At 41.3% G+C, this 144179-nt stretch overlaps 6 protein-coding genes across 10 annotated transcripts; 4 read left to right on the top strand and 2 right to left on the bottom strand.

The window, feature by feature from the left end:
- The first annotated feature begins 4432 nt into the window (after window positions 1–4432).
- On the top strand, window positions 4433–8985 carry ube2g1b (ubiquitin-conjugating enzyme E2G 1b (UBC7 homolog, yeast)). The gene is made up of 6 exons (XM_030435388.1): window positions 4433–4879; window positions 6233–6335; window positions 6421–6518; window positions 6812–6990; window positions 7210–7318; window positions 7477–8985. Exons 1-5 carry the CDS (start codon window positions 4837–4839, stop codon window positions 7294–7296), a joined length of 510 nt encoding a protein of 169 aa, XP_030291248.1. The 5' UTR covers window positions 4433–4836; the 3' UTR covers window positions 7297–7318; window positions 7477–8985.
- Window positions 8986–9952: 967 nt separating this feature from the next.
- arpc3 (actin related protein 2/3 complex, subunit 3) lies at window positions 9953–13443 on the bottom strand. Its single transcript, XM_030435387.1, has 7 exons — window positions 13294–13443; window positions 12804–12903; window positions 12016–12092; window positions 11597–11665; window positions 11210–11336; window positions 10566–10660; window positions 9953–10219 (listed from the first exon to the last, which is right to left on the bottom strand). The coding sequence occupies exons 1-7, from the start codon at window positions 13297–13299 to the stop codon at window positions 10157–10159; spliced, it is 537 nt and encodes a 178-aa protein (XP_030291247.1). The 5' UTR covers window positions 13300–13443; the 3' UTR covers window positions 9953–10156.
- A 43-nt stretch (window positions 13444–13486) lies between these two features.
- gpn3 (GPN-loop GTPase 3) lies at window positions 13487–18081 on the bottom strand. Its single transcript, XM_030435383.1, has 9 exons — window positions 17948–18081; window positions 16750–16948; window positions 16484–16592; window positions 15265–15432; window positions 14975–15099; window positions 14711–14826; window positions 14212–14308; window positions 13993–14121; window positions 13487–13872 (listed from the first exon to the last, which is right to left on the bottom strand). The coding sequence occupies exons 2-9, from the start codon at window positions 16795–16797 to the stop codon at window positions 13807–13809; spliced, it is 858 nt and encodes a 285-aa protein (XP_030291243.1). The 5' UTR covers window positions 16798–16948; window positions 17948–18081; the 3' UTR covers window positions 13487–13806.
- On the top strand, window positions 18033–23948 carry rnf170 (ring finger protein 170). 2 transcript variants are annotated; one of them, XM_030435384.1, is made up of 7 exons: window positions 18033–18262; window positions 19993–20156; window positions 20673–20748; window positions 21189–21303; window positions 21511–21584; window positions 21973–22104; window positions 22701–23942. In XM_030435384.1, exons 2-7 carry the CDS (start codon window positions 20017–20019, stop codon window positions 22968–22970), a joined length of 807 nt encoding a protein of 268 aa, XP_030291244.1. In that variant the 5' UTR covers window positions 18033–18262; window positions 19993–20016; the 3' UTR covers window positions 22971–23942. The 2 variants fall into 2 exon arrangements, with proteins under 2 accessions (XP_030291244.1, XP_030291246.1); XM_030435386.1 differs by lacking the exon at window positions 18033–18262 and adding an exon at window positions 18391–18648 and having other exon boundaries at window positions 22701–23948.
- Window positions 23949–26566: 2618 nt separating this feature from the next.
- On the top strand, window positions 26567–53647 carry hook3 (hook microtubule-tethering protein 3). Of its 4 annotated transcripts, none has more exons than XM_030435465.1 (25): window positions 26567–26807; window positions 34405–34490; window positions 34642–34714; window positions 35005–35055; window positions 35219–35351; window positions 35460–35527; window positions 35705–35767; window positions 36375–36458; window positions 37610–37672; window positions 39938–40101; window positions 40206–40346; window positions 40617–40704; window positions 40904–41017; window positions 41443–41553; window positions 41793–41877; window positions 41995–42064; window positions 43704–43844; window positions 44196–44283; window positions 45931–45965; window positions 46094–46176; window positions 46298–46398; window positions 46527–46631; window positions 46753–46824; window positions 47944–48080; window positions 49964–53647. In XM_030435465.1, exons 1-25 carry the CDS (start codon window positions 26751–26753, stop codon window positions 49977–49979), a joined length of 2229 nt encoding a protein of 742 aa, XP_030291325.1. In that variant the 5' UTR covers window positions 26567–26750; the 3' UTR covers window positions 49980–53647. The 4 variants fall into 4 exon arrangements, with proteins under 4 accessions (XP_030291325.1, XP_030291326.1, XP_030291327.1 ...); XM_030435466.1 differs by having other exon boundaries at window positions 48259–53647; XM_030435467.1 differs by lacking the exon at window positions 37610–37672.
- A 16784-nt stretch (window positions 53648–70431) lies between these two features.
- trabd2a (TraB domain containing 2A) lies at window positions 70432–134461 on the top strand. Its single transcript, XM_030434746.1, has 7 exons — window positions 70432–71111; window positions 72834–73394; window positions 101566–101712; window positions 102199–102373; window positions 126052–126142; window positions 129896–130156; window positions 132917–134461. The coding sequence occupies exons 1-7, from the start codon at window positions 71007–71009 to the stop codon at window positions 133119–133121; spliced, it is 1545 nt and encodes a 514-aa protein (XP_030290606.1). The 5' UTR covers window positions 70432–71006; the 3' UTR covers window positions 133122–134461.
- The last annotated feature ends 9718 nt before the right edge of the window (window positions 134462–144179 follow it).

Raw genomic sequence — 144179 nt, 5'->3', positions numbered from 1 at the left:
GGGTTTGTGCATTACATCAAATCAGACTTCTAACAAATAACAGTACAGGGTGTCAGATTCACAGTGGGGAGTCTATATCTTTCCACGCCACTTGTGCTTAACCTTGGGAACCTAGCTTAGCTTTGATCATGTTTTCATGAATGATAAAGCTATCTGTGTTGAGTAGCACTTGAATCAGCGAGTGCCTTTCAAGCTGCTCTAGTTTCTATAAACAGCAGTGCCCAAGGCTCAAACTAGTGTTTGCTTTAACTCCTTTTCATTGAAAGATTCAGTGTAATCCGCTGAGTTCATAGAGCCAAGCACAGCATCAGACAATCTCTTTAAAGGTTGTGATTAGAGACAGTTTCACTCAGGTTGCATACACTTGACCGAGACGTCTAGAAATCAGCTGTTTCTCTTAACTGGTAGTACATTTCTTTTATTGTTAAGTCGGCCCTAGTTCTGACAAGATCTGTCTCCAACAAGGCAGACACAAACATAAATAAGTCATTTCATTTCTCAGAGCCAGTCACAATCTGCCGCTTGATCTTTTTCTCATCAGACCTTTGATATTTTAGAGAAAATATGCTGACTTTATATGCGATTCAAAGGTTTTGGGCTTCTGCAGGTACATTTAAATCACAGGCAGTGGGTACTTTTCAAAACACTTTAAAGAGGTGTAATCTTCCATTTCATAGCGCATTCTCAAGTAAAGAGGTGTGGGTCAGTAACTCAATTCACTTTCTCAGTTTAAAGAGTATTGATGGCATACTCAAACATGGTTTCGACCTCAGAACAGCAGCGAGACAGCTCTAATCAATGCAACAAATTACCTGCCATTAGCCACTGACCAGGGCTCTGTATCTTTTCCCGTTCTTGTTTGAATGCAGGCGTTGGTAATGTGCACAGAGGGAAATGCATGGAGAATTTTTAACATCAATGCTCTATATCACTGCCCAATAATACAGCATTTAATAGTATCATAATGAGACCAGCACATATACAGTACGTATAGTCTCAGCTTTATGGAAAGTCCCATCCATCCATTTTCTACCACTTATCGGGTCACAATGGCAACAAGCTAGACATGGAGTCCAAATGTCTATCTCTGCAGCAAAGTTTTACATCTCTGCCTTGTGGAATCCCAAAGCTTTCCGAGGACAGATGAGATATTCAGCAGTTCGCAGTTGGCCTTCCCCAAAATCGCACAAAAAAACCTAAAGGGTGAGCCTAACACCCTAGGAGGAAAGTCGTTTCGGCCTCTTGCGTCAAAAGTCTCCTTCTTTCGGTCATTACCCAATCCTCACGTCCATATATGAGGGTTCAAACATGGAACGACGGGCAAATCGGAAAACCCACCTCCCTACAACGATCCTGGGCAAGGTTGCATTAGTGTTGACACTGCACCAATCCGCCTGACCATCTCGTGCTTCATTTCACAGAGCAATACAACATTTTCCAGCTGAGATCCATGGCCTCAGACTTGAAGGTGCTGACTCGCATCCACTTCACATACGACTGCAAATGGCCCCATCGATGCTGAAGGCAACGGTCTGATGAAGCCAACAGAACCACATCATCTGCAAAGAGCAGAGAGACAATTTCAAAGTCCTTAAAACTGGACACCCCTCAACCTAAGATGTACACAGCCATCGATCCAGTAGCCACAGCCCTGGGACCCCACACTATTGCAGTATAACCTACAATTGTTAACCGTTCCTAACTGTAAGTCCACAAAACCTAGTTAGACTGGATGGTCAAACTCTCGTCACCCCTCTACAAACCCTGCTCCCCTTTCCCCAAAACCCCCAACACATTCTGTTCCAGACTTGATGCTACATCATTACTTACAAATCACTGGGAGGACATGGAGATCCAAACAAAACGATTCCAATGCTTTCTTAAATGCAGGGATAGTTACCAGCCACATGCCAGACTGTAGTAAAGGCAAAAAATGATATGTTTTATGGTGTTGACAGAATATTTCCCTTGGATATCACATTTTTTAGAGAGTTTACAATGGGACAAGACTGTCTACGTACCATTGTAAGACCGTAACAGAGAATGAGCCGGTGATTGCAGAGAATGAATCAAACAACTGATGCCAACCAACAACCGCACTCACGACTTCGGTGTTCTGTGTGAAATAATGATACGCTTCACGAGTGACATCAAGAATTTATACACCCACCCGTGTCCTCTTTCAAATGTTGGAGGTTTCTGTAGTCTGCGGGAATGCAAGACGATGTGGGAAATGTGTTAAGGATCATACGCAAAAAGCTTTTTTTAAAGGAAATATGGGTGACAGCGGGGGTCTGCAAGCGTGCAGGAAATTACCATCCTCAAGACCAACCTAAGTAGAAATTCCTCCTGATACATATTTGATTAAAAAAAAACTGCCTTTTCTCTGCCTCTGAGCAAAAAAACAAACGAGTTGGGTAAAAGACCCGAGGTGACTGGAGCGTTTGTTGAAGCAGCGGAGCTGCTCCTGGGGTAGTCAAGGGGGGATCTGATTGGGATGTCAGTCAGGATGCAAATGAGTTCAAGACAAAAAAAATAGTGAAAGTATGCTGTATGTTTTTTTTTCCTGCTAATCAGTAGGAAATTAAAACATTTATTGGTAGGTTTGAGGTTAAATTATCTTACGGATTGCGGCCCCACGGTATGAAGGAATGAGGCTCCTGGTGATACAAAAGAGAGCTGTGAGAAAATATCAAGTAGAATTAATGATGGAACAAGATGTTAAGAGCCCTGGAGGGTGTGAAACATCAATGGTGAGAGCATGGTTGGTCAAAGGTGGTTGCTAGAATACAAGTGTTAGAAGACATGAAGACTATTACTTCGTGTAGAAAAGAGACAACTACAGCAATATATTTCCGTGCAAGTCAGAGTTGATGAATATTAAAGATCGGAGGAAGAGGAATACATTTTTAAGGGGAACTCGATGAGTGATAAATCAGGAAAAAACTCTGATTCAAGCATTTTTCTGGACAAACCGTATGGGTCAAACGAAGCAGACGGAATGAATTGCCTTAGCAACAGGGTGCTTTAGAGACTAGTTGATGTAGTGGTCAATGTCAAGGGGAAACATGCAGTTTTTCTATTATTAAACCCTGACTGTGTTTTACAAAATGTATGATTTGAATTCCCCAAGAGTTTGTGTTTGAATGAGAGAGACAGTAAAATCTGAAAGAAGACAGATACGGGAGTGTAAAAACACCCATATGTGAATTATGTGCTGCCATTCACCAGACTTTAAGCATGATAATGGTATTTGCAACACCATTAAGGTACACAAGGATTTGTATGAGTTGGTAAAATGTACAAAATAAGCAGAATGTTCCCTTAGAGAAACAAGAAGTAAACAAGAGGAAGAGGGCTGTAGGATCCGCTGGCTTGGTATAACAACATGGCTTTTAGCAAATCCTGAAATAGATCCGTCAGCACTGAGGAAGATATGGAAACGAAATGATGATGAGGTTACGCAAGGAGAAGTATTTATTAATCATTATTTAGGAAAGGCTGTTACAAGATGATTAGCCAGAATTCACTAGAGTAAGAAAATAACAGCACAGCAGGTTTTTTTCGTCATCTGATGCACTGACAGCACCGATAGGGGGACGATCTTGGGTCAAGCCTGAAATAGTTTTAGAGCTTTTAGTGGCACTGTGTTGAGTGGATGTAAGGAGTGCTGTGGTATTTTTAGAGACTGGAGCACAAGTTGGCTTGGAAAGCTGTGGGTCTGTGGGTGTAGCAAGTAAAGAAGAGAGCAAGATGAGGGGGCTATGAGAGCTGCCTTAAATTAACAAAAAGGTGGAAATAAACCCCAAATTCCTGGATCTGTCCCTCGATACGTACACGCACAAAAAGTTAATGGGGTCTCATCTGGGCTCAGACCCATCCTCCAAATTCAAGTTTCGTGGAAAACAGTTTTCAACTGTTAATTTCAACAAACGGACACAGGCAAAAGCACAACGGAGGTTGTGAAGATAATAAAGAAAATCCAGACTGGGACAGTGTTTTACAGGGTATATGGACCTTCACTCAGGCTGTTATGGCCTCCTTCACACTCTCAGGAATAAAACTGTGATGGAGAGACTTTATTGTAATTCCCTTTTTAATTGGTCTCAAAATAGTCAAATTCAAATATATTGTCAAAAAAGAGTCTAAACATACTTGAATTACCCTGTAAAATATTCCTTCCACACCAAACTGGGCTCACCACCACCATTTCATTATGGACTCTGCTTTGTAACATTAACATTTCCCTTTTGGGCCAAACAATGAATATAACCCCAGACCCAAAGTGGTGTCCACATACTTCTGGCCTCTCCTCGGCATGTGAGATGCAGAAAACAAATACAGAAGGTGTAGTTTTTATAACAACCTGTTGGGGGCAGTAATGCCCCAGTGTGGGTACATCCTGCTGCACAGCTACACGAAGAAGACAGATTACATCAGCATTATTTACTCCCTGAGTTCGGCCTTGCAGGCAGCACTTCCTTGGTTGTGTTAGCATTAAATTCCTTATCTTTTTGATTCCATTTAAAGACCCGTTTGTCATCAACGGACTTTTACCTTAATCTAATTGTTGTTCCGTATGCAACCTGGAAGAAAAGTTTACCTGAGAAGTTTTACGGAGGGAAAAAAGTCACAGTACAATTTTTCTGTTTTTTTGACTGGTGTTATTGGTGTTGTCAGACAGACGGGCAGAAGAAGAAAACGTGGACGGTGTGCTTCACTTTCTTTACCCGATGTTTAACTCACCGTGCTGACAGCTTGAAAGTCGCCTCGCGTTACTCAACAATAATAACAGTTTTTTTAAAAAAGGTATACCGGTATAGCAGTGGCTGTAAAATGACGGAACGGTCCTCGTTGTTACTACGTAAACAATTAGCAGGTAAGTTGGCTAACTGTTGCTTGCTACAGCTTATTTTCACTGTGTTGAAACGCCACATGAGAGCAGCAGCTACGTTTCATTTGGCCGCTGTTCGCTGTGGTTAGCTCACTGTTTTTGACCTACAGACATACCAAGTTGAAATACACGTGTACGGACAGCTGGTTACTACAGAGAGGATGTGTCTGAAGCTAGCTGTCGTTGCTCAACAACCACAGGACGTTTCCATATCACCACACACACTAACTAACGAGCAACAGCTAATATGATGTACTCAGTCGAGACGTTGGTAAACTCCATGTTTGACAAATGTACGATCACAAACAGGTTTTAAAGGGGCACTACGTAGTTCTGGAGATGAAATCCAAACTCAGAATTTTAATTAATATTAAGGTAATAACACAAACTCAGACATATTTATGTTATTCGTAACTGAGTAAACAAGCTGTCGTCAGAGGAAAATAAGGTGCAGAATACTGTATGAAGCTAGAAATGTGGCGGGGTCCGCCACATATAAATGGAGTGAATCAGTGTAAAATTGTGTTGTCCTTTTTTTTTTTTTGCTATTTAGTTTGTTGAACGAATGAAGATTTTTTTTCCTTCTGATTTAAATTGCTTCAAAAAACCTATCCGAGACATATCGGTATTAGAGTATGTTGTCCAATATGTGCTGATATGTAAAGCATTTTCTTTTTAAAATGTTTTTAGAGATTATAATGCAGAAACGATTCTAGGGGTAATAAAAAGCTTCCAAACAGACACAGTTCATTGTTAATCTTTAAAATTTTAGGTCTACTTATCTTTGTCACAAGAGTAAAATAACCACACATGAGGGATCATTGTAAATAAAATAAACAACATATTAGCAGATATATATTAATATCAGAATGTTTTACTCCCCAATAGCAGTATATTAATCGTTCCCAAAAGTAAGTTTAGGTCGTGCTCTAGTATTTGTGTTGTTTTGCAACAGACAGAAACAGTTGACTTATTTCGAGACATTTCATTTTATGTTGTATGTCACTGGTGTTTTGTTTTCACATACTTGCTGTCATTATAGTCTTATCTAGGTCAGGGTAATATGGCCTTTGAAAAATATTGCTATTGTTTTTGGCTTTATTGCGATACTCGACTTAGATATTTGCAATCTCCTGGCTTCATCAGTGCAAGGACTGGGCATAATAATCAAGTTTCACTTGTCATAATATTAATCTGATATCCTAATATTGCCCAGCCCTCCTTCCCCTCTACTCTTTACCTTACCATCTCACAGTCAAATCTGGAGGAAAAAAAAAGTCAACCTGCTTGTGTCTGTACATACTTGGCCAATAAAGCTGATTCTGACTTAAATTTCAGAGCTCACCAAGAACCCGGTGGACGGCTTTTCTGCGGGCCTTGTAGATGATGATGACATTTATCAGTGGGAAGTGGTCGTCATCGGTCCTCAAGACACATTATTGTGAGTTAATTTATTTACCAGTGAATTTACTCATAATCCCCTAGTGTACAGTACATGTGAATGCCATCCTCTCTGTCGTTTGTAGTGAAGGAGGTTTCTTCAAAGCAACCTTAACCTTCCCCCGTGACTATCCTCTGAGGCCTCCCAAGATGAAGTTCATCACGGAAATCTGGCATCCAAATGGTAAGACTTCCCTTAGTTCCCGGGCCACTTTGTCTCTTATCAAAGAAAGTATTCAAAATCATTTTGAAAGTGTAAAAATAAATATTAGGGTACGGAATGCAGAACATGTCAAAAACAATCACATAGACTTTGACTTTCAATTAGAAAAAAAGGAAGCTTTATCTTAACTTGCTTCAGGATTAAATGTAAATGGTTTGACTTTCTCAGCTCTTCAACAAACCCAGAGCAGTATCTGATCTAGCATCTGATTCTGCAATTTTACAAACGTATCTCGGTGTCCTGTTTTCCGCCAGTGGCAAAAAATGGTGATGTCTGCATCTCCATTCTGCACGAGCCTGGTGAGGACAAGTACGGCTATGAGAAGCCTGAGGAGCGCTGGCTGCCGATCCATACAGTAGAGACCATCATGCTCAGTGTTATCTCCATGTTGGCAGACCCTAACGGAGACTCTCCTGCCAATGTGGATGCAGCTGTAAGTACCCACTGTCTCATATGCGAGCTCTCTCATGCTGGGGTTAGTTTGCCACCCAGTGATGTATGTTGGACACTTTGCAAGCCGTAAGAGATTCTTAATCTCTGTGTATCTACAGTATGTAAACATGTGGAGAAGGGGTCTAAATGTATTAAATGTGAGCACAGTTTAGTCTTACTTTTCTAGTCTAAGGGTTTTCTTATGTGTACTACCCTGCAGAAAGAGTGGCGGGAGGATCCTAAAGGAGTTTTCAAGAAAAAGGTGTCACGCTGTGTGCGGAAGAGTCAAGAAATGGCTTACGACTAAGTTCACTCCAGTCGTCAACAAAGTAGGTACAACCTCACTACACCATACTTTAATTCTACACAGTGAGAGGATGTTGCTGGTTGCTGCTCCATATAGATGTTTTTCCTTGTAAACCCACATAAATACATATACTCAACAGTAACCGATGATAACCAGACTGAGGTGTTAATTTTGTTTCAGGTTGGAGCTGCACAGGGGATTCGACAACTGGTTACTCTTAATCGGCTAGACGACCACGGGGCACAACTTTACCAACATCAACTGGCCACCTAAAGAAGAAAAAGACTGGGGGAAAAATGTGTAAACCCATATTTCTCTACTGATTTGTGTGTTGCGGTTAGAGTGGTTGTTATTTATGAATATTGCTGAATAGCAGTGGCATTCATGTTGCCAAAAGTTACGATTTACTTTGAGATTCTCCACCATCAGTTGCTCACGATTTGCACCTGATGGGACTATTGGCAGAGTATTCTGGTCAAGTGTCAGCTTTCCAACCACAGGAGGATGAATCAAACAGACAAATAATTTCTCTGTCATGTACATTTTAGGAGAAATGATCTCCGCTGATAAATGCCCCATTTTCTGTTTACTTTATATTGACCTATTTATTTAGAGTGACATTATTTTAAGATGCATACCGTCTGTTATGGGGTTATAATTTTTATTTTCAACCTGCCACACTGAGCCAACAACTCTACAGCTATTTCATCAATTTATGCAATTTTGGAGTGTTTGCAGTCTTGAAAAGGATGGAAATACAGACACTGGCTTTTTCCTTTCTCTGCACACCTTAAGTGTTCTGCAGAGGAAAGTGTTCCTTCTCTCCATGAGGGGGAAAAACTTGCCACCCAGCGCTGCCTTAACTCTTGACTGCCAGTGAAGGAAACCTCAATAAAGACTGTGTCTGAAGGCTTGTTTTGAATCCAGAAGAACTGCTGTGCACAAACCAAAGACGACACACTGATAAATATATTTTTAACAAACATGCTACATTTTTTTACCTATGTAAATATAAATTATATGTCCTTGCTTGGAAGAACTGTCAGACATTTTTACATGCCGAGCCTCAAAAGAGAAAATTCTCGCCTGTTGGAGAGACAGTGTGTGGATATTGTGCGGTAGAACTTTTTCACAGAAGACATTTTGACACGTCACAGGAGGAAATGCACAGATGTACATAATAAAATGAATGATGGCTGAGTTCCATTCAGCTGCTTCCAGCCATCGTTAATGTTATTAGTAACACAGAGACTTTTCCTGCTATGCTCTGGGGCCCTACACTTTTAACATAATCCAATTAAAGCACTTTTTGAGCTGCACCTGACATCTGTGGTGCATTACATGTTTAAATACATGTCTCTGCTCAAAATTATTATTTCACTTAATCAAAATGGAAATCATTAAAAGGTTTCTTGTCAAAGAAACCTGCGAAGCACTTTTCAAACCTTGAAAACATTTGAAAAATTCAAGAACCCTGTGTAAGTTAAAAATGTCTGCTGTGATAAACGCCTATACTACCCACATGATCCCTTGATCAAGTGATTTTATGGACTTAATCACAATAATACCATCTTTATGCTTAGTGAGGACATAATTTGTTAAATAATACGTAGGTATACAGTGGCGCACACTCATGTCAATAAATGTTACAACGTGAAAACAGTTCAATAAACCTCATTCTGGACATTGTCTACTGACTGTTGAAATGTTTCTACTCACCCACAACACAACGTATTATCTTAAAGAACAGCTCCCCCCAAATGAAAAAAAATCAGTCACTCTGCTCACCCTCCAACTGGTGGAAAGTTGGGGGAAGTTTTGTATTCCTCAAAACGTTTCTGAAGTTCGCAGCACTTTCTTAAATAACTGAAGTAGTTGGGGACTCGTTTGAAATAACAGTAGTACGGGGGTGAATAATGACTGACTTTTAATTTTGGGGTGAACTTATCCTTTAAAAAGGTGCACTATGTAGTTTTGGGGTAGAAACATTAATCACAAAAGAAAGATTTTCATTGACTGACTTTTTATGCCAAAACAAACTAAATAAACACACTGATCATAAAGGAACAACAGTTTCATACCTCTTCACCTGTTTATATTTGGCAGACCCCGCCACCTTTCAAGCTTCAAACTGTGTTCTGGACCTTATTTTCCTCTGGACAGCTTGTTTATTCAGTTATGGAAAAAATTTATATTTCTACGTTTGTATTAATACCTTGTTGATGTTGTAAAAATTAAAATGAGTTTTAATTCCATCTCCAAAACTACACAGTACAGATTTAGATTAGACTAACACGTCTGTAGCACACAGACATCCAACTTCATTCACAGGGATCCTGAAGACCCTTACAATTTTGCGAATTTTAGGATGGAAAAAGCAAGGTTTTTATAGTTTTTTTTTTTAATTATTCTTTTTTTTTTTTAATTAAACATAAGAACACATGGGTTATTTCATTAATCATTTCTTTTTTTTAATATAAAAATGTCAATAGCTTACCTTGATCTGTATCTCAAACTATGCCGCATTGGGTCTTTAACTGTAAGGAAATGTGGCCGAGAAAGCACTTGAACTTGATATTAAAAGAGATGGCGGGAACAGCTGCTATTAAGGCTGTGTGCCTTGTTTTCTGTGTAAAGTACCAAAAAAAAGTACACATTTTCCAATCTCCATGACCACTTTATTGAATTAAGCACCAGCTCAATATGGTCGACATCCAGACAAGACAAGACATATCCTTAAACTGAAAGAGTATAAAATCATCTTAGCAACACAAAAGCACATCCCACCCACCCAAAGAAAAAATTCCATTCATCCATCCATCTTGCAGGTGTAGAATAGAAACTGTGGGTCCTGAGATGTTCACTGTCCAGGAGCAGACAGACTTTTGTTCATGAACTGCTTCTTGACAAAGCACACCCACCACTGAAAGAAACAAAACCTCTGTTAGGGAAAGTGTCTGAAGTTTTCAGACTGCACACTACCTGTGACAAGGACAGAAAAACAACTGGGCAACGCACAATCAATTTGTCACCAGACCAGAGGGTACAGGTTGTTGTAGTGCTGAAATCTGGACGGAAATCTTTGTTTCACTGCACAATTTAAAAACTACTTCAGGGGCCTAAGGAACAATACTTCTAAATTTGGGTAAAAACTGGCGTGACAATGGCACAGAGCTCTTCATGTGTCGAAATCATTTCATAATTCAGCATCTTGTTACTGCACCACTGCATTAAAGCTGATATTGATATTGTGGAGATGTGGGACTCACCTTGCTGGGTTTGTCTGTCTGGGAGTCAAACACGCGGTCGCATAGCCTCAGGCCGGTCTCCTGGCGGATCTGCTGGAGGTACGCCCTCATAGTCTCTGGAAAAGGCATGACAGGCAACAACCTTATCGACTAACTGTTTAACACTACAAAAAAAGTCAGACCACAGCATAACATTTCATTTATTCTTGCTACATCGAACCGGGAGGCATCGCTTTAATTGTTGACCTACGACCTTTAAAATGTTCTGACCTTTGCGGAAAAAAGAAACCAGCTATTTCGTTACAATTAGCATCTCAGACAATCCATATTTTTGGGATGCGTTAAATATCCAGGCGTACCTCCAGTGGTATTCATCAACAACAGTGCTGATGCTATCAACGAACAAGGTTGAGGGACACTATGCAAGCATGAAACAGCACGTCAAGCCTCAGATCCTTAAAAAGCTGATAGGGCTCGGGTCAGCATTGCTATTTTTGGCTTGATATAACTTCACGATGGGAATTTGATGAAACATAAGAAGGGGACAAGGAGACTGGCACTTATTCAGAGCGCAGTTTTAACAGGCCTCATTGCATCACTGCCAGTTTTATGATGAAGTGTCCAACTGAGAAAGACAACTGAGGCAACTACGTTCTGGTCCTTACCTTCCTCCTGCTTGTTGGCAGGTTTAATGTACATAGCGTTGAGCGGGAAGCCAGGCTCTCCAGGAATGGGGAAGTTGGTGATGCCCAGAGTGTACATCTCCTTCTCTCCCTGGCTCCTGGAGCTGCACTGTGGAGAGCACACACACACACACAAACACACGCACCAATACAAAGTGTTAGTTCGCTCACCTGTTTTACTAGTGCCCACTTGGACTATGCATTCGAGTAGCTAATTCGCTCTCACTGTGTGAGAGGAAAACAACTGACATTCTAAATAACATCCGGTAAGCCCCTGTGGCTCTCCAGCCACACTTTTGATTGTTGCTACATGTCACTGTAAAGTGAAGATATCCACTACTGCTGTACGTTAACAAATGTGCAATTTACCTTCTGTAGCCTCTTTAGACACTCCGAAATGTAGAGTGTGACATAGATCAGCGTCCTGTCTGCCTCGTTCTGCAAGAAACACAACACACACATTAGCAGCTGAAACGCCTGCAATTCTACTGAAACGATGTACATTTTGTCCAGAGCATGAATATTACTGTATTTAGCACAGTTCTATTCAGGTATAATCAGTAAAAGGTTGCAATGTTAAAATCCTGAGCAACTATGCATAGCTCGAGGGGAACGGGAGGAAGCAAGCTGGGACACGTGGAGGAACAAAGTGAGCAGCTGCTTTAAGACACAGCGAGTGAGGGAGATGGAGAAAGAAAAACACAGAGAGGAACAGGCACAGTAGTGAGGTACATGTTTGTCCATCACCCAAATGTACAAAAAACAGAAACTGCATGTACATGTCTTACCTTGATTTCATAGTTCTTAAAGAAAACATTGGCCTTGAAGTAGTAGATAGCCTCGTCAATGATGTCTGAATCAATGCCTGAAATGGGAAAAGGAGATCAATAAACACATCAATACAATGCATGATGAATCACAGTCCCCCCCTCCAGTCAATGTATGCATCTCTTCTTGATCTTACAGTGCAGTCACTTCCTGTTTTGGTCATGCAGGTCTTTTTTTGTTATGCAAGGCCCTATTTTTGATTTTTGATTCACCGGCTGCTGAGAAACTGCTTTATGTGGCAAAACCCCATTGCTTCAGTCGATTATATGACACAAATATATTCTTTCTCTCTCTGTATGTATAATATATATATATATATATATATATATATATATATATATATATATATATATATATATATATATATATATATATATATATAGATATAGATATAGATATATAGATAGATAGATAATTGAAAAACTAAGAAGCACATTCTTGCATCTTTAACTGAGGGACACTCACTATCAAGCTTTACATTCACCGAAAGCTGCAAGTGTCCAGGCAGAGTAATGAAGAAGTTCAAGTTAAGCGTGCAGTCTCAAGGCCATATATGGAAGTTAAGCCAATTCATGAATCAGGAACTGAGCTCAGTGTCATAACAAGGTATGATCCCTACGAAAAGAACTGACTCAAGCCGGTGAATAAGCCATGAACACTAAATAAACACAGCATGACCTGTGTGTTTAAGTGGTCCAAATGGGTAGGCTCCACTTTTTGCTCATTAAAACAACTGTCCGAGCCTTACCGTCTCCTCTGGCTGGTCCCTTGAACTGGGTTTTGAGGGGAAGCAGAGCCATGTTCCCCACCAGCCTGGTTTCGGGGATCATCAGGCTCGAGTGATACGCCTTGGAAAAGACGGAAAAAGTTGCTGTCACATATAATTTTCTTAGCTAGCTTCATTTCCTGTCAGATAGCACCAGTTAAATCTCTACTACGGTCACATCTGCAGTGAGGACTACGCCATCACGACGCCAAACAATATATTTCATAAATTCAAAGAAGAATTTGCAGAATGGTGCTGAAATCACGGCGAATTTGAGATTACACCGTCCGATATCAGTAAATCGCGAGCAAATGCTAACATGGCTAGCCAACTATGCTAACGTCATCACAGCTAGCCGTTAACTCGGAGGCCCTTGTGTCAACCAGCGGCGTTTAAATGCAGGATTTTCTTCATGCTCTAAACCGCACATTAAAGGCGTCTGCTGGTCAATAATCAAGTAGGATTCACTCACCGGCATGCTGAGCGATAAATATCAGTCCAACTGCTCAGCGAAAGAAATATAGTAGCACCTCCGGACTCCTCTTCCGCCTGTCCCACCCTTCAGCTATACAGGAAGTGGCTACATGCTATGTAGCGTAGCTGCCACATGGGGGCGCTGACGCGAAACTTTCATCCACACAAGCACTCATGATGTGTATTTTCTGTAATATTTTATTTTAAAAATATAGCAGTAATAAATGTATTTAATAACTCTTTAAGTTCAACACTGTCCTGAAATAATAAAACATTTATGAGTTGAAATGACACATTTCCTAATTAATCCAAACAGCATACAAAAACAAAAACTCAACACACAACATAATTTATGAGTCTGTCTTTTTCCCCACACGCTCTTTTCTCAGTGTCCTTGCAATCGCATGCCATTCTCCACCTGGGCTTGATATAGTCAATCCTTCATCCACTTCAAATGTTTTTTTAATTAGCTCTGACAAGTCTCTTTTTTTTCCTGGAGTCACATCACTCCTCAGCTGTCGCCTTTGTCTTGAAAAAGTTCATCATAGTTTAGGTTAGCAGGCTCTTCTTCAACCTCCTGCAGAAAAGGAAATAATGGGGATAACAGACAAATGAGTACACTTACAATAATAGCTAGATGCACTGAAAATACTTCACAGCATGTTTTATTGTGTTTTCTTTTTGTTTATCGCTTCACCTTGGGCTCCTTGACCTCCAGGTCCTCTCCATACTGTATAGAGAAGTCAATGTGTTGCAGTACTATGTTAATACCCTCCTCATCTGTGCAATCAAACGGCAGGAATCTCACCATACTGTAGTCATCAATCTGGACACACAGACAGAGAGGCGGTCTCATTAAAAATGATTCTAAATTCCGATCCAAAATGAAATCATCAACTTTCAGGGCTTTGCTTACCAGACCGCAGATGGCCTCAGTCAGCTTCTTGAACTTTGTGCTTCTGATGGTATCCGAGTTGTCTTCCATCATTGAGTACATGTCTGGGTCCAGGTACCTGGTGTCAAAAAAAAAAAAATAATTAAAAAAAAAAGGCAAAACGTGATGATGATGAATCCTGCTGCTGCATGAATAAACAGTCTAATGTATTGTTATTTCCGGCATGAGAGTGAGTAGATGATGACTGTATTTTTTATTTTTGGGCGAACTAATCTTTCAAAATACAAGCTAAGCTAACCACAAACCCATTGAAGTAGTTTTCCTATTTTTTTCTCCACATTTGTAAAAGTAAAATGAGCTTTATTTACCAATTAAGGCATCATAATTATGTGAAATCAAAAGATCAGTGTAGCCACTTGTCTTAAAAAAAAAAATGTGTTTCCACCTCTAACAGAAAACACCCCTGCAGGGCTTTTCCTTAACATACTAAATACAGCTGCTGGCCATTAATGCAACTTACTTTTCAATTTCCTTCTTGGCTTTGGGACTTAGCAGGTCCATTTTTGTCATGATGTTCACTTGAGGGATCTCTAATGATACCATGGCGCTCAGGGCAGCCATGACGCCGGAGATGAACTGCAGTCAGAGGAAGAGGGAAGATGTCTCACGCGTCACTTCATTCTGGCTTTCATAACTATATTGTGACTTAAGTAAATGAGGTGTGCTCGGACTCAAAGGGGAATCAAACAAATTGATAAAAGAACAAGGAGGGATCGGTTGTTACCTTAAAAGACTCCACCATGAACTGGGAGTCTACCAGAAAGACCCCACACACCCGAAACTCCCACTGCTGGAGCTGCTCCACCAGCTGTCTCATCACAGGGAGGTGTGTGTAGAGTTCAATCTGACCTGTGGAAACAAGCCACTTGTCAAAAAGCCGGGATTTCATACATAGCTATAAAACTGGGACAGTGCTCATGAATTTTTGTTCTCCAAAAGTTATAATGCCTGTTACTCAAGACGCCTTAAAGGTTTGTATTACTCTTCTCAGCCACCCATCTGCCTTGTGCTTACCTGGGCAGTCGAACAGTATGTAGTCATCCTCCACATGACCCAGGCATTCCTCCAGCCAGTCAAAGTTGTTGGCAAAGTACTCCATGCAGAAGACCAGGCCTCCATTAGGGCCGAATCTGAGAGAATGGTCCTCCATCACGTCATCCACCTGGATGAGCTCACGGATGTCTGAGGAGGCAGAAACGATGAGGGTGTCTCGCAGCACAAAGTGACACTTAGTTCAAGTGTAGCATGTGACTCAGAACATTTATATGACTTCCTTTGTTTATCCGTCTACAATCTAACCACAGTAACATGTGCAGAATTAATTCTTCTTTTTTTTTTTTAACAAACCGCGGCAAATAACATTTTATGACGACCAAGGTGTCTACAGGTATCAGACATTTGCAATTAATGCATGGTCAAGATTTTATGTAACAATGTGGTTATTAGAGTGAGTCAGTATAACCAACATTTTTGACAACAAATTCCAGAAGTAAGTAAAAAGGACACTAATCAGCTCAGTGGTGGGTATAAAGATTTTGTCACATCAGAAACTTGGATTTTAATGCAGAGTGTGACTCATTTTGACAAAAAAATAAATAATTAAAAGATAAATAAATGTACGTTTCAATTATAATAAATCACTCATTCAAATGTAAGACTATTTAATGACTCTCAAGGACTCATATTATTCCAAACAATTAAATTTAAGGCATCTTAAGACTTTGTAAGGACTTGCAGAGACCCTGATGCACTCTGCCAAGTCTCAATTGTCTCTATTTCTGTTCTATTTCATGTGTATTATTTTGTGTATATATATATATATATATATATATATATATATATATATATATACATATATATATATATATACATATATATACATATATATATACATATATATATATATATACATATATATATACACACACATACACACATCTTTTGCATTGTTAAGATTACATTGAGCGTGTGTGGTCAGAATAAACTGTGTATATAAACTGAACCCACCCTACTATCCATTCATCATTATGAGCAAACCACATCTCATAGCTGCAGTGTGTTAAAGTTAGACCCTCTTAACTCAATATAAGCATGTAATAACATGCATGTTGTTTTTTTTAATATATTTTCTTAATCTGTCTTTTTGAAGCCCTTTTGTTCTTGGGTTAACATTTAAATCTTTGTAATCAGACCTAATCAATGTGAATATGAACTAACAACATGCTGTACTCACCTGCCATGACAGGGTAGTTAAAGTGCTCAGCTGCTGGGTCCAGGTTGACCACCTGAACGGAGCGGTTTATGGACTCTGAGTGCTGGACCATGGTGGAGCAGTAGGTACTCTGAAAGGTAAAACAAAAGCCCAACCGTTAACAAATAAGTTAGCCTAACTTCAACTTGGTCTACATGGCAGACAAACCTCATGTCTTAGCTTAGCGCGTTAGCCGACTAGCATAACAAGGCATTCCAGCGCGTCTACCTGGAGGAGCGGTGACTCACCTTCCCGCTGCCCGCCGGGCCCATCACCAGCTGCGCAAAACGAGGCATTTCGCCTCAATGAGAGGGTGTTGAGGTAAAGTTAGGCTCGCTGATGAAGCTGCTGATGTGTTTTTTAATGCCTGGATCTGGATCTGATGCTCTACCACTTCTTCTTGTTTCCATGCACACTCACACTAGTCGTCAGGCTCACTGCTGCCACCTACCGACCACACGTAGAAACAACAGCATTGGATAAAACAACTCAAACTTGAGTAAAAAGTCAAAATATCATGTTGAAGTATTACTTTGGTCAAAACCATACAAACAGTATAATTTAAAATGTATCTGATAATAAATGTGCCCAAATATCAAAGTAATTTTCTGCCAATAAAAAGCAAATCATACATATATTTACATGTGAGTGTGTGCTGGATACTACAGGTTCAGATAACTGAATCAAGTATTCTGCATTTTTCTAATTATCAGATTGTCAGCACAATAGATTAATTTAAAGCACGCCACTTTGAAATATACACAGCAACTTGTAAACGTAGAGAGTAAAAAGTACAATATTTGCGTCCTAAATGTTATGGAGCCAAAGTAAGTATAAAGTTGCCGACAATTGAAATACTGATGGTAAATACTATAATCAGTCAAGTGCAAGTACCACAAGATTGTACTGTGCTTGAGTGAATGTTCAGTGACAAATGTTTGTTACAAGAAAAAGCTATGTGTTTGATTTTTTTACTTACATCATCATCAGTACCCAAAGTAGTTTCAAAATCATTCATACCGTTCATATTATATTTTTGATTATAAATGTGAATGCATTAATGTGTTCATCACTTTAAAATAAAGCTGCCAAAGGTGGCTATATAGTTTATACACTGGGCAGTTTCTGAATTTACCCTCGGTGATCATTAAAGTTTTGTCCTTAATATATAACAATACCTTTGAATTTATTTGATGATTATATTTTGTGTTGTTAGACTAAATCTGCTAAAATGAATAGTAACGTTGTCAAGTAAATGTGGTGGAGTAAAAAGTGTGATATTGGACTTTGGATTGTCGTGGAGAAGGAGTATAAAGTAGCAGAAAATGAAATTTTTCAAGTCAAGTTACACTACCTCAGAATGATGCCCAAGTATAGTAGAGAAAACAGAAGTAGCTAGTCTCTACCACACAGACATCTGATCAGATTTTAGTAGTTAAAACCGACCTTGCTCAAAATGAGACACTTCTCTGTGACCTGTAGGGGGCGGTAGTGCGTCCAGAAGCGCTTGAATCGTCGACCCCGGATCAAAGAGAAGAAGAAGAGGAGGAAGAAACGATGCAACAAACCGAAACAGCAAGACCAGCATTCAAAACTGATGCAAAAACATTTCTCGGTTAAGCAACGATGGCGCTGCTCGCCAAAACGTGCTGATAGTCAGACCGAGCCTCTCATTGTAGCTGCTGGAAGAGTAAAATGTGAGCCGAGACGGTGAATGGAGTTGACCAGTGAAGCTTTAAGAGAGAGGTGGACTTCTTGTTGGTAGGTGGGGTCATGCCCCGTCTTACTGCAATGTGTTGAAATGTAACTTAGTTATCTGGTAGACGTCACCGAGTGGTCGTGCTCTTTTTTCACATATCGTGACTTTGTAGGTCGCTTAGCAGCCACAACCTACGACGTCACCAGGCTTACCATAGGGTAGCTATGTTTATGAATTAGCTCCGATTATAGCACAGTTGAGCCCGGATTTAGAGGACCAACTGTTCGTTTTACATCGACGTTTCCTGTCAGGCGGCGGGGGACTTTCCTCAAGCGAGAGAACAGCTCAGTACTGGCTGTCAGCGTCAGAAATGTCCATAAACGTAGCGGATTTATTAGCAACGCCAACGCTAACTTAGCTAGCAGTGAGGGGGAGCAGCAGGTTAACTGTAAGCTAAGAGAGTGCTACTTCATAACGTCAAGAAAAGTAACCATAAACAACATCTCCCCGGATAGTGTGTGAACTGTTATCCAAGTGTTTTTAAATGTCTTCATTTTTAATTCACTTTGTGTGTGGTGACGTGTAACTGAGAGGACTGCGGGCTGTGTGCACTGAGTCCAAAGTTATGAACTTCCTGTTTGGCACCATTTGTTTTGTTCATCCTGGGGCTTTTTTCCCATGTAGGTGTGCAGGTCGCAGCAAGCTTCTGATTGTGGCTAGCTTCAGTGAAAAATCAATTTAAAATATATATATATATATATATATATTCTATTCAATAGTGGTAACAGGAGCATGGTGATATAGGTTTGTTTTTTTGTTTGTTTTTGTTTGTTTTTTTTGTTAAAAACATGTTGTTTAAGGCTATCAATCTAGGTTCTGTTACCCTTGAAGGATGTGACAAGATCAAGATAATTTAGAGTCTATGTATAGCAGTTGATCCATACATCCACAGAATAAGAAATATTATCACTGCAACTAACAATATCAATAATAAACTCAGTAGTAATTCAGAATTACACTCCTGGACAAAACTTTCCCTTTCCTTGAACTTCCTGTTTTGGGAAGTTAAAGATATAACATGTAGGCTAATGTTTGTAGACCCTGACTGATATAATTTCGGCTACTATTTGCAGATCACAGATATATTGGTATCAGAATGTATGTTGTCAATAACTTTTTGGTTCTGAAGAACACAGTGCAGAAAGCAAACGATTTTTCGGGTGAATTATGATTATGAGATATTGAGTGTAGATTACTGTTTCAGTGCACTGACAAGTGTTGGATAACCACATTTGAGGGATCACTGCAAAACATGTGTGCATAACGGCTGATGTATTGATATCGTAATTTTTACTCCCTAATGTTGGCATCAGCCCCAAAAACTGCTAATCAGTCGGGCTTCAATTTACATTATCAAACTGTAATATACAGAAATATTTATGTTATTCCAATTGTTTAGAACAATGTTTAAACTCAAATAAATCTGTAATGTCACTCAAGGCAATGTTGCATTTCGTTTGGCCGCCTGTTGCTGTTAGTTCCAGGCAAAAACTGATGATGCATCAGAGAGTGAGGGACAGAAGTGACATAAACATTCTAAACATTACGTAGTATCTGAACCTGGCTTTTAATAGATTGATGGAGACAATAACTACCATGGTCCCACGCTACGTCACACATCATCAAACTGCATCTTTTTTTTCATTGTTGTGATTAAGACGCCCCAAGCAGCAGAAATGACAGAACAGTGGCTAGTGAAATGCTAACCTCTTTGTTGCCTCCTGTTTTCCAGTGCTGTAGGCTATGAGTGTGGGAGATGGAGGACAATCAATGTGGGGATTTGGACTACCTTATCCAAGATGAGGACACCCTCATTGAGGGTGTCAGCAACCAGGTCTTATTTGTTGTGGTTCTTAGTATCACCTTCCTCGCAGGCCTCCTCACTCTGCTCTGCAGGTAAGCTGTAAATTCAGGATGATATTTATGTATAGTAGTGTCACAAACTCTGGTTTATTGAGACAGAGTTGTTTTAACTTTTGAAGAAGCTCTTTTTTAAAAGTAGTATTTTTTTCAGTTAATGCTGATCAGTACAACTCTGGTTACCTAATCTGGTACAGTTTGTCCTATACATTTATTAAGCACCAATGCTTTGCCGCTAGCTCTTTTTCACATACGAGAACGTGTCTCCACAGTAAGTTTGCCTGTAGGCACTGCTCACAAATCATTCAAATGATAGAAGCCTGTTCTGCAAGCTTAGTGTTGCATTTATTCTGCTTGTTGCTTTCATGAATTGTATTTCAATTTTTGCTTTTTAATATAATTTGAATCTTCCAAGGTGATACTGTTATCATAACTTTGCTCGGTAATTTCCATTTGCTTTCCAAATCACTTGCCAAATGAAATTCTTGGATATAAAAATGTGATCACCTGTTGAATGTTATGATGCCAAATATCTGTCTTACGACCTTGCAGACAAGAGGAGCAGAACATTCATCCTGAGAATCAGGAGCACGTTCGAGCCGTCCGACAGCAGCTGCAAACAGAGCAGGTACACAGACAGATAGAGCTTGATATGTTGTCAAAGATAACATACAAACAAATAGCATGCTTTTTTTAAATTATGAATTTTTAATTGGACATTGGTAAGAATTGCGACTTGAGCACCTTTTTGAGTTTTATGTAACTGGTACACCTGACTCAAATATACATAGACGTGACAATTCATTGCGTAGGTCAAACTACTGTACACAGTTGTTTTTTTCAAATGCCCACAGAAGTATTTAGTATTAAGAATGATAGGTTCAGGGAAAAAGTCAAGTATGTTTCTTAAAATTAACCATGAACATGTTCTATACGTTTAAAAAACAGAATGGATAGTTTATTATTTTTTTGTTATCACTTTAATGGGGCAGAATGGATTCTCTTTCATTACATTTGTATTGTATTCGTGTGTGTTTGATTTGTATGTGTTTAATTTCTGCCTGTCAGGATGAAACTTCTCAGGCGGAGGCCAGGCAGCAGTACTACACAGACATGTCTTGTCCTGTGTGTTTGCAGCAGGCTGTTCTGCCTGTGGAAACCAACTGTGGACACCTTTTCTGTGGTAAGACTGACTAATAGACTCACGTTATATGACCTATGCAAAACTGTTGAGTAACTGAGAGAAAAGTAATTGTCAATTCTTAAGCATGTTTTCCTAGTTCAATTCAGATCCAATCATACATGAGGAGCTCTTCCATTGAAGTTATTTAGTTGTCCTGTTTATTTGTGCTGTGTTCATGTTTTAAAGTGCTGTTTTTCTCCTCTATAGGCTCCTGCATTATAGCCTACTGGAGGTATGGCACCTGGCTGGGCGCTATTAACTGCCCCATTTGCAGACAAATGGTGAGACCCAACACTTAAACTGAGCTTTTACTAAAAAGCTTTTGTTTTTTCCAAGCCAGACTTACTGGTAATACTTACTTAATTAACTAATCTATTTATGTTAAATTATAATCTATAAGACTTATAAAGGATAAAGGATATCTTAGTCAATGAGAGTGATGGTATTGTCTTAACTCATTCATGTAAAAATGGTAAAAAATGTTGGTTAATGTTGCACAAAAGCCGAGATGTCGACCTCAAATATTCCATTTAATCCATAACCTGAAGATATTCAGTTAACTGTCTCAGAAGAGCAAGGAAACCAGGGAGTGTTCACAATTGGAAGCTGGAATCAAATAATTTGGATTTTTTCCCCCCATAAAGCATTATTTTTTTCCCCCTTCAACAGGTAACGTTGCTCTTCCCGCTATTTCACGAGCACGCCGCTCCTCAGAGGGTCCAGGATGGTGAGGCAGAACCTCTTCTGATATTAAGAGACCTTAACGATTACAACCGCAGGTTCTCAGGCCAGCCACGATCGGTGAGTATATTACAGCCAGATACATAGATTGCACGTTAGCTTATCCTTACTATATATTCATACATAAATGGCGTTTACATAATTTGAATTCAATTTCACTTTTATTTAACCAGGAATTAACTCTCATTGAGACAGGTACAGTTAGTAGAGTCCTGGAAGTGGATACAGTAACTTCCTGTACTTTTTTGAAAGATGTAGTCCTGTAGGTAGGATGGAGGTAGACCAAGAATAGCCCATTAAATAAGAATATGCCAGTGGTTGAGTCTACATGTGGACAAGGCACACCATCCGACCCGAGTGTAGAAAGAGAAGTGGTGAGTGAGGGCTTTGAAATGTGGAATAGAATAGAGACAGGTTGAAGGTCCTTCTAGAGACCTTGTCACTATAGTCAAATAAATGCTTTCAAAGTATATTACAAGCAGTATCAGTTATTAAAACATAGTTTTTAATGTGTCTCCAAACTGTGTAGAATCCTGAACACTGCTGGGAAAAGATAAAACCTTGCAAATGTCATACTGACTTATGAAGTGCATCATAAGCACGTCTATATTTAGAACAGACTTTTGCCTAATATTTTCCCTCCCCTGTCTTCCCAGCTTATGGACCGGCTGCGAGATGTGCCCACCCTGCTGCGTCATGCCTTTCGGGAGATGTTTTCTGTTGGTGGCCTCTTCTGGATGTTCAGGATCCGAATCCTCCTCTGCCTCGTCGGCGCACTCACCTACCTGGTGTCGCCGCTCGACATCCTCCCAGAGGCCCTTTTCGGTCTCCTGGGGTTCATGGACGATTTCTTTGTCATCCTGCTCCTCTTTGTGTACATCTCCATCATGTACAGAGAGGTGGTCACGCAGAGACTGAACGGCTAAGTGCTCAATTGCAGGGGAAGCCTTAGCTTGCTCGTATCAGGCTCAGAGGTGAAGTGGACCTGCAGAAGCTGAATACATGCCCTCGATCAATATTTCTGGTTCTCTTGGAAGGCTTTTACTATGAAGCCTGGGATGTTACTTATTTACAGGGGAAGGGTTAAGAAAAGATTGAGCTCTGAATGTTCACTCTGTATTTAATACATCATTTATTGCTCACAGGTCAAAGCAACAGTACAGCATAAAGCTGGCAGTGAAGGAATGTGATGTTGTAAGTATCTGCTTTGAACCAGACTGGGGCAATCCTTTGAGTGTGTTCAGGCACTTGAGGGACGTCCCTTACTGAACGATGAACATTACGACCAGCCACAAATTCCATCTGTGACAACCGATGCCAAAACAGCCATTTGGTTAATGTGCATATCGTCATAATGCAGACAGTTGTGTAATATAACGTGATCTTGAATGTACCGTATTAATGGCAGTGTCTTGATAATGTGCATTTAAAGTTGGCCATCTGCATCCAGATAGTCGATTGTCAGACAAATTTGTGTTACTATTTTACTGTGGCTATCACAGCCTGCTTGTGAGTAACCCGTGACTATGCATATTCATAATGACTTGGAAAAAAAACACAGCTTTCAATGCTCATGTCAGAACCACTGAATCATTTTTACTTCTGGCAGTTCAAATCTCTGAACTCTGAACCTTTCTGCATGTATCCAAGGGAGCACGGTGCACAGGACAACCCAACCGTTGCAATATTAACACAGATTTGAATTCATGAAGTAAAAGAGGCAATCCCTTGATCATAAAAGGAAGCCAAATGGAAGAAATTGAACACTGTCTGAAGATATAAATGCGAACATATCCTAAAGTTTACTTTGCCAATCTAATGGTAATTGTGAGTTTGGACGTTTACTGTGAGCACATTTTTAAGAATGTATTTGAAAATTAAACTGGACAAAAACTTGCCGCACAGTATTTGATTATAGGTCATTTTTTGGGAACATTTTTGCAAAAAGGCTCAAACTCATTTGGAGAAGTTCTTGGATCAGTCGCAGAGCTCTGCTGTGAAGTCGTGCACAGTGAAGATGCAGATATCCCTCAAAACCTGTTTGACTTGCGGCCCCTTAAATGAACCAACCCGTTTCGACCAGTCGAGCCACAGACAGACAGATATTCCATTTGTATCTAGTTAATTTGTACAGAAACCAAGAGCCGCCATGCCTACATTTTTTTGTTGTGGAATGCTGTTAATATAGAGATCACAGGATTATTACATCATTATCTCAAGAAAAAGGGTGATTTCTTAAGCAACAATAATATTTATCACTAGTGGACAACTTCATAAGACACATAAGACTGGACCATGACATGCTCACCTCTCTGTGTGTTGGCTTTGGGAGTTTCAATGCAATATGAACTTTTTCCCATTCATTGTAAGTATTGTTTTCCCAACCAATTTGTTATGAGGGTATATATGGCTAATTTTTGTTAGGTTTACATACAACGGTCCACTTTAAGCAGATGTGCCACTGCCCATTTGAAGGAATTCTCATTGGAATCTTCAGATGGTATAATACAGTACGCATATAAAAAAAAAAGTGAGATTTGATTACAGTCTGATGCATTGATGAAAAGTCTGAATTCTTATGATCTGACTTTTTTTTTGTTAAATCAATTGCTATAGTTGTGAAGACACTATCTGAGCATGCTGCCATGACACTCCTGATCTCTGATAACACATGTAATTAAAGGGAACCTTTTGCTTTCTCTTGATAACGGGTTAATTATCTTGTTAGGTTGAGATAACAGCATGTTTTCTCAATAACGAGACAATTAACTTGTGATCTTGCGATAACGGCATTAGAAAAAAGCATGGCTGTTATCCGTATATTTGTTCATCAGAAAAAATGAATTGACAGACAATCATCAAGATTTTGTATCCTAAAGTTCCCGTTAATCTTTTCTTGGCACCCTAAAGTGAGTGCGAGTCCACAGGGGGTCTTGACCCTCAGGCTGAAAATGGCCACTTCAGGGTGGTAACCGAAACTGTATCCGGGCCATTTGCTGTCTTGCTGCTCTATTTATTGAGCTAGCATTGGCCTTCGTGTTCTTGAAGAGTGGAGGGGAGGGGGTTGAGACTCGTGGCAGATCAGCAGTCGACTGTAAAATTCATGCGGTTTGTTTGACAGCTTCACATTGCGTAAAGACACTGTCAGCTCTCACTTGGAATGTCTCGTTTTAAGGTGTGACACATGCCAGGCTGCGTCATACCTTTTTCGCTGTCTTTGCCGATTAGTGTTCTCCTCCAGATTGTCTCTGGGGTGTCTGAGCAACCTCCACCCTTTTTGTTTTCGATAGTCAAACGGCTTTGTAAATTCCTCTGCTTGCCTATACAGCTAAAAACTGGTTAGGTGAGAGTCTTGCACCGGTGGGGACAGCACTGTAGCTGCTGGAAGAGTCCGGGCTTTGGTGCGATCCACATCGGAATTGCCCAAAATGTCATGTCAAAACCAAATACACATTAGAAACACCAATTTGTAAATGTGTAATATGATGCCAGGATTGTACTTCTCCCTGCTCATACAAGCCCGCACACAACATTTACGTTGTAGTCCCTACGTCACGGACGCTCTCCACCTTATTTAAAAATCCAGTGTGATCTGCTGAAACACGCCCTGAAGTGTTTTAGCCGTTTACTGAGTTTGGCGATTTGTCTCTGCTCCTGTGATGCTTCAGACACATCTGTCCCAAGCGTGACACAGACTTCTCTCTGAGCACGCCCCCACCATTTTGCAAAAATCTGTCAGCTGTGCACTTTTCCAAGGGGGTAGGTGAGACACCCGTTCATAATAGTCTGCTTCCATTTTGGCTGCAAGTCAACAAGGTTGTTACTGAGAGAATTCATTATTTTTTTTGGCCATGACTGTTAATCAATTAATTAAATAGTAGTCAAGAGGCTTGAAGAGGGATAATTATCCAGCAATTGGCAGTATGTATTCTGCCTTCCGTGCTGGTAATCATCTCATGAAAACTCTGATATAACTTACTTCCACCCGGTTGAGAGCCACTTTCCTTAATTACTACATCTGAAATATGTAACAGATTATTATTTATGCTATCTGTGCCCATGTTGCTCATGGTAATTGCCCTTCTCTTCCTCTGCTCGCATGACAAGCAAAAAAGGCGTGATTACCCACAAGGCAATGAGATCAGCTGGACCCTGAAAGTCTCGAGTTGTCTGCCTGGCGGTACTTTTGTTGTTTATTTGATAAAGTACAAATTGTTTGTCTGTGTGCACCAGTCAGGCACAATAAAAGTGAAATGGTAATGGTAACTGAAATGGCCCCTGAGATAACAGCTCAGGGTGGCTGTCTTATAAAAGATCAAGAGGGGACATTTTTGCTTTAGAGCCCCCCTGTGCAGGTCAGTCCACAGATGTCCTTGAATGTCCCTGAACACACCACTTAAAAGGGCAGCTTCATGTCTGTCTTACCTAGCCTCAGAATATACTCCGAAGATTTTATGTGAGATTCAAGCCCCACAGGATTTTCCTTTTTCTGTAATCGTGGGGAGTTTTCCTTCAGTATGCGCTGCAGACTCCGCCCACCCAGCTCTCATCTGGCAGACGCCGGAGTGGCTAGGCAGCGAACCCGGCTATTGGCCGACGGTCTGTGAGAGAGACACCCAGAGAGCGAGAGACCTCGGGAGTACATGAAGCCGACTGTTAACTTCAGGCTCTGTTCACCACACAAAGTCGGTCTACGTTAGGTAACGATGAGTACATCAGAGTCCTTGGATCGAATGGAACTCTGTGAAAGCCTGCTGACATGGGTAGGTGATAAAGTTAAGTTTTGGGGGGCTTTTTTTCCCCACTGACAGACAGTTCTCCGGCGCCGGCGATGCTAGCTGGCATTCATGGCTAATGCTAACTGGATGAGCTAGTCAGCTAGCTGAGGTAACGTTAGCAGGCTAGAGAAAAATGACACGGGCTCACGCTGGTTACGTATGCAAGCCAGCTGTTTTAGCTGCTGATGTGTTGCTTGCTAGCCACCAGCAAACACTACACCCAGTCTAGACTTTAATTTTGATTCTAGCTCAATGCTATCGTGTATATTAGCTAGCTTAACTTTTCTAATGCCCTGCCGTATGTTGTTAGGGGATCAAACGGCAGACGTTGGCCTTGTTATGGTTCAGCGAAGGTTTTTTTTCCTCTTGATAGAGAATATACCGTTACAGCTATGTGTCTGCTTTGAGTCTGAATTCCTGTCATTGTTGTCCGGTGTATCACTACGTCCGCTTTTCCTTCCCCATTCCTCCTCCCAATCATACACGCCACATAGACGGCAGCTAAGCTAGCTTCCCGAGCTTATATTTATAACGTCAGCGACACCCTAAGTCATTCTAGTGAGCGCCTGAAACACATATCTAAGCTATCAAATTGAATAGAGATTGTAGGATCACATGCTACCGATCGGTGCATGTTTACATTGTTGAAATTGCTGCAGCTATGTGGCAGGAGCTGGGATGTTATCCAGTATTTTTAGCTTAGCTATTACATGTAGCCTCATCTAAAAGCAGAGGCATTTGATGTCTGAATATGCTGATGTGGTCATGAAAACCGAGCTGTGTCACACTTCTGTTATGAATCTCTGAATCCAAATTAGACAATCGGACGGGGCAAAGGCAATACTTAAAGTAACTGAATACACGTTTGTATTCTTCAGCTTGCATCGTCAAAACAGTAATCAGATGTTTAAACAGACCTGTGATATCACCGGCTGAGATGACATGTGATGGAAACTGTGCATAGCTGCTTCTGTTCCCATAAGAAATTTCTGTCATAAATATCAATAGTGTGTAGTGAAAACATGGAAGTGGTGTTGGTGACAGGAGAGCTGAGTACAAGAAAGCATGTGGTCATGTGCTTCCTTACATGTCACGCAATCTGGTTTCAAATCAATTTGTGGATTGCCATCTGTGCAATAGTGAAGTCGGCATTTCTTAACTTGTGTGTTTCATGTGAAAATGAAAAAGAATCATTAACTGATTTAACTACGCGAACAAAAACATCCAGTTTTTACACAGTGAAGTGAATGTCTTTTAAAGGAAAAGATTATTTGGTACAAGATGTATTTAATTCAACCACAGTTGTGGCCAATCTGCATTCTGCATCTGTCGCCTCCGCCTTTTGTTGTCATAGCTTTGCTTATGCAAGACAACTGAGGGTGGCCTTTTGTCTTGTTTCTAGTAATGATGTGGCTGGCAAACATTCCTCACACACCTGTTAACTGTGAAGTCATCACACCGAGTTTGACTGATTGTCTCCAAAACACGTGAGACCGTGTAGGCGACAATAAATAAATTGATGAGAGACTCATACGTAGCCTTACTAAGTGAATGTGAAGTCTGCTGGCTTACTAACGGCTGCTTATGAGGAACACTGTTGCTACATCCATATACACGATGTGGCGCTCCCCCAAATAATAGGATTTATTGTTCAAATGATACAATGGCAAACTCTCACTTTTGAATGCTGCGTTCACTATCTTCCCTTTCACAATGAAGACAGTATGTAAAGTATGAAGTATTCCATGGTACTAGTGTGGAAAATACAACCAAATGATAACTAATTTCTGCTGTGCCATTCGGAGTGTATCTGCATTTATCTGGTGTTTGGTTGCTTGTTGCACAAAACCAGTTTGTCTAACAAGATAATGAGATGCAAATGATCAAATGAAATCTCATCACATTGTAGTCAGTCACTGCAGAATGATTACAATCCTTCAGTTTTTTTTTAACTCACATAAATAGGTTTGTGCCTATGTTATTAGATTTGGTGTAGAAGAAGGTTATTGAGCTGAACACAGTTATTGCTGTGGCCTCAGCTGCATGAGCTGTATGTTATCTAACTTATCAGTAAACATATTAATATCTGTTTTGTTTTACCGATGTGCTCTGCAGCTCATATGAAGCATGCCTAGAAATGACTGGATACATACATATACAGTATGGAGCATCACCCCTAAAAAGAATCCTGTGTGACATGTATGGCTTCCTCATGCTTTACATGGAAACGATGCACTGGGCTTAACATTGCAAAGACAACTAGGCGCATCGGCTGCATTGTGCCATGGTTATTTTTGAAGCACGTGTTTTTGTGGCATGCACATTCAGTGTTACTGTCAAAGTTGTACAAGGTTGGTGTGTGTTGCTATCCTTCCTCTTAGGGAAACTGTTATAATCAAACCCAAGAGATGATGATGATGATGATGTAGTTTCATGTGGACATTTGGATGCCCATGATGGTGATAGTTTAGAGGGGAAAGTATCCTCTATAGACTGAACATGTTCATTGTAAGTTGAATAGGTTGGAATTATTTTTTGCAGCCCATTTCTTCAGCCCTATTCATGTGACACAAGCTTTTTCCACTGCTCAACTGCCCTCTTTACCAACTGTTTCCACAAAACAGTAGGTGTGGATTTCCTTTTTGACCTCAGAACATCCGGGGAAACTTTATGTCCACACTCATTTGGTTTTAAATGATCATAAACGGACTACTTATAGATTAGAGACTCAGAAGTTTACATCACAGCTTTTTGTGTGTTTATTTTCTATTTTGGTGCCCTTCGAAAATGTTGTCATTACATCAGATATTGTGCATGTGACTCACATGGCTGAGGGTATCAGGAAATCCACCTCTCAGCGAAGCATTTCTGGTGTTTATTGTCCATTCTTTAAGTTCTTAATACAGTGTTTGACATTCTCACTACAATTCTCCATTCTCCATTGAACTCTGCCTTAGCTGTTTTAGCAGATTGCTATGGTTGATGTGATCAAAGCAGACTGACTGTAATCTGGCAAGACAGTGGAGCATCAGTCAATCTTGTTTAAATTCTTCAGTTCGCATGATCATTACATAGCAGGTCACACATAGATAGACTAACAGGACCTAAGATACTGTGCAGAGATATACTGATAGTGCAAGGTGCTCTGAGGTGGACATCCAGTACTCTGAGAAAGCATGTATAAGCTACTTATCCAGTATTGTGCAGTTTCAGTGGAAGTGAAACACGCACTCAGCTGAAAAACAGTATGAAACTAAAGCAAAAATAGGGCTGATTTACAAAAGTCCTATAAAAGTCAAATGTAAACACTACTGTAGAAATGTAGACATAAAACTTAATATTAGAATTCCAAGGCCCAAAATTTAAAATTAGGCGGATATTGCTGTTGAATTTTAGAGGATGTTTTTGATGTTGAGTAGCTTTGAGCGGCAACAGGGTAGCTGCTTAAGCAGTATTGTGCACTAATGAGAGTGAATACAGAAAATACTATCTCAATAGATGCAGAAGTATTTGTTGACCTCTGTATACTCTGCAGTCAGTGCTTCAAGGTTGAATGATTATGAATATAATCATAACAAGCTAATTTGGACCTACTGTCACAGAGCTATCATTAAAGAGATCTGATGCCACGAGCAAAATCAATAACCGTTTGGATAGCTCTTATTAATCCTTCAACTCTGTGGGTGAAAAGCCAATGACATTTAGCCCAGGAACAACAGCTTAGAGGTTTAGAACATGGCCTGATATCTCTCCACGGAGAGACATTGATTTCAGTCTTGATGTATTTATCCAAATCATTGTAACGGGCAGCTCGATTCAGCCAGCAAATTGTAAGTAGGCAAGCAGACGATAGACTGTCACGGCCGATTTATTAATAATACAATATGGTAAGTGTCTTTATATATATGACACCTGATCAGCACATCAAGGCATCACAATGAATAACCTCAAAAGTCACGATTTATGTGCCATCATTAATTCAGAACAGATCGGACAAAATCGTGGCTGATGGCTTGTGCCTGCACAAATACCCACACAGCATAAAGCAACTCAACGGCTCTGCTCGGTGGCTTTTCAAAGGACATCACATGAGCGTATGTTCTGTTTGAAGGCTTTGTAATCCTGTCGTATGTACACTGGAGTTTTTCGAGACCTCACATGCATGTGGGGCTTGTGTGGCCATGACAACCTATTGCTGCTGGGAAAGAATAATGTAGGTTGTTAACACGGCTACCGAACGCCAAGAAGGAGATAAATACTATTAGACTGCAAATTGCAACGGTATACTGTAGTTGCTCAAGTACCTGGTAGAGTGAAGGCAACAGATCTAAAACTTCAATTTAGCTCTGGACAAAATAGGTGTCCGTTTTCTAACTTGACTTCAAGCACCAGGCATGTTTTGGAAAAAAAAAAAAAAAGTGTGGTTATTGGTGTCCTTGATTACTAATCATCCGTAAACATAGATAAAACATATCAGTCGTTACATAGTGCCATCTCACTTTGTTCACCATTTTCTCTGAGGTAATGGTATCTACACACAGGAAGTGAGCATGTAACCCACTCTGCCATCACAGGAAAGGGTGTCATCTCGATTGTGCTATAATATATATTTGGCAGCACTGTTCAGCAGAACTGGGGGATAATGATGTGGACTCTGTGTGGGTAATTGAAGCGGGTAAACTTTTCTCTCCACTGCTAGTTGGTGTTATGCAATCAGGGGCATTGTTTTTGGTTTTGTGTTGGCTCCGGGCCAGTGGTTGGCTTCAATTACTCGCTGCCCGACTGATGCGCAGTCTTACAGGTGCTCGGCCCCGGAGGCAAGTTAGTAGGATTCGGAATGATAAGAAAGATATTGTGAGATCAGGTGTGGGCGAGTGTCATCCGCCATACATGCAGTTATTCAGCAAGTGTGAAGGAAGCTTTTAGTGGAAGTTGGTGGTTATTAGTTCAGACTAGGGGTGTCAACGTTTACAATTTTTTCTACACGTGTAAACGGGGCTTCTAACCGACGTGTACCCGGTTACACGTCGGAGATTTATGATCTCTTCTATCGCAGTTGCGGTAGCACCGATGCCAGCAGCAGTCTCTCCCTCCAACTTGTTCGGGTGTTTCCATCGTAGGTGGTTTAGCATGGATCCCGTGCTGTTGTTGTAAGCCAACTTTGCCTGACATAGCCTACACTCAACTTGATTTCCACTGGCAGTTTGTTCAAAAAACACACAGTGCTCCGCTTGTTGACCGCCGCCATCGTGTCCCCCAGTCAACTTGAAGTGACGTGACGCGACACTGGCTGTGGCTGCGGGGTTTTTTTTGTTTTTTTTTTTATATAAACGTAACATTGTGCCCCATTCATCTATTATGCATGCGGATAACTGCGCTAGTGGGAACATTTAATTGTATAGTTAGTTAATGTTATTATCTGAAACTTTCAGGCAACATTATCTTACTTTCACTTTTAAAAATTGCGTCCGTCCAATTTTCCTTCGGCCGTCGGTATCAATTTATAGCGGGTCGGCTCTGGTACGGAATGTAATCTGTGCTACTGTCGGAAAACGGGTCGGATGCGGTGACCTGTGCAGGACTCTGCTCTAAGTGACCATTTTAATCCTCTAGCCAATTACCAAGCTAAATATCCAACATGCTAGTTAACGTCAAAGACTGTGGTGGAAGACGACGGTAAAATATTTCCACTAGATTTATTTATGCCTGAATTTTTAAGGTGTGGCGGCTTTTATTTTGCCGTGGCGGTGCGCCACAGTAAATTACATGTAGAGGAAACCCTGAATAGTATATATATTGATGAGAAATGAACGAGGAGGAGGAGGAGGGGAAAAAAAGACGTGTAAACGGTTATTGATTTTTCTAAACGGTTATGATTTGTTATCGGTGTACCCGTTTACACGTGTAGACGCTGACACCCCTAGTTCAGACATTGACATTAGCTCCAAATTTGGATAGTTTTAACTGCCTTTCAATTGTTGAATGGGTTTAAGTTTGGGAAACATTTAGGGACAGGCCCTAACTGGTGTTGCAAAGGTCATTTTACAAGGCACAAGGTTTGAGGCTCAAATTATAGCAGACGTGTTACACTTCACCTCAGTCTGTGAATATGAAGTAAAACAACAGTTTAAAAGCCTTTTAGAAACATTTTAAAAACATTTAGGTCATCTTAATTTCTTATCAGGTGACGGTGTGGATGCTATTTTGAGTGTCATGTTGCCCTCGTGTCATGTAAAGTTTGTCCTTTGCTGTGTACAGTGTTGAATGTCTCCCTGTTTACTGATCCCGGACTCTGCTGATAAATAATAACACGGGGCTCCTAAATATATCTCTGCGGCTTATCGAAATACTGCTCCGTCTAATAGATCAATGGACTTGCTTCTAAAGAATCAAAGAAAAAAAAGGATTCAAGCACAGCAAATTCACATTTTCTTCTAAACAATTTAAACTGATTGAAAACAGATTTTGGCTACTCAGTAGTGGGAGATGGTGTGGGTCTTGCATCATGTTTATTTTAAGTAAATGCAGCCAGTAGTTTCATAGCAGTGGATTGAGACAGCACTAAGTGAAATGGTATTTATGCCAACCCGGCACTTGTAGCTGGATTTCACAGTAAAATTATTTTGATTATATGTTGGAAACTATGACAAGCTGCACAGTGTATGTAAATATGAAAGTCCAGCTGCTGTCTGTCTTAAAGCTCTCTAATCAGCTCATTTTAACCCAGTTAATTCATGTGGATCCGGGGTAAATGCTGCATCTGGTATTCAACCCTTGTCCCTTGTTGCCTGGCGAGCTTTCCAACTTTTCATCCAATCTGTTGAACGCCATACTTGTTGCCTCTTGGCAAATCTGTGAAAGAAGGCTCGAGAGCTGCTGTGAAAAGAAAATTGAGAGCGACGAAAACCGTGCGGGCTGAATTTCAACCTCGTCATTTTCTTCCTGTCAGAATTCCAACATTCCGGCTCTCAATTTCCCCTCTCCCTTTGGCACGTGGACTGTTGGCATGCAGACCGAAAACTATTCACTTCTGTCTGGGCAGCAGACTTCACTGTGGGGGGAAATAGCGGTAGAGAAGGATATGAAGGATAGAAATAGAATAAAGACATGCCCAGAGAGGTCGGAAGAGAAAAGATCTGAAAAATGTGATAGCGGTGATGTAAGAGGAACTGAGCCTTGACGACGAGCGAAGTTTGCAGGAGCAGTGAGCGTGACTGTGTTTACGCTGACATTGAGAGAGCTACTGTAGAAAGATACCATTGAATTACAGTTCACAAAAGGCTTTTGAAGCCTTGTATCTAAACAGAATAATTAAATGATGAGCTTGAAATACAAAAAGAACGAAATGATGGTGAAAAACTAGAATGCGTTACATTAGTCTAACAAAGTAGAGAGACTAATCCAATCACTGGTTTTAATGTTGTTTACCCTCTCTGACTTCTGATTCACCCAGGGTGTAGGAGCTTGTTATATGATGTTTGTTGAAAATGCTGGTGCAATAAATAAACTGGCAACTCGGTGTAATTACATAGTTTCATCCTACACCCAGTGCTCAACATCTGTTTTTTTGTTTGTCGTTTAGATCCAGACGTTTGGTGTGGAGGCTCCATGCAAGACAGTAGAAGACCTGACGAGCGGTATCGTCATGGCCCAAGCTCTGCAGAAAATGTACGTTTCCATTCTTAAGGCGGTGTTGTGTGAGAAAACACATTATTTGTTCGATTGTTTATAAGAAAAATAAACAAGACCTGTCCAAATTGTTTGTGCCTTGTGCATCACACTTTTTAATCCCCATTCTCGTGTCCGTCTGAATTTTCAGAGATATAGTGTATTTCAATGATGCTTGGATTAGTAGAATCAAGCCAGAGGTTGGGGACAACTGGAGGTTAAAGGTAAGAATCAGATTTTGTCCTTTTACATAATTAGGCATTCATGGTTCAGGTTCTATTAGACTAGTATTTCGACCCCTCAATCGCTGCTATAGCAGACCTTTCCAAATGTAAATGAATGCCGTTTTTATTCAGAAATGATAATTATGTGTTGTTGCTGCATGCTCCTAATGACTCAGGTGATCCAGCTCTGTTACACTTAAAAATATAGAAGTATTTGATTGAAGTAATCAGCATCTTAACCCTTTTGCAACCTGTAGCACTTATTTTACACTATTTATTTTTTGTTTCAGATCAGCAATCTAAAGAAAATTCTCAAAGGCATCCTGGACTATAACCAGGAGGTAAGTAGAATCAACTGTATTCATTTAGCATCAATTCCCAGCATCCACATTACATAAGTAGTTGTTTTGTTGCTGGCACAGAGAACTTGTGACTTCCACCATGATCCAATTTCGTAGAATTGAATAATTTGATTAATTTTGGAGACCTTTTGTCCCCGTCTAGATCCTCGGTCAGCACATCAATGACTTCACATTACCAGACGTTAACCTCATCGGGGAGCACTCTGACGCAGCGGAACTCGGGAGGATGCTGCAGCTTATACTGGGCTGTGCTGTCAACTGTGAACAGAAACAAGGTGCTTATCCCATTCTTTGAGTGTGTTTTATTAATGTGTGTGTGTGTGTGTGTGTGAGATGCTTGATTGTAGCCCATAATGTTGCCTTTCTCTCCATGTGTTCTCTAGAATACATCCAGACCATAATGATGATGGAGGAGTCGGTGCAGCACGTTGTCATGACGGCCATCCAAGAGGTGAATGATCATGCTGTTTAGACCTCTCATATTAATAATTGATTGATGAGCAGAATATGGTGGGATTGGTCAGGTAGAGATTTTTAAGAGAGTCAGGGTTGTGGGGAGGATTGACATAAACAAAAGGTGCAACTCAATTTCTTCCAGCCATCAACCTTTTTATGTCTGTTTCTGTAGCTGATGAGTAAAGAGACGCCAGTGACGGGAGGAAATGACTCATACGTGGATCTTGACAGACAGGTAAGGAGGCTTTATAGGCGCTCACTGTGGTGCCCTTTAGTGCGTTTCTGTTGTCTGACAGTGCTGTCAACCGAATCGAAATTCAAGAAGGAACAACGTATGCTCTGTGGATTTTACTGATAGCTAACTTGTACATTGTTACTGTGTGAAACTTAAGCCTTTCCATGCTTTTCATACTATCAGGAAGTATTTAAGTATAAATGTAACTTGATTTTTATGGCACAAGACTGAACATTTACATGACAAACTCACCCTCCAGTATCTGTACTTTCTGTTCCAAATGTCAACACTAATGTCATTTCACTTGAAGCAGTCACTATAAAACATGCCATAGAACTCCCTCCTCATCCTTCCTGGCCACAGACCTGTAAAACTGCTGGATTTGTGGAACAGCTAGAATCAGCCGAACCGCTATGAAACTGTGCCATAAATACTGTGTACAGACTGCCTTAACAACATCTTACACAATGTTTTGGGTAATTGTATTTGTATATGCCTTGATCCAGCATATTCTTGAGATGTAAATGAGTGTTTCTTTAGTCTCATCCAAGTACACAGGAAGTCATGTGGAAATGAAACGAAATCTGCAATCTGCTTGTGTTCTCAGTATAAGAAGACAGTAGAGGAGCTGAATGACGCCTTGGCCACAAAAGAAGAGATCTCCCAGCGGTGTCGTGAGCTTGACATGCAGGTTGGTTTAAGGCAGTTGTAATCCTTCATGTTCAGGCCATTTAACATCATAGATCAGTGTGCTATTCCTATTTTGTGTCTCATGAACTGGGAAAGACGTAACACTGCCGGTAGGTCTGGCGAGGTTGGAGAGGTCAATTAGTTCAAGACTCAGGATTTATCTTTATTGTCATTATACCCAGCTACAACAAAACTTTGTTTGGCATTCTCTCCATAGTAAAATAAAAGACATTTAACTGGAAACAGACTGTAGAATAAAGACAAATAAATACAAGCTAGAAAATAGAACAGACAAGCTATAAGTAAGTAAAGGCAGCATCAGTAGGGAGGTGCAGATTGTGTTGCGAGACTAATTATAACAGTGACTCATTTTGTAGTGGGTGGGTATGAGAATAATTGACATTGAATTTATAAATATTATTATTATTTGTGGCTGGTAAAAGTTGCTCTGTAGATTGTCAGGCATCATTAGTCAGTCTTGCGCAGGGATAGTTTTGTTAAGATATAGAAATTAGAAAGGTAGAAAATCAATCAGAAAAATCGGAATAGAATTCAGAGGTTCATTATGTAAAAGACTGACCAATAATGTAGATAAATAAGTACTTGTTTTTTACAGTAACTGTATAGTTTGCCTTAATGTAGTTAATTGTCAAATAGGTTGAATATATTCAAAGTATAAGAAGAATCCCATGGTAGGTATATGCAGTATTCCCACAATCCACCTGATAAAAAGCTGTATTCTTACTTCCACATTCTGTAACTCCTTTACTATCTAACTGATTTGTGTTACTCTTCATACTTTTACAGCTATTTTTTGGTAACACTTTAAAACGGCTCCCTTTTTGTTGCACAAGTACACTAATTACATGGTATCAAACCGGATGCTACACATAGACTTATTTGCTTTTCACATCGATAAATTCAGTTTCACTTCAGAGCAATAAACTGTTGCAAAAAGGAGAACGACGCGCTCGTTTTATCCATCATTACAGAAGTTGTTGATAATGCACATGTTCATCTTAACATTAACATAAATGCTAATGTCACAGTTGTTGCTCAAAACCTGAGCTGCAGTTTAAGGTGTGACCTGCTCTTCTCTTCTGTGTCCTCTTATTTCCTGACTTTTTCAACACTGTGTGCCTTGCTTTAAAGGCCCTCCATGTCCAAGAGGAGCGTGATAGACTGAGGTTAGAGTTAAATGAGCTAGAAGAGAGGGTAAATCCAAACTTTCTTTTCTTTCTGTCCTTTTTTTCCATCCATGGTTTGTGGTGTGTCTGAAAGTCCTGGATTTTTTTTCTCAGTCTGCTTGCTCCAGCATCCTCCCGCGGAATCCAGAGTCCCCCTATCCTGACTATGTGTGCATGTGTGTGTACACGTTTGTGCACAACTGTTTGTGCACACGTATACACATGGGCCCCTTGGGGCACAGCAACAGTTTTGTGTGGGCGTCAGTTGTCACCCCTTCACTAAAAACCCTCTGCCTTTTTAACGTTGGTGTGTTCCATGCTTTCTCACAGCAACATTAGACAGAAGGGTTAATCACCTGGCTTTTGGACCCAGGATAGTTGTGTTGAAGATATATTTACACATGCTGTTTATGATTTATATATGATTGAACTAGTATTTGACTTTTTTCCCTTTGGATAAAAAAGCACATAAAGGACCTTGATACTAAGAAAACTGGAGCACTTAGCTGCACCATTTCACCTATTAAGTATGTTTTTAGGAAACAGTCTTCTGATTTTGAAAGCAAAACAGCTGAGTTTCACTAATTGCCCTTCTTTTGAGCTCTCCTGAGCAGGTCTTTTATGCAATACAGGCTTGTTGCAGTGAGAAAATTTACACACTGGTGCAAGTTTTCCCAGGATGCTCCAACATAACAGTGTTACTAACACTTAAAGGGCACACTCTTCGTTTAACACAGAAGGGTGCTAGAAAATTTAAATGGCAACATTGCATTATGTAGCACTGTAATGGCTTACAAGTAACACAAAATAAATTGTGCAAAAAACAATTTAAAGATGTTACAATAGTTCACTGTATTGAGTCTAGATGCCTCAGGCTTACCAAAGTAAAATACAAGTGATATAAAAATATGAAATTCCCTCAAAATTTAACTCAACACAAGTCTGTACAGAGAAGTAGACGGAATATTAAAACCTAAATCAGCATCTTGTTTATTTATAATATCTTGTATAGTTGTTGGTTTAAAGTATGAGCTGTCAACATACCGTACTTTAACCTATAGACTGAACTCAGCTGAAGTACTTCAGTACATTTACTGACTGTAAACCTGTTAAACTGCGATTCACTGTTTAACATTTCATGTTTCTCTGAACAGAAACTGTCAGCCCCGCTGTGTGTTTATCTCTGTCAGCTTGTTTAGCCAAACACACTGCAGAACCACAGGCTGCTAACAGCTAATTTGCTCTTCTGCTGTCGATTTCAACACAGATTTGTTGTTCATGATGTAGTGAGAGAGGAAAAAAATTATCTGCTCCCCTTTCAACAAGGAGTTTACAGCGTCTTTTCAGATTTTAATTTGTTGTGTACTTGATGCTTACATATATTCATAATGGCTACATACAAGAATTCCTTTTTCGCCCTGGAGGGGGAAAATCACTGTTCCTCCCAAACACATTTTCTATCGCCCCGGGCACAACGGGATCCTGTTAGTCTCAAGCTCTACCCTCTCAGTTACTATTTTTATTTAGTTTATGTGGATGTCACGTTTGCCAGTATCAGCTGATGTTAAGAGAGTATTCTGAAAATCTCAGAAAAGGCTAAAGGCCTTTCCTTTTAAATCAAGAAGTAAGAAGGGTTTTTGACTTGATCCTGGCAAACCATTAACAATCGGTGTTGAGAAATCGCCATCTATCGTAACGCCTGGCTAATAATAAGGGCTTATTTATTAGATATGTAGTCAATGCTTATATTTGTTGTTATTACTTAGTAATTATCATCGTAACCCAATAGAAAAATCAGCTTATGCTTTGCTTCACGTGGAGTTTGATACCCTGTCTATCACATTGAGAAGGCAACATCAAACCATATGTAGCCCTGTTGGAGTTTGTTGGTTTGCCTTGTTGACATGTGTTTGGTGTGCCTGCTTTATAACCAAAATTGATGCTGCAGTGATTGTGAATAACTTAACGGATGAAATGAATCTTTGTAGCTTGAGAGTTCAGATTTGAAGGGTTTCACTGTAATTTCTTCTAACTCGTTCCCCTTCTCTGCCTCTCTTCTTTCTATCTCGGCTGCCTTTACGTCTCTCTCCATACCTGCTCTCTTTTATCCCTCTTCCTCCATGTCACCCCCATTTTCCCCTCTTGTTTTTCACATTTTTCGTCATCCAAATCCTCAACTTCTCCCTCCTCACCCTATTCCACGCATCTCACTGCTCGACCGTTTCTTTCCACTCCTTTTTCTTTTTGCATTTCCGTTCTCTGCCCCCCTTTTTCGTCATCTTCCCTCCCACAGGTGGCAGCGCTGCAAGAGGAGAAGAGCAGTTTGCTCGCAGAAAACCAGGTCCTGATGGAGCGACTCAACCAGTCTGACTCCATAGAGGATATAAACAGCCCCGCGGGACGCAGACACCTCCAGCTGCAGACACAACTGGAGCAACTACAGGAGGAAACCTTCAGGTACAGAGCTACTAAAGGGAGAGGGATATTGTCATGTAAATAGCTCAAATTTAATTGACTGATTCTGATGTCAAAGATGATTAATGTTGCCAAATCTTCCTTAGGTTGGAAGCATCAAAAGATGACTACCGGATCCGTTGTGAAGAGCTTGAAAAAGAACTCTTGGATGTGAAGTCGCAGAATGAAGAGCTCACGTCACTTGCAGATGAAGCCCAGTCTCTCAAAGATGAGATGGATGTCCTCAGGTAGGATGGGGACTGGTGACATGATTAGCTGAGCAAAGCAATCTAAACAGTGAACAAGAAAAGAGATTCAAAACATGTTTTTAAAAAGCTCATCAAGCCTCAGAGAATCACAAGTTTCAATGTTTGGACATGTTAAAGATGACAGAATGTGACAAAAATGTTTAATTTAACTACTATCCTGTGATAACCTCCAGAGCATTGTAAAGCTTTCCCTCTTCGTTTCCTTCCTGGTTGCAACATCACAAAATATAACTGTTGTTTCCCTGCCAGGCATTCTTCAGACAAAGTGTCGAAACTGGAGGGCACAGTGGAACACTACAAGAAGAAACTGGAGGACATGGGACTGCTCAGGAGACAGGTACACAGTCGCACACAGACAACAGCAACCACCTTATATGTTATTGTGAGGAGTTTGACTCGGTTTTTCTTACAGTATACAGTATCCATTGGTTTGTAAGAAACAACACATACTATTGATATCTCTTACTAATCACACCTATTTTATATCTACGTAAGAGGGCACAAATGAAGCTTACATTTCTGTCACTGTACTTCAGAATAAGCTCATGGAGGAGAAGAACACAGTGTTGGTGCAGGCCAACGTCGGCTTGGAAGAAGAGCTACGAAAGGCGAATGCTTCCAAGGCCCAACTGGAGACATACAAGAGACAGGTACCCAACCAACAGCTGTGTTGATGTTCACATAGAGCTGCAGCAAATCATTATAACTGATTAGATGTCAACTATTCAATCAGTTGACTATTTTGCTAATCAGTCGGTTTTGGTACATTTTTAAGAAAAATTATTCAACATTCTAAGAAGATATTTTGTTTTATCTGCTCCTCTATGACAGTGAACTTAATACATTTGGTTTATAGACAAAACCAGATATTAAAGGAAGCACTTTGGGAAACACCTATCAACGTTTCTCACCGTTTTCTGATATTTTATAGACCTAACAACCCTTCAGTTCATTGACAAAATAGTCCAGAGATTAAATTAACATTAAAATAATCATTGGTTGCAGCCATGCACATGCAAGAATGTGAATGTACAGTATATTTATACTTTTCATTAACTTGTCTTTGTCTGTACAGGTGGTTGAACTTCAGAACAGACTGTCAGAAGAGTCTAAAAAAGCAGACAAGATGGAGTTTGAGTACAAGCGCGTCAAAGAGAAAGTGGACTCCCTACAAAAAGAAAAAGATGTATGTACAGTTTACTTTTATTGATATAAGGACTGGTACACTGTAGTAATTTCCTCTTTAACTGTACAAAAAGATAGATATCCCCACATTCAGTACATGTTCTCAGTTCTATTTTATGAAATTAGATGCAGTAACTTTAATTTAGCATTTTGTACAACAAGTAAGAAGAAAGTAAGCTGTAGGTAACTCCTATAGCCATATTATTTAAAGTCAGTCACACCTTTTCTCTTCCTCTGTAGCGTATGCGGACAGAGAGAGACTCTCTGAAAGAGACTATTGAGGAGCTACATTGTGTCCAAGCCCAGGAGGGACAGCTTACATCAGGTAAAATTATCCAAATATGAGCAGCTCAACTTGGCTTTATTTTTTTAGCCACAGTGTTATTCAGTCAAGCCTGGATTGTTGGGTTTACCCTGTGGGTACGGTACTGTCTTGTTTCAGGTTTGTTCCCGTTGACCAGCAACGACGGCTCTGATTCACTGGCTGCTGAGATCACCACCCCGGAGATTAGGTATGACTTTAGAACTGCACGCTTTGTTTCTCTTTGATGATCTTCAGAAAAAGGTGGTGAAATAGACCTGATGGACTCAAATCAGACTGTCTAATTTATATTCAGGTGGTTGGTTATGGGAGGCTGCGGTTCACTTGTCAGTAGCTCAATATTACATTTTTATGGTTAACTCAATAAACCTGGTTGCAACTTGCATGCCTAACGCACATCAGTCAGGAAGAAGAATAGAATTTGACAGATGCTTTACACCGACAGGCGCAGACAGTTTGAGCCTTTGCTCATTTGGTGTGTCTGTGTTGGCTGCTGTGCACTTTGTAGCCAGATGGTGTTTTCTAGCTGGTTCCTCTTGGTCAGTCTGCTGTGTAAAGGGAGACGAGTTTGGCCTAAATAGAGCCGTCTCTGTAGCGAGTTATGTAATAGTTGTATGTGAGTTACATCAGCCAGACCGCTGCTTTTCAAGAGGGCTGGGTTTTCTGCTGCCAGCATAGCATGCCTTGTGGACCAGGAAAAATGCGGATTTACCTTAAGATCCTAATCCTCTAAAAGCTACTCATTGGGAAAGAAAACACACGGTTTAACCCTCTCCAGGCTATCCTTTACCCTCTAGAGGTAGAGTAATGAGAAAGTGCTTGTGCCCTGAGGTGATGTCATATCCTGCAAGCTTTCGAAAATGGAAGTAAGATGTTGCAATAGCGAATTTTCTTGTGAGACCTCTATGAAGTAGAGCCGTGTGTGAAATGCAGAACGCTAACTGGGTGTCTTGGGGATTAATTCTCATCGATTTATGTCTGTTGGCTGTCAGTTTATCTTCCAGCAGTGAGTGTGGAAACCTGAAATTCTTTTTGCTAGATTCAACCTGTTGCTTTAGAAGCTACATCTGGGATTAATTTGTGCCTGTCACTTTTCTCTAAACTATAAAACAGCCAGAACACCAGCTGGAAATTTAGTTTTTTTTTCCCCCTCTCTCAGCCTGCAGAGTAGGAATCAGAACTCCATTGGAAGAAATCTGGTCATGTTGGTGTCATATTTTATCCAGTAGGCTGTATTGGAACCTCTTCTCAGGCCTTCCTTTGCCCTCTCTGGCCTAACATCTGCCAGCGAGCAGCTCAGAGTTTGTCTGGGAACATTTAGTGAGTTCCTCAGTTGGAGAGGAGTCAGCAGCCACACCCTGAAAAAACAAACAGAGAGAGACTGTGCTATCAAACAGCAGATCCAAGCTTATCTGTTCTGTAGTTAAAGTATCAGATATGTCCCGCCCTATCCCACTGTATAACTCTCTGCCTTTATCTTTCCACCTACATTTTTTTTTTACCTTTTCTCCTTTGTACTGTGCATAGTGCTCTATTTTTCTGTTCTTATTTTATGATCCAAAGAAAATATATAATTGGGGAAACTGAAAGTGGGTGGTAACAGAGTACAGAACTAAAGAAGAGAACCACACTGTTCAGTGAAAGCAATATGTTCCCTACCTTGCTTACACTGTGAAATAAACCTGCACCTAATTAGGTGAATTATGTATGGGGTCGGTGAGTACAGGTGAAAAACAATCAATAGTGTTTTGTTTTTTTCCGGCTGCATGTGATAAGTTATTCGTTATTATAAATTAACACTTGCTTGTGTCCTGTGTGTGTTTTCACAGAGAACACTTGATCCGTCTTCAGCACGAGAACAAGATGTTGAAGCTGGCCCAGGAGGGATCAGACAACGAGAAGATAGCGCTGCTGCAGAGTCTACTGGAGGACGCCAACAGAAGAAAGAATGAACTGGAGACGGAGAACAGGTCGGCAAACAGCACAGAACCGTGCAGCTTTAGAAGCTCCATTTCTCTCACTTGTGTTCAATACCTCATTGAAGTTTAATGAGAATAAGAGCAAAGTGAATATTCTACTTCCTAGGATCTTTTGGTCTGTTCATGCAGTTTTAAAATGAGGGAAGTGTTTCCCTTTGTGGGAACATTGGTCAGTCTCCCTTTCATTTCCCCACAAAGATCTTCTTGATTTATCCTGATATTTCAGTCAATGACCTTTTAGCCGGAAGCCTTCCTCTCTGATGTTTTATCCTCTCTGTGTGGTTTGCACTTTGCTCATTGCTCTGATCTCGTCAAACTGGTCTTTCTGTGCTTTTGATCTAGGCTAATCAACCAGCGTCTGATGGAGGAACAGAGTCAGGTGGAGGAGCTTCAGAAGTCTCTTCAAGAACAGGACTCCAAGGCAGATGATGTAAGTAATGAATGTTTAGTCTATATCGTGTGTGTGCGTGCGCACGTGTGTTCGCTTTTACATAATTTCTATGTTGAAAGTCCTTATAGCATCCCATTTAGGTTGATAGGACCATCGTGAGCTCAGCGACAAAGATTTGCAGTAGTTCTTGTAAAAGCATTCACTTTCAACTTAAGCAGACATTTTATCGCTGCCTTCCCTGTTCCTTGTCTTCTTTAAACTAGTTCTAGTAGAGGACATTTAGGGAAGAGGTTTTGAGCGTCTCCTAAGAATGTGTACGAGAGAGCTTGCACGCATGTTTAGCGCCATATTTCATGAAATTATGTCTTTATCAAATAATTAATCATGATTTAAAATGCCACTCTGGTTCTGTTCATGACAGCCTGTGTAGATTTTGCATCCCATCACCAGCATTACATGTCTGCCTTGAACCATCTGTCTTTTTCACTTCAAGTTGAACCAAACGTAATCTTATTTACAGTGTTTAATAGACACAGTAGCTGTCTACAGAAACAATTACACAATGCTTAAATGAATCTCAACACCATAACAATTATGCAGGAACTGCTGAAGACATTTAATCTGGGCAGAATTATCAGTGCAGTTTGAGTCGTGAGGTCATAGAGCTGGTGTGTCAAACATCAGGTTCAAAGCTCGGAAAGACACCGTGACGGATCGAAAACCATCCACATGTGGCAGATCTGTGTTTCTTGCCAATCAGTAAAATACTTGTGCATTTTCTTTTCAAATAACGCTCCCACTGTCAGACTATAGTAAGTATAACGTTGTGATTCGTGACTTTAGAGGTGTTTGCTTAGTTTTTTGACATCCCAAATCAAATGTGTAACAACTCAGAATGTAATGAATTTAGACGTTGTAAAAATGGTGCATTAACACAATGCACACAAAAACATAAAATAAGACTATCAAAAAGCAAAACAGTTTCTTTGCTAATTAAAATGACTTATTGGCCAGAATCACCTCAATATATACTCAATATTGGGTTTTAACCTGGTATTGAGGCTTTGAAACACTGAGTTGCTACACACAAGTAAGAGGTAGTTTTTTCCTTTCGGTATTCTGAATTTTCCTGCTAAAAGTAGAGAGGCTTTCATTAGCCTCTAGCCATCCTCGTCCTCTCCATGGAGATCTTTCCTGCCTGATGAAACCCAACTGTCCTGGCTCTTTGATGCCATCTGATTTGTAGTGGAGAAATTCTCTTTAGATGATTTTGCTGCACACCTTCGACACCACATGGAGTGGTACTGCCTGTGCATTACAGGCTCAAAAAACGTAAAATATGACAACACTTACTTTGAATTAGAAAAGTGTTGTGTAAATAAATATTTGGGATTATCCAACCTAGAAAATCCTGATATTACCCACACAAAGTTTTGTTGGAAGTCTAAATTAGTTTTCTATTAGTTGCCTTACAGTCATTCCAGAGCCTTACACTTCCCTCTGTTGGTTGAAAAGGGAAATACAAAGTGGCAGCTGCTATAAAAATGAAGAAAACAAGTTCTGCATTTATCTTAACAGAGTGTTTCTAGTTTGTTTGATGATTTTGAAGTATGTGGTATATGTTGTAATTATAATGTTGTAATGTTATGTTATAAAACATATCCCTTCCATATGCTCTTTTTTCAGTCTTCTATTCTGAAGAAGAAGTATGAGGAGCACATGTAAGTTATCATCTTACAACCCAGAAATATATTTTTCTGGGTCAGGATAAGATAAAACTAGACATTAGATAAAACTAGGCCCAAAAAAAAACACATTTGTGATGCTGGCGCTTTGTACTCTTCATCAGGGAGAAACTACGAGAGTTGAACAACGAGTTACTGAAGAAAAACTCCTTCATCGACGAAATGGAGCCTAAATACAACGCCAGCTGTGAGTTCAAAGCCATTCAGAATGTGTGAAATGCAGCTGCAGCCTGTTGACCTCCATCCTCTCTAGCCATCTGTTCTTATCATTTTTGACGAAAACAAACTTTTATGTTGCTCCCTCTCAGCTCAACGAGTGGACGAGCTGGAAGAGGCATTGAAGAAGAAAGATGAAGACATGAAACAGATGGAGGAGAGATACAAGAAATATCTGGAAAAGGCCAAGAGCGTGAGTATAGATTTATTACCAACAACAGGTGAACTACCTTTTGCAGAGTGTGCACTAACTATGCTGCTTGCTGTAAATTTGAGTCAACAAGACTGTGTACGTAATGTAATTGAATTTATTCTCCCCAGGTGATCCGGACCCTGGACCCCAAGCAGAACCAGGGCTCAGGTCCGGAGGTCCAGGCCCTGAAGAACCAGCTGCAGGAGAAAGAGAGGATGTTACACTCACTGGAGGTAATCGAGTGTTGACATGTTCTAGCAAACGATCCAGTGGACTCACAGCTTGTAGCTCAATAGGATTATCTTAAAAAGGACTTGAATTGCTTATTTTTTGTTTGACTTTCCCTATAAACAGAAAGAGATGGACAAGACAAAAGGCCAGAGAGACTACGAGGAGAAACTGATTGTGTCAGCCTGGTACAATATGGTAAGAAGGACCTGCACAGCCTTGTCACCACTTTGACTGGTGTGCCATGTTGATTGTGGCACATTCCAATGTACAGCTGAGATTTTATGTGAAATAAAGTACAATAGCACTTGTCTTAATAAGTATAAGAGACAGTCAATCAAAGCAGGATTAATTGGCAACTACTTTTTAAATGGTATGGTAATGGTCTAACATTATAGTGAACTGCACATTCTCTGCTTTTGGACTGCTGGTCAAACAAAAAATATGTTTTGATCAGAAAAGGAAACGGTAGGAGCACTTCCACAATAGGGATAGGGATACATGTAGACATAAAAATTTTAAGAAAACTGCAAGGCACTCTCGTTTATAGTAAGTGAGTCCTTAAAAACAAATTCAGACGAATAAAGTCTTCATCAGGGAGTTTGACTCCCTGACAAAGGCCAAAGTGATGATGAGATGCCTCAGAGTTGACCGTGACCATGAAGTGCCAATAAAAGCATTTTTAGTAGTTAGTTTAATAGTTTAAAAGAAACATTTATTGATATTAAAATGGGCTTTAGACTATAGCGATGGATGTTTTTCAGTTTTCTGATATTTATGTCAAATTATTTGCTAATTTAAATGACCATTAGTTTGAGTCTTAAGCTGTCAAAACCTTAATGGACAAGCTAAATATGTCAGTTCTTTGTGTTGTGTTTTTTTAAGGCAACACCATTTGCTTTTATGTATAAACTTTAAAACTCTTTACCCCTTTCTAGCACAGACCCAATATTGTGAGTCCTGATCACTCACGGATCATGCATGAAGGTGTTTTAACCACTAGAGGGCAGCATATGCTTTTCTATAAGCTTAAATAGTGTTTGCTCTATTAAACATTTGATCAATAGCTGGTATTAATAATTTTCATTAGATGTTAAATCAGCACTGCAATGTGTTTGGCTTAATTTGCTTTCTCATGCATCAAGATTAGTGGAGTGATGGTAGCTAATTCTCTGCCTGCTCTTTAACTATGTGTGTTAGAGCAGCTTGGTGCTCCTGTATAAGCTCATATTGCTCTGAGTCTCCATCTTACTTAGTTGTTATACTGATGGTGACCATTAAGAACAATAATAAGACTTCCTTTGTGTCTTTTCCCAGGGTATGTCTCTGCAGAAGAAGGCGGCTGAAGACAGACTTGCCAACACCGGCTCCGGTCAGTCGTTCCTGGCCCGGCAGAGACAAGCCACCAGCACACGCCGCTCCTTCCCAGGCCACGTCCAGCCAGCTACCGCAAGGTAGATGGAAGCAGGGCAGAAACATAATGCGACAAACTACCTTACAAACCCCCCTGAACTTACATGCAGTAGATGTGCCTTTTTGAGGCGCTCTATTTCCATTCATTTCTAAAGGACGTTCTTGTTTCCCTGCATTCTGCGTATTGATTTTCTTTGTTTTTTTTCCCTTCTTGATCAGATCCATGAGGTAGAGATGCCAGACAAGGCTGCCCAAATCATGCACCACTTTTTTTTGTGTCCTGACTAAGCATATTTTACCCAGACTTCCTGTGATGACAGACTTTTTCACACCCCAGCATATTTAATAGGGCCTGTCCAATCACTCCAAACACCCTCTCTTCCTCCCTCTCAACCACTGACTCCCTCAACCTGCGCTCTGTGGCAGACATTTGCCAGGCAGGTAACCCTGAGGCCGAGGCCGAGAAGAATGGCATCCTCCTGTTACGTTACTGTCATTTTGTTTGGAAGAACTACTCTGCTTGTTCATGCAGTATTTATGCACATCTCTACCTGTGATAGCGTTTGAGGTTCATCTTGTTTTTTGACTGGAGTTGCCAGATCTTCTTATGATGTAGCTTTCAGCAGGCAACCGCTGGTTTCACGTACATGTGTCAATGTTGAACATGGTGATAAGTTGCTCTTCTGCCGTTTCATTAATTTGAAATCAGTGAATTCAAATCAACAATGAGCAAAAATGACACTGGGACATAGGAAGATATATAGTCACATGTAAATGTTCCATTTGCTTGCTAAATTGTGTGAATGATCTCTCATAGGACGACTTGATTTGGGAATAAACAGCAATAACTGTGTGTGAAAAATAAGTTCCCCCAGAAAAGAAGGCTTCAGCTGTTGCAGCTGTTTCAGAAGTTGCGGTTTCAAACTAGATTGTGGCGAATATCAATGTGCACAACAAACATATAGACTGCTTTTAGTTATCCGTCTTAAAGAGCCACTGTCGAACAAACTGGGAAAGACTTCAGTTCATGTGGTTTTAGATTTTACCAGCATTCACCAGGTTGTCTAAGACAACAGCGTACGTGCCATAGTATTACATCTAAATGTTTTTACCACATTATTTGGTCGATATTATTGTTGCAATACAGCAGGCTTCCCTTCTCACACTACACAGAGAGAAATGCGATGAAGGAATGTCTGGTCATGAGCTAGTAGCTGAGTAATGCAGCTGGGTCTGGGTGAAGGATTGTAAATCCACTTTTATTCAGTGTAGCTCATTGAAGTGGATCTACTTCCCGTTTTCTTATAGTAAAAATGTCTTTCAGTGTGTTTCAAAGGGCCGCTGTGTAGTTTTGGAGAAGAAGTTCAAAACGTTTAATATTTACAATATTAATGAGGTAACAATACAAACTCTGAAATATTATTATTTTTCCATGAATACACAAGCTGTTCTCGGAGGAAAACAAGGTCCCCAGACTGTTGTGAGCTAGAAAGGTGGCAGGGTCTGCCAAATATGTCCAGACAAAGTGAAACGGAATTAAACTGTTTGTTTCTTCAGCAGGAAACAAATCAGTCCATGAAGAGTTTACTCTTCTGATTAAAATTTCTTTCCAAAAATCTACATAGTGCATCCTTAAAGGTATTTTAAGCAACCACTACACAGGAGTGCCCGTGTCACTTTAAATAGGAATCATGAATGCTTGTTGCAGGTGTTCCTGTCCTCTCTCTAACCCATTTTTCTTCCATTCTGTTTACGTCGTCCTTGTTTTTAAGGCACATCATGACCGACCTCTTAATAACACGATGGACTGTTAGAAGCCTTCAAATTAACCCAGTTCACTTGCTGTCTGTGTGTTCAGAACTCCAGGCAAACAGGCCCCGCCGTCTCACCATTGTCTCTCTCTCTCTCTCTCCTCCCCCAACAGCAATGTCACTGCATGACTGGCACACCAATGAACCAATGAAACAGTGGCCTGTCTGTGGCCAGGCTGAGGCACACGATGCATGAACTACCTGCCTGTCTACTGTCTTGCATGACTTTGCATTGACTCGAGCCTGCCAATAACCAGCAGCAGCGGCGGCGACAGCATGAGCACTAACAACCCTCTGCGGCGTCATGCATTGTTACCTCCAGACAAGCCTGAGGAGGGATGGGGTCAGAAAAAAAACAAAAAAAAAAACCCTCACCCTCCTGCTCCCAATTAATCTCCTCTCCACCCTTCCAGCCTCTTACTGCTCATGTCCCCCTGCTCTTTGTTATCCTCGCCATTTTCCCTGTTCTCCTCTCCTCCATCTCCCCTCCCCACTCTTCATGGACATGCCTGCTTGTGCTTCCACACTCAGTCTGTTACAATTCAATCTGTGCTACAAACACCTTAGACAGGGACACGATATCGCAGTTGATCAATTAATAAGCCTTTTTCAGTAGTACTTCTGTGTGACTTGGCGTGGGCTGGCTGCTACAGGATACCTCAATGACATATTTTTCCACATATCTGTTTGTATTTACATAGTAGGAGGAGAGTTGGCATCAGTGTGAGAGGTCTGCATAATGAGGAGTCAGCTCCCCTTTAAACCTTAAAGACAGAGTGTGTGTGTGTGTGTGTGTGTGTGTGTGTGTCTCATGCAGTGCTTCTTCCCAGCCTCTCCTCAACATGTTGCTAGGTGGCATCATTAGAAGTGGTTTTACCTCAAGTATTAGCGAGTACAACAAGTTTTGGATTTCAGGAGAGCGTACAGGGCATTACTGTGTCGGTCTGTAGGCTTTCTGAGAGTTAGCATTTGGAGCATAGGATGGCAAAATAACTTTTTTTTTAATGATTAACATTGTTACGGATATGATTTATGCAGGATAAAAGCCCCCTTCAAGCCTACTTGCAATTTGTCTTTAGATGGAATTTAATGACAGCGTAGTATCGATTCCTCCATAAAAGAGTCATTTGATACACATCAATATTCTGTCTCTATAATTGGCTTTAGTGTTATTTGTCTTTGTAGCAAATAACATGATTCTAATTGAGCTGCAAGAAATTTGATTAAATCATTGCCTTAAAGGTTATTCAAAAATTAAAGGTGAAATATTTAACATCAGAATTTTTCAACAGATGGTGAAGAAACAACAGATTTGATGCAAAAGTATTTATTGTGTTGTTTACTGATGATAACATGCTAACGTGTTAGTCCCATCCTGCCCTGTCTCACAATAACACTCCCGGGTCTCTCTGGATCACAAGCTGCGTGGCTAACAAAGCAATTAGCAGCTATATAGCAACTTTTAAAGATATGAAACTGTACATTAGCTCACGCAGGCTAACTGTACATTCATATGGTTGGATTGAAAAGGCTAATCATTTAAAAACGAAGAAAGGGAAACTATTGCAACAATCTGTAAAGATCCTGCTGATCCCAGATCAAACCCTCATTTAATACATGTTCAGAGTGTTCACACCAGCCTCCATAATAATCCTGCATTTGTTTTACGGTGTTCTGTTAAGTGAAAACAATCGTTTGGCGCTTATGGACGAAGTTGACTGCTTAAACATGCAGTGTTAACCGCAGTACATGAGTCAAACAAGATGGGGAGACCTGCCTTGGTGTCGCTTTAAGGCATTCTGTACATTATGTTTAGCTTTTTTAATTAATGTCTTATTTAAATTTTATTTCCAGAGCGTATTGGTGGTATCTGGACAGAAAAGAGAGACTAAAAAAGAAAACAACCTGGACCTAATGATTTATGCATATTACAGGCATAAGTGCATACATTTATTTTCAAATGAGAGAGATGGTTGAATCCTCTAATTTAGTGCCTTTTGTTAAGACATATTAACGAAAAAAGAAGACTGGCAGCAGTGCATGCCGCCTTTTAACACCAGTTTTTTTTTTATTGTGTTATTTAAAAAGAGAAAAAAAAAAGATAGATTTCTCGACAAAACCCTTGTATTGTTTAAAGTAGGCTTAATGAGGGCTTTTCTTCTGTATTTTTTAACCTATTTTACTCATAAATGTTATATTGTGTAACCTTCATGCCGTGCATTTTTATCTTAATGGCTTATTTATTCTTTTGCCGCTTGTACAGCAGTGTTGTTACATTTTTTTTTTTATATATATATAGTAGTATTATTATTATATCGCCACTTATACTGTTACAATGGATGTGAAGTTTCCATATGACGTCAGAATACTGTTACAGAGTACTTGTCTTATGCAACAAAAGGAGACGATGGGTTGAAATAGTGTTGTGTCTTTTCTCCGTTTGATGAAAACGACTCGAAGGTGATTCGCCTGTAGAAACGGTGTTGAGTCAGATCAGTGTAAAATTGAGAAAAAAATGCAGCAATGTTACATTTACCTCCAGTCTCTTCAGAGGAGTTTTAGAGTTTCTTAGAGAATTACTACATGTCATATTTTCTCATGAACAAAAAAAAAAAGCACATTTTACACTTTAATTCACTGACTTGTTGGTGAATTTACTGTGACCCTACAAATCATCCTATTTTTGAGTTTTGTAGTCACAGCTGAAAAAACATTACAGAAATGGTTGAAATTCAGGTCAGAGATGACACATTTTGTCCAGTTCTGTGCTTGTTCTGTCCGAATCTGTTTTTTGTTTTGATTTTGTAAACCACTTGCCATTAACATCCACAGTTTGAGCTGTAAGCTATATTACACACAACTCTCTTAACCGTCCATCCCCATTAGCAATCAGTTTAGTAAGAAATCTGTATATAAATGGAAAACATCCACGTTGAGGTTGACCTGTTAAAATTTATATCAGGGATGTTGGGGAAGCATTTTCAGTTATTTAATATCTGACTAAGAGAAATAATGACAATTGTGTTGACCCCTTATATCCCCAATTAAGTCAGCCACTATATTTTGTTGCATATGTAGGTCTGTGTGTTTACTCTATTTTATGGACAAATAAGTAGATATTGGAGGAAAGATGCTAACAGTCATCTAACCAGAGGAGCCAGATAGTATGGGCCATCTTCAGACCCTTTTAGAGCTAATTACTAGTCAGAAAAGAAGGTAAGTTGACACCTCGATGTTGTTGAAGCTATAACTCAAAATCTTTCCTTAGTTTTAATGTCCGAGATCAATTTTCCGAATGACTATTACGGTAATTTTCACAGAACTCTTATCATATTGCGGTGTATTACTTACATACCTACAGTTGAAAAGAATACCCAGTGTTCCCTAAAGTGTTACTTGACTGCTAATTGCACTGTGGGCCGGTAATAAAGGTGTATTTAAGAGATGAAACAAACAACATGCGGCTGTTAAACAGGTCACAATCTCTCACTATGCGTGCAGTGTTTGCTGTATTTTTTTAATCATTGGCAAACTTTTCTTTACATATCGAAGTAGCAAATAACCTTCCATTTGCCAAGTTTTATAATGCTTGTATACAAACACACTATGTACATACTGTATGTGACAGTGGTAGAGGAGGTGTCTGGCCATTTGCGAATGAGGAAAAATAAGACTCATGTTTAGTTAGATGGATTTCATATAGCACCTGTCCGACGAGGACCTATCGATGAAAATGTGCTTCCTACACTGCGAAACTTGGAAATGACATGTGTAAATAAAGCTTGTATAAAACAGGGTGCCTGTCTGTGTTCTGATTTTGACATTTTCATAGATCAACTATTTAAAGACCCTTTTCAGTCCAAAAATTAATTAACCTCCTGCTTCACATTGTTGAATGTTTGAGCTTCCCTGTGTAATATAATGTACATGCAGAGTTTCCACATTTTCTTGCTAAAAGTGTAATTTTCCTCGTATCTTGTTGAAAATCCAGTTTTCAGGGGCGGGCCTACGAGCACGATTTGTGACATCACAAATACTTTGGGAGCCAGTGTTGTTCCAATAATAAGCACACAGTCAGTCATTCTGTAGCCCCAGTTGTTGTGCCCCTCAATTAACACTAGCATACATTATGGTAACAATTAGCTTTGAAAAGACCCTAAACTGGTTTTGAGAAGCCAAGATGGTCATTTTAAAACATTCAGACTTGTTCTGAATCTATCAAAATCCTCAAAGACTCTTCTCTACACTTCAGTGAAGAAACATTTCCATCTGCTGCATGATAAAAACAAAAATTAAAAAAAAATTTAAGTTGTGCCAGATTCTGAATCAAAACAAAGACACAGCCTCAGCAGGCAGATGTTCTCAGTAATAAAGCTTTAAAAAACCCAACTGTACACTACCTGCCCGGCAATAAAGTTAGCCACTAGTTGGTGAACATAATGGAGCATTTAGCAGACAAATCTTCTCAGAAGTTGGTGGAGAACAAAAACAGAGCCAAAAGAAGAGTAAATATTGGACATTCAACACGTGTCGAGGAAATGGCTCCAAATTTTTTACTGATGTTGCTCTGTTTTTACTGAATGTGTAGCCTCAAGTGTTTGCAAACAGCTTCACTATATCAACTTGGAAGGCAGTAAGCCAATTATGTTAAAAAACTTGTGTCTGCTGCCCCTAGAGAAGCTTCACTGACCCTAAACTAGTTCCCATGACCCAGCTGTGAACATCTGTCCACAAACCCAGGACGAGGTCACTCGATTAATTTTACTCGCAGAGATTTCCCAGCTAACTGAGCAGTTAAAATTTAAATTCAGATTGTTAAGGCCCTTACGTAGTTAGCTCAGTTAGCAATGCAGCTAGCGGTGTGGCTGGGATCGCATGACTAGATTAATGTTGGTGTTTACACCACCAGCACAGGAGCTTTGGACCAGGATGGGCTAGCTGGTTAGCATGCTAACTTTAGTGAATATTTTATTTGACACAACACACAGACATCATAATGTCAAAACTGCTATTTCTTTACATTCTGTTAATTTTTATTGTTGATTTTTTTCAAATTTAAACAAATTATGAAAAGGGCTTTAACCTTAAATAATAAAGCCTACATCACACTTGAGCAGGGGAGGGCAAAACATCTTGGGCAGTTCAGGGGAATCCACAAAGTATGCCATACACACAATCAGTTCTTAGCAATTCACACAAAAACAAAAACCTCTCAAGTTTAGGCCTGCGGTGAATTTGAACTGTTTCTTTAGCTGCTTTATTAAACGCCTTCCAGCAGCGCTTCTTCTTTTCTTTCATTAGACCGCGAGACAGAAGGCAGATGATGGGAGAGCTGATTTATTGCTTTTGTGTCCTGAAAACACCCGACAAACCGAGATTCTTCAAGCTGTATGTGATCGTCTTATCCACAATGCAGAATGAGGCTCGGCCTTTAAGGTACATTGTACAGTAAATTGTGTTTAACCACAGGTCAATCCAACCCACCATCTTTGATCCAAGTGTCAGAACTACCATTGTTAATCCAGTACTATTCTATTCCTGGTGACTTCAGATTTTCAGTATCTGCTTCTCTTATGTACTGATCCCATGCACACACAAACACAGCCCTGCCTGGGAAATGCAGCCCGGATGCCCCTCGAGGGCTGCGGACACAGGAACTTCCCTGTATCAGTGTCCCATCCTTCATTCCTGAAAGCTTCTGTTTTTTCTTCTCTCTCTAACCTCAGCCTCTGGGTGCTTCCTCCTGACATTTCACGGCGGAGGTCCAGAGTCAATAAGAATACACTTCTCCGGTTTCCTCGCTCGCTGCCATTGTGACAGGCCGACTGAGAAGAGCGGAGATGATGGTTACAGTCCAGCGTGTTGGTATCGCTTTCAATATGAACTATTTAAAGGCCCTCTCCAGTCAAAAAAGGACATTTTGTTTCTGGATCACACAGTTGAACATTTGATCTGATAGATGTGCAAAGGTGGGCACTAGAATGCTGAGCTCACTGAGAGACGGAGAGGGTCACATTTCTTTCATGTCATGTTACGATCCACAAATAAAAAAGTGCCAAATACATGTAAATCACAGCAAATTGTTATGTGGAGCCTCTTTAACTGGTAGATAATGTAGGACAATCTGTGTGTTTTTTTGTTTTTTTTTTTAAATGCAGGAAAGGAAAAACACAAAAAGGTTGTTTAACATCCATTTAATATTTTAAGGAAAAACTTTACTGTAGCCTCATACATTGATTTGTGCTTAGCTCACTACTACTTCATAAAACTCCACTTCAGACATTATTGGATCGACAAAAGATGATCTGCAGTTGGCTGTAGTCCTCGATATGTCATTATTGGCAAATCATCCACACTATAAATAGATCCTATGCTTGTTACTATGTTTAGGTGATAAACTTGGTACAGACTGTAGTAAATGTGTGCGTTTCAAGGAACATTTTCAGAATATTGTCCACAGACTGTAACCTCAGATTCTGACGGATGGTCACCGTATGCCCTCAAAGTTTGCTCCATTTTGTCACTAAGGACATCCAACTATAAAGACCCAGAGGAGAAAGAAAATGAGGTCGGGGAAAGTTGATGAGTAAGATAAAACAACACCGCAGGCAGACAGTGATTCATGTCGGTCATGAACAGGGTGGACAACCAGCAGCACCGACGCGATCCCGCCCGCGTGGTCCAGACAAAAGCCACTAATTCTTCTGCTGTTGTTTGAAACGTGACCACATGGCGTCTCATTTATTGTCATGCGATCATGGTTGGACACTCGTGAATGTAGCGGAGAGATGAATTCGTTTTTAACAACCTCTGTATGAATAAAACAAACGAACAGACGTTTGATTTTAAGAGCTGTAGAGCACTACAACTTATAAGAATTTAATCGTATGCGGCTTGGATGTGGAGCAGCTTTTGGGGGGGCCGTGTCGGCTGAATGGCCATACGTTGGGTTCAAAGATCGAACAGTTCACCCATTTTTTTCGCAGAACATCGTTGCTCCTACCAAAACACGCTGCCAGAGTACGAACATTGTTTTTTTTTTTTATATCCAAAGAAAACGTTGTCATTGATCCCAGATGTGTTTCTTCAACTCCTCTGTTCCCCAGTATTGAAGTAATTATGGGACGGCTCCACCGGGAGGAAAATCAGAGCAAACGAGAGCTGTCACTTCCCTAATGAAAGGGCCTGCTATTATTTCTTCATAACTTAGCGTTTTGGCTGACAATATGGGCTTTATGACACTTTCAATTAACATTTCAATCATACTGGTGTTGGGGGGGGGGGGGGGGGGGGGGGGGGGGCTGATAACACAAGGGTCTCCATTGATGCACACGCTCCCAACACACACATCTCACACGCGCACAGATCAGGTGGTGTTTGTGAGCTTGGACCGGAGCCTGGCAGATACCTGACCTGAGCTCTTAACACGCACATGCAAAAAAAAAAAAAAAGCACCGACACACACGCGCCTCCTAACACACACACATACACAGAAGAGGACTTTCACTGTCAGCCAACGCTCGGGTGAACCCTCCGCTTCTACGCGATCACTTTTGGCAACGACTTCAATAGGGACGCAGGTGAGAAGTGCACCGGGGAAACTGAAACCTCATGCTCAGGCTGTTGACACAGCCAGAGAGTAGAAGGGAGGCAGAGCGGCTCCTCCGATTGGATTGACCCCTGTGAGCCAGCAGATCGGAGCAGAGTTCGAGGGGAGCTGTTTGACTGACGGCCGGCCGTGCAGGGATGTGATGTTTCGAGACACAAACCTCTTTCATTTGACACGACGATTTATTGATTCTTGCCAGCCTCCTGGCAGGCCTTTTTAGACTCCGCTCACTGAGCGCTAGGTTACCAAGGTCGCTACAAAGAAAGGATCTGATTTTACTTTCCGGCGTGATGCCTGACATTTTTCAGACAGATTCTCAGGCCTGCCACCACGTTAAATCCTCTCTGATATACTGTTACGCACGCCATGGGAATCGTTGACCTAAAAATGATAACATAAATCAAGAGAAGGGATTTATTTTTTCTGCAAATTCTGGGTTCGTGATTTAGCGGTTTAGCCCCGCATCCAACCTTTTAGAAGCAGATTTACTTGTTGCCTTCGAGCTTTGAGAAAAGACGATCCAGCACACCGCTCTTGTTTAGCCTCACCAGATTTATCAAGGATACTAAATCTATTCATTCTGCTTTCGACTCAAGTGATACTTTCCATCGTACCTGCATCAGATTTAGTGATAAACGTATTCCCTTCTGTCTTCTAGGTAAACAGGGACCATACGTGTTCGTTTTAAAACACTATGCAACTTTCATGCTGAATCTCTAGAATTACTTTGAACACTATGTGGTGTTGCTTTAACTCGATGTCGTTTCAGTGTATCGAAGTGGTATGAAACACTTAACGTAGCAGCCGTAAGCCAACATGGACAGAAAGTCTGCGTCAAATTCTGCTTGAAGGATGTTGCTCGTCATCGTGCGTGGAGGAAAATGCGCTCAGTGACTGCATTGGGGGGTTTTCAAAGCTTTAATCCAATTTGGACTGTTTTAACCATCAAGATAGTTTTTCCATGACTCGGGGCAGCTGCGCAACAGCATCCCAAAATGCCCATATTGTGCTGATCCACCATGTGGTGTTGAGACAATAGACTAACATGCACCGAAACTGCATAAACATATTCCTTTTTTCGGGCATAGGGATGGAAATATGAGCTCGATGAGGTGGAACACTCTGACAATGGGATTTTGGGAAAAAACCTACTCAGGCGGTTCAGATTCCGCACGAAGACGCAGCTGTGTATAGATACAGCACAAAAACAGTAACAACGCAATCATATCGTCAAAATAACAAGCAGGATCGTCAAAACATATGTACTGCTGGCTCGGCAGCGGGCTCGACTATAAAATACAGCCGTGAGATTTAGGCACGCACTTTGATCAAACTGTCCTAACAACATGTGCTCGCCATCACGCTGGAGCCGGAACAACAACCGACTTGCGGCGACCTCTCAGATAAATCAAGAAAACTTCGCTCTCTGAGTGATCCGTCAGGGTTCTTCGACGTGTGCCCTCTGATGGAACACTGAGTCGGAGGCTAACAGACGGCAACACGCAGGGCGGCTGGCGTTTACATTGGCTTCAAAGTGAAAAATTGCACGCAGTGGGTGAAATGAGGTGCAAATCCTCACCTTTTTGAGCTCTGTAAAAGCTAAGCCATAGTAGGAAAGTTTCAATTAATATCACACTGAAGTTTTGCTAAAGCTAACTGGGTCCCGAGGGTTTAAGGTTGATACGATCAGGTGGTACGTAATGTCAATGATGGCACATTCATGCTTGAAATATGCAATGTAACAGCTCACATTACCTTTCAAATGACAGCTTATTACCTGAGTGATAACGCAACTAAAAGTATATCTAAAAGTATAACAGACGCACACCAACAGTCGGCGAACCAACCTGATGCTGAGTTGGCTACGCTTTAAACTGAGGTTACGTGGAGATGCTGCAGAAAATCGCAATGGCTGCCGCTGTGAATTGGAGCGATGCGTCAACGCTGCAGCCATATTGGTCCAGACAAACCATGTTTTGATAATACATGTGTGTCTGTGAGGCAGGAGGTCTGTCCACAAATCAAATCACCATCACGCACTGGATTTTGAATCGTGACATAAACGACACATGTATTTACAACACAGACAACTCTGTCAAAAGCTTGAAATTGCGACTTGATGACGTTTTCGAAGTGCTTGAATTTTTGACTACGGAGTATAGGTGTAGGTTAGCACTAGCGGTTAGCCTCAGCGTGGATGTAAGTAATGAGGGATTTCAGCACTTTCAGTTTTCATAAGGGAGAAAAAAAAAAATGCATTCGACATGTTTGTCAAGCCGTCCAAGGGTATGGTGCCTTGATTTCAAGTGTTTTATAATTGCCTTGAAGAACATGAATGTGAATGATTTTCACCACTGAAGCCCTGCATTTTTTTGACAGTTAGTAACACATTCCAATGAGTCTGTCTCGGGATTGCAGGGTATCTCTGCACGTGGGGGGACATAGTCAGCTGGAGTCCACGGCCAAAGCAGAGAAGTTAGAAAACCGACATGTCCTCCCAAAGTCACAATTTGATCCCTCTGTCTCTCTGGGCATGCGTTATATGAAATACAAACTTGTAGATACCAATTAACATCACATTTTAGATGTTTTGGGCTGTTTTCTTGTTGGAATCCGCCGTTTCATACCTGTATCGCATGTACAAGTCACCAAGTTCAGGTGCAGACGACACTGTACAAGTTTCAAACACACACACACACACACACACACACACACATAGGCCCGACGGAGAGCAGAAAAACCAGCGGACCAGCGGGATGAACGTCTGAGTGATCTCCACGCTGCTCGAGCCAGAGTGAGTCACCCTGGGCGCCGTGACCGCTAAATCAAAGAGCTGTTTGAACAGCTGCATTCCTTCACACCCCTTCATCCTCTCTCCCTCTCCCACTTGCTGTGCAGTAATACTAATTCTGGTTTTGCTGCCCCCCCTCCACCCCCCCGCTGTAATGTTCTGGTGTGATGGAGATCAGGCTTAATGGAAAAAGAGTGCCGAAGTGAGGTAAGTCATCCCTTTGACTGCCGACAGGTGTCCGTTAGAAGTTATGGCGTGGAGACGAGACAGATGGGAAAGTCTGTGACAGCTGATTTATGGAGCCGGGACAGCCTGAGTGAGTCATTATGTAGCCTTCACTTCTTTTCACTCATACAGTTGTCCCTCTCAAGGGTCATATATTGTCATATATTAGACTGACAGGCGCAATAATTGCAATTGTATGGACGAACCCAGCACCGATACGTTTCATTTGATTTAATCCTAACGTGTCTGGAGTTTTGTTTGGTTCTCTAGATTGGAGCTGACAGTTGGCTGACAGTAGAAAGTGAGGCCGCTGACTGAACTGATAGCAGTAGACTTAATTATACATCGCTTTATATTTAAAATACCGTGTATCTGAGTGATCTTTTAGTCAAGCAACCCAAAGGAATGCTCAGACATTATGGTAATATACTTATGTGCACATTACATTTCATTTAGTTTCCGTGCGTTCATAGCTACAGGAAGCAGTTAGCCTAGCTTAGCACCAACACTGGAAGCAGGTAACGTGGTCAAAGCCCCGTACGTGCCTCTCATTAATCATCTCTGTTTTGAAGGGATTTCCAGAATTCTCGAAACAGCGTTAAGTCTGCCGCCTTATGACAGGAATCTCAGCTCATTTCCTACAGACGTGACTCAGTTTCCGGATCCAAACAAATATGGCAGCCAGAAATCATACGCAGCCGGGGTCCAACAGCCGTCTGAGACAACTAGTCAATAAACCTCTTCTTTGCATTTGTGTTGAATCTGATTTTCTTCAAAACATGCGCAATAACATGTTAGTCTTTCCTTCTTTGGGTTTAATGACAGCATGCGCTCGAGCAGCCAGGCAGCCAGTATCTATTGAGGACCATTTGATGTGGGTTCAAATAAAAATCTGGATCTCGCTGACTTAAATATGTTTTATTTGATACTGGATTAGTCTTGATCGAATCAAAGGAGAACTGCTGGGCTTTTTCTGGCTATTTGCATTCTCTGTGGGAGTGTTATTGTCATTTTACTGTCTTTTTGTGAAGCACTTTTTAAGAGAAGTGCTAAATCTGAATCCCTGAATTGACGTGATAAAGGATTTATGCACGGGGGCCGGAATTCACATGACTTCACTGTTCTGTCTGATGATGCAGCCAAAGATCAGACTTCACAGTAAATCCACAACTTCTATATTTCCTTTGGCCATTATGATTATATCCTTTAAACAAATGAATGTGATATGACAGTGTCTCCATTAAAAAGTTATCTGTTAACCCTTCTTTTATTGTGAGACTAACAACTCCTGTAACAGACTGATGCTGATGAATCTGAAGACAGATTTACACGCTTAAATAGATGAAGATGTTTCCATGGCTGGAATTACGGAGAAGGTTCACAGAGCCAAGAAAACCTCTAAAGAAAAGAAATCTCCTGCAGAGAAATCATTTGGAAAATTCAAAAGTAGCTCTGTATCCGGACACTTTTTACAAAGCTCTTGCATTTAATTAATAGTCATATTGTACACATCCTTGTTTTCTGTTTAATTCTTTATTTACATACAGTATGTTGTTGTCAATTTTATACTTACGCTCTTTGATTTGCAGTACTTTCCTTTTATCTTCATCTTCATTTCATATTTTCTTGTACGGTCAGAGACAAGCTCGATATCAGAACAGTCGACTTTTGCTTTTGTTGGTTTGAAACCCTTTGAACTTGAAGACTAATGATCTGAACACACACACAGTCTGAACAGTGCTCATCAGACAGACAGTGAGAGAGAGCGAGAGAGTTTCCTTGGAATGGGCTGGAAGTGGAGGGTGGAGTTGGAATGATAATAGTAGGAAAGATAATTATTATTTTTCTTTACCAAACACTGGCCGTGAGCGATAAACAACTCACAATCAACTTTTGACCTGAACCGGAGACCGTGTTTGGAAAAGCAGCAGGCCAGGTTTCACGTGTTTCGAGTGGGTTTTGAATGAACGTGGACATGTTTCGTTGTAATTGTTTTGGTCTGTTTGCGATTTGAGTCCTAACATACAGATAAACAAAGAAATCGAACCCTCTGGAACGGATTGCCGAGCTGCACAGGTAACTTGGCTCGCATGAACGTCAAGTCACGGCACGTGAAGTCTTTAACTCACTACTGTGTCGTGCGATTCAAGGTTACTGAGAGGACACGAGTGTTTACAGCTTTCTGTAACCTTTTGACTTTTGGTATTATCACCTTTTATTCGTCAAAATAAGTCTACAGATGACTCAAAAAACATCAGCGAAACAATTTTACTGTTTTTCTTTGTTGTGGACATCAGGACATTTCTCATCAGAAAAACACACGTATAAGTCCATGAAAGAACCTCGCGATGATCACTATTTAGATTTGTTGTTAGACTGCGGTGACCTCTCGTGGAACGTAGCAATTTATATGGCATTGGAGGAGGAAGTCAGGTGAAGTAGCCTAGTATAAATAACAACACACCTGCATAGGACGGGTCAAGCATGGATGGTTAGATCAAAGAAGAAGAAGACTCTCATCCAGTTTCACTTTTGTGTCCATCGCGAAAGTGAAAGCGAGTCATCTACATCGCAAGGTCGCTGGTTCGAATCCCAGCTCCCCTTTGCTGCATGTCGAAGTGTCCTTGAGCAAGATACTGAACCCCAAATTGCTCCCGATGAGCAGTTGGCACCTTGCATGGCATTAAATGCAAGTCCATTTACCATTTACCATTTAACTGTGATATTATTAACTTACTAACATAGTTAAGTTGTGTCACCTTCACCATGTAAGCAGAGTCACGTTCGTAGCCTTGGTACGTAGACAAGCCAAACCAAAACTACATGTTTTCCTGAACCTCAACAAGTAGTTTTCTTGCTTAAACCTGACAATTTTTGAATTTTTGAAACAACAACAACAAAAAAAACGAGCAAACAAAATTGAAAGGGAGTTCTTATTAACTGGACGGTTCAAACTTCAATTGGATGTTGAATATTGTTAACTTAGCATTTAGCTTTCAGTCCTGCAATGTTCGTTCAATCATAAATATTGTTCCGCAAAGTCCTCTCTGAATGGTCTAGATGTTGAGTCTTTAGAAGATTAAAATGAGTTAAACATTTGTGTTCTCTTTTCATTCCTTGAAATTAAAGTAGTGGTAGTCAGCCTTTCTCTGCTATTCGACATGTTAGCAAATTTCCCATATAAAACTCAACCAACTACCAACTAATATTGGCTAAATAAATGTGAGTATGTGATCACTTAATGTTCAATCAGATAATTGAGGAGGAAATATGATGTATACACATAGCAGTTGTATTATTACCAATAATGTAATTAGTGTTGAATTAAACGATAAACTAAACTATTAAATGAGTTTTAATCAGCTTGTGTTTGTATGTGATGTTTGAAACAAGAATAGCATTTTCCCGTTCATTCATCACCCTTAATCTATTCTGTCATTTTATTTTTGACTTTGACAAAATTCTTTTTTATCAGTGTTATATGATCTTTTCTTTGTGGGCAACCAAAAGGATTACAACACCAGTCCTTGCCAAAACAAAATTACATCTAATGTGAAAATATATTTTTTATTATCATCTGGAATGTCCTTGGGTACAAATCAATGAAGTCTCGAAAGTATGTTTTCTAATAGAGAGAAGAGAAACAGGAGATTGGTGGTTGGGGGTTGGTAATTAAGGGCATTTTAGACCCTTGGATCTCGTATACGTGGAATGTGTGTCTGCCCACAGAGCCGCCAGGACACCCCGGCTTCCAGTAAATGCTTTTTACCATGAACACCATTTTTTTGCTTTGATGCTGTGACTAACGGCTCAGTCACACAACCACTTCCATCACAACTAACCGTGAAGTCATGCCTCCGCCGGCCTGCGTGTCGTTTGCTGTTAATGTCATGTTTGTTTTTTGAAATCTGAAACTGCATGTTTACCAAAACCAGATAATTGAATGCGTTGTGAATATCAAAAACAGCAATCATGTGGTTTTGTATCGCTAAAACCAGACGGTCAAGTGTGCAACACTCGCTGAGGTTGAGTTATCTGGATGGTTGGTTTTCTTGTGTTGGGAAGTGACAGATTAGAATAGATAGGATTACGGTAAACAGCATAAAAACATAATTTAGATCATTAGAGCTGTCGGGTCAGATCCCGTTTTGACACAAAGAAAATCTTTGTGGTTTACTTTTTAGAATCCAAAACCAGAAAGACATCATTACAGAGGTTGCTTTCAACGAAGCCGTTTTTTTTTCCCCCTCCCAAACAAACACAGGAAAGGAGTTTTTGTCAGTCAATGTCTCAAGTAGATGTTAAAATTAAATCCGGAAATGCAGGTCATCTTTATATGCCCACCATGATGTCTCCAACTCCTTAGCACACACTGAAACTACAAGTTCCAGCGGGTAGGATTTGGGTAGCTGTATTTAAAAAAATAAATATAATATTCACAGTTGTGTAATGTATAATCACCTGAAACTAAGAATCGTTGTTTTTCCATTACATTAGAATGAGGCTTTTATATGTATGGAGGGAGCGGGTTAGGGTTAGGCCTCTTCTACTGAGTCAGTCATGTTACAGTGCCACGTTTCTACCTCCGCCCAGAATGGACAATGGCTTTTGGAGGCCACCACAGGAGAGGTATGTGGTGAGGAATATTCAGTTGGTTGCAATCTAGAACCTCACTGCTAGATGCCACTAAATCCTACATACATACAAGGAAGTCAACTTTTTTTTGTAATAATGAACGTTGCTGGGGAGCTCACCTCAATCATGCGGCCTGCTGAGGGGACGTCAGATGGCACTAGTGGAAACTGAAATGAAAAGATCAGCAGAATTTAGGCAGAAGCTAGTTCCCTGGAAATGAAATAAAGATTTGCCTGTTTATTAATGGTTTATATGAAAAATATTGTATTATCATCAAATAATACTGGGGTAGTTTTCAGTGATTCTGTAATTTTTTTATAATTACCAGCGACTTACCGTGAAATTTGCAGCCTAGTAAAACGAGGCGTTATCCAACTTTCAACCGCAATTCACAATAGCAGTTCTCTTGGCTCGGCTTGTGAAGGAGCTGTCTCACCTCTGCAACAACCCACACGGACATCATCATCATCATCATCACTGCCACATGCAGTGCAACATATAGCACATACTGCTGCCAGATCTTTTCAATCAGAGTTAAATGTGCTGTGAAGAAGGCAGACCATGGTCAATATGACTGACCATCGTTAAATGGACTGAGTCACATGAACTGAAGCTGTTACTGGAAGGCTGACACGGTTGTCCGCTCGCTTCTCTTCTCTTCTCTTCTCTTCTCTTCTCTTCTCTTCTCTTCTCTTCTCTGACCATCAGTGGATACATCTGTCCTGCAGTCAGTCTGCTTACTGAAAGTCATGTCTTCTGTGGTCTGTTTTCTGGATTATAAAAACACCAGGAATGTAGAAACCGTGTGTGCACGCAGACATATAAATACTGTACACTATAGATAGCAATCTGGAAGCACTTACAAGCTCGGATACATACACATAGGCCCTTTTTTGTTTATTGCTATTCCCCCGGCTTTGCTTTAGGTTTAATCAATCACAAATCAGCCGTGTGTTAAGACTCAAATCTGGATGTTTAACTGTTTAACCCAGAGGCATTTGTCACCATTTTTCTCGTTTGACTGTTCCAAAGAGACGGAGCTGAATGGGTCACCTGACAGGATCAAATACACCCAGTCTTTTATAAAATGAAACATATGTGCTCATTTCCATATTGTGAATTCCTTTTTTGAAGATTCCTCTAAAGAGGCAGAATCAGATATTTGCTCGGGGAACCCTCAGAAGACCCCCAGCTCTGTTTGATCCTCGCAAACAGAGCCACTTTAAAGTGGAAATGTACAGATGTGCGGGAGTATCAGTATTGACGGGGGTCACCGAAGTCCTCAACTGGCTTCAAACAGATTCATGAAACGATAGGAGAGCATTAAAAAATTGTCGCAGGGAAATGGGGTTACGGATCGGTCTGGACTTTTAAATGTCTTGTTTTTTGAATGAGGATCTGAATGATGTTTAAAGGTAAGTATAAGAATTCAATTAAAAAAATGAAATGCAGTCGAATAAGGAGACAAATAAAAAAACATCAAAGGAAAGAAGCTGAATATTTATGGGAGCCTGGTTCATCTGTTTGAAAAGAATCCTCAATCATTTGCACACCGTGCTGTTGAACCCCTGGACGTTAAAGGTGCACTACGTAGGGGAAGACATTTTATTCAGAAGAGAAAGATCTTCAATGACTGATTTATTTTACGACTAGACAAATTAAATAAACAAACTGGTCTCAAAGGAAAATGCAATTTCACACTGTTTCACTTTGTTTTTATGTGGCGGACCCTGCCACCCCTCTAGCTCCAAACAGTGTTCTGGGGACATCATTTTCCTCTGAAAACAGCTTGTTTGTTCACTTATGAAAAAAAAAGGTTATATTACTACCTCACTGGTATTGTAGAGTTTGAATTTCCTCTCCCAAACTACACAGCGCCCCTTTAACTGCAACTTAAATCTAAACAACTATCAATCGAAACCTCCTCGACGTCACCTTTACCATAAAAGGCAGAGCTGACAAAACGTGGAAGTTGTATCTTTATTACAAAAAAAAAAAAAAATACACCTTTCAACTTATATTAAAGGACCATTCGTTTTACTTATCATCCCCTCGTGCTGCTGTGTCATATGGTTTTTTCAGCTATGGAAACTTTTCGCTCTGCTGTGTGACGGGGTGACGTGCTGGTTAGTGGATTCCTGACTATCCAAGGAGTCGTGACCCCCGCCCGCCCACACCAGTCCTGATCCCTCATTTAGTTTGAGTGAAGAGCAGAAATATGTGGTTTCAGCTTTCTGCCGTGAATCACAGCAAATGATGAGAAACGAGCAGCAGTTAACAGAGTCACCTCTGACGTGTGATGCTACACAGCGCTGCAGAGGATGATGCATGTTGGGGTGAGTATTTATATAGAGCGAGCCTCTGTGGGCTAAGTGTGGAAGATAATGGAAATAAAGAACAGGTGTGTGTGTGTGCGTGTGTGTGCAAGCCTCTCGACGCATCTCAACCTTTTCAGACATTAAAGAGGAAGCAGCTGCAGGTGTTCTTTCTACCTTTATACAGATGCTCAAACAAAGATTAGCATCCGAACACACACGTCCTCCTTCATCCTATTGAAACAAAGCAGTCAGATTTCCTCTGCCTCTTTCATTGGGATCTGGCAACAGCTTGGACGGATTAGCTTGAGCCAGAAATCATTTCAGCGAGGCTTGTTGTCTGCGGATGATTGACAGTTTCTTCATTAAACCCTACTGTTTCCATGCAGCGTCCTTTCTGTCAGTCAACAGACACAATGTTTTATTGTTACACGGAGTGTGAAAGACGTCAGGGGCCTTTTGAGAAATGAGAAATGGATTGAGACTGTTTTTGTCTTTGCCACGGGGTACAAGAGGCAAGATGCAGAAAAGCAGCACTTTATAATTTTTTTTTTTCAGTAGGACAAGCTAAACTAGCAGTTTATGAAAGTAGGGAAAATCAAATTGAAAAATTTTCAAGGGTGGATTTACTTTCTTTGATGAGTTAGTTTCACAGGTGGTGTCTCACCACAGCGTGATGATGACAGGGGAATTGTTTTTTAATCCTGTATATACATAACTTCTGGAGCATTTCTTCTTTGGTGATTTGTTTTTAACTTGTAATACGGTCTTTTTAAAATTCAAATCTGCATTATGCAGACAACAATATCGTTGGGCCATTTCACAGTTTTTCCAGGACTGCCAAAAGTGGCTGTGTCAGGATTTTCACACATTTCTCTTGAATGACCGATCAAAATAGGTGGAATCTGAATCTGAATGTGTCTAAACCAGTTAACACCAGCCACGCGTTTACACCATCATGCTCCATTTTATGGAGGCCTGAAACGGTCAGAATAAGAAATAAATAAAGACATGTATAATCAATCTAAGCACTCCTAAAAGTTGTGTCCGTAACGCAGTTTGAGTGAAAGCCCACTCGTTTGCATAATGACTTAGACATGCATAAAGTAATGTCGAAAGAAAACACAGAAATAAATGTTTTCTTTAAAAAAAATGGCTAAAAAAGCAAATAAATAATACAGAAATAGACACAAAAATAAACATATAAGTTCATGAAAATAGTGAATTAAATGGGAAAGTAAATAAAAAGGTGAATCAATACAAAGGTAACTACAAAGGCAAATTAAACCAGAAGTATATTTATCTCACATTTTATAAATTAACAAATGCATACATTTATTTTTTTTGGTACATTTAATTTTTAGTGTATTCAAATTCAATTGTACACTTCTTTGGCCATTTTCTGTAACTTTGATTTTGGCTGGTTAAGTCCTCCATAAATTTGCTCAAGCCAAACTCAAGTTTTTTACATTTAAGAGCTGAAAGAGAAGAAACACCTTAACTCTCATTGATTAGTGTGATACATCTGACTTGTGGTGAGATCTGCTTGAGAACAGTGGTGACAGCAGAGCCTGGTACTAAACTGTGTGTTGTTTTTGGCCTTAGAGCAGCCTGTGTGGAAACCAGCACATGTGGCAAAACATACAGTCTCCACTTGGGGGTGCTCTAACAGGCCTTGGGCAAAGTTAGCTCACATCATAATCATGGGTCCATAATTATAGACAGGAACGCTTGAGGATGTGTCTATAAAGTAGGACAGCCAATATGCATTTATTCTAACACAACTGTGGGTCAGAAATAAAGACTAACTGCCTTTAATCTGACCTTTTCTAATATTTATTTTAATTCTAAACTGGGTAAACATTTTTAATGTTTCCAGCCTCTTCTTTGACTGTAAACTACAACCCAATCTCAACAGCCCGTCTTGTATTTACTCAGACAACATCAATATGTGTTCTCCCACTGCCCCACTGCGAGCCAGAGCATAGAGCCACAGCGCATAGATTTGCCCCCGGCTACACCCACTCCAGCTGATGAGTGTGAGTTTAATCCACAATGCGAAATTCAAAATAAGATTATTTACACTGAAGTTTATCTTTTTCAAATCAAAAAAGGTAGGTTGTTTTTTGTTTTGTTTTGTTTTTTTTAAAGATTATTTTAACAGTACACAGAAGAACATCACTGAGGGATTACTTCAGTATTCTAGACATTAAACAGCGGTATCCTTCAGATCTGCGACACTCTCTTCATGTAATGTGCTTACATCTATTTGTGTCATGCACCAGTGGACAGCAATGAGTCTATAACAAGTATACATGAACAAAACACCAAGCCAAAACAATCTGATATGCAAACATGCGACATTTTAACATCTTTGACACTTTTAAGAGGCTACAAACACATTTCTTTCCATGAGTTATCTTTGCTGTTTTCATTGCTCCAAAAAACGAATGAGGTGCGCTTAAAAAGAACAAGGATAAGAATCCACTACTTGATAAATTCCCTTAACATTATGCTGACTGCATGGAGTGCGCCCCCCCCCCATCATAAAGGCCCGGCTCTATGTTCTCCACGTCTGCGCCCAGAGGTGACGCAGACTGCGCGCTGTTATTGCGGGTTTTTTCTCATGTTAATGCGCCCAGTTTGTAAGGCATTAATTAGCAGGGCATGATAATCTGTCCACGGGATCTGCTCCTGATGTTCCCTGGGGTGGGGTGGGGTAGGGTGGGGGGACGTCATCCAACTTAATCTGAAAATATGAAAGTTGAATGATCCTGTGAGTTCCAGTCAGTCTATTGGTAACCAGGCGATCAGTCAAAATATGGCATGAGTCGTGGTTTTTAAAATCTTTAATGGATGATGTGAATGGAGGGGCGGGGTGATGTTTAATCAGATTACAGCTGTCTCTCTCTCTCTCTCTCTGTGTGTGTGTGTGTGTGTGTGTGGGCAGAGATGGAGGGAGGAGGGGTATGCAGGCAAGTTAGGGGGGTAGGTAGAGTGAAGGGGTCGCACGACGGAGATGCTCACATACACACACACACACACACACACACACACACACGCAGCGACAGGGAGACGGAGAGAGAGAGAGAGAGAAGTGTGTGTGTGTGCAGAGAAGTTTGGGTTTACTTAAGAAAGTGCAACTCGTCGCTCATTCGCAACCAGATTCCCAGCTCGGAGTCTCTCGCTGCTCCGTGTTGGCTCCAGGTGCGTTGACGCGCCGCGGACCTGTTGGCTCCGACTCTGAACTTTTTTGGGGATAACACTTTTTTTCGCAGAGGAGAAGGTGAAGGAGAAGAGAGGATGATGTGACCCTGCGAAAAAAAATAAATAAAAAACAAATGACCACCTCTCTGTCTCCCAGACACACGTGAAGCGGCGCAGCGGCGCGTCCATGTCCAGGCTCCAGCCAGCATGACTCTGTCCGGCGGCTCGTCGGATACTTGTCAGCTCGTTTTACGCGGCCACATGGAGCCGGGGCTGTGGGAATAGGACTCCATCCATGCGCTTTCGGGGGAATAGTTGGAGCAACGCGTTGTGAGGCGAACACGGGCTACACTTTGGAGAGAGAGAGCGCTACGATGCGGGGCACTTTGGGCGCATTCATTCAGTCCTGTTTGATTCTCCTGGTCCGGGCAGACCAGTGGAGGCTGAAGGACTCCGCCAACTGCGAGCTCCACAGGAAAGTAAGTGATTTAAGCAGCGGAATGAATGAGTTGTGACGCTGCTCGAGTGGCGCAGCGGTTGCTGTAATGGTCATTTCGGCTCTAATGTCTTAAAACCGACACATTTCCTTTTATTTTGCACCTTGAAATACCATTCCACCCCCTTTCTGCTGTTTGACACATCTATAGTTCACCTCCTCTTCTCAGTGTTAAGTTGCATCTCTTTGCAGGCTGCTTCTTTTAACCTCTGAACCCTCTAACTAATGACTAATCTGTTTATGTTTCACTTAGTCCATTAACTCTTCAGCCCATAAACCGTGTAATCCGGTTTTAAAGGGGCACTATGTCGTTTTGGAGAAGAAATTCAAACTCAAAATGTTTATATTGACATTATTAATAAGGTAATAATACAAACTCAGATATATTTATTTTAAACAAACTGTTCTCAGATGAAAATAAAGTCTGCAGAACACTGTTTGCAGCTAGAAAGGTGGCAGGGTCCGCCACAAATAAACAAAAAAACAAAGTAAAACGGTGTGAAATTGTCCTAAAAATGAAGAGTCTGGTTATTTATTTAGTTTCTTTAAGCATACAAAAATCAGTCAATGACAATCATTCTCTTTTGATTAAGATGATTCCCCCAAATGTACGTACTGCTCCTTTAAACAAGTCTCCCTAGTCCATGAAAGCTTCTTTTCTTGCATCACACATGCAGGTCTTTACATACTGTCCATACAGGTGTGTGTGTGTGGGGGGGAAAATACCATCAGTTCAAGTCTTATTCTGTCTTTTTGTAAAGTATTTTCCTCTTACTGATTAATCTTTGTTTTCAACTTGTCAGTCAAGTTCTTTTATACCCGCGCAGACGGTTTCAGGTCCGATCCAGGCCGAGACAGGAAGGCAAAACATGCAGCTCACAGTCTGACAATCACGTGACATGTGTATTGTTTGTTCGGCACTTGGGTCCTAAGTGGCCTGTTAATAAGTCATTATCAGTCTGTTAGCAGTCGGTGTAATGAACAGCCTCTCGCAGACGGAGTGCCGGTGTTGCTGGTTGGTGTCAGACAGTAAAAAGCAACCTTTAAGTGAAAAGAAATGTTGCCTTGTTGATTTGCGAGTTCACCCCTCTTCTTTCTGTCCATTTCTCGATTTCCCTTTTATGCCTGCCATTTGAGAAATAAGCAACCATGATTTCTGCTAATCAAATATGGCAAACATGCTAATGTCCATCAAATGTGAGGATATTCTGCTTTTCATTGTTTTATATTACTGTAAAACAAAGGTCTTTGGGTCTAGAATTGTTCGCTGTCTGTGAAGCCATCAGAAAATAATATTCACAATAATTATGGATTTACTATATTGGGAAATTGATATTATCAACTATTTACCAGCTATAATTACGAAGCCAAATTGCTTTAAGTGACTTAACAACGGCATCTACACACTCATAAACTATGTGGAGCACCTTTGGTTTAAAGTTTTTAAAGGTAGTTGCGAACAGACAGTCTGTGTTTACTGGCGGGCCAAATAAGGAAAGCCCAAGTAAACTGTATGTGTGGGAAACACTGGAGCAGAAATAGCAAAAAAAAGAGAAGAGGAAGATGTTAAGAACATAATTTTAAGTACAATAATGTGAATTATCATTTTTGAGATGCAGGTAATTATCATTATCTGCTGATAAACATCCACATCGCGCATCCCTGGAAAATATTCTCATCTTAACCTTCTTATCTTTTTTTCCAGCAAACTGACCTAAACTCCTTCCTGTGGACGATCAAACGGGACCCTCCCTCGTATTTCTATGGTACGATCCACGTTCCCTACACGCGTGTTTGGGACTACATCCCTGAAAACTCCAAGCAGGCCTTCCAGGAGAGCAACATCATCTACTTTGAGCTTGACCTGACCGACCCTTACACCATCTCAGCCCTGACCAGCTGCCAGCTGCTTCCTCAGGGCGAGAACCTTCAGGACGTCCTGCCCAGGGACATCTATCGCAGACTTAAGAGACACCTCGAGTATGTAAAGCTCATGATGCCCTCGTGGATGACCCCGGATCAGAGGGGGAAGGGACTCTACGCGGACTACCTGTTCAACGCCATCGCCGGGAACTGGGAGAGGAAGAGGCCCGTTTGGGTGATGCTGATGGTGAATTCGCTAACGGAGGCAGATATTAAGACGCGAGGCGTGCCGGTGCTGGACTTGTACCTGGCCCAGGAGGCGGAGAGGATGAGGAAGAGGACGGGGGCGGTCGAGAAGGTGGAGGAGCAGTGCCATCCGCTCAACGGGCTCAACTTCTCCCAGGTGAGTTAAACTGTTCTGACTGGCGGAGTGTTTGGAATCATCTCTGTGTTACTGTGTGACCTTCAACAACAATTAACAATTCTGTCAGTCAACATACGGCTGTTTATTTTTAAACTTGTTGTGAATACTTATTGTGCACATATTCTTGAAAATAGACCCAATCAGATTGCCAGATGAAACACCTTATTATCGTCCGATATGGTGCACATGGCTTGGTCTTTGCTGCTTGATAGGAAAGGAAAGCTCACACTGTCGTCATTTTCCATGAGTAATCACATTATGACTCACACCATATAACTATCTTACTTTGGTTGATGGATTTAGGGGGGTTGTTGCCAGTGAGATGCAGGCTCTGATGCACAGCGAGTGTGTGTTTGACAGAGGAGAGATGAGCCAGGTTTACCCTCTGCATCAGATCGTGTCTTAAAAATCCACGTCAGTGTAGCCGGCTCCTGGCATCACTTAAGTTTTGTCTCTGGAGTTTATTTCAGGAGGAGGAATAATCTGGTAAATGTTTCTTTGAGGTTCTCCAGAAGTTGCAGGTGAATCCTTTGGGGTTTTAGGGGAAACAATGGACTCCTTACCAAGTGGATTTAATTCTGGTCTTTTGCACAACCTGGCCTACACCAATATTGCTTTGCTATACTATACTTTGCATGACTATCGATCCAATTCGTTTTGAAGTGTCAAACCCGCAACTAGAAAAAAATCTGAATGATTAATTATTTCCAGATAGAGCTATATACGTCACCTAGTGAACATTCTCATAATGCTATACAGATTAAAGGGTTTTCCCCGTCTTTAATTCGGCTTTTACCAATCTTTCTTGTTTTTACAATGACATTCACAGTTAAATGACATGGGCTAACATTTACTTTGCATAGTTTTTACTACTTTTTTTACTTTATGCGGACTCTTTCTCTGCACTTGACCTAAAGTCTTTTGAATTTTGAATAGACAAAATTGATTTTACGATTAATTTAATCTAATGAACAACAACATCTTAGCAGGTGGAGTTTTAAACACTTTCAGGGGTTATGTTTGGGTTAGGTTCGAGAAAACAAAGTGGTTTGGTGAAGAGACAAGCATTTTCACCACCATTTTCTTAATCTTAGGCTTTAATTAAAATCTACTCAAGCCTAAAACGGATCTTGGCGTATGAACATCTCTGTAGTGAAGAATGTAGGCATGTGTAGGTGCAGCGTTACGTACCCTCCTCAGTTCCACGCTGAGTTATGAGCAGATTTGGGCACTGGTATCGGATTTGTACTCTGTATTGTCTGAGTTTGATAAAACAGAATCAGTATCAGGGGAGAGAAAGATGGGCTGGTGCATCCATAATTTGTTCCAGAGTTTGGCAAGTCCTGCTTCTAAATAGTACATTGATTTGTGCTACGTGACACAGCTGGTGGGTTTAGCCTGCAAACTTTTTAACTATGTTTCAATAAACTCAATGTCAAATCTGCTCCTCTGAAAACAAGCCATTTCAAGAGACTAAGATGTGTTATTCAAATGACAAAATCCAGATGTGTGGATTAGGATCCATTTTTTCTCACAACAGACGCCTGTAGTTTTATCTTTTCCTCTGTTTCCCGTAGCTTAGTCGAGCGGAGAAAGGTGTGCTGTTAATAATCAGCTGTGCAAACATTCAGCCGTGCTCCACCATGCTCTTTGTTATTAAAGAAAAATGGATCCTAATGACTCGGGTCTGAAATCGGCAGAAAAAAAGGAACCTTGTTCCTCAAACCGGCACACTTAAGTCTCCCTGTCTGCCTGTCTGTCTGTCCGTCTGCGGCCCCCGCTGACCCTTTCACTACTACAAACATCTCTCAAAGGCTGCAGTTACTATGAAATCATGTTGCGTATTATTGAGGAATTTCTGCTAATGCTGGTCAGGAGCTAAGGGGATTACACTTGACCATTTACCCTAACACCCAGAAGCTTAAAGTGATGTTATTTTAAAGCAGAGCTTGTTGGCCCCTCAGACGACACGTCTGAGCCCGAAACCAACCAGCAGCTCTTTATAAGCCATCTCTCGAGTTGTGGAGCAGGAATGGGGGACAGCAATTATCGTACAGCTTATATAACTAGTAGAACTTATGGTGATTTTTGTCTTTAAATGGAGATCTGTTTCCCATAGTAATGTTTATGTCTTGATAAATACACGGAGCATGAGTAAGAGTTAGCAATAGCTTTTCTTCAACACAACTTCTGGTGTTGTTGTAAACCTGTATGTACATCTAAGATTAGACTGTCACCACCAGAAAACCCTTTCTGACACTGTATTCCTGTTTTAGCTTCTGTCTCTTTAAGCCCCCCCAGTCTGCTCTGGTTGGTTAGCTCACACACGCCTGAGCAGCCACTGCTCATGGTGTCTCCGGTCGGCTCTGTCCTGTTTTCAGCTTCCAGTTAGCTTAACTTGTGCCGTGAATTTAGGCACACATTAGGAAAATGTGTGACATGGACACAGTGTGATGTCACAAAGTAACAGAATTAAAGGCGGGATTACTGGCGAGGTGTTTCAGGAGCGACGTTTTCTGTGGGAGAGAGGAGCTCCCGTTGGCGTGGACTTTTAACTTTCAAGACCTTTACGTATACAAGAAATTATATAACTTACTGAAGGAAAGAAAAAATAAAAAAGAATAAAAGAGCTCCTTAAAATGCTTTATTATGCACTTATTAAGCTGTAAAATGTATTTATAGTCACAATTTAGATGTGTTGATACAGTCTCTGCAAATCGCAAGTTTGCTCTCAAAAGGTTAGTTTATTAATCTAGAGGAGGAGGCAGATCATCATGAATCATTTTTCTATTGGTCAAATCAGGCTTCGACAAACAGCCTATTGAGTCGTTTAGACATGGGGATATCAGAGAAAGAAAGTGGGTGGCTGAAATGGGGTTTGTCGACAGGGCTGTAAAGGAAAAAAACCTCCCATCATCACAGCTTTCACTGGTCCACAAAGCCTCCAGAAGGCTCAACAATGAACTCTAGTGTCCCAGAAACAACCCCTACCCTGACACTGCACCAACACAACCCACAGCTTGGCACTCCGTAATTTCCACACTCAGTTTCAATCTAATCAGCAGCAGCTTGACGGACGCCTTGGCTGTGCTGGCTTGAAGCAACTCGCTTAATATTAGGGTAAACATTTTTTTTTTCTCAGTTTTGCAGGGTGGTTGAAAAGGGCAACTCCATTTAAAGCCTTTGAGCTCAACTCGACTGCAAGATGTCAGGATAGAGTGCGATGAGTGAGACACACTCCGTGAGACGATTCTGCCGCCTCAGCAGCCATTCTTGACTGAAAGTACTAATCAGGCCACGACTGGAGAACCATATTTACGGCCTTTAATAGTCTCTGTAATGTTTTCACTGGCCATTTACACCTGGCATGAGACGGCCGTCAAAGGAAAGGGAGGTCCAAATGGAAAGTGAAATATTTCATGTATTGAAGGAGTGAACATTTTCTCTCCTGCGCCGCTAAATTGATTTTCAGTGGATATGTAGCTGGAGCCGATGCAGGGAAACACAACACAGCCGACTGGGATGTCGCTGGACTTTGTTTCTTATTTCCGCGCTATAAAACCATGGTCAGGTAGGATCACTGGAGGATTTGGTGAGCACACCCACTGAAGATGCAATTCCAGCTTCTCAATCCAAAAATTGAAAACTTCAGCTCCACTCAGACCTCTATGAAGACCAAACTTGAATCAATTGATCGGCCAGGGACCGGAAGCAAGAGATGGGGATGTTGCTCGAGTTGATGGCAGGACGTATTCTGATCAGTTGGAAGTCAAATGTTGTACCCAAGGATCATGAGTCATGCATTTTCTTTGAGTGTAGTCTTTGTTATCTGAACCAGAGCAGCAAACATTTTATCCCGCTGACATATCAATCACTTTCCACGATAAAAGTCACGGATTTAATAGTATATACTGAGTTAATGCTCATAAAAGGGAACTAAAATTCACATTGACATTTCAGTAACAGGTCATTCAAATAGCAAACAATAGTTATTGTTATGTTTTTACATACAGTTGAATTTCCCATGAAAAAAGGGTCAACAAATGTTCCTGTATGCTGTTGTTCGGTCAGAAAAATTGGCCAAGAATTGGTGCATCTCTATCAATTCAGCTTTTTCTTCCATATGAGCACATAATTGTGAATAATTGACTTGTTTTCTGTATTTTCACATATATATGGATATGGATAGATATGGAACAATTTCCTCCTCATTCCTGACAAGTCCCTTTTAATGGAAAAATGCCCTAAATAAATTTTTTTTCATAATTTAAGATGTTGATCAGATTCACTCTAAAAGTGATTCTTCATATGCAGTTAAAAAAAGACGAGCAGAACTGGTTCCTTCCTAAGATCTGCCCTCGTGCAGCTGTGTTTACGTGCTTACCATCTGTTAGACTCGCGCTGTACGATGCATTTTAAAAGTAGAAAGAGATTTTTTTTATGTCATCTTTCAAGTAATGTGTCCATTTTTAAGTTTGCCTGCCACAATAAATTAAGCCCATTGAGCCCAGTATTTCCAAAACCACGATGAATTGTACTTTCTTCACTCAGATCTCTAATCTGGCTAAGCATGACTGCTCTTATTCTTGCGCGGTGCCCCTTGTCTTTTGAAGAGCGGGCTCAGCCTTGCCCATTACACTAAGTGAGCTTGTTGAGGACAACAATGGCCGTATGAAGGCCGGCTTTCTCTGTCGCTGTTGTTGGAAACCCGCAGGACATTCCACACCTCAGTGGAGCAGACCTGCTAATGAAAGTGTTGTTTCTTTCCTCCCATCACTGGGAGTAATGGTGCATGGAGTGGTGATGAATGCAGGTCTCAGTGTACGTCTATGAGAACAGGGAAGGAATGTTTGAAGCCCATTTGGTTCATTCATGACGAGGAGGGACTGAAACAAGCAGAGCTGAGACGCAGACTCAGATTAGTGGAGGGGCCATTAATGAAGGACGGCGTGAGTCCATCTCCATTAAAGGTATCCTGACGTTACCTCCGCTCGATGAGCTCGTAGCTTTCAGTCGGGTGTTTTCTCTTCACTTGGACTGAGGGCGAAAGCTTCTCTGGATCTGCTGTGTTTCACGAGGCAAGGTTTCAAGTCCAAACAAAACCCACTTTAAACCTGAGAGAAGTGCCTGATCGATACTGTGTCTATTTTCATCTTGTTTCTTCGTTTGAGGAGAAACTTAAGATATGGAGAAGGTATTTCCCCAACAAAACCAAACATACCTTCTGTTAGATTTAAGGCTTACAGGAAGCTCAATAGCACTGGCAATTTTTACCCAATCATCATATTTTCCTTCCTGTCTGTAATTTAGACATTTCCATACACAAATTCTGACAAAAGCTGCTCCTTAAACGTGGCTGTAACAAACATATCAGGCCTGTATCAAACTTTTACATCTGATATCTCCTTTTTCCTTATAAAACACGTTTCACAATTTGGGATAAAAGGGTTTAGTAACAGTTTCTTAAACAGATCATCTTGTCCCCCTTGGTCAAGAAATATTCTCTGCACACAGGGAATGAAGTCTGTTCTGAATTACAGTGAAAAAGCCAAAGCTAACTTGGTTAGTGGATTTAAACTGCAACATTAAATAAATCCCTAAAGTACAGTTTGCTCTTGAGTCTGTAAATGTGTGGGAAAATGTCAAGTACCATAGTTGAGATCTGTGAGGTCACGCGGCACGACTCTCCAAAATCCGTTGGATGAGACGGACGCCGTCACAAAGTGTGAACATCTCAAAGCTCCCACACCATCCTGATGACTGCTAAGTGTGTCGGTAAGTGAAGCTCAGCATCCTGGACAGTACAGCGGCTGTCCTTATTTTCCAGCCTGCGTGAGCAAATGCTTTGGGCAAGCTGCTGCTGATTTCCAGAGTTTGCCCACAGAGGAAAATCCATCCGAATCCCAGCGGTAATGGGATTAGATGGCGAAATGAGAGTGATGATGATAATGATGATGAGGAGGAATCTTTGGGATTCCTACGATTTGAATTGATTGCGATTATGGAGTTGTTTTATTTTTTGGCTGAGGGTTTTGAAAATAGTTTTTTGCTTCACTCCGCTCGCATTAGATACTTCTGTTTTTTAAAGGAACAGTTCAACATTTCGGGATTGTGAGTTATGTTTGTATGGCGAACAACGCGTGGAGCTTCTGCTGCTAGCAGCCTCTCAGCGCTGCTCAAAGACTGACAGCAGCTTGGGCGAGCTGGTTCGGCTCAGTCCAAACGTTACAAAAGTCTGCCTGTCTTCTATATGCCTCACTTATTGACTATTTTAACTCATTTGTTTAATCAGGCTTGATGACTTTGCTTCGTCACTGCGCCCGCCCAAGAAATAATCCCTCGCATAACCTTGGTGATTGGGTTAATAAAATAATTTGATACCAATATAGATACCTTGACTTTGATACTGGGTCCAGAACAATACTTTTGTGGAAAACTATTTTAGGAAATCCGTAACAAAAGATGACATCTCCTAGTGTTTTCCTGTATGCCTCGTGACACCCAATCACCAGAACATACTGGCTCACTGACGCCTATGAGAAATGACTCCTTAGGTAATGAAGTTTGGTATCGAATGACAAGGCATTTTTCGAGGTTTGATAGTAGAGAGGCAATCCGGTTGATGCCACAAAAGCGTTGAAGAACAATGCCCTGCCCTGCTCAGCGCGACTGCTGCTTCAAAAACGCCGTGCAAAAGCAGTCGCGCAATCGTGCGTGGTGATCCTGCGGTGCCAGGCTGCATGCGCAACTGGCCGATCAAATATAAGCAGTGGAAAACGCGGTGCATCTCTTGGCCGTACATCAAATATGCACATTTCCCCCCAAATCACTATTCCTTCAAAAAAAGCAACAACAAAAAAAACAAACCCTCTAATTAGTGAAATAGTTTTGGTCAGTGCACACGCCGGGTGTGTAATGAGTATGTACAGTATGTGTGTGTTTGTGTGTGTAAGGCAGGGAGAGAACATATGCTGGCGCGATGACAGCAAAAATCTGATTAAATCTCATTTGTCCCGCTGGGAAAAGAACCCGCAACTATCCGGTCAGTTGATCATCAGAGGAGAATGGCGTGCAGTGTTGACAAAGCATACGTGAACTCACACGGCTAGACGGAGACAAAAAAGAAAAGAAAATGACACGAACAGCAATAAATCTTAACCTGTACTCGAATTTACTGAGCTAATTACGGTTCTCTTCAAGTTGGACTTTAATGCTCCGCCAGATGATTGTCTCGGCTTAAAGAATATTCATTTGTTATTTGGACAAATGAAGAATAGTGTGGGCATTTTTTTTTTTTTTTACACAGCTGATGAAAGGGTTATTCCGAGTAAATGTCATCATGTGAGATATTAACAGGAAACACGCATTGTGACCTCTTAAAAAGAGGAAAAAGTAGATGTCAGAGAGTGAAATCTGTTTTTGTAGTTTTCTTATGGGTTGAAAACACCTGCTAAGCTGCACGCATTTACCGGTAAAGCTTCAAGTGTGTTCTCCGTTGTATTCTGGGGAAGTTGTTGGTATTATTCGTGCACAATCATGGCGTATAATGTTACTCAACTTAAAAGCTGTGTTTGTTTTTCGGTCCTCCGGAGGTTTATAATTTATCTTCAGTAAACTTTCCGTGTTTGGTTGAGGGTTTTGTGTATTTTTCCGCATAATTGCGTGTGTCTGTTTATTATTGCTCGTGTCTGTGCGAGCAGGCATGTTTGTGTACAGATGTACATTTCTGTACATGTTGGTAGGAGTTCATGTGGATGTATACGTGGATGCGTATGTGCGTGTATACAGCTCTGTGCTTGAATTTCCATCACGTCCTCGCGGCTTCCTGTGAGTCCCTGGTTTCACGTGGCACCGCGGTGCTTGATTTCCTCCCCACTGTTGACCAAACAGTTCCATATTAGATGTCTGACATTCCCTCAGACATTATCTGTCCATCTGTCTGGTTACGTGACACCGGAGATGCGGTGCTCCTCTCGCTTCCAAAACCCCTTTTTTTTCTTTCAAAAGGCTTGTAAAGTCTGTCAACAAGTCGTCGCAAGGAAACGCTACTGAACAAAGAAGCCCCGAGGGTCGTCGGTGTGATTTGTTTGCCGTATGAGAAGATTAATGTAATACAAGTGAGTTTGTATCGATTATAAGATGAGTGGAACCGGCCTTTATTTGATTCTTGGAGCAACAGGAGAGGGTATATTTGTGTCCAAACCAAACAATGTGACAGGATGGAGAGATTTAGCTGTGAAAGCAACGGATGAGGAGGTGAACGTGGGCTTCCAGACAGACAAAACCGCATCTAAGATTCAAACCCGTTACCCCCTAAGGGTTTGACGCAACAGCTCCCGTCGAAATTCACAGTCACCACTTAGAGTATCGAGTCAACAGTGGGGGAATCAGGCTCTGCTAGTGTTTTTGAGCGTATTGCTCCTGCATATCTGTATTTTATTTGCATATTTGTTCCGCATGATTGGGATCAGAAGCCCGTCTTTGCCGCCGCCCTATCAAGGTAGAATAATTTTTACCAAAGTCCACCCGTTTGCAGCGTTTTGTTTTCCAAGCGCCGTCGACGGAAAGCGGATCTGATGCAGCTGGATGGTGCCAACTGTGTGCCAAGAAAAAGAGCTTAGATCCTTGAAAGTATAACCAGTAATACACTCGAGCGGAGGAGAGTCTGACTTCTGCAGACTGCTGCAGGCTTTTCCTGGTTGTGTAACTCCGGCTTCTGCAGCTCAAGCAGGGATTTAATAGCTTGTCTCTATCATTTAAGACCAGGTCATGAAAAACCTGTGCGGACCGAGGAGCCTCGAGCGCGATCGTTGCTCTGCTCCCCTGCTAATGTTTGATAACTTCTTTTAATCTGTAGTGCCTGTTGCCTAATGCGTATATCCACAAGTGCTCTTTAGAAAGGGCATGAAAATCTGCATGTTGAGGCTTTTGGCAACTTCACAGTTCATCAAGGCATCCATACGAATGAGTCGTAATCCTGTTTCACTCATGTTTAACATTACTTTAAAGGGGCAGTTCGCCACAAAACAAAATCACGTATGTTTCCTCTTACCTGTAGTGCGTTTTATCCGTCTAGGTTTTTTCTTTTGGTGTGAGCTGCCGGGTTTCCGAGACATCAGCCATGGAGATGTCGGCCTTCTCTCAAGCATAATGGAACCAGGTGGCACTCGGCTTGTGGTGCTCATAGTGGCAAAAATTACATTTGAAAAACCCAACAGCAATGTCTCTTTTCAGTAATCATGACCCGGTTACTCAGGGTAATCCACAGATTTTGTTGTGGGGATTTTCATGTAGGAACTATTTTCTTTTGACCGAACTACGTCCAACTGCATCACTGTACAGAAGTACACTGATGGATGAGAGGCTCTTGCTTGTGACAGCGCGGGACAGTGAAGGCATCCTCGCCTGAGCTGTAATTAGGGATAGGCTGCTTATCGGCCTGATCGATTATTGGGCCTGATGTCGATATCAATGATTCTTCTGTAAGACTGCTGATAAAATAAACTAATTTAAAAATGTGTCTTCCTCTCACACTATAACACTATCTAACTAAATGTATCAAATGAATTTCATGGAGAGGAAGTATAAAGTAGCAGAAAAAGGAAAAATTCAAGTGAATTATCTCAAAATATGCTGTACTTTGTACATTGTTCATTTCATCACTGGTGGTTCTAAATTTTGACACAAATATTTAAATTTGTACTGCACATGAATATTGGTTCCAAATATTGGTTATCTGCTTTCTTGATTTCTAATAGCCTAGTTAGCTAGCCTCTCGTTCCTGAGTGGGCGCGTGGTGACACCTTTTTTCGCAGTTGAAGCTTGGCATAAGGAAAAGAGCCTTGAGACGTTGCTGTCAGGTTTTTCATCCGTTTTTTTGGCACTTTGAGCATCACAAGCTGAGCGCCATCTAGTGCCATTATATTCGAGAGAAGGCAGACGCCCCTGCGGCTGATATCTCCCAAACAATTTAGATGGATAAATAGCACTACAGGTCGGAGAAAAATGGGGATCCCACTCAGCAAAACTTTGTCTACAGTTTTGCTTCAAGGTCTGTGCTGATTCCCCTTAAAAACGCCTCGGTCATGGCATGTCCGGTTGTTGTTGATGTTATAAAAAAATTAATATCACTGTGAATGCACAGTGTGCTAAAATAGATCGCCTCTGATTACACAAAACACCACTCACAGTCATGCTTTAGTTGGCCGAAATGGGTCCAAGTTAAACACAGTTCAATACAATTAATTAATCAATGGCTTGATCTGCTCTCGAGATTAATGTCTAATAACTGAAATGAAACAAGTAAAAATAACTCGGAATGTAATTATAGATGAAATAACAGATATTTCCACCACTGCTGTGTTTTGGAGGGCAGTTTTCCATCCACTGTTCCAGCATGTGATTGTGAAACCCTGCAGAGGGCCAACAGCCCGTGGAGAAACACGTTTGTGATTGTGCTATCACGCAGTGTGCCTCCACCTTCATTTGAGTAAGAAAGGCTCAGCAGCTACAAATGTACTTAACACTCACTAACAGCGGCCTTCCCATACTAAAAGCTGATTTTAGTTATACGTAAGCACCATTAAGAGTAATTGCAATGCAAATTTAAATTTGTTTGGTGCCCATCATTCCCTCCCCATTGTCGTGTAAGTTAAGATTTTTGCAGCCGAGACCCCAGGGTCATTGTTATTACTAAGTGTTGACCAATCAGCACGCAATTAGCACGTGACTGCTGAAAAATAAGTAATGCCATACATGCTCTTTACTTGACTCAACTTGAACTCACAGAAATAATAATGGTCTGTGAGCTAAAGCATGACAAAAACAGTAGTTGTGAGAAAGCAGGGGCAGCTCGGTTCATCCCGCGGCTCCTGCTTCAGGTTAGCAGATGTCTCCTGTTACATCAAAACACTGCGGATTTCATTTAAAACCTCCACAAACACCTTGTGTGAGGTCTCCATTGTTTTAACATGTCTTAACCCAGAGGGCACAGCTTGCAGTGACTGATTTGGTGTGAGATTCAGACTGTGATAAATGTCATCCTATAATTACTTTTCCACCATAAATGATGCAGAATCTATACATTTTTCATCTCTTGTTAATTAAACTTGTTAAACACAGGTATTTACTTGTATAATAGCTTTTACTGTCGCCACTTATTTACTTTTGGTTATTGTATTGGTGTTATTTGACTGCTCAACATGCGCTGGCATTACCAGTAAATGTCCATACTGCCATATGAATTTGACACCTTTATTTCCCTGTAACAACGTATTTGTCTGCTCTGTTGATTCTTTGGGATTGGTTGCATTAAATCAATGTTCCCCATGTGTGAAAAAAAAGACTCTCGTTGGCCATTTGCTAATAGAAAAAAATGTGGTCCAGGACATGATCGCTGAGATAAAATCAGAAGGGAGTAATGATCTTCTTTACATGCGGATACACGTCAGTGGTGAAAAGCTTAATGCCTCTGTTGACAGTCTAATGTTAAATGAATCAGACGACTGTGATCTTATCAGCTCGGTAGAGGTAAGATGGCATCTGGAGCAGGAATGCAATAGACCACCTACACTTACCTGTGTAGTCAACTTTTAATTCAGAAAGTAGGAAAATACACACACGAAGCTGACAGCTGGTTATAGGTTTACATTCATATTCTGATTACAATCAAACTGAAGTAAGAGTTGAAAATGAGAACCTGTGTTTGTTTTGATTTTTATTGAAATGAAAAGAAACGAAGGATAAACATGCTTGTTAAAGCAACATTATGTAGGAATTGGCATTTTGTGCAATGTGGCGCCCCCCACAGTTTCTGAGTGCAACAACACTGTCGTAAATACAAATCCCGGGTCTGTAACAGCTTGTCAGAAGTAATGTAGCTGCTGACTACAAACAAAACTCATAATGTCATAACAATTTTACATGTTTAATATGTGTATATTCAAGTAAACATAAATGTAACGCTGTTATCCTACCTTCTCACTGAAGTCACATGCAGAGACAAGTGATGGGGGGGCAGAGTGGCTGAGACAGAGACACCATTCATCTCGTTACAAGACACTGAGACATCAACACGCTTCTGAAGCTGTTATTTCAAGTTAAAGAAGTTACATAATGTTGCTTTAAATTGGGGTTTTTGTGTTTAAACGAGCATTAACCTGTCACAGTTTGACTTAAGTATTATAAATTGCCGGTGGTTTGCTTATTCTCTGTACTGGTCAGGTTTGTGGTCAGTCTGGATTAAATCAAGTTTCTCCACCGGCCGGTAGAGAACGAGCCAAACATAGCTGGACCTGGGCCGAGCAATACGACGCCAAAGCTGTCTGCAGGCTCCTGCGCAGGATTATTAGTTAAGGCGTCCTCACGGATTGTCACCTGGAACTTCTTTGTGCAGCAGCATTAAATTGATTTCTGATTTGTGAGTGCAAAAAGCAAACCTTACTTTTGCAGAGACATGTTGATTTAAGGTTTAAGGATTTAAAGCTATTACTATTTACTTTAATATGGAAGCAAAACCCAAATGAAAAAAAAAAATCTCATAATTCTATAAAAGTAACATCCACATTAAAAATGAGTTTGGTTTCGCATGAATATACAGATGCTTATAAAGTGTGTTTAAGGCTATAAAGAGTTGAACTGGAGTGTGAAGGACCACATAGCTGGTGGGTTGAGCTGACCATAAATCCACTTGTGTCTCTCTGGCTCCGGTCCACATTTTTAGTGGCTTTAGTGGAATTTCACAGGTGAGCACCACACAGGAGCCGTCTGTGAGACTCCAGTTCTCCACAGATGTTTTGGCCAGACTTAGACCCAGACGGGCAAATATCCCGACGCCGTTACATACGTTCACACGTACTGGGAGTAAAGTGAAGAGCTGCCTTAAAAAAAACAACAGGAATTTATTTTAGCCGGGTGAAAATGTTTTCACCAACACTGCGACGTTGCTCTCTGACATGAATGTAAGTTGTTAAGTCTGGTTCCGCAAATTGGCTACAAAGTTAAATGTTATGCAGGTCTACTGCCCCGACCTGATTTTCAGAATCATCATCATCATTATAAGACCAGAAACCAGCAGGTACTACGGTGCTGACGCTAGTGGGCTGTGCTACATCTTTGAGAGTCTGTAGGCCTATGTATTTGAAAAAGGCTATCGAGGAATAAATGCAAATAATGCATTGATCTAATGGAAACAATCAGCAGGATTGTCTAAAAGTCCCTAAAGTAAAAAGTATTTATTTTTCATGTAAATATAACAACAAAAATACAATTATAATACAAATAATGTTAATAAATTGCGGTTGTACAATAAATGTTGTATGTTGCAGGTCTATTTTGTGTACTTCTGTAGCCCATATCATGCTATCATTGATTCATTTGTATCATGTGAACTCTTCTTTCTTTCTTTCTTCCTTTCTTTCTTTCTTTCTTTCTTTTTTTCTTTGTTTTTAAAAAAAAGAAACAAAACAACAGTTTGACAGGGATATTTCACATTTCTGGCACTTTAACTGTAAATTAGTATATTTTTATTTTATTTAAAGAGCCATTGGAACACACTTAAATAGAGACCCTGGGGATACTTCGAGCAAAATTTCATGCTGTGTCGAGCCTTCCTGGTGTTTTAAAAATAGCGATTTTGATGTAAATAGCGAGTTTGATGTAGTGTACGAGTGCCCCTGCACTCGTACACTAGCACTCGTAATTATGCTTTTACACAAAGGTTTGACTCATATTCAATCACAAATAAAGCCTAGGTTGCATTTTGGTGAGAGTTTCACTTTAAGCCCTCTGCTAACTTAAATGGGGATAAAATGATTTAAGTGTTAATCACTTTGTTATCACTAGAGTTTCCACATGTTATCAAAGCAATTGCATCGCATTTTGATAGTAAAATAAGTGATTTTGTGGGGTTTGTGACCCTCCAAAAATGAATTCACCATTTTACAATTTTTACATTTTTACTATTTTTCCAAATGTGACGTTACGGAAAATGTCGGACTGGCTTCTGGTTTCCGTCCGGCATGTGAAAAGCAGCGCTGCCAGCTCCAGCAGCCCGTAGTTATAGCTTTCTAGATAAGATCTTTTCGGTGGAAGACATTTTGATTAATAGCTGTTCTTGGATGACGGACAGATATTGGTCTGAGCGATACTTGAAATGTGATGGTCCGCTGCTCGGACTTGTTCTGCATCCGTAACGGATAGAGAGAGGGAGTGTTGTACAAACCTGTGGGTTGTGGTTGTGTTTTGGTGTGTGCTGCATTTCTGTTAATCTTTTCTGGCAATATATATGTGTGTGTCTGTGTTTTTTTTTTCTTTTTTTTAATCAGTGAAGTTTCTTATGAAGCAAGTAGCAAATAATGTTTCTGACTTGTGATAAGAGACACTTCTGTATCTCTTTTTTATTGTCTTTTCTTCTCCACTCAGTATGCGTACAATTAACTATGTCGTTTAAGATTAATTATTACATACTTTAGATTTAAGAAGTGATTAAAAAAGCCCAAAGAACGGAAAGGTAGGTGAATCAGTACTAAAAGTGTTGCTGATATCTGTTTATCAGATTCAAGTTAGGATAGACACGAATGCACTCACAAAATCACAGGTACACAATCTAGGGCACACAGATGTGTATGAAAGCCATTACACGCGCACACGCTTTTAAGCATTCAGGCAAGTGTCCACACACGTCAGACAAAAACACATACATAAACACGTGGATCAGATTCCTCCCCACCACCACCCAGAGTCAGTATCACGCTGGGGATGAAGGTTTTTCAGGGTTGTTTCCACCAGAAACACTGTTTGTGTTTTGGGGGTTTTGTCTGCCTGCGGTAGCTGAGATCATAAAACCTGCGAGAGCTCAACAGCAACGCCACTGTTTGGCCTCTCCGCTCATTTCAGCACTCTGCTTCACTCCGCTGTGTGTGTGTGTGTGTGTGTGTGTGTGCGTGTATGAGTGTGTCTTCTCTGTGTTTTGGTCCCTTTACAGAAGTTTTTACAACCTCGGTGTTATTTTCACAGCTTTGGACACCATCCTGGATATGATAACTTTTAAGCCCTTCCAGCGGCAGGGCTCAAGGGATGTCGGATGGCGGGGCTGTTTGGTCCAACACTTCATTCCAGACTGAATTAGCTTAAAAAATTGCGGTGGATTGCCGTGAAATTTGGCGCAGGCATGTGTAGTCCTCAGACGATCAACCGTAACGATTTTGGTGATCCTCTGAATTTTTTTGCAGTGCTACCAGCAGGTCAAAGTTTACACTCATATCTCAGTTTTGGCATGATGGATAGGCACATAATTCAGGTTCCTCAGAGGTTGTATCCTAATGACTTTGTTGACTTTTCCTGCAATGCCCTAACAAGTTTGACACTTGTGTTTTAGAAAGAAAAGTCTTGACAACTATAGCATGTATTTTCCATCAAATTTAGTTCAGGCATTCATGTTCCCCTCTGGATCAACCAGAATACATTTGCTAATTAATTATCACGTCCAAAACTTTGTTTTTTGACTAAATACCCGCCAAATTATTGACATTCCCATCAGCCAGCTGGTGACCATTGTTAGCATTATGACTTCTTAACATTCGTGTGTTGGTGCATGGTCATCGTGAGCAGGTTAGCAGGCTGACATCAGTCCAGTTTCACTGTTGATGTAGCTCATCAACAGTGAAACTGGACTTTATGTGTGTCTGTGTGTTTACAACCTTGATCTTGAATCTATCGAAAAGCAAGTCAACTAGTTCCTCTGTTAGCCTGTACTTACATGGCTTTGAGCTAAATGCTGATGTCAGCCTGCTAACCTGCTCACGATGACCATGCACCAACACACGAATGTTAAGAAGTCATAATGCTTACAATGGTCACAGTAACTTTGGTTTTCGTAAAAAAAAAATCATCATTTTTACCATCATAAAAATCCATTATATCTTGTGTCATGCTCTCAAAAGAGCTCAAGACAATCAGCACTCTGATGTGTGAGTCTCCAATGATATTTGAGACAACTAAATAAGCTCTAAAAAGATAATCTGAAGGTGTAAACTGCAGCTGCAACGGTGAAAGCTGCACTTGATAAAGATCCAGTGTGTAAAATTTACTGTGATCCATCAAGAAATTTAATATCATTTTCATTTTTGTGTTTTCATTAGTGTAGAATCACATGAAACTTGCCTTGCATATCTACATAAAATGAGCCTTTCATATCTACAGAGCGGGTCCTCATGGAGTCCACCATGATGCATCGCCATGTTTCTACACTAGCCCAGAATGGACAAACCAAGCTCTAGAGAGGGTGTAATCAGTTGGTTGCAATCGGCTCCTAAATCCTACACACTAAACCTTTAAATCCTTAATCTAAACTGTACAAAGTCATCACTGTCTGTTGGAAACTGCCATGTGAACTTTAAATACATTTCATATTTTACGGTATTGCCTATGAATTTATCCATGTCGCTCCAGAGACGTTACAGATGGGCGATATGAAACCTGATCTGATTCCGGAGAATTCTTTGCAGCTGGATCCTCCAGGATCGTAATCTAAAATTGGATTCAAACCACTATCTCTGCATCCGTATCGTGTGTGTGCTTCTCTTCCTGCCTCTCTTCCCGTAGCTCTTCTTCCCCTCGTCTAAATTTAGGCAAGGTCTTTTTTTGGCAAATCGTTTGTGCACTCGCGACAGTCGTTATTTCGGTCGTCGCCTCACATGACAGGAGCGCATTTACATGTGTGCCATCGTCAGTGAACGTAAAGGGACGGCTGTATGAAGGCCGAACTGCCAACACTTTTAGGATGTTTGGGTGTTTTTCATATTTTGTTGGCTGTTTATAGGTCTGTGGTTTTGCGAGGCTGTGGGTCGTGGTAGACGACTGCACAACAACAACAACCATCTCTGTTTTCCGTCTCGCTCTCTGTCATCGCGTCTCCCCAACTATGTCTCTTTATCACTTCTTCCCCTATGGCTCGTCTCTCTCTCTCTCTCTCTCTCTCTCTCTCTCTCTCTCCGTCCTCCCACCGTCTGTCTCACAGTATTGTTTATCACCTCCTGTTTATCTCTCTCGATCCCTTTTGTCTCCTTTTTATTGATCATTCTTTCACCACAACAAGCAGAAGCGTCTCTCAGATGGTTTGGACCCGAGTCCCATTTTCCATGACATAGACTCATTGTGTATATCTGCGTGTGAGGTTCAAGGTTTCTCCTGGACGGCGTTAAAGGTCGAGGTCGAGCACACTGTGCTTTGAGCCGGTGTTTTTGTTTAGAGCAGGGGAATTGATGCAAGCTGGCGGAAAATTTTGACATCCATATTAATGTGAACATGCCCCGTGTGTGTGTGTGTGTGTGTGTGTGAGCGCTGGTGTGTGTGTGCGTGGTCTGTTCAGTTTGGTTCGCCAGCGGTGCTTTGGTTCTGAGTCTGGGCCAGTGGTTTAGGGGAATTGCAGATACTCGTAAATAGCGCTGTGTGGGTTTTTTTTTTTTTTTTTTTTTTATTCCTTCTGTCTCTCTCTATCTGACTTCTGCAGAGTCAAAAGTTGGAAATGTATTTCTGGCGCTGCTGTCTGCTGGTTTTTGTCGTCCTGCGCTGAGAAAAACGTCGTCTGGACAGAATTATGTAAACCAGAGACTCTTCATTTACTATCATAGGGGACAAAGAAAAAGCATCAAATCCTTACGTTTAAGAATCTGTAACAAGCAAATGTTTAAGATTTTTGCTTAGAAAATGACTGAAACAGTAAAATGATCTTCAAAACAATTAGTGATTTCTTTTAATCAAATAACTAATTGTTGCCGCTAAATTTGTCATGTAGGTCATGATATCTAATCACCTTATCGAAATTGTGATATACCTCCTGAACAGCATCTACACAATTACAACAAACTCTCACAAAAACTTGTTGATCTCACAAATATTATGTAATAATAAGCCACCAGTGTAAATGCATTCAATTGGGATTTGATGGAATATGATTTTTCCAAATTTCATGTCCTGCTGAAATCACGTCTCTCGCGAGCTTCAGCTCTTTATTAGCTCAGTGAAACAGCCCTGTTTTCAGCTTTCGGCATGGCATTATCAGATAATCCAATGGGATTTTGAAGTGTTTTAATTAATTCAGGAAGTAAAATATATATATTTTTTTAACCTACAAAGGACCAATTTATCCTTCAGTTCATCTGAAAACATCAAAATTCCCACTGGACAGCAAGAAGATAGCTTTTTCTGTTCATCATCATCTATCGTTTCTGTTTTAGATCATTGTAATTCAGGAATTCTGAAAACCTATGAAAAAAAAACATGACAGAAATGAACGTTTAAAGTTGCTGCAAGTTTGTTTTCCTGTCATAAACTCTCCGCTGTCCAGCTGCTCGTCAACCCTAGTCAATATGATGACATGCATAACGGACGCATATTGCAATCGTATGCATTTGATAGCTGGTGCAGCTCTAAAGTTAGACAATAAGCTGTGACACTGACTGAACATCTTAATTTTTACAAGACAGTTGTTGTATCCTATATATACATATATGTATCTCCAAACTGAACTAAAAAAATATAAATAATAATTAAATTAAAGTTAGAAAGAGTAACAAAATTGGGTTCGGGAACATTACAAATTATTATGGCCACAGGATTTTGGAGTAATTACTGTTATATATGTCATTAGGAGACTTAAGTTCAAATAGTTTGAGAAAAGATTTTTAAAAAAGTTAACAACCGGACACATGTAATCCAGTCTAATCAGAACTTTTCCAACAGTGGCTCTAACACTCTGTCATAGATAGTGATAACTAAATACAGTAAACACATGTATAAAATAATCAAGTTGTTCTTACCACTTTGAGTTAACAGTGCTAGTTGCTAATGATCACAACTGATCACAACATGTTTCTGCCCATTAAAGAACAAATAATGAAGTTTTTTTGTTGCTCCATTTTGAGCGATTGCAGAAATGTTATTTACCTGACCTCCAGTAATGGAGCGGTCAGTGTAGGAAGTCCATTAGTGACCTTCAGAGGCTCGAGGAGGAGGAGAGGTCAAACTGCCTGACCTCACCAGAAGCAATGTGCATATGTGTGTGTTTACAATGTGTATATGTGTGTGTGTATTTGTGCTGTCCTGAATTACGAAGCACGCCTGAAGCGTTTGTGTAGTGAACACTTGGTTTGGTTTCATTGCCTCAGATTGGCAGCTGGGGGATTGAAACAGAGCCTCAAACTGTGTGTTTCTGTGTGACTCGAGAAGAAACAAATAGAAACTGACTTGTTGACTGGTTGAAACAATAGTTCAACACACAGGCTGACGACGCTGGTGCAGATGTTCATGTGCTTCTACTGCTGCTTTTTGACGTGCAGAAATCCTCGATCGTATTTACTCCTCGCTCCCTGTTTGCATGACGACACATAACATGAAAAACTCTGACGGTCAGTGCGAATCCATGCCAAGCGCTCGCAGCTGTATTGATCTGAATCCCAGTGTGAAGCGGCTCGGCCGTGTTGCTCTTGACTCGCGCTGTCCTGAAGATTAACAGCGTTCTCTCAGTCAGCAGACAAGACTGGGGGAGATTTATGGCTGTTTTCCTTGCGGCTCGCTGCGTTTTCGAGACCCTCGTGTTGTTTCTTAGTGGACTCACGGACTGAGCGGCTGGACGGCTGCTCTGCGGGGTTTTGTTTGTGTGTGTGTGTGTGTGTGTGTGTGTGTGCAAGAGAGAGAGAGAGAATGGAAGAGTGACAGATAGAAAGAGAGAGGTAGGGAGGGTCTGTGAACAGTGGATGTATGTTCATTGTAATGAGTTACTCTTTACTTATGACTCTGTTAAAAAGTAATAACATTACTTTACTAATTACTTGGTATCAAAAGTAATTAGTTACTCGTTATTTGACTATATTACTTTTGCATAGGTAATCTTTTTGCACTACTCAGTATGGGGAAAGTAATAATATTACACTAATATATCAAGGAGCAATGTGTTACTGCCCAGCAATGATCATAGTGGTCAGTAATCTATGAAGAGACCATGTAACTGAGGCTTCAAACGATTATTTTTTTAAATGACCACTTCATCTGTCAGGAATTTCTCTCATGTGGTCTCTAAGATGTCCGGAGACCGACGTGACACCTTATATCTTCCTGTTTCCGTCCAAGACATCCAGTTGACGATGTTGTAAAGCAGCCAATCCTCACATTTCAAAAGCCTGAACCACCAAATATTTGGCATTTTTGCGCAGCGATTTATTGCTCATCAGAATTGTCGGCGATTCATTTTTCTGTCAGTGGATTTGCTGGCTAATCGCTGACCGTGACTGACCCTTTATCCTATCCGATGCTTTATCATGACGGATGTGTCGTGTTATCGTGTGTCTGTGTTGGTCGGGGCTCATGTACAGCTTGTTCGGGGTGTGGTGAAGCAGGACAGAAGGGGAGGTGGGGGGGGCATTTCAATCACCACAATCCCCAGTACACACACACACACACACATACGCACACATGCACACACATACACACACCATCCATTTGGTTTGAGGCTGATTCTTTGTGACAGCCTAAATATTTGGCTGCGTCCGGGCACCAAGGTAAATGCACCCCACAAGAATGTTTTTACAGGGCGAGAGAGAGAGAGAGAGAGAGAGAGAGAGAGAGAGAGAGAGAGAGAGAGAGAGAGAGAGAACTTTCTCCACGGCTCCTGGCCATCAGCCTGATCTCTGTGGATCACATGTTCATTGTAAGAGACACTATGTGTATATGAGCATTTATGAATGTCTTTTGTCAACAGTCATGCTGCCCGATACACAGATAATGACTGACCAGGTAGAAATTAATAAAGTAATTATTGCAGTTGTGATTATATCAAAATATGTTTTTGTAGGAGACGTTTTTGACAAATACTGTTCAAGAAAGTACACTTAAAATGTCCTTGTGCTTGCACATTAATTGCAGCTAGGGTTGCAATATTATTTATAGTTGCAAAGTTATTTTAAGATTGTCACACAGTTTATAACAGGTATCATGGTATACAGCAGGCCTGTTAAAAATATGCACTTTTTTCTCCACTTTGTTTTTTAATTGTAAAAATAACATTGTTGAATCATTGTCAGTTTGAATTCCTGCTGCTCAAACAGCCTGCATTACATTTTTTTAATGAAATAAGACAAATAATGGAGATGACAAATGAATGGGCCAATTAGCCTGCTAATAATTTGCTAAAAGAGACAGAATGAGGGCTGCACTCGGCACAGAGGCCGCTAGTTGACCCTGAAAGAAAACAAATGAAGTTTTTTTTGTGGGGGGTTGAACAAAAGGATTATTATAGTTTCCCCAAAACTCTGTCCTTGCTTGATTTTTTTGTAAAAGAACACAAATACGGGAATACTGTAGATAGCGAATGTACATGATATGATAACTGTCAGTATTTAATACTACGGTGTACTGTGAAGCCGATATACCGCTGCTCACCCTGATTGCAGCTCTATGTCGGTGCCATTGTAGAACTGAAGTTATGTTATGAACCCTGTTTAAATATATCCTGTCCGGTGAAATCCCCTTTTCCTAACGCACATTTTGAAGAGAAAGAAGCTGTCTGTGAGCGCACAGACCTCGGCTGTCTGACTCCGTGAGCTGAGTCGTTCACGTCAACATGCATTGATCAAACTGTTCCAGATCAAAAGGAATAGGATATATCAATTATATCAGAGGATGGATTTTCCTTTCAAAAAGACGAGGGGGAAAACAGGTTTTGCTCGTCGTTATTGTCAAACATGCAGGCGTGGGGATTTTTCTCGGAGTGGTTTGGCAAAGAAACCCCCATCTTCCTTTTCCTTGTTTTCTTTTTTAACTCTCTCCTCTCCTCTCCTCTCCTCTCCTCTCCTCTCCTGAAACATGTCCCCACGTTTCCTGTCCTTTGTCCCGGCCTGGAAAATTAATAAAGCTGTCTTCAAAGGTCTGCTTTGAGGTTGCGCTAATCCACGATGATGAAGCATTTATACACACATGCTCATGTATTCATGTTCACACAAACACATGGAGGAAAAAAAAAAACCTAATCTTGTACAGGTGTATACACACTTACATGCATAGAAACACACACACACGCATGCACACATGCGACAAGGAGGTCACGAGTGACCCGAGGAATGCAGGGGTCAAATCTTTAAAGACCTGGCTGATAGAGGGGATGTATAGGATCAAAGAAGAGAGAAAGAGAGAGAAAGGGAGGGAGAGATGGATGGAGGGAGGAGAGGGAGGAGAGAGAGGAAGGGGGGAGGGAATGTACAGGATCAAAGGGGAGAGGAAGGGAGCATTGAAATGATGGGAGGATGAATGGAGGAGAGAGAGTGGAGGTGTAGGCCGGGAGGGGGAGAAGAGGAAGAGAAAATGTGCTCAGGGGGAGTTGGAAGGAGAGAAAAAAGGGGGAGACGGGGGAGGAAAAAGAGGAGGTGGAGGTAGGAAGGAGGGACAAAAACAATATAGATAACTCAAACTGACAGGTGTGTGTGTGTCTGTGTTTGAATGGTGGGGTTTCTGTCAGAAAGTGAAAGCTCACTTGTGCAGTGGTGAAAGATTTATGTATGTGTGTGTGTGTGTGTGTGAATGGGGAGTGTCAGTGAATACCTGCTGAATGAAGCTGCAGTAGCCCTAAATGTGGATACATTTGATACATTTTGTTAATCTTTTTTTCAGCACCAAACATACAATATTGTTCAATTTTAGCTAAATGCGAGGGCATGTTAAACACTGATCTTGCATTGCAGCATGGGGAACGATGACATAACCATTACTGATGATGTATATGTGATGATGTATAACATTTGCCGAATTCACAAGAATCCCAAAATAACTACAACTTTGTAGTAGACAACTTTTCAAAAGGTTAATAAAATATCTCCTCACTCAACAACTTACAAAATTGCTCAATTTTTCAAGGGAGTCTGGCAACAAGGAAGTACCCGTTTATTGGCGATGGTAGACTGTTTGGTAAAACTCGACATGTGCACCAACAATGCAATGTTATCTTCTTTCATAAATTCTGTAAAATCAGTGGAAACAGTGTGTTCAACAGTTGCTAAATTTCAGCGTGGTGAGACACACTTTAGTCCTGGAAGCAGACAGCCTGCCTCGGCCAACTGACATGTATGCAAGGAAAAAAACAACTTAATGTATTGCATTTCATGCCGAATTTATACAGAGGGAGGAATTAGTTAGAATGTGCTGCAGCTGTCTTTTAAGTCCCTTTACTCATGCGTTGACTTACAAAATCGCACAATTTGTAAGGGAAGTCTGGTGATATTGCTGCATATTCGTTGAAAGTTATGCAGAAATGCCAATCGGAACTTTTTCAAAACACTGGTTCAGGATGATGTCGTCTTGGTTCCACATCTCGGCTAAAACCACTTCCTGTTGTAAATCAAAGCTGACTGCTAAAATCCGCCCATATGAAAACCGGCCCTGAAGAAGACTGAAGGACGATTCACTTCCTGCAGTTCAAAGTAAACAATGCGTTCAAATAACCAGGTTGGTGTTAGAAATGTCTGCTGCTCTGGCGGCGCTGCCGTGCTCCTGATCGGTCTTGTTTTAGGGCTGACTACTCTGGCTAACATTTCGCTGATAACATCACTCAGAAGTAACTCAGAGTCCCTATCTCCCTCTATTCCTGTCCGCCTTCATCTATGTCTGAGCTCTCCTCCCTCTGAGATTTCACTGATAACATCGGCGGAGAGGCGGTTTCTCTCTCTTTCTTATTGGATTGGCCGTTTTGTTTCTTTTTCTCCGCTAATGATAAAAAATGATAGACCTCTCTCTCTCTCTCCATCTCTCCGTGTGTGTGTGTGTGTGTGTGTGTGTGTGTGTGTGTGTGTGTGTGTGTGTGTGTGTGTGAGACAGAAAGAGCGATGGGGAGAGAGTTGTGTTACTCTGATAACATCAGGGAGTCAGGAGGGAACAGAGGAGCTGTCTTCGTTTGTAGTTGGGAGACGGCCAAGTCTCATTGAATTGGCTGCAAGCGCATGTGTGTGTGTGTCAACAGCGTGGACAGGCTACACTTGCTTGTTTCAACCTAGAAGCACACACCAAGAGTTTGACGGTTGTGAGCGGGGCCACACATGCTCCTCTTAAGCCTCTTATCAAAATTCAGCCGGAAGAAAAATGAAGTCACTGAAAGTTACCCCCAACTCCACTGCCAGCGCTCACAATCAGAATAACATCAATTAGCCAGAGGCTTTTTCCATACAAGGAGCTGATCCCAGTGTTTACAAGCTGCAGATTCGTACTATGACAGGACCTCACATGCGGTTTACTTACACCATACATTTATATACAGACAAAATGTGTTGCTGACACGGTGTTGCTGAGATTAAATGCCACAAGTTTTCTTTTTCTTGTCATGTTACGGTGAATAAGACAGCAGCTCTTGAGCCCGGAACGCACTGGAGATGAAACTGACAGGCAGCGGGATGTTGAACTGCGTTTGAACGCTGCAGGCCGTCATCCTGTCTTGCTGTGAAAAGTGGTCTTTTTAAAGCAAGCTTGTTTGAATGAATTAGCGCTAGACCATACAGGCAAAGCAGATGTCATCCCACAGATTTCAGGCCCAAATTCCAAACTACGTTGGGAAAATCGGGGCGAACTTGGATGACAGGTGAACAGGTGACCTCGTATGTATATGTTGGAAAGGGAACTCAAACTGCATGATATCAACGGCATCATTTAATCAGATGTGTGCGACGGTAAAAGAGACCTAATGCGGCATATGAGTCGGTCGACACATCTGTCAACGCGGTGACTTCGGACGATAATGATTTCCTCTGTGCTATCAGATGAACGGTAAAGTGGGCCTTCCCACAAACTGTGGTCGCAGTTTGGTTAGATTTAGTCAAGAAATACCACTTGGTAAGGTTTAGACAAGAATGGTTTACGCACTAGAAATACTTGGTTAGGTTTAGGAAAACATTGTGGTTTGGGTTAAAGTCGACCTCCTCCATATACAGGCTTTTCACACTTTATCCTACTTCTCTCCACTTCCTCCTTTGCATCTGTGTTAGCTCATCGATCATTACAGATTGATCATTCACTTTTCGTCCATGGCCAAGTGGAGCTGGCTGCATCACCGCTGTGCTCGGCTGCTTTTGTGAGACTGTGTGAAACATGTTCAAGTGTCTCGCTTTGTAATGATAAAACAGTTTTTCTACTCAGTTTCAAACAGAATTGCAGCCATCTTTTTTTGTTTTTCTTTTTACCAATTCTCAACCCCAACCAAAGTGATCCACCGTTTCATAAATGCAATTAATGTAACCTCTCCTCAAAAGATACTCCACTAAGCATGCTCGCCACTTTCTCTCTTGCAAATCCTAAGCTGAGCCAACACACTTCAGAGCGAGGAGCAGCGAGGGGTTTGTTCAGCCCGAGCTGCCCGAAACACTCCAGATCTCCACATGTGGGAATCCGACTGTGATGATGTTTGCTCTGGATGCACACACCCGCCCCACTCCATCTCAACAAGAGGGGACATTTCCATGACAAAGGGCAATTATTGACTTTCATTGGCTCCGCTTGCTTTGATATCAGCAAGGGGTGTGTCTGTGTGTCTGTGTGTGTGCGTGCTGGAGGGGGGGCAGGATGGATTGGATGGGGTGGGGTGGGTCGGGAGGGGGGGGTCCCTTAGTGGAGGAGAAGAAGAAGAAACAGGGAGACCTGATGAAAGGAGCCGAGTGGGAAAATGCACCCACTGACCCACAGTGCACTAACAGAAGAGGAGGATCACAGCCGAAAGAAAGAAATCATTTGTTAAGGTTTTCTTTCTTTCTTCCTCTCCTCCTCTCTGCTCCTGCTCTCTGTGTCCTTCCTCGCTTTCTCGCTTGCGCTTTCTATCTCTTCCCTTCCCCAAAACCTTTTTAACTCTCTTTCTTTTTATCTGGCTATGACCGATCCTCCCCCTCTCTCCCCCCCCGCCCCTCCCCCTCCTCCCCCTCCTCCTCCTCCCTTCACAGCAATAATTTAGGGGGCTGAAAGGCACGGCAAGCGGAGAAAGAGGAGAAGAGGGAGCTGAGAAAAAAAAAAAAGGGGAGACCCTGCAGATGAGGGCCTTCCTTCACGGACGTGGCACAGATGTGAGGGTGTTTTTGTGAAATGAGTCGGGGAGGGGCGGCGATAGGCTAATTTGCGTGGCATAAAGACGGGGCCCTTTTCATATGCAGAGCGCCACTTTGATGCGCGGCCGATGAAAGCTGGATGGGAGCGCCGAGGAGAGGAGAAGAGAGGGTGACGGAGGGGTTCTTTGTCCCCTGACAAGAAGGCATCTGCTCCACGGTGCCCTCCTCTCCTCCTCTCCTCCGCTACACCGAGGCTCCCACAATGGGTCCGGGCCGAGAGAGAAAAGTGTCATCAGAGCACCTTAGAGAACAGAACATGGAGAAAGAGCCGCTTGGGTCGGCCTGGTTGCCGTACGGGTATGCATACCAAAACAGATAGTACACACACACACACATGCATTGCAAAACCACGTGGACATACTGTAGACACATTTACATAGTTCCACAGCTGACAAAACACATCTTCACTTTGACTGATTGGTCCCATTGAGAAACAAATAAACCATACAAACTCTCCTCCTTTATGGGAATCAACATCAATGGCTTGCAGGGTGAAAGGTGTGTGTGTGTGTGTGTGTGTGTGTTTGTGTGTGTGTGTGTGTGTGTGTGCATAAGTGTGTGCGTGTCTGAGAGAGAGATCAGAGGAACATGTGCTGAGGTGAGTGGTGGTGGTTTCTGTGTGTGTCTCACTCAGTCTTGCTGGTCCTGTTGGACTTTCAGTGTATATGTATGTGTGTGTGTGTGTGTGTGTGTGTGTGTGTGTGTGTGTGTGTGTATTTGTGTGCATGTATGCATATGTGTGTCCTCGCGGCACTGATCATAGGCGGCAGGCTCACCAGGGCCCTCTCACCAAACACTGGCTGATTTCACGCTCGCACAATGGCTGAATCTCTGTGGCAGAGCGGAGAGTGTGTGAGCTGGAGAAACTCGAATGGCCTCCTTTGCTTCAGTTTAGTTAGTTCAGTAAATCTACATCTCCTACTCAGTTAATTGCCTATCTGGGTTTATGGGTCACATTTGTATTTTGTGTCTCTCAGGAATGTGTCTCATTATGATATATTCATTTGTGTGATGTTGCAATAACATGACTGTTGTTCTTGCGTGACATGTGATATGTGTGAATTGTAGCCATGCGAGCAGCGTGCTAATAGGGATGATGATGATGTCAGTCTGTCTGTTTGTTGTTGGTTGGGACACCACTTTGAACCAGGTTCAAATATCTCAATAGCTATCAGATGGCTTGACACAACATTTTCTACACACATTCATGGTCCCCAGAGCGCGAATATCTCTGACTTTGGTGAGCATCTAAAGTTTTTGAACTATGCTGCCAGGAGGTCAAACTTATCACTTGTCTCGTGAAATATCTCAACATCTACAAAATTACATACAGACATTCATGGTTCCCAGACAATGTACCCTAATGACTTGGGTGATTCCTTGAATTTACCTCTATCATCACCACATTGAAATTTGTGGTTTAAGGTGAAACGTTCCAACAAATGTTGAAAAGATTTCCATGTAATTTCATACAAACTGCTTTAGGGTGTGTCTACCTTGAGACCATGACGTGAACTCGGCTTCTTAGAGTTAGATACATAGATACCAGCTCTCGTCCAAATATGGTCACATCGGGCTCAGAAAAAAAAAAGATGGTGACAGCCATTTGGCCAAAACTTCAAAATGGTAGTCCACAAACAGTGTTTTTTTCCAGTACTGTGGTTAATGACCAAATACCTACAAAGCTAATGACATTCCTATAGTTCCTTATATTTTATTGTCACCTGATATCACATACTTCATCTATAATTCCCCTGGAAACATGAGCAGTGCTACTTCCTTTGGTAATTTGAAACTTCTCAAAGAACCTCTCTATAACTTGAGTGAACACATTTTTCTATGTGATGCTTCTAAGAGGTAACAGATGTAGATCGAACAGGTAACATGAGCAAAAGTCTGTGCATTACGAACTTACTGTAACATTTTTGCATCAGCTCTATCAAGTCAGATTCTTCTACAGCGACCTGCTCTTGCAGTATGCAGAAAATGAACTGATCAATAATAAGTTGGTCACTGTCTCACTTTAGGTGATCTTTGCCCTGAACCAGACGTTATTACAGCAGGAGTCTTTAAGGGCAGGAAGCCTACAGGTCCCCTACACCACTGAAGACCTCATCAGGCACTACAACTGTGGAGATCTCAACTCCATCATCTTCAATCATGACACCTCACAGGTCAGTCTTATTTTATCTTATCTTATCTTATATAGCTGTGCACTTAAACTACTTTCACTCTAGTTAATAAGCTAAGAGTCATTCTGACCCCTTGACCTTTTGGAGTGTCCCAGTGACACAACCCTTGACCTTCTACCTTCACCCCTAACCCTCTGACTGACCCTTCATCCCCCCCCACACCCACACCTACACCCACCCTTCAACCAGCTTCTTTATACTATTGCCAATATAGTTAGTATTGTTACGATTTAGTTCTTTGCTCTGTTCTTCCCTCCATCATCCAATACTTGCCTTAAATATATTCTTTTGATGTTTTTTTGCCATCTTCATTGGTAGTATTTTGCAAAAGAGTGGAGCCAATGTGTGTTCCTTGCGTGACATCTGAATGAAAGCTCTGGAAAAGACAAAACAAAGGCAATCTCCCTCTCCCTCCTCTCCTTTTCGCCTCCATGGCTCGACTGAACCGTCACCCCTTCAACCCCCTAGGTGCCCAACTTCAATAACGTGACGCTGCCACCCAGCGAGCAGGTGACCGCCCAGGAGATAGACAGCTACTTTCGACAGGAGCTCATCTACAAGAGGAACGACAGGATGGGGAAGAGGGTCAAGGCGCTGCTGGAGGAGCACCCTGACAAGAGCTTCTTCTTCGCCTTCGGAGCAGGTTGGTGTCAAGCACTATTTCCGTGATATTAAAGCATCGACTTCACGGGCCAAAATGTCAGACAGAAAGGTCGACATTTAGGTCTTCATCAGTCTCATGTGTCTGCTCAACAAAGCACTCAATAAGATTACTTCATTCCAACAAAATGACTTAAATTCCTCTTTTTGTTGCAAAGGCAAGACAGAAAGCGTCTTAGTCTGAGCAGCTTAACAAACTTGAGAAGGAAAACAAAGACAGCATGAGAAGGTGCGGACAGAATGGAACTTGCTAATCTCGAAGGAGGTACAGAAATATAACATATAATATAGATATACGATATACGTATTTCAGGACAATTTCCTATTTCTCTCATTTGGTTGTTCCCTCTGTCGGGGTCACTGGTGTTGATAAGCAGCCCTGCAGCTGATCAGCGACTTAGCTGACTAAACTAAACCAGACTAGGCCAAACCACTGGTCTACACTTTTATCAGCTCAGGGTCCAAATAAAAAAACAGGGTCATGTCGGGTCTTTCTTTCTCAAGCAGAGGCTCAATAAAACTGCTTTTTATCAGTTTGGGACTGACCAGAAACAGACATGTGGAGCCCTTCCACATAGTTTTAGACATGTCAGTTCAATACTTGAAATTCCTCTATAACCATGCAGCGACCTCATGAGCAGCAGCAGCCGCCTGATAAGAGACTTGACTTAAAACGGGGAGGATAAAGAGACCAGATAACAGCGGAAGAGATTCCACAAAGTCGTTTAAGGATGCCCCGGCGTGTGTGTGTGTCAGTGTGTGTGTTTATTTGCGTTTCTTGGCTGGGCGATGTGTATCTAAGGCAGACAGTCTTTCTCCCATGGGAGTTGTATTGGTTTGTTTAGGTTCTGATTGTTTAATCGAACCATTGTTCACACCTCATAAGGAGTCAGGGCTGTTTGGTAATCACTGACTCAGGTGGGTTTTCGGTCTAGATTAAGTTAGTCAGTAGTTTTAATGTCATGCCATGAGCATTTAACCCTTCCCACACGAGGCAGGGCTATTTTTGAATACACATACATAGCCACAATCCCTCATTACTTTAAAGTAACATTCATTAAGGTGCACCATTTCAAATAAATTAAGCACTGAAGTTTATAAAATGTACAAGTTTATTACCACTTTGTTCAATCTGTTGTAGTTACTGTGGCTGGATGCCCCTTTCTAGAAGGGAACCTAAAATAGGAAATAGGATTTTTGTGATGTAAGAAAATGGTCAGCAAACATTTAACACACATTTATTTTTGTGATTCATTATTTTGTTTATAAATTGTCAGAAAATTGTAAAAGATACCTGTGATTATGTCCCACAGCTGAAGCTGATGTATTCGATATGCAGTTCTTGTTTTACTCTACACACAAAACGAAAAAAATCCCACAAATATTTGGTTTTATGTCAAATATGACACAGGAAAACATCAACTACTCAAATGTAAGCTGTTTTTGCTTGAACAATAATTCAATTCAAAGCCGTTTCTTGAAATGGTTTCCACTCAACATAATTCCCACAAATTAAGTGTTTATGAATCAATTTAAAACTAACTTTATTTATCACTTTTGATGTCGAATTCATATACTAATTTCTTCACTTTATACAAATGAATCAAGAAAAGGACAAGACTCAAGGGCAAGGAAACCAAAAAATACAACAGATCCAGGGCAAATTTCACCACAAGTCATAAATCTGTCACCAGAAGTGAAAAATAATGCCGGCAACAGTATTTTTTTAATGTGAATGTACTACAGTTAAATGCTTGAATTAAAATGTTATTTTGAATGTCATGAAACGGCAGTTCATTAAACCCTTAACTGGCACAACATGGACTCTCAAGTTAACTATGTTGATTTATCTTCACTGAAACCATGAAAGTCATACCAAAGTTTATGATATTTTTACAGTGAAGGCCACATACACTTTGGAAAGAGTCTGCTCCCCCATAATTTGATTTTCTTCATTATGGGATATGCACGGAGGGGAGAGGATCAAATTTTTCTGCCATCAATTTCACAGTCATATTTTCCTTGTGATGACATCCTCAGGAACGTCCTCCTCCTCCTCCAAAGATTTATTTTTTCGTCGTTTGGAAGCAGAAAAGCTGCAAACTTTGAGCAAAAAAAAAAGAGAGAGAGAGAGACCTTCACAGTCTGTTGGTCTCCGAGCTGGCAGGAAACAGCTGAGGAAAAGCAGACACACACGAACACACGAGCACACACAGAAACACACACACTCGGGCCCTAACAAGGAGTACATTTCACAGCGCGTCCCAAAGGAGGTGCCTTTACAAGGGCTTGGTCTAAAAAGGTGTGTGCTTCTCTCTGTGTATGTGTGTGTGTGGTGTGTGTGTAAGTGTGTGTGTGTACGTGTGTGTGAGAGAGAGAGAGAGAGAGAGAGAGAGAGAAAGAGAGAGGGAGAGCTGGTGGGTGAAAGTGATATGGGCAATCAGCCCAGAAGCACTAGTCTCGGACATACGGAGGGCAGGTTGGGTCGGCCGCGTACAAGAAGCGGGATGGGGAGCATTAGGGTGCATGCCCGAACTCACACACACACACGCACTCAAAAATGTATGGACGCGCATGCACACACACACACACACACACACACACACACACTGACTCCCCAGCCCCCACGCCAAGACAGACCTGGGTAAATGTGTCCTTAATTATCCCTGGAGGGGTCAGAGGACACACACACACACACACACACACATGCATACACACTACAATGGAGCCCATTATGTCGGTGTAGTCATTTTTCTGTGACAATCAAGTTAGAGTACGGTCTTATCAGTGACCATCTCATGTCTCCGTAATTCATACAAAAGGACGTCTCGATGCACTCAGGACATTTTTTTTTTTTTTTTTGTCTATTCAGCATTTTGTCGATGTGACGCGTCGCGGTGACCAGAAACCTGGAATGAAACCCAGCCCTTAAATCGTAACTCTGCAGGCATTAGAGAAATTATGATCGCTTGACTTCAAATCCCATTTCCGAGGAATCAGCTTTGCGCTTTTCTGAAAGAGCATCCACATATTTATCATTTTTCTCTTCCCGAGTAATGATCCCATTAGCCTGCAGGAGTTGGCCGGCGGATTCCTGACTGACCCATGTGGAAAATTGTTGAGGGTTTTTCATTTTTCCCTGTTATAAGCTTTATTGCCACAACAAGTTAACAAAACAGTTTGTACATGATAATTTATTTCCCTGTCAAATCGCCCGGTTGGATGCAGATTGCACTTTGCCAAAGGAAACATCACATATCGCAGAAAAGTGTTTGTTTATCCCGGTGATTTAGTGTTGGGGAAGCCACGTCAGTGTTTGTTTGTCAGGACTGATGACTGTGAGTGGCGGGAGGTGGGGCTTATAGAAACAGGCAGTAAAACAGAGTGTTCGGACAGAGGTGGACTGTACGAGAAAAAATAATGTGTTTTTTTTTTACATTAAAGTGTGTAAACATTTCCGAATAGACACCCAAAACAAAAATACGATCCGGAAAATGAGCATATAATGGGACCTTTAAAGGTGACATTATCGCATGCAGCATAAATGTTCTAAATGAAACATTAAGGGTACATAGTACTAAAAGTGAAACAGTAGTAAAGAAAAAATGTGCTGCTTCTCATTGTTATCTGTGTTTATGGGGAAGAAACATTCAGTGATTCTTTTGGGGTTTGGGAAATTGTTTATGGAGAGCGCATTAAAGGTCGAGCGTCACACGCAGCCAGACCAGAACGTTTTCTAACCCTAAACGATTTCTCATGTGCGCACACACACACACACACACACACACACACACACGCGCAGTCATTCTCTCTCTGCCTTGTCCTGTGTTCTATGTGTGCACCAATTTTTCAGCCACCAAAAAACAACCATAGGAATCTACGCTTTTACAACTATCCAGCTTTTTAACGACTCCGCACCGGCAATAGTCGTGGCAATATCTGTCGGTCCGTCATTTCCATTCTTGTCAGCGCGAGACCTCGGGAACGCCTCGAGAGAATTTCCTCAAATTTGGCACAAATGTCCAGTTGAACTTGGGGATGAATTTGGTGGCCAAAGGTCAATGCGACCTCAAAAAAGTATTTTTATTAATTTTGGCCGTGTTGCAGGAATTCATACAATAATTATGACAAAATTTCACACAAATGTCTAACAGGATAAATTGATGAAGTGATGACATCTTATACCCAAAATGTCGAAGGTCAAATTCACTATAACATCAGTGGTTTGCAGAAAAACGTAACTGGCCATTATTCACTTGAATCATACATCTCATAGTGATGACCTCCATTTCACCAGGTAAGACACCTAATACCTTCAGTTAGATTCCAATGTTTATAAACTGCAGCCCGACTGGTGCTCAGAGGTGTCTGACTAGAACAGTTTGAAACGGTGTGCCATTTACGCAACAATGCCAAGTCAGTAAACACACTGCTGGAGGAATAACACATTACAAGATGCCGTTTGCGTACGGAGAAGCGTTTGATGGGGTTTTCCAATGAAATCAAGTATTCAGTTAGTTGACAAACTCTACAAGTCAAGAGTTGCACATCTCCTTTAGAAAACCATTTAAAAAAAACACTCTTTGATTCTGATTCTTCAGTTGTGTCCAGGCTCACCAGACCGAGGCCTGCTTTTGCGTCTTAGCCCGCACTGTTGCTTTTCCAGCGGTCTGGTCGGAGTAGTGGTCAAGAAGGCAACAGTCAAACAAACAGAAGTGGTCACTGGTCAGCCCAAAGGAACACACACGTCTTCATGTGTCCCTCCTCGACACACCACACACTCTGTTTAATCCTTTGGTGCGTTTGTCTTAAGATCCGTCTTCGTCTCAACCCAGTTGTCTTGTCCACAGACCTCTGCAGGTTTACCTTCATCACACAAAAAAAACACGAGCAAAGAGAAACTGAGAGACGATAAGAGCTGCTTACAGCGACGTCTCGTTTATGTGGCGAGCAGCCACGACGACCACCCAGTAGCTTGTTTGATGTAACCGCGGGTGCTGTGAGGTGATTTATGGAATAAGAAAAAAAACACAAAGTTCCTATCATGTCAGCTGTTTCAGGATTTTTTTCTGAACGGCTTCCAGCTTCTATCTGCTAAATTGAACAAAAAAGGGATCAGCTCCGAAAAGTTTCAAATTAAAAGGCACTCAGTTTCTGTTTCTTTTATTTGGGCATGGTTTGAGTGATCTGCTTATTTTTGTTAAGCTTGCTTGCTTACTGGATTTGGCGGATAAAACTTCCCCTTTCAGGAAGTGTATGACTCTCTCCTGCAGTGCTTTTTGGGAGAGCAACTTAGATTGTGAAGAAAGTTTTTCAGTACGCCGCTGCACCGACTCACCCCCAGTTTTAGGTATTGTCATGCCTCGCTATACGTTACTGCACTGTAAGTAAATACCTCCTAGAAATTTGTCTTTTCCCCCCATCTGTTTGTCTGAAATACCACGGCCATCACTCAACATAAATGATGATGTTGAGAAAGAGCCATATGTTCAGACAGGCATATGGAAGCGGTTATTGCTGCGCTCCGTAGGTACAGTAACCCAATCCATGTATACAATCTGAACCTGTGTTCCCTTTATAATCTCTGCCATAGCCTGGCACTCTCCACTTTAATAAAATGATGTGTTTACGTATCGTTGAAGACCGAGGGCTCCGCCTCAGCCGGCTCTGCCTAATTCTTTTCTCTTTCTTTCTTTTTTTTTCCACGCTGAGCTTGAATGCGACCATGTTTCTCGGCCTCCAGGCTGCTTAGCACATCATGATTCCCCTCAAACTGCGCTCCAGAGCCACAAATTTAAATATTTGCGGTGGTGTAATTGCCAGTGTGGTTGACAGGCTCTAACGGTTACTGTACTTTGAAATGTTTGACTCTTTTCACAGACAATTAAGGTTTGACTTTTGGATCTTTTGCTATTTAGGTTGGTATGGCCACGTTGAAGTGAATACCCCTAGGTCAGTGAGCAGTTTAGCAGTGCGGTGGGCAGGCTGTGATAAATGGATGGCTTGGCCCGTGAGCTGTGGCTCATGACAGAGGTTGACATGAACTCATAACTCATACAGAGCACCTTGACTCGTCAGTATGTGGTGTGGCTCTCGGTACTGGAGCGGGGAAATGGTCATTTGATACACTGTAGTTGAGTGAGCCCAGCACCGTGTGCTGACAAAACACATTTCATAGAAATGAAAGACTTATCAAGTGTTAAGGTTTGTGTAATTAATCTTTAGCATTTTATCCTACATGTTATATGAATGTATAAATGGGACAAAAAACAAACAAAGAGACTTAAACATCCTACTGTGCATCACTGGTGACCTATGATCAGGAGCCACAGGTCAAATCGAGCTTTTAACCTGATGTTGCAATACATGTGGAATGCACTGCCTCATATAAATCAGCAGTAAAATAAATACATCTTAAATGACATTTTTATTCAGGACCTTCTTCATAAACTGTGTCCAAAGTAAATCAACTGCAACACTTAGGAAGTTAAGCTCATCATCACACAAATCCACAGAGCCTTATCTTGAATTCTACTGGAGCTCTCACATTTTCTAAACTTTGTCGGGAAGTCAGACGTTTGGCAAATAAGTCTGAAAAGATGCAAAATGCAGCTAGAACACTTGGATTATATGCTGCTGCTATAAAAATCTCCACAGTGCTGTGCACGTCAGGAAAGGTCTGACTCCACATATCGTTCTGGTATAGTAGAAAAAAAACGCTCTGTTTTTTAGTTTTTCTTTTCTATAAACCAATCACAGGATGCAGCGATGGTGGTTCTGGTGGAGCATTTACACGAGGACAGGGAGAGCCATGCAGATTTTGAACAGGCTTACTCACAGACAGCAAAAAGGGAGTCGAATACCGACTTCAGCAGTCAGTCATTGGCAGCCGCTGAGTCACACTCAGGGAAAACATCCTTACGTTCACTTCCTTTCTATGCAAGGGAAGCATATTTGCACCTTTCAGCACTGGTAATCTCTGTCCGCTCAAACTGACGACAAACCAGCAAACTGAGTTGCGTTTGTCACAAATCCTGTAATCATTCACCTGCTATCACATATGATTCTGTCAGACAATGTGTAATGAGATCATTTTAACCTTAACTAGCAAGAAGCCTTTAGAGAATTCTTGAAAAATTGAAATTATAATAGCTGTCCATCTTCTTTCTTTGGTATATAAACTGTGCCTTTGCTATCTGTGTGTGTAATATTTTATACTCTGAGTTGTAGCTGAGTGACTGGACATTCCTATTTAAATTCTGCTCTAAATCCCCAGGCCATGCTTACACATACCTGGCCCGAATCCCTCCAGTGTGTTTTCACGCCGAGCACTACATCTCGGCGGTCTCTGCCCTCCTTCGACTGTTTTTTTTCTTATTTTTTTTTGCCAGACGGTGTGAAAGTCAAAAAGCGTGTTGCTTTTTCACGGCACCCTCGCCCTCATAAACAGCCAGTTTACAACTGTTTGGGGCAGTCGCTGACATGAGTACACACATGTCACACGGCACCATTAAAATCCAGACCAGACCTACCACACACTTGGTAGGGAAGCAGGCAGGCAGGGGCGAAACGTCTGCCAAACCTGGATTAAGTCCCGGATTTAAGTTTGAATGACACCTTTATGCAGCAACTTTTTTTTGGAGGTTTTCAGTTTTACAAGTTACATATTGTGGGATTAGTTTCTACTGGAACAGAGAATAGAGGTGGAAGTAGCACGGCATTGCTGCAAAATCCTCGCTGAGCTCCTGCTCTGTGTGAAATACAACAGATGTTTACAGTGCATAAACCTGTTTGGTTTATTAATCGATGACTGCTTCACAATAAAAGCCCTGATTTTCACCAGTTGGCCGCTTTTAATGTGAAATAGCAGCAGTAGAACATTTTTGGTTTTAGCGTTAGCAGTAACTAAACTTGATTTGGGTGTTTGAGCGTTAAAGTAAAGAGTGGTATCGGAGGCCATGTTTCCATTATGTATTTTCATGTGTGTCTAAGCATCACATTGGAAAAGTTCAACAGAAACGGCACAATTTGTTCTTCGAAGTAGAAAAAGGAGAAGAAGAAGTAGTTGTGTCCGCTCTCTGTTTTATCCACTGTTGTGATTCCCACGCGAAGATTAATTTACACATTCCCTCGGAGATTGCAAAACCGACTGTTTTGTTTCTTCGTCTTACTTTAGCGAGGCTCGATGGCAGTTGGCAAACTGATTTTGTTTCTGGTTTGCGACTTCTCTTCTCCTCTACTCTACTGCCAAGCACAACGTAGCCTCTACTGCCAACTTCTGAAAAACTATGCCTCGCGTAGCCTCGTCTGTTCGCCCTTATTTGCCTTACTTTTACTTAATACCACTTTCGCTTCAGATTCTCTTGGCAATCAGATGGAGACACGGCTAGTGAGATGCAAGTGCAATAGTCGCTGGATTAAATACATGCTGTTTGCTTTGATTCCCTTGTGCATGTGAAAGTCATTAGAAAATCCAGTCAGGGAATTGAAGGATTGTAATTTTAAAACAATAAAAAATTGTTAATTGAATTTAACACGAGCCTGGTCATTAGGGACTTTGCCACATCACGATAAATTCATATTGATGTCCAACAACTATTCCCATCAGTGCCTTGTATTCAATCTATTCATATTTCCTAGTTAATTAAACTAAATTGCTGTCTTATCAGAGACAGTACAGCTCTCAATCTTCACTTATTTTGCCTTGAAATTTCATCCATTCATAACAAATGGACACTCTTGAAGACAGTGACTTCATGGCATCTCCTCTTTCATGGGATGTGGCACGCTGACTTACTGACCCCCCCGTCACTCCGCCTCGCTTGGAGCTTCCTCTTGAAGTGTAATGTTAGCTTACGTATTTACGGTCCTAAATACAACCAGGATAAACATGAAAAACCTTTAAGCGGAGGGATGTTGACATGTCAGGAGCGTCTGTAATGCGTCACCTGCTGCATCTCTGTGTCTTCTTAAAGCGGAGGATAAACCTGTCAGCCCCTCCGAATAACTAACGTGCTTTTAAGCTGCCGAGAGAAAAGGCAGCTAAACATATACGTTTTGTTGCACTCATCGGGTCAAACGGCCTCAGTCTCTGCACTTGAAAGACATATTTCATGCGGCCCACACTTCTCCCTCAGACATAGCGGTGAACACTTGTCACAACAGCTTGCTGTGATTTATTGAAAGAGTTGAACTCCTCACCCCTGACCCCATTCAAACCCAGCAGTGTTTCCTCATGCACCTGGAACGGAACGGGCTCTTAACGTGCGTGCCCGGGGGCTTAACTTTCATTCGGACCAGAAATACCTCGCTCCTATATGAAAGGGAAAGGGAAAAGGGAAAATTATATATGTAGGGAGCGAGCAGCCGTGCATCTATTGATGATTGCGCTTGTGAATTGTTATGAAGGAGCCGTCCCTTTTCATTTTGGGGCCAAAGACATGAAGGAGAGCAGCGCTCGGCCTGGAGGGGATGAGTTTCTGTAGAGACAGAGGAAAACATGACTTGTGTGATTTGTGGCTTCCACTCTCTCTGTCCCTCTCTCATGGTGGAATTATTGAATACTCTCTGGTTTACCTGGAGCTGGGACTTTTCTGGTTCACGTATGAATGAGCCTGTGTTGCTGGCCATACAAAGCGCATGTACATCGACCTACAAGCTGTGTGGGCACATGCAGGGCTCTGTGACGCCATAGAGCACTGGTTTAGGTTGCTCTATTCAAATTGGCCTCACCACATCTGAATATCCAAACCTTACTTTTGGTGTAAAGGCAAGTTCTAGAATAATCCCTTAAGATTTAGTGTTTGTGTGTCGATGGAGATTTTGAAAATGCGTTTCGTAGGAATGATCACGTACGCTATCATCTGTTTCTGTACTGTTTCAAACAACTAATTGATCAGTGTCTGTATCCGTACTCTGAATTGGCGGAGCTTAAAGCGGAAGGTAGCTGGACCAACAGGAAGTTGTTGAGAAGTTGTTATTTTAATCTAAATTAAGATTTTGATATGGGCTGATCAGTCGTTGTAGTGTTTTCTATTTCGTAAGGATGTAATGATTCTCCAAATCCACAGTTGTATTTGAATTTTAAAGGTGCATTATGTGAGAATTCGCCACTTGTCAGATCTGGATTTGTAAAGATAATTGGTTTGGTGGTTGCCAAATTCTTCTTTCAAAAGAAAAGTGAAAAAGATGTTTTAAATCAGGAAGTATTCACCCAAAAAATGAGGATTCCAGAGTTCAAGAAATAATACCAACCTTCTGGGATCCAACAATAAACAACAAAAGACAGAAATTCAGTTTCTTACAATGATCTGGTTCTCATATCTGTCCAGAGCTGACCATCTTCCAAAACAAATCAATAAAGCATCTCTGGCAGTGCTATTGTTCTGCTCAATCTTCTTTTTTTTTTTCCCCCGTCAGTAAACACTCGTCTCAGAGAAATCAAATGCTGATACTGCCTTTGAACTTGATGACTGAATTTAAAACTTTTTTCAGTGTCAAAATCTTGACCCCCAACCTGCTATTTTTTTTTTTTTTTTTATCTTTCAGAAAATGATTTACAAAACAGCCTCAGAACTGAGAAGAGTGATCAGTGTTTTTGGCTATGTATGAGGATTTCCCTTCTTGCATTGACACATTTTACTTGAATCACACTTTAACAGTAAAGCAGACTATCTCTACTGTCTACTCCTTTTAGCCAGGTACTCACTGAAGTCTATTGGGAACACTTGAGCATTTTCCCAACATTTTTCTTGTGTCTTTTGAATGTGAAAAAGATTTGGCGATATAAGCATTTTGCCAAAAACCCAAGCAGATAGAACCCAGAATCCCTGCCGTGATGAAGAAAGTGTCTTATAGAAATAAAATACTGGCGTCTTTCATTCTAAAGATTTCGTAACATATATATATTTTTTTCTTATCTATAAATCTCTGCCTTTATCCTTACACCTCACAGTATGGTTATTCTATTTCATTACGCAAGGAAATGAAAGAAAAATAAAAGCTTGGTGAAATGTTCTTTCCCCTGCTGCAACAATAACAGAATAATACCAAGGATTCAACACAAACTCCTGTTGGAACGAGTGCAGTGGGTTTTTTGTGACTTCTGTTTTACGTCACTGCAGCTCTGGAGCAAATGAGAGATCGCAATCATAAAAAACACCATATTCTGTTTTTGTTGAGGCTGTTTCAGATGCTTTAGTGGGTGCAGATGTAAAAATTGGCCACGTTTTTTTGTCGTGACGCCGAAGCATTCGCAGGGAGAGTCAGGAGACCTTGTGAGACCGAGCCCACGGTTCTCTCAACAACACGCTCTGGTTAGGGTGAGGGATCCGGGCAAGGACTGTTAAGGATGAAATGGGATGGATAGATGTTTGACAATTGACAGAGAAGAACAAACACGGTGTTAAAGGAAAATAAATGGCAAGATAAAAAGGAAAAAAAAGGAAGACTGACAGTGATTTAAGGAGAGATAGAGTGAGATAAGACAACCCGAACCAGAGCCTATGTGAGTTCACAGGCCTCCATCCTGTGGATCTGCTCTTAGTTATAACCTAGACCTAAATCACAGATGATACGCAGGCCTCATTTGACATCTACAAGATCTCTTGCCGATTACTCAAACTAAATAGGCACAAAATTGCACTCTCAGGCCACATGTTTTGGATGGAAGCGCTGTGAGAAAACATCTGAGAAAAACTACGACATGGAATGCTCTGTTAGAAAAACGCGAGCGGGCATCCGACTCCCCTCCGAACCCTTTTTTTTTTGGGCCGGGACAGTTGAAAGGCTGAGCAGAGACTCGCAGCAGGATGAGAGGCTGGCAGGGGTACGTGTGTTTTTTCAGAGGGAAGCGGCCTCGAGGCCGCAGTATGCAAACTGCAGGAATACATTATTGCAGGTTTGGGTGAGCGAAAGCACAGGTTTGTAGAAAAGAGAAGAAAAAAAGAGAAACCCACAAAAAGAAACACTGTCGTAGCTTCAGAACTCCTGCTGGGTGAATGAGCGGTATGAGCGTGATCAAACCGCCGCTGCAGGAGTCTGCAATTCACCTCGAGTATAAAATGGATGGTTCTGTTGGAAAAAAACAATCTCACTTTCCCACTTCGCTTCACTTTGGATTAATTTGTTTTTTAAACAATTTAAAGCTTTTTGGCACCAGTTTAAGATAATGGATGAACATATCAGACCGTTGACTGTTGTTCTTTCCTCCACATTACTTAAGTTTATGATAAATCTCACTTATAACTCTTACGTTATTGTTTTGTAAAAGCAGAAATAGTCCTCCCCACAACTGAGTTCTGGTTAGAGTCTCGTTTAGCGGCAGACGCCATTATCTCCCTGCACCGGAGATCCTGAGATGGCAGCCATTTGATTGACAGCTATGAGCCTCTAAGCCCACCCTAGAGCTCACAACAGCCAATGAGTCGTTGTGTAGAGAAGTGACTCGCTCTCTCTTGTGTTCTCATTCTCTCATGAGCCACTTACACACTGTCCTCCAGGTATTTGATGATTAATAAAGGAAACAAAGAACTCTAATGAGTTTTTGCCCACGGCTACTTTCAAGCAGGGGCATTCCAAGGTCACAACATGGCTTCTTTTTTTGACAGTCGCCTAAATATTTCCTTGGAAAATCATGTGTTTAATGTTGATTTTCAATGATATAATTTTCTCAGCTGAGCTTGGACCATGTAAGACTATATAATGTGGATCCACTGTGTTTCCAGGGACCATTCAGGTCACCTGTAGGCTTGTTTTTGCACAGAAAAATACATAATTCAGGGTGTTCAAACTCTTATAGATCGGTGTTAGGGAGCACTCGAAGAGCTGACCAAATCAACAACATCGGAGTGAGTCCGCAGAAGCAGGTGGCAAAACGCAGCACCTCTGAAGAGCCTGGCGGGGCACCAAGAACAAAACCTGAACAAAACTACGTCATGACATCATAGAGTTGTGCCCATTGGAATCCAGGCATTGATGCTACCGGTGTTTCTGCTAGTTATCATTACATGTATTCTATATATAGATAGAAAATCTCTTTTCACTCTTTTTCACAGTGAGAATATTCTCTGAGACAGTACTTCGAGGTCAAGCGAGACACTTGATGTCGGGGACATTCGGAGCTGGCGGTGCTCCGGTTTACTTTGTCCAGCACTGCTCCCTTTCACAGAATTTTTCTAACTTTGATCACTCCCCCTCGTTACGACCACAGTGAATGAGCCGGTGTATGTGTGTGTGGGTGTGTGTGTGTGTGTGTGCTCGAGTGCCATCACTTCTTGGCAGAGGGGGCTAAAAAAACCTGAGGAGCGCACTGAGAGCGAGTGTAGAGACTGTTGCAGCCTGACAGATGTAATCCCTAACACGGCTCCAAAGTGCTGTGTGCCACCGCAAATTTTGAGTGAGGGTTTATTTAAAAAACAACCTCACACCACAGGCCTCTTATGCGCTCTGTTTCTCATTTATTCTCAGCATAAATTCAAAGCTGCAGTCGCCCTGCACGATCTCGAGGAAACTTGTGCGGACAACCCAGCCGTTTATTCTCCCAATGACAAACATGGCGAAACATCACTCGTATGAAAAGAAAAGGGGGGCCTAGGGGCGAGACAAAGCCAGTCGTACATGGGGTCCATCTTTTTGTTTCTCGCAGTTCAACGAAATGGCACATTTTGCATGGGTCGAGCAATCCTATCATTCCCATCTCATTCCCCCAAACACCACCCACAATACATTTCTCTCTGATGCTTTCCAACAGGTCATTAGTCTTAAACATCGTCTGGGGGCGGCGGCATTAGTCCCAGAAACCTTTAGATGTGTCTACTAGTTGGATAATAAATCAGCTCAGACAAGCGGCAGGTTGTCCTGATACGCGAGAGTAACGGATGAGGTGGAAGTGAAGGAAGCCACGACCCGCATTTCCTACTGTATGTTTAAAGTTTTCTGACAACTTTTTGCGGACATCTCTCACCCATTCGCCTCTGTTTTAACTTTCGATAAAAGAGAATCAGGAGCACCACCTCGAGCAGCAAACCCGGCTCCACTCCCGCTCGGTACGGCAGACTTTACATGGGCACCATGTCAAGCTGCAGTCGGCATAGTTCGAGACCTACACCGAAGGCCTTGCAGGATGCTCTTATCCTGAGCTATCATCGTCTGGCATCTGACGACTCAACATTCCTGCATTGTTTTGCCTGACTTTTTCCCTTTGTCTCTATTCCTGTTTTTCTTTCCTTGTTAAATTTGGCAAATTGAAATCAGCGTGCAAGCCCCCCCCCCCCGTCTCCTCTCCTGTCTGTCATGAATCGTCTTGTTTTTCTGCATCTGCGCTCCTGTCTGTTGTTTTTCCCCCTCAAACGGCCGATGGATATCAACTCTACAATAACGGAGCGGTCCGTCGAATTCAGTCCTTATTCTGACCCGCGCTCCTCGCTGCGGCTGAGGGGAAATAGAGAGAGAAATGTTTTGGTGGTGGCCGAGATGTTAGCATTCTTTGGCTCGACTTAAGAAAAGGCTTATTCCGCGGAACAGAGGTGGATCTGTGTCTTTCAAATTCACACAGCCGTATCACAGCTGTCTTTTATCACGGCTCCCTCACGTCACTGGCATCTGACGTTCAAAAGCATATCCTGGAGGACTTTGAATGGAAACGCTGTCTGATTCTGGGGATGATTTGCCAAGAATATTGAACGCGAGGTGCCAATAACTACAATGTTGATTTTAACACTTTGCGGGCTCAGGGAAGTCATAACAGGAAGTTAAATGCATTTTTAATGCTTTCAGATCAGATCAAACATGACTATTCATTACGGGACACATTGATTTCTAAGGCATATAAGTCATATCGCTAAATGCTAACAGCAGTTTGTTTAAGGCTTCACCATGTAGGAGAAAGACCGAATACATACCATGCATAGTGCATCACAATTTGATGAACTTAGCATCAATAAACTTACTCGTATCTCAAAAACAAATACAGTATATATGCCTGAACAAATGCAATGAGCATATTTTTGATTATATGATCATCACTTTATTTAAAAACCATGCAGGGGTGTCACTATATTGCTATATTCACAATAAATATACATGTAAAAAAAAAAAAATATTAAAGTCTTGTGCATCTTTTGTTTACAAGTTAATCTGGTGGCCTTTACACAAGTAATTTAAAGTAATTATTATTTTCACAGTTGTGGTTACAGACTCTCTCCACGTCCCTACACTTGTATTTTGAGGGTAATTTATTTGCAACAAGACGCACAGTAAACAACAGCAAAGACAGATTTGATTTGATTGCAGTTATTATTATTTTTTTCTGGGATTGTAAAGTCGGTCTCACAGCTGGTTGGCCCATTAATCACCTCTGTCCGTTATGAAATATCTCAACACTCGCCGTGAAGGACTGTGCAGTTGTCTGTGGTGCACCGGAGGATGAATCCTGCCCCATGCAGCACGTATTCCTCCTACGGATACCGTAAACTTTCATTTTCGGGATCAAGCGTGAAAGCAGATTTAAAAAGTTCTCATTAATTGAGCTGTAGTTTTGAGGGAAATTATGACATCATCTTAAGAAACAAGGCCCATACAGTAGGTCATTAACGACTGAGCTGCAGAAGCACTAAAACAACATGTGGAGGTTTGGTTTGGCTCGGTCGCCGGTTTCACCCTGAAACTGGACTTCTCTGCTGCTTTGTCAGTCTGTGTTTTTATATCCTTATACGCGTAGGTGGGCTGCATCATATGTAGTTTGGGTTTTAAAGTGGGACATTTATTTAATTGCAGAGGAGAGAGAACTGAGAGATGCAACAGATTGGAGGTAAAATGTAATATGTTATAGATTTTGGACTGGTTTGAACGTATGACTCAAGCTGAATTTGTTGACACAGACACTTTTAACCAAACATGTCTCGGACTTGGCTACTGGCATTCTCTGCTATGCTATTAAAACAACAGTATCCTTATCCTGCAGGGAGTTTGGATCACAGTGACAACATATAGCTGCATGTAACATCGCACTAAATTGATTCCAGGCGAAAACAGTCATTTTGAAATTACTTTTCCATGGCCCATGCAGCGGTGAAGAATCCCGGTGCCTGCTCGGATAAGATTGTATTAACATTAAGAGGCTCTTCTCAACGCCACAAGCTGGCCACGGTTCATAAATTATGAACGCTTCACTTAAGAAAACAACATTAAGTGCTGCTGTCTAGTAATTGAATTGTGGTTAAGATCTCTTCACATTAAACACTTCTCAGTGCTTCTCGGCTGCGTTCCTGTCTCATCGCCTCCTAACCGTTTTAGCCTCTCTATGTGCCCGTAGGGATGTTGGTGTTGATATCTCAACAAATGCTTGATGGATTGCCTTGAAATGTAGCACCGTCGTTCATCAACCTGTGAGGACGAATCCCACTGACTTTGGCAAACGTATCAATAGAGATCGCCGTGAGGTTAACATCTTCGTTTTTAAACAGCGCCATAGCGGCTAGATGAGCTGCAACCAAATTTTGATCCCAGAGGATGAATCCTAATAATCGGAGTGATACCCTGACTTGTCCTTACTGACTTGAATCTTGTCCTTCAGGTTTTGTTTTCTGGGGAAACGTAACAGTATCCAGTAAAACATCTCAGCATGTACTGGATGGATTTCGTACCCATATCTGTGGTTCCCCAGCCGAGTCGCCAGGATATGATGTTCGCTGATCAGCGTTTCTGCAAATCCACAGTAACGTCCAAGGTTGACATTTGTAGCAAACGTGGCATGTCAGACCATCTCCGTCCGTGAAATTGATGAAACCATGATTTTCTTCCAACACTAACAACATTTTTTTATGCGTAATTCGACCCATACAAATGTAAAGTTGCAACATACATTTCATCTGTGGTTCTGCAGAAACGTACCTAGCAAAAATTCTTGCGATCGTGTCTGATCCCCTGATAATGTTTGGTACTTCTGTGACTTCACTGAACATGTCATCGAGCACCATCATCAGGTCAAATGTGTCCACTTCTTTGGTTTATGACCAAATAATGCCTGAAAAACATAAGACATTCCCATCAGCCTTAGCTCTACTCGAGGGTACTGTTTGGTAATTTTCAAAGTTTTGCATGCTAACATGCTAAACTAAGATGATGTGCATGAAACATTTTACCATCTGCCGTTTTACAGCATCATTACGTTAGCATGCTGATGTTAGCATTTTGCTCACACCACCTCTGGTCATTAATATGGCTTTACAGAGCTGCTAACATGTCTGCAGACTCTTAGTCATGTTTCGTCTCCGTCAGAGTAAAGCTGCTGGTCACCTGCTTTAAAATTAATAAAAAAGAACCCAAACACACAATAGCAGTGCTCAGCTGCATGCGATGGAAATTTTTACCTCACCAGCAATTATAAAAGAAATGACAAAGTAAAGACTGATGCTACCACATGTAATTATTCTCAGCTAGCTTGACGGTCTTTAATCATATTTGTCTCTGTTTTGAGGCTGTTGCCAACAGTGTCCTGTTCTCTTCAAGCAAATTGCACTTGACAGAAGGCTGGCTTTAAATGTAATACCAGGAGGAATTGACTGTCCATCAAAGATATAAAAAAGTATGATTCAACCGAGGATAATAAGAAGTGCCATGTAAGCAGAGTCTGTATTTCCAGACACTTGATATGTGTGTTAATACCGAGCTGGCATTGTTTGCAAACCACCAGGAAGACTGTGTGATCTCTCTGCCAGTGGATAACCAATAATTTTCCTGTTATTTGTCTCTGACGTGACTGTCACTTTTATGGATGGCTGCTTCTCCTTGACTAATGAAGACACTGAGGTTGTTTTGTCTGTTCGCAGCTCACAGAGCCAAAACAGTGACTTTCCAGCAGAGACTTTGGCCAGTTCGTACTTCCGATGTCCCAGAAATGTCAAGTCCGGAAATGCAGACTTTTATTTAGTTTTGACAATAGTTTTTAATAGCTCTCTTTCCTTCCGTGTGCACGCTGAGAGTTATGCAGGATTGATGTTCCTAAAACCACTCGCGTGTCAAATATCCGCACAAGAATAGAACGGCTAAAAAAATTGGCCGGTCGCGAGGTGTGGCCAAGCCAAGAGCGTGTGGCTTTGTGTCACTGGCAATAAAAGTTACTTCCAGGAAGTAACACACTAAAACACAGCACACAACAGCCTAAAGAACGTACCAGACACCTCGCTGTCATCTTCTCCAGTAAAAGGCTTCATTCAGTTCTCAGTGCAGCTATTATGGGCTGCTGAGCCCAGCTGACTAGCATAGGCACATAAACAGCTAGCACAGGCTACATGGGGCCTGAATGGCCTCAGCGCTGCCTGTAGCGTTTGTTTATCCAACATGCTGTAATGTTATGAGAACTGCTGCTCGGGCGCTGGTTACAAGTCGTAATGTAAATATTAATGTGTATGGAAAAGGGATGCTATTTAAGGCTTACCATATGTTCTAATAATTTGAGCCGCTGATTGTGGAGGCTGGATGTCTTTTTAAGGACGGGGCGCCGCCGCGGTTCTCATCTGGTGTTGCTCTGACTGAGCGCAGGTGTGCAGAGAGGTGTCAATCAAACCTGTTTTTCGGAAAGATAGATGTATTAAAAGAGAAGTACAAGAGGGATGAGTGGCCGCCAGGTTAGGAAATGCTCTCCATTTAAAAAAAAACACTCTTACATGGTGGGATATAGAGGTTTTTGAGATGTATAGAGGATGTTTTGGAACAGCCACCTCATTTGAATTGTCTCCTAAAATGGCATTCCTGTACAGCTTTCATTAACAGTTTTGCTTTAGCAGATATACTTGCAGAAGAAGCAACATCTCTCAATTACTGACATAAACAAAACATTGTAACATTAAATCATTTCAACAAAATAGTGCACAAAACTGGCCAGTGCTTGCGTTTGGATGTCCCATCAACTAAACAGCAAGAATGTCTCCGGCCTTAGAAGGGCTCGCTTCCCAGGATCAACCAAAATGTATTTGGGCCGGCCAATAAGCAGTTTTCAAACCCTTTTTTATAGGAGACAGAAGTCTACTTGGAGCTACAAGAAGACTGACCTTTTATCTTCAACACTGTTCCCACTCAAACTTCTGACTCGTTTAGTGCAGGCAACAAAACTATGCCACCTGATCAATGGACGCTCTTCCAGACTCTTGTGAAAGCTGCCACTTCTTGGAAATGTTCAGTAAACATGTAAAAACTCTGTAGGTTTCTATAACCATGACATGAGCCAATCTGCGACCCTCCAACCCAGCCGTGCCATGTATGAATGTCGCTGCGTGTAGGCAGTTAGCTGTGAATGAGAGCTTTCAGGTCTGTCCCTGGTCTTTATCTCTACCATCTCCTCTCTCTCAGGGCTGCTGGAACAACATACAGTCAACTTATTGTGCATTGATGTGCATGTTCTTGGCCCATTTCATAGATTTAAAATGTATGAAATTGGCCTAAATAAATAATCCGTGGAAATAAACGTCAGATGTCACAGATGTCACTCCAGGAGTGTGCTGCTTAACCTGTGGGTCGGGCCCTAGCGTGGGCTGCAGGCCTCTCGAAGGAGCCTAAATGAATAATTCCTCATGTAGAGGACTCCAAAGCATCATCGAAGGGTCACATTTTGTGCCTAAAGGTACATAAACTGTCACGTCCAATTATCAAAGAACAAAAATGACAACTGTTTAAAGCTGGTGTGTGAGGAAATGTTTTCACTTTGATTTGGTGTGAGACAACCGATGAGCAGAAGAAAAAAAAAGCGATGGCGGTTCTGTGAGCGAACACGCGATGAAAACATCTGTGTGACCAGTGTGGCAAAACCAAACTTAATACATCACAGATGAACGCTATAATATTAATGTGTTGGCTCCACGGCATCAGCATTTTTGCAATTACCCTGTTTTGTTTTGAGGGCAAATTTTGTAGCACTGAAGCAGAAAAGTAAATGTGGAAGCAGTTTCGCCGAGTGCACTGAGTCACTGTGTGAGTTCCAGAGACTCTAGAAACGTCCTCTCTGACCCAGATGTTGATACTCATAGGGTTGAGCATCGGTAGTCAATACAATAAATGAGTAAATAACTGTAAGAAGTAACTTTTTCTCCTTCTCTTTCTGATATAAACCACGGAAAAATGTATAGCGTGGCACCGTTTTTAAGCAGTATGAGAGTGAAAGAGAAAGAGGCGGTTGTCACAAATCACCTGGCATATTTAGGCCTCAGAGTACATGTCAGTTGCCAAAGGCTACATCATACATGTGGAAAAAAATGGAGGCCTTTCTAAAACATAATTTTCTTTTCCTACGTCCTGCCTCTTTCTGGTGCATCAATCATTTTTAATCAAAGATGTCTGAATTTTAAGTTTTGTTTGTCATTCCATGACTCCGGTGCGCCAGAAGGCTGCAGGCTATTCTGTATGAAAAAAAACAGAAGTATGAAACACGTTCTTGTTCAGGTGGACGGGTGCTCATAAGAAATGGTCTTTATGCGAAATGCCCGCAGCTAGAAATTCATCCTTCATCATTTCTCAATCATTAAATTTCAATAAAAAAAAAAAATGTGTGACTAGTGTAAAGAGTAGTTCACCGAAAAAGCTATAGTCACAGTCATTTTCCGCTGGCCCTGTGCCGACATGAAGGCGGGTGAAGCTTGTTGATCCATAAAAAATTTCTGAAACAGCGCTGCAGCGTTTTGCTAAACAACTGAAGTAGATCGCGACTTCTTTGAAAATGTTGCAAAATGGCTCCGTACAGCGTATCTGGCTAAATCCAAGTGTCTGGAGGCCTCAAGAAACCAAACGGAACCGCATCAAGTGTGTAAATGTCTTTTCACATCACCTTGATCCTAGGACTTCCGGAGACTTTGGTTACGTCGGACTAATGTCCCCGTCTACTTCAGTTGTTTAGGAGAATGCCACAACACTGTTTTGCTCCCCAGAAATGTTTTGCAGACTACAAATTCGATGAGTAGACTACCAAATTTTCATTTTCGGGTGAACTTATCCTTTAAGAACATGCTGGCTGCTCAACAATGGAAAGCATATTTGGACAAAAAATCCATGAAAGTGGTGTGTTCATTGTGTGTGATCTCACTGAAGAAGCTCCCGCTCAGAAGCAGAAATGTCTCTGTTTAAAAGTTTTTAGTTTTTTTGCACCCCGGGCTCTTTTTTTTATGTCTTCTTTATGCTCAAACATTTAAAAGCACTTTATTTTTATTATTTTCAACTCTTCAAACACACACTGAAGAAGCCTTTGGGGACAAGTCAGAATTGATGGTTTACCTCCTATTAGAATTTGGGTCTTTGTGTGTGTGTGTGTGTGTGTGTGTGTGTGTGTGTGTGTGTGTCTGTGTGTGTATGTGCATGCGCTCTTGTCCCTTTTGAAGTTTTCGGGGTCCGCCCACCCTTCTGTGGCTCCGCATTGTGCCGAACAGCTCCATTTGTCCCACCTTAATCCCCTGACGTAAACTCACATAAATCACCCTGAGTTGTTTCTAAACGTGGGCAGGCTGGAAAACTCGCTCTCCGCCTCGCTCCGGTTTCCAGCTCCCATGGAGAGTCCAGGAGCTGCTGGGAATTCATTTAACTGACCACCTGCATTGGTGATGATTTCAGTATAAAGTAAAAAAAAAATAAAAAAATAAACGAATGTCTCTTTTGCATGGTAAGACATAACTTTATAGGTCATAGTCACCAGAAAAACCAAAGGTGAGAGCTTGTGCGAAGCGATTCTTCCTCGCAGAGTGGCCAAGCAGATACACCTCGATCGTATTTACCAAGAAGACTCATTTAAGAAAATAAAAAAAGGCTGACCGAAACAAATGTTGACAAGGCGCTTTCCAGTATTACCCCACCACGGCTACTGCATCACTCTAGAGATGGTGCAGCATCATGGCAGCCATAGTGCATGCGGGCCAACCTCTCTTTCCATCGGTGGCTCTGGGCCAGATTAAAGTGCCGGGGCTCATTGTTTACACAGCTCTGTGGTGCCACGACTGAGCGGGCCCAAACAATGGGCCCCTGCTCCCCCCCTTGTCAGAGCCAGGGGAAGAATAGAGACCTCTTGACATGGCAACCTGAAGCCTCAATGCCCCCACTTCACTCAACTGAGAGGGTCAGAGTGAGAAAAAGAGGAGGAAGAAGGAGAAGTTAGAGATAAGGAAGATGGAGAAGGGAGAGAGAAAATGGGAGCAGAAGAAAGGAGCGGGATACGAGCGAGGACGGGGGAAGAGAGGTAAAGAGGTGAAGACAGATGGTGCAAACGGTAGTACAGGAAGAGACGAGAGAGAAAAGAAATGAGGAGGGTTAATGGTCAAGGGAAAACATTTGGCGTAAAAGCAGGAAATGGGGTGCAGAGAAAAGTCTTAAGTAAAGTGTCTACGAGGCGGAAGACGTATGAAAGCATGTGGAAAGAAGAGCAAGAGGGCATGAATGAGATGCTTGTTGCTGTTTGATTATTTTTTTTTAACCTCCCTGGTAATAGGAAGCCTTTTAGAAGAGGTGACATAAACTACGAAGACGATGCTCGTGTTTGGATGTCCCATCGACTTAAAGAAATAGTGAGACATTTCAGGAAACAACCTCATTCACATTCTTTCCAAAACTAGATGAGAAGACCGGCACCACACTCACATGTGTGTGTTAAACGTGGCGCAGATGCCTTGAGGCCATTAGCCTAGCTTAGCATAAAGACTGAACCATGAAACATTGTGGTTGTATCTTCTTTGTTTAAAAGAACAGTTCACCCAAGTTCGGTTATCTATTCGCAAGACATTTCTGGAGCGTAGCATCGTTCTCCTGAGCAACTAAAGTAGCTGGGGACTCGTTTTAAAACGTATAAGGAAGAACAAAAAAAAAACCAAGGAACAACATAGAATACAGCTTGTCTGATGCAATCCAAGTCTCCAGATATCCTGAGTTCCCAAATCAATATAAAAAGACAATATTTACATCTTCGATTTGCAGTCAACCTATTGCCCAGACGGCAAGTGTGCTAGCGCTTTTTGCTTAGCAGCTGCTGTTAGGATTTTGGCTTTAAAAAAAGTTCTTAAATCAATTTGGATCGCAGGGCCTCCAGAGACTTGGAATACAGTGGAGCTGTATTGTATGTTTATGTTGATAGTCCCCATCTACTTTAGTTGTTTAAAAAATACACTGCAACGTCTATAGCCGTGAAGTTCCAGTAATGTTTTGTGGAGAACAAAACTTCGCCTGACTTTTGATCAGCAGGGGGATGAGCTGACAATGACTTAATTTCTTTTGTGTATTTGTGAATTAACCCTTTAGTGTATACAAACCAACAATAAAACAATCACTATTTCTGGACAGGTTGCCGGGATTATGCTAAGCTCCAAATTTAGCACTTGAGTGTGGTATCAAGCTTATCGTCTACAGCAAGTAAGCACATTTCCCAAAATCTAAAATGACTAATTTCATTTAAATCAACCCTTCAAACAGAAATGAAAAAAAACAGCCAACAGTGTCCTGAATATTGGGAAATGCAGCCGACCACCTGACAACCGCTCCTCTTTCTGTCACGCTGAGGACCTGATTGCAGTTTTCCCTACAAGCTTCTTAAACATTGCAGTTATAATGTCTGTTTCAATCTGCCTGCAGTTGCTCAGCATTAGTAGCATTCGGAGGTGGAGGTCATCACTCTTCTTTTTTTTCTCTTTTTGGTCGCAGGTCACTTCCTCGGCAACAATACGGTCATTGATGTGCTGCGTCGCCAGGGATACGAGGTGGAGCACACCCCCGCTGGGCAGCCCATAAACAGGTAAATTTACAGCTGAACCGCCCTTAAACACACACATACATCAACCAGTGACACGTTTTAGCTGGACTAGTTTTTTGGGGGATTTATCTTGGCTAAACACCGTGCAAATTTAATAAATCCCCCAAATATTATATGAGCTTTTAATTTGACAAAATGACTGCAATTTTTCCCCTGAAATAGAAATGTTTTCCTTATAATTTGACTTTCGTGTAACACCAAACCTTTTTCTCTGTTGATGAGTTTAACTGCCAAGGATCCTTCACATACTTCAAAGTAAAGGGTTGTTTTAGATAAATCTGCCTCAATCTACCAATGACAGGAAATGGCAAATTGATGGTGAGATGGCTGATTTAAGTATGATTTCTTTTCCTTAAAATGATTTATAATGAAAGACACATTGGGTTCGGTGAAGTTATTGATGGATAGATAACCAAGTACATTTCTCAGGACTCTTTTTAAGGAGTAAATTTTCCTTAAAAAAAAGGAGAATAGTTTGACAGACACGAGACTGACAAAGAGAGTAGCAGAAGAAGTGAGAAGCACCGAGATGAGGGATAGAGACCGGGGCAGAAAATATTGTGTTTCGCCCCAAGATTTTGCACATTATGATTTCTTCCGAAAAACACAAGTCTGTGAAACTCGCGGGCCCATATTTTATCACTTAAATGGGTGTAAGGTTTCATGTCCCGGCCGCATGATACCGGGCAACCGCTGCTGCTGCATGGCCCTGACAGGAATATATATTTCTCTCAACTTTTTCACTGACTGGATTTCAAATGGGAAATAATTTTTCCAAGTAAGCCCAGCTCCATAGTTGGTCTGTGTTCATTCACAGACCCAAAACAGATGCTCGGGCTCTGCTACAGCCCCCTTTGCGAGAAATGTGTTGTCTGCGAATAATCAAAAACTGCACTCGCTAGTTTAACGCTGAGTGATTCTCGCTCTTTGGGTACACACTCTCTCCAGAACGTCCCCTGAACATGACTGTTTGTTTGATCGCCTCATTCTGAAGTTTGTCATAGCTTTATTCATTTACTTGCACTGTTGACACTGGAGGAGTTGTGTTTATTCACTGATTATGAAACGCTGTAGGAAGTTGTTAATCACGGGAAAAATAAAAATGAATGGCCAGATTCAGCGCCCTGTTGTTGTTACAGTGGATAAAAGGAGCGTCATTGGTATTACGTTTTAAGCTCTATGATTATAGAAATTAACTTTGAATAAGTTCTCGCTGACAGTTTTACATTCACTTGCTATTTGCTGTCACCATTGATTAGAACTATCACATGGAATCACTCAATCTGACAGTGTGAATCTGTTAACTCTCTCTGTTAGCAATGAGCTTTAAATGTAAACATTTTATCAACAATAGCCAATCAGTGTCTTTACATGCCTCTATATTAGCTTTTATTTTTAGTGGCGGGGTCCGCCATTCCCGCCCTCTATTCAGATTGCCCTCACATGCACAAGGGATCCACAAGAAACAACACACTTTGTAATCCGCTACTGTTTATAAATGTATCTCTCTGATATAAAGAAAGAATGTTGTGTGCATTTTCAGGCTCATGATTTTATTTTGGGTCACCACTGGAATAGGTTTACACGCTTTTTAGTGCTCAAGTTTTCAGTTGCCTGCTTTCAGTACCACTAACAATGTCAGAGCAGCTGTGCTTAATCAAATCGTAGTTGCAAAATTAGGATCTCGGCATAAATGATGCAAATGTGCAACACGATGACATCACACTACGTTGTGATGTCACAAAGTCACGGAATTAAAGGTGAGACTACAGACGAGGCAGTTCAGGAGCAGTGTTTTTTTGTGGGAGAGAGCTTGTGTTGGTGCAGACTTTGACCTTTTTAACATTTAAGATCCTTTACATTAAATTCGCTGCTAATGCAGAACAGGCGTGTCATACTGCTGCCTCTTCACATTAAAAGCATTTTGAGTGGCTTTTAATGTGAAGCAGTCACAGGAAACACGATTTCGTGGTTGCAGCGATTAGCACTGCAGTCATTCACCAAAACTGTGTCTGACAAGATGCAGACCTACAACATCTCCGGGAAGCAACCAACTTTACTGTACTATGCAGTTGTGTAGGAAGACTACTGGAGACACGCACAGCATGAAATCAAGTTATTAATGGCTCAATTCTTTGTTAAACAACGTGACTTTGTTATGCTACACTGTAAACAGTCGGCTGCTTTTTTGTTGTATTTCTGACATTGTAGCAGCTCAACAAGTGTTTACAGTGTTCAACCACACGAAAATGTTGTAATAACTATGAACATTTTCAAATCTCTCCAGCGTTAACAGATAATGTCAAAACATTTAGGAGTAGGATTTGTGACTATGAGGCTGCAGAACCAAGTGAGTGTGGTGTGGTGGAGGGATAGCTTTAGGCTGTCTCATGTTTAAAGTCTTCGGTTTCAGGAAAAAAATACGCTCACTGATGTCTCTTACTCATCGGGGCCTTGATTTTCTTCTGCTGTTTCCTCTCTGTAGATTGCGCAACAGATAAATCTGACAAAATCCCCACCAGTGAAGTGTTGTTGAAAAGGCCGACCCCGGCAGAGCTCATACCTCCTGCTGTGAAGCATGTAGTGCAGCCTACCGTGGCACGCTGTGCGGGTGGCTATCTCACTGCTGATCTGTGTTTTTGTGTGAGCGAGTGAGTGAATGAAGGAGAGAATCCACTTTCACACGCACAAACTCTGTGTTTGATGCAGGATTATGAGCCTGTCATGATCCTGCATTTGACCCGGCTTTGAATGTGCGCGTGTGTGCGTGTGTGACACACCTGGTGACTGTTAAGAGTTGACCAGCGACTCTCTTGGAACAAGTGTCTTTAATCAGAAAGATGAGTTTTGGTTTTTGCTCCTCATACTTCCCATTCCGATACTTTAATTTGTGTTTTCCAGAAAGTCTCGCAAAGATATGTTCTCTATAAGACTGCAGATTGGTTCTAGGAAGCTCCACAGCTTCCTGTTCGTACATAGCGGGATACTTCCTCTCCTTTCCTTTCCTTTTGTATAATACTTTTTTATATCTATATTTACCCCTACATTTTGATTGTATTTGTATTTGTACTGCTGCTATCATGACCTAATTTTCCCTTGGGGATCTATCTATCCTATCTATCCTTTCCTTTGCTGCATTTCCTCTACCTTTTCTTTGATGTGTTTCCTTTTCCTTTCCTTTCTTTTCGTTTTATTCAGTTTCAGTGTTCTCAGGCTGAATGTCACACAATGTGCATCCACTTTCACCAGTTACATAAAAGGAATACAGCAAAGGAAATCTATTACTCATTATTATTATTAAACTAAAAGTTTTTAAAACTCTTTCATAGAGGAGGATGGATTCATAACCCAAAGGAGGGTAAAAGCGAGAACAAGGGAGGAAATGTGCAAAAATGCATCCCGGCATCCATAGAAACTACTCCTGCAGCATAATCAGTTTCTCTGCCATTAATCACTTTGTTTAGGGTCTAACACTCCACGGCAGCTGATATCTAAAGGATAGATTTATGGTTGAGGATCCCTTTCTTACGGTCTCCCTGCAGTCCTAAGATCTGCAACTTTCTCTTTCCAAACAAAAACTCAATTTTGTATCTGCGTGAATTTGGCAAACCTTCGCTCTCCATACAGACATAGTTGTCAAATGCATTAATGCGATAATTGGTAACTTATTGCTGCTCTAGTGCCATTACATGTGATATTTAATAGTATCTTATCTGTGATGTTCACCCTCTATAGGAGGCCTGCCTCACCAGATTCAGAGGGGCACCACGATGAGTCTCCGATCCTGGAGCCTTTCCTCCACGAGCTCCCCCACAAAGAGGGAGACCAGGGGCGTCCCCTGGAGGATGATCTGTTACCCCACATGCTCCTGCCGCCGGACAGCCTGGAGCTGCTGGAGAAGGCGGAGAGGAGGATGCTGAAGAAAAAGAGGAGGAACAAGCAGAAGAAACAGCGGCACCGGCATTTTAACGACCTCTGGGTTCGAATCGAGGAGAGGTAAGAGTAGAGAGAAAAGACGGGGGTACAGGGGGTCTGAGGAGGATGAGGAGAGGTGTGGAACAGGTGACGCGTAAGGTCACAGGTGGGAGGAAAGAGAAGAGAAGAAAGACGGAGAGGATGTGAGAGGGGAAATTGGAAATGTGTAACGCAGTCTCTCTCACTCGTCTATAGAATCAAGCTGACACTTCCTGGTGTGGCGCCGCAGGCTCCAACAGCCACCGTATCACATCACCATGCTCATACTCAGTCTGCACACACTTTAGCAAGTATATACACACTCTGCAGTGAGGCATGGGTCCAGACTAGTTCCCAGATGGTATAAGTGTCTTGGATGTGAAAAAAGCAGCCTGGGAATTCCTGCTTGGTATCCGGTTTTTGGTCTCACAGTAGCTCCAGGCGGGGAGTAACAGGACAACAAAACAAGCTCACCTTTCAGCCAAAAAGGAGAACCCCGCACGAGGTGTGGTCTTGAGGCATATCTCGGTTCGTCACAAGGGCAACATGTTTTTTTTTTTATTTTGTTTTCACGAAAATGCGATTTTGCACGTAGGCAGGAGACAAAAAGGTTAATTTGACCCTTCACCCTTTTTCTACACCCGGTGATCGAGTTCAGAGCGGGAGGAGCGTCATGCATCGGGGAAAGGATTCAGACTATCACAAGGCCAACACACTCATTCACACCTTCAGGGCAGTTTTAGAGTTTCTGGTTCATTTGACTTGTACATCGTTGGACTGGGGACAAAATCGGAGCACCTGACGGGAACACACGCACACACTGACATGCCTCAAAAAAAAAATACCTCAGGACCTTCTTCCCGTGAGGAGACAGAGCACGCCACTGATCCACCCAGACAACCTCTCACATATAAATTTCACTGCGTTGTGTTGAAACGACCACAGCCCCAGCTTTTCACCTGGTTAGTTTATAATCTTGCTCAATCGGTAGAAACAACTGTGGCTAACTGGCGGACAAGAGTTTGCAAAGCTGGACCCGCGCAGGACTCTCTTGCCCTCAAAAGCCTGTCGAGCTTTGAACGTACATTTTACCCATGTACAGTACACGCGCTTTCAAATTAGCGACTGGAAGAAAAAAACCCGACCACGTAGCATCTGTTCTTCGCGGGAACAGGAGGGCGCCTGTGCACGTTTGTGTACATTATGTCTGCGAGAAATGTTTTCTCTCTTTCTGAGGGGACCCCGTGTTTTTGGTACGGAAAGGAAACAGACTGTTTGTGTACGCCTGTTACAAAGTGTACACGGTGCGCACCTTTGTATATTTTAACGTCTGAAAAAGGTGGCCGAGGGGAGAAAGGAGGGAGGGGGGGAGCCAGAGGAACGGAGGCGACTGCAGCGCCACAGCTCTCTGTTGTGTCTGACGCGGGGTCACAGAGCAACGTGTCACACCTGGTTTCCTCACACCTCTCCTGGCCCTCGAACCCAAACAAACCCCGCTCACAATAACTCCATTCTCTGAACATTCAAATATCCGTTTCAGTCATAAGTCTCGCTAAGAAGGTAACAGTTAAATTATCTTCTCCCTGCTCGGTCCGAAATTATGTCAAATTGCCGTTCCAGGCCTCTGGTATGAGCAGATCTGGACTTCAAGAACTTGTGTTATTTGTTTTGCCTGGCCTCGTCCCAGTCCAAACCACACGAGCACCGCAGCCCATGCATCAAACAGGAGGGCAGAAATGATTTAATTAGCGGGCTTGTTTAGAAAAGGACAGATAAGCGGAGAAATAGAGACAGCCAACGAGGCAGACGGAATCTACAATATTGGGAGGGGGGGGGGGTGAAGGGGAGCAGAGGTGGGCTCCTCTGATTGGTGGGTGCTGCGGCGACGGATTCCTTTGTCGAGGAATTTTCCTGTGTAGGCTTCAACATCATTAATATTTCCATTGTTGTCCAGCAGCCTGCATATTTTCTCTGGCAGTCGCGGAGGCTGTGGGGATGTAGAGGGAGACTCCTGTTCTCCTGCAGATTAAACCGTGATTTTCCCTCCCAGTTCCAGAGAGTAGAGGCCGAGCAGGGAAGACGGAACAGAATCCTGCATGTTTAAAAGTTAAAAGAATATGGAAACTAGTCTGGAAATAATACGGTCTTTTTCACCTAAATTCTTGTAACTCCTACAATGGGAATTTCTTTGAGTTGATCTTTGAATCATAGCTTGTTTCAGCTGATTTTTTAAAATATGTTCATGCAAACTGAAAATCAAAAATCACAATCAATCATAAACTTCACAACTTGCATAATAAGCCTTTCAAAATTTGATGACATAAGTACTTTTTCAATACGATAACATATTTCGTTAAGTAAGCAAAAATCAAATCTAAAGCTTGCGGGAAAAAAGCATCCCTGTGTTTTATTTATGGAGAGTTGCAATGTGTATGTATTTTAGTTAAAACTCAAATTAACGACGGAATGTCAGCCATTTCCAATCACCATCACTCCCCTGGTGCTCTCATCTCACAGCTAGCTGCACCGCTGACTGAGCTAAATAGCTAATAGCAGCAGTCAACAGATGTTAGTGTTTATTCTGGTGAAATGACACCCTCTATTTGTGTGAATATGAATTTGACAGGTGGCCAACAGAGCTGCAGCAATTAGTCAATTAGTTGATCAGAAAGAAAACCAGTCACCGGATATTTTTCATTGGGTAATTGTTTAAGGCGATTGTTGTTGAATTGTCATTTTGGGCTTTAAAACTGATGTCGTTTTTGTAAACTTATCCCCCTGCTCTCTTATTTCTCTCCACAGCACCATGGTCCAGTCTCCTCCTCCACCACTCGTGCGCATCATCAATGGTTACATCACAGTGCAGCCGCCCGACAGAGTCCACAGCCAGCACAACCACCATCACATATCTTCAGCATCGGCGACCTCATCGTCTTCGCTCGTCCTCCTCTGCACTTTGCTTGCAGTGCGAACATGGACTGCGTTCCTCTTGCTGGGACTCTTCTAAAAACAACCAGTCTCTTTGAGTATAGACTCTCACATATGGTGGTTTCATGCATCAGTGCATATAAAAGTGAGGTCTGATCATGCACCATAATACCTAGAGGATGGTCACCGTAAGAGAAAAAAAGGGCACGGAGAATGGACGTGAAATCAGCCCGAGCGGTCAGGTAATAGTACACTCCACGGATGTGAGGTCAGATACAGTTTGTGTCGTTGGGACTAAATGGTAAATCATGTCAATAGAGCGTGTCTCTTTCAAAATGAGGCATTTATGAGCATGTAAGTTCATGAAGATTTCATAAGGTTCCCATCATAGCAGGAGGGAGTACACAGGACGCAGCAGGGAAAAAAACAGGAAATATTAGGGGATGTCTCTCTGACATCACACTGTCATACAAGTCTGTTCCCTCATGAATTACAGTGTTAAAACAGACACTCGCCATTCAATATTCAAACCTCTGGAGAGCTCACTGATTTTTTTTACCAAACATAGTCAAAACTAATGCTGAATATTAGATTCAACTGGAACTATATGTTCATCGTGTGTGTGTGTGTGTGTGGGTGAGAGAGAGCACGTGTTTGTGCGTGTGTGTGTGTGAGACAAAGAAAGTCTATCAGCTCTTAAACCACCCCCCATCCCCGGCTGCGCAGACAGAGGTGTTCTTCTTCAGACCTTAATTTATTCTTCCATTTTAGAAGAATTTGTTTAACGTTGCATCAAGGCCTACTGTGATGGGGAATTGTACATATTGTTTCTAAATATTATAGATGTATTTTAGAATTATGAAAAAAAAATGAAAATTATCAAAACTTTTGTTGTTGTTGTTTATATAAATATATAAATAGATATGCAGTATATTTTTGGAAAGAAATTCAGGAACTAACCACCATAGCCCGTCTCATGTGTCTCACTGAAAGGACTTTTTTTGGGAAGGGACATGTGATTGTAATTGTACCATATGTATCAGTGTTATCACTTGCTTTGCTGTATGCGTCTGCTTAAAGGACTCATGTTATGTGTGTGTTTATTTCACATAGGAATTGTGTGTTTAATTTATTTAACTGCTATAGTTTTGCTGTAGTTCATATGAAACATTCCCAGTGTTTGTTTTTGTATTTTTTACAGCCACTATGATGTCCAGCTGTGTTATTTCAAATGTTTTCAAGTATGATTTTTAAAATGCATATGATGGTAATAATAAGTCAGTCTTACCCACAGGAAGCTGTCTACACAGATACATCACATACAGCATAGTGCTTTAGGTCTGTCACATTTCACTTATGGCATGAGATGATTGTAATAGTATTACCATGACAACAATAAAATATTTATCTAGATTAAAATGTGATTTTATTGCTCATTGTTGACCGCAAAGAAGATCGCTGGGAAGTCAAAGAGCCTGCCCTTCAGATTCAATCAATTTATGTTTTGTGTTTGTTTACCATGAATTCTTTTCAGGGAGTTGCCCGTGAGACTTTTAAAATCCTAAACATTGGGGCCACATAGAATGACTATTTCATTATTGATTAATTTCACTATTATTGTCATGATTCATTGATTAAAGTTTAGTCTATAAAATGTCAAAAACAATTTAAAAAATGCTCATTCCAATTTCCTGGTACCCAAAGTGACGTCTTCAAAGTGCTTCTTTTGTCGTATCAACAGTCTAAAACCTTGAGACTCTGCATTTTTTCTATCATAAATGATCAAAATTAATGAAATGATCTTTTATCAAAACTGTTGGCAATTTTTTTTTTTTTATCAATTAAATAATTATTTAACAAAATGTGGCAACGCTACTGAACATACAGGGACAATAGAGACTTAGAAAGAGAATTTGACTTTAGATTGATATTGTAGGACTTCTTTACCTTAAAATAACAGCTTCAGAATTACTTTGTTGGTACAGTGTGTTGTAACAGGGTAAATGGTGTCACTTTCTCAGCCACCCCGCCCATCATCACTTGTTTCTACACTATGTGATATTCACCAACAGGTTAGGATCACAGTGTTGCATACATGTTTACTTCAAGTTTTCAACACATAACATTGTTAGGATGTAATGAGTATTGTTTGTGGTAAGCACCTACATTACATCTGACACATTTTTACAGACCTTGGATTTGTATTTACAACAGTGGTTTTGCACTCAAACTGTGGTGGGCGCCAAATCACACAAAATGCCAACATCAACATAATGTCGCTTTAAAGCTGCTAAAATCAAAATTTTCCTCTTAACAATGGATCACATGACTATTTGCAATGTGAAAGCGCTCATCATCATTAAAAATCCACACTTAGTTCGCCTCTGACAGTAGTTTTCTGCAGATCTACAGCGTTTTAGCAACTTCACTCTAAACTGATTTTCAGCAAAAACAGTTAGCAACTAGCTGGTGACCATTGTGGTGCATTTATTGTAGTGTTTGGATCTTGTACTTAAAATAAAGTCACGTGCAGACCTGCTACAAAACTTGCAACACTACATTCATACTCATGCTCAAGCACATGTTCCCCTCATACAGTGGGAGATCAAATGCACACATCCCAAATAAATGCATTGTGTGTCAAGTCACATTAAATTAGATTACTAACTACTGATCCAAGCCATTTAGTCTGGTATCACAACAGCACAACACTGATCGTGTGTTCTGGCTTTCCTGAACACACACACACCCACACACACAAACACACACACAAACACACACACACACACACACACACACACACAGGCTGCCTTCCTGGCCTGACCCAGGGTTCACAGCATGTTTATGTGAGGTTAATGTGCTGTGATAAGGCCGCTATTAGGGGCTGTTTGATGTGCGCATGTGGTCTGCCACAAACAAGGCAGCTGCTCGGCCAGCGCAGGTCCGCTCCTGCATGAAACAAACAGGAAACCAAAGCCAAGGGGTTCTTTAGATGTACAGGAAATGAGAGTTAATTGATGTGTTCCATCAACAGGAAAAGAAAGCTAATTGACTTGTTAGTTTGTGCTTTGATTTAGGAGTGTGTGCTATAGGAGGTCACAGAGGTTCGTGTATGACTGATGCGCACGAGCGATGTTCAGACAGGAAGCATAAGATTCATTGGCATAAATGAGGTGTGAGGTATGAGAGGTAAGTGGTTCAATGCACCGAGTACTTATTCTCTGCCTGCTTTGATTTCTTGCATGACAACTTTGCCAAAAAAAAAAAACCTGGTGATTCACCTTGAAATCCTGTACGAAGCTATAACATATGGTGCATTATTATTCATTAAAATGGTTCAGCGTTGCATTGAAATTAAAGCTCCATCTTGAGCAGACATTTGCCTGGGGCCCACACTTCAATAACCTGACCGTGAACAACACTAACAACACCAAAGGAAGTTACAAAGGACCCAAAGTTGCCGTCCAGTCATAAAGATTCTGTTTTAACGACGACAAAGTGCACTAGAATATGATTTAAAAATATATGAAGCTGGAAATGCAGTAACACAATCTTCATACATATTTGATCAGCTAACACCAGCTAGTCGCCTTAAGCCATGGATAGTGATAGTGAGCAGCAGTTAAGGTGCGCTGGTGATGTGCTGCTCCCTTGTTTGGAATGACTTTGTACAGGTGGTCAATTCTTATTGCACCTTTAATCAAAAATAAACATCTGTAACAGTGCTGCAGTGAAGTGCATTCAATTAGGGTGGTAATAATTAATTTAGCAGAGGATAACATGTTAATAGTCAGTATGTTTACATGCACAGCTTAGTTGGATTACAGCCGTAGTTCGATTATGCTACTCAATCGGACAACTGCAATTGTCCGAGTATACATGCCGGTGAAAAAAACGAATTATTGGCCAAAGCATGTCATACCCCGGTACGATAGGTTGCGCTGTACCCATTTCAACGAGTGGTATTAGAGCCACCTCCGGCTGACCTCTTTACGTCACCAGCAACAACAAACTCTGCATCGGCATTCGAGAAAGATGGCATACGAAGAACAAGACGAAGCTACATCTTTGTACATTTCGTATAGTGTACATGACAATTACACAAACTTGATGCACAATGGTGCTCTTGCTTGCGGTTATTTTGGAGGAAAGACGCCGCCGCTATCGCCATTTTTCTACTTCTGGCTCACGGCCCCGGGAAAAAAATCTCGAGCCTGCACAGAACGTAAAATCCGATCTGATGGAACGTATACATGCACGGGTAATGCGACTATCAATCAAATAATCTAGGTGTTTTAATCCGACTATGAGAAATCCGATCCGGTCCGATTTTAATCAGACTAAGGTGTATACATGCATCTTGAAAATACTACTGATAATATCAAGTGTGTTTGATAAATTACGATTTAAAATCTAGATGATTATATTAGGGCTGGGTATTGTTAAGAACCTCACGATTCGATTCGATTTCGATTCAATTCAATATTGACTTAAATCAATTTAGATTCTTTAGGTCGCAATTCGATTCAATATCGATTCGATTCAATATTGACTTAAATGCTTCGATATCAATTCAGTAATAAGTAGTAATAAACAAATAATTCATTAGAGTACCTGCTGGTAATTTTTTAATTAAAAAAAGTCATCTTAAATTATAAATCTTTCCTCTAGGAAGTTCTAGGTCAAATTGAAATGTAAACAAAGGTACTCGATGTGTTTAGTTATAAAATAGTGCAACCATAGTTAAGCTGAGAAAGTGCCATTGTTTCTGGGACTGCATGGTACATTTTTGTCTGACATAAACCTAGACATGACCGCCGTCCCTCCGCCCTCCGGCTAGACAGGAGGGGGTAAACTTTGACACTGACCCCCCCTCTCTCCCCGGAGGAGAGTGCTACTCGCGGGCGCACGGTGCAGCGGCCAGGGTGAGTCCGGTGTTTCCGAGGCGCATCACTCTCCGACCGTCGAGCGAATCGATACAGAGGATTTTATGAATTGATATTGAATTGGGAAAAAATACATTGCAATGCATTGATGAATCGATATTTTTACCCACCCCTAGATTATATATATATACCTTGAGAGCCAGATTCCCAAGCAACTGTCAACATTCTATCCCTTGAGGCTATCGTTAACTAACGTGCTACTGTTGACACAAACTTAAAATTTCACCTGCAGTTGTCGCTGAAGAATGGAAAACCCACGGTGAGCTCATCTCCTGACTCATCCAGACTCATTTAACTTTCCGCCTTTGTTTTTTTTCGCACCAACACATTACTACAGCAAATTGTTGCGCCATGCTGATATCCATTTTATTTATGTCTGCTTCCCCATTAGAGCACGTGAGCGCTGAAGCCGTGACCCTGCTGCTTCAGCCCCCGCTGGGTGGTGTTCACTATTTATTCAAAATGTATGTGTAGCCAGGTAAACAAATGACCAAGACTCTTTTCAAACTGTTAAAACAGTGTTTTATTATTTTGTAGGTAATTATTACTGCATTAGCAGTTTCTTTTTGTTTGGGTTAGGGCTACTGTCACTTTTAGAGCTGCAGTGCAGCAGTGCGGGGTCAGTTAGGGAAGTAGTCAGTCAGAGGTGGATTTCATTGTTCAATGTTGAGATTCAGTTCCTGTCAGTCAATTCGGCAGGAAGAATCATTCATGCGTTCCTTCAGTCGCGTTTCCGGTACAAAGTTGTTTAGCTGTGAATCATGTAATTCACAATTCTCAACTCCTCGTTTTCAAACAGTCAACATAACACTGTAGTTCAAGGCAAATTTAGCTGCAACTTTATGATTGTGTCCTTTTTTCATAGAAACAGTTGCTATGCTAGACTATGCTAGACTCAGCATACGATTGGCTCCCAGTCCTCTTCACCACTCTGATAACAAAACAGTGAACAACACAGCGACTAATCTGTGAGAATGAAAAAACGAACGAGAGAGAAGTGAAACGTGGAATCAGGTCAGTTCGTTCACGTCAAGAGTCATTCCTTCGAAATGATTTGTTCGCAAATGAGCCATCTTTAGTAGCAGTAGCGGGAATTAACGAAGGACTGCTGAGGTGTGAATTTTTATGTTGCGTATGATAAATATCCCTAATAACATTGATAAACCACGAAAATGGTCAAGAGTATCAGCAGATAAAATAATGATTAAGCTAACAGACTAAGGTTCACAGAGCATCTTTCTGTATTTGTGCCGAGTCCTGTAGATTGGTAACAAGAGTGCGATAACTCTGAACTGAACAGCGGGGTCAGTGTGAGTGGCAATTAAGTACATTTATTAACAATATCATCACCGTGTGTGCTGTTTATGTAACCGTTTGCATAAGCGGTGTCCATTTCTATTTGTTTGACAAATTTAGAGGGGAGCTAGAGCGCATTGAGATCAAGGTGTGTGACTTGGGCGCGCGGGCAATGTGAGTTTATGACTATTCACAAAGTGTGTTTTAAGATTGTGCGAGAAGGTTCGGTTGAAAAATGTATTTTGTTCATGAGTGTTTTCCGTGAACTAAAGAATATACTGTAATTTGACTACGAGTTAGGTGGCTGGGAAAATGTATTTGTTTGTTTTCTGTTTTAGTTTTATTTATTCAGAAAGAGCCACTACTGTTGTCGAGTGGTGTTTGAAGTTCATAAACTGAGTTGAGGTTTGCCGTCAGTGTGACGTTCAGTAAGATGGAAAATGTTTTGTTTGTTTTATACTGATTACCTCAAAATCCTCAAAATTGCCGTGTCAATACTGTTGTTTTATAAAGTGCAGTCGGGGAATAAAAGACCCACCATAATTATTTTACTGTGCTCTGTCTCCTCATTCATGACTTGGCCACGTATGATATTGTATTGTTGAGGAAATGGCATCAAATTCGAAAAATTGCAATTCCTTGCTTTATAGTTGAATAAATTAATATATCTGCCACTAAGTGAGCAGCACCGTTAAACAAATGGCTGCACTTGTAGTCCAGACACCTCTTTAGTGTAAGGAATCGTGAGAAATGAAGTAAGATAACTATTTTCATATCGAAAGCAAATTACTTCACTTGATCTCTTAAGAACATCTGGAATACGAAGGTCATCGCACACTGATCATATTCAACACAAACAGCCTTTTGCTTATACCTGTGTCAGTTTAACCAGGTAGCGTTTGTAATCTGCACACCCTTGACTTTTTTGCTGTCGATCCTACGTGTAAATGCACGACTGAACACGTGGCACATCTGTAACTTGGACTGTGTGGTTGTGTGCTAGGAAGAAAAAAATGTGCAGACTTCATAACTAAAGTCATAACTGTGGCCAACGCAAACTGCACGAAGAACATTAAACCCGCGCAGGCGACTCTAAACGAGATCTTTCCTCTGCGCCGCGTAACGCGAAACGTTAAAACAACAGGCCGTGTAAGTCACTCAGTCATTCCGTAAGAGAATAAACAAACAAGAGTGCAGGTCGCTCGTCTAATTGCCTCCCATTGAGTGCTTTTGCTGACAGACGTTACAGCTCATTTACTATCAGAAGCACTGCTTTAGGAATGGTGTGAATTCCGTAAGTCAGGACCCAGGACCAGGACATGAGGTTAAACTCTGATCAGTGGACAATTAACGTGACTCCAGTGATGTTTTTTTGGTGCCCATTTACCTTTCTGCTCCCTTACTGTGTTCGACATGTAATTTAAGCTTGTGAAGCCTTTACGTTGATAACAGGTGAGTCTACTTCCAGGCTCCAACCCAGGAGGTCGGAGAACATGACAGATCTGAAGGAGCTGGAGGGTAGTGTTTCAACCAGAATCACATGACAACATGCTGGCACACAGAAATTGTAATCAAAGTATTATCTATGTATAAACAGGTGACTCATCAACAATTTGACTACGAAACCTTTCCATCACTTCACGCACCACTTGTTTCAAGATCCATTGCTACACTACCTTATTGGATTTTTGCCCTCGTTATCCCCTCATTCATCGTAATATGGAATAAATGTGCTCTTGACAGACATCCACTCCTTAAAACACAATCAAATAAGAAAATGGGTCTTATAAAAACACACTACGCTGCAGTGGAGGTGGGGTTGCCAGATTGGACAAAGTAAACCTGCAGGAATTGAAAGCAGATGTCCGTGCAGACGTCTGTTTCCTGTGGAGCACTGAGCTAGGTAAAAACGGCATTGAAATTCTCACAGTGTGTAGTTTATGTCCTCTTCTTGAAGCTGGAAATATGGGAATCCACTGTTTATTTATAGGCACTTGCTGACTCAGCTTAAATCCTCATTAAATATATTAGGTCATCTGTGAAAAATCAGAAAATCACACCTTGTGATGCTTAACTGGATCTCATGAAAGACAGAAGTGGTAGAATGTAGAGTGACTCATATATGTATATATGTATATATATATATATATATTTATATATATATATATATATATATATATATATATATATATATGTATATGTATATATATATATATATATATATATATATATATATATCTTCAACGTGAACAGAATAGCATGCTAGGCCCAATCTCCCAGTCTTGACCACTAGCTGCATGGCCAAGAGAGCTAACAAGCTAATGGCAGTTACAGATAGGGGCAGTAGCAGATACTACAGTGACATTCTGCACCCTATCTATTTTGTGTATGAATTAGACCTTTGGCCACTACTTATATTTTGCACCTTTTAAGTATTTCATTGAGAGAAACACCTTCTACAGATCTGTTGACGACATAATTCTGACTTCTTGGATTAAATTCGGATTGATCAGTAATTCTTCATAAACTCCACCAGTTACCAATCCATCGAAACAACAATCCACACAATTATGCGTCCTGTATGTAGGCAGTCCCACTCTACATTTTGACCCACAAGGTCAAATCACTTTCCCATTGTTAAAACAAGCTCAGCGTGTTATTGTTTATCTGATGGAGCACTGGTCAGTCCCTCAAAGTCTTGCACAAATAAGCCCGTGTGTAAAGTAGATCTCACTGCGGCTATTATTACTGCATCAGTCTCAGAGTCGCAGCAGTGTGTTAACTGAGACCCATGGTAATAAGTGCTCTGTTGACTGAGTCCTCTGTATATTTGCAGAGTAAATCTCCCTGGGGTTATGTGTAATATGTTATCACTGCAGGATTTAAGCCTTGACCAATGGGAACTCGAAGTGCAAACAGGTATGCTATTAGAGAACTCTCTTCTTAGATTGTCTATCAACATTTGAACAGAGGGGGACAGCAAGCGGAGAAATTATATATGTTTTAACACCACTGCCTCTTTCTTTTTTTCTCCCTTTCTCCATCTAGGACATCTTTTATTCTGCCTGCCTCCCCAACTCCACCTCATCTGTCTCCCTACTTATACTTACGTCAGTCTATTCTCTGTGAAGACAAAAAATCTCAACAGACAACTCGTGTTATAGTGAATGGTTATTTTCCTAACATATCTTCGCAGTTAATCTTTTGTGTTCAAGTTCAGTGACATCGGATTTTAAGTCCAAAACAAACAGCGCAATTTGAAGATGTCACTGGAAAGTCGTCATTTTCACTATTTCTGTCAACCCTAAACTGCCTAAAACTGGCATTATATATAACTTTTGAACTGCTTATCATGAACACATGAAAAGTGGGGTTCCCCAGCTTTTCAGTGGCATCAGATATGTCTGGTTTGGGTATTCAATGGTGGTAGCCCAGCTACTTTTGTTGACCAGGTTTAATGGATAATCTGTTTCTCTGAGAAAGTCACGTTTACTTCAATGTCCTCTGTTATCATTTAATAACCTTCATATTAACTTTATGGTTTTTGGACCTAAGTATCTACGTAGTCAGTGATATAGGATTACACCTGTGTTTCATGGAAAAACTGTAAGGATGATATTTTAATAAATTCCTTTAATTGTTGCTGGCTACACGTTGATATTATTTAAGTATAATTAAATTGATATAAGTAATCCGACATTAGCAGCGCCCTTGAGCAGTGAGAGTTGCTCAAATGTAAAGGTTCAAAATGCAGATTGTCACTTGATTCAAAGACGCTTCAGATAGTTTCAGGATTGTTTTACGCAGGTAGATTGCAGATGAATACAGAGACACAATTTTGTTTGGCAGTTTGTAGTTAATACATGATATACTGATTGATTGATTCATACTACTGACCTGCTAGTGTTTGCAGCTAACTTCCGGGAACGATTGAGCCAAGCCAAAACACCTGTTACTGATGCCTGTCAATAAGAGAATGAATTGAATTAAGAACAAGATAAACTACATGTCATACGTGAAAAAAGCTCAGGCGTAGATGAGGAAATTAGTGACGGGTGAATACTATTTGGCGGGTTCAGTTTGGAGGTATTGTTCTGCTTCAGGGGGTTCAGTTCCTTTTTGATCTTTTGATGCTACCACAGAAGAGAAGGTTTTGGTATCCTGACTAATCAGAATAATTCTGCGACTATGAGGGCCGAACCGAAATCGGTCTCCTCTTAAAGCTCAAAGGAAGGATCGAAGCAGCTGATGTGTAATCCACGTGCTCTTCATTTCACAAATTCAGTTTCAGAAGGAATATCAGAGCAGAACATTTTTCATGTCTCTCTGTGGTTCTCATGGTCGATCTGCCTGCGATTGTCAGCTTATAAACAAATGAACCATCTGTGTGCTGGTGCGACACCACAGGGTGTCACTCAGCTACGGCCCGGGTCAATGGATCCCATTCACGGGAATGATTTTTTGGGGGGCGTTTTTATTGACAGAAGGAAGCCCACACTAGGAGCTTGAACTTGGAGTCACACACACACACACACACACACACACACACACAGCATACCACCCGTTTACATGTTTAATGGGGTAACACACTCCATAGTCTCCTCCTGTCAGTCCATTCTAGGAGGCTGCATATTTCTCTTTCTCCGACTTTATCCTCTGTTATCAGGACCTTTTAAATGAGTCAGATGAAGCCCCTGTCGTGTCTGCATCTTATTCACCATCCATATGTGATCCTGCCTTGTAAAACCGCAGGGGGTTGACCTGCTGCGAGTTAGTAACACAAAGAGTTACAAACTACTGACCCTTAGTGGTGACAGCAGGTCAGTGCAGAGAGAGGGCAGAGCGTTAAAGGGGTCCTCACCTCTGTCTGTCTGTCCATCTCCATCAATAAATGC

The sequence above is a fragment of the Sparus aurata genome, chromosome 12, assembly GCF_900880675.1.
Source record: "Sparus aurata chromosome 12, fSpaAur1.1, whole genome shotgun sequence".
NCBI classification, from domain to species: Eukaryota; Metazoa; Chordata; class Actinopteri; order Spariformes; family Sparidae; genus Sparus; species Sparus aurata.
Note: the sequence above shows the minus strand (reverse complement) of the source record. Positions and strands in the feature narration are given on the sequence as shown.

Coding starts and splice junctions, on each gene's coding strand:
- ube2g1b (XM_030435388.1), top strand. CDS start 4,837: ATGACGGAACGGTCCTCGTTGTTACTACGTAAACAATTAGCAG. Junction 4,880..6,232: donor ACTACGTAAACAATTAGCAG/GTAAGTTGGCTA, acceptor CTTAAATTTCAG/AGCTCACCAAGAACCCGGTG. Junction 6,991..7,209: donor CTGCCAATGTGGATGCAGCT/GTAAGTACCCAC, acceptor ACTACCCTGCAG/AAAGAGTGGCGGGAGGATCC.
- arpc3 (XM_030435387.1), bottom strand. Junction 11,337..11,596: donor GTCTAAAGAGGCTACAGAAG/GTAAATTGCACA, acceptor TGCTCTCCACAG/TGCAGCTCCAGGAGCCAGGG. Junction 10,661..11,209: donor TGCCAACAAGCAGGAGGAAG/GTAAGGACCAGA, acceptor TGCCTTTTCCAG/AGACTATGAGGGCGTACCTC.
- gpn3 (XM_030435383.1), bottom strand. CDS start 16,797: ATGCCTCGTTTTGCGCAGCTGGTGATGGGCCCGGCGGGCAGCGGGAAG. Junction 15,100..15,264: donor CATACTGTTCGACTGCCCAG/GTAAGCACAAGG, acceptor TTGTTTCCACAG/GTCAGATTGAACTCTACACA. Junction 14,309..14,710: donor GCCAAGAAGGAAATTGAAAA/GTAAGTTGCATT, acceptor TTTTGACACCAG/GTACCTGGACCCAGACATGT.
- rnf170 (XM_030435386.1), top strand. CDS start 20,017: ATGGAGGACAATCAATGTGGGGATTTGGACTACCTTATCCAAGATGAG. Junction 20,157..20,672: donor CTCCTCACTCTGCTCTGCAG/GTAAGCTGTAAA, acceptor ACGACCTTGCAG/ACAAGAGGAGCAGAACATTC. Junction 22,105..22,700: donor TCTCAGGCCAGCCACGATCG/GTGAGTATATTA, acceptor CTGTCTTCCCAG/CTTATGGACCGGCTGCGAGA.
- hook3 (XM_030435465.1), top strand. CDS start 26,751: ATGAGTACATCAGAGTCCTTGGATCGAATGGAACTCTGTGAAAGCCTG. Junction 35,352..35,459: donor CAACTGTGAACAGAAACAAG/GTGCTTATCCCA, acceptor TGTGTTCTCTAG/AATACATCCAGACCATAATG. Junction 43,845..44,195: donor GAACTGGAGACGGAGAACAG/GTCGGCAAACAG, acceptor CTTTTGATCTAG/GCTAATCAACCAGCGTCTGA.
- trabd2a (XM_030434746.1), top strand. CDS start 71,007: ATGCGGGGCACTTTGGGCGCATTCATTCAGTCCTGTTTGATTCTCCTG. Junction 102,374..126,051: donor CTTCTTCGCCTTCGGAGCAG/GTTGGTGTCAAG, acceptor TTTTGGTCGCAG/GTCACTTCCTCGGCAACAAT. Junction 126,143..129,895: donor GCTGGGCAGCCCATAAACAG/GTAAATTTACAG, acceptor CACCCTCTATAG/GAGGCCTGCCTCACCAGATT.